This window comes from Mus caroli, unplaced genomic scaffold (genome assembly GCF_978045245.1).
Source record: "Mus caroli unplaced genomic scaffold, Mus_caroli_1 scaffold_11, whole genome shotgun sequence".
Lineage (NCBI taxonomy): Eukaryota > Metazoa > Chordata > Mammalia > Rodentia > Muridae > Mus > Mus caroli.
This window is the reverse complement of record NW_028227266.1, coordinates 94868732-95005526: the sequence shown is the minus strand read 5'-3', so window position 1 is coordinate 95005526 and position 136795 is coordinate 94868732. Positions and strand designations below refer to the sequence as shown.

At 44.6% G+C, this 136795-nt stretch overlaps 3 protein-coding genes across 13 annotated transcripts in view; all 3 read right to left on the bottom strand.

Moving 5' to 3' along the window:
* Positions 1-4339, bottom strand: part of Tfdp2 (transcription factor Dp-2) — a 119597-nt gene extending 115258 nt beyond the window's left edge. For all 8 annotated transcript variants that reach the window (XM_085827915.1, XM_085827919.1, XM_085827914.1 and 5 more), the window contains exon 1: positions 4072-4339. The gene's annotated coding sequence lies outside the window, so the exon portion shown is untranslated. The remainder of the gene's footprint in view (positions 1-4071) is intronic.
* An 11641-nt stretch (positions 4340-15980) lies between these two features.
* On the bottom strand, positions 15981-84713 carry Gk5 (glycerol kinase 5). Its single transcript, XM_085827913.1, has 16 exons — positions 84485-84713; positions 75181-75274; positions 70915-70990; positions 64928-65021; positions 62273-62404; positions 56921-56996; positions 52227-52288; positions 51997-52070; positions 51726-51786; positions 49314-49440; positions 46599-46703; positions 29199-29293; positions 26009-26112; positions 24517-24576; positions 23072-23205; positions 15981-21661 (listed from the first exon to the last, which is right to left on the bottom strand). The coding sequence occupies exons 1-16, from the start codon at positions 84644-84646 to the stop codon at positions 21513-21515; spliced, it is 1605 nt and encodes a 534-aa protein (XP_085684039.1). The 5' UTR covers positions 84647-84713; the 3' UTR covers positions 15981-21512.
* A 48973-nt stretch (positions 84714-133686) lies between these two features.
* Positions 133687-136795, bottom strand: part of Xrn1 (5'-3' exoribonuclease 1) — a 105652-nt gene continuing 102543 nt past the window's right edge. For all 4 annotated transcript variants that reach the window (XM_085827909.1, XM_085827911.1, XM_085827910.1 and 1 more), the window contains exon 42: positions 133687-136795. This exon is cut by the window's right edge and continues 1849 nt beyond it. The gene's annotated coding sequence lies outside the window, so the exon portion shown is untranslated.

Below are 136795 nucleotides of genomic sequence, written 5' to 3'. Positions count from 1 at the left end.
ATAAAGAAACTGAGGTTTGTGGTACAGCCAGGATTTTAAAAAAAAACAAAAAACAAAAAAACAAAACAAACAAACAAAAAAAAAACCATATCCAGGATTTGTCTTCTTAATTAATAAGAAATAAAAATTTTAACTTCTGCCTCAGGCACTTAAGCCTGTAATTTCAGAAGTCATAAGACTAGGGCAAGAGGACTAGCACAAGTTTAGATCAGCCACATAGTAAGTCCTAGGTCAGCCTCTGCTACAGTATGAGGCCCTGTACCAAACGAACAAGAGTTTAATTTTATGATTATGAATTAGCAGGATGTGACTGCCAAAGAAACAATTCTACAATTCTACTATTTTAAATGGAAAGCCGGGACTAGAGGCTCACATCTGTAAGCCTGGAGAAAGAGAACAGGGGAAGAGAAGGAGGTGCATGCCTGGCAAGCCAGCCGCTCCAGCCCACCAGTGAGCTCATGGTTCTGTAAGAGACTACTTCAAGTAGCCAAGGTGGAGAGCCCTGAGGAAAGGGCTGCCCCCTAGGCTCCATATTTGCACACGCTCACAGATGATGGTATCTGCTCATGCACACTCACACTAAACAGAGAGAATAGTATAACCCAAAAAGAAGTCATTGGTCCTGTGAAGAGTTTCAGAAGAAAACAGTGACAGAAAAAAAATCCTTTAGAAAAGTTTAATGATGAAAAATATTTTGTCAGCCATGTATTGTAGTGCATGCCTTAAATTCTAGCACTCGGTAGGCAGAGCAGGCAGAGCTCCGTGAGTTTGAGGCCAGCCTGGTCTACATAGTGAGTTCCAGGACAGCCAGAGCTATATAATGAGACCCTGCTTGGGGGAGCCGGGGTATTATTTTGTCTAAAGAAGAAGAGACCTGCCAGGTGTCGAGTGCACACATTCAATCCAAGCAGGAAGATTTCTGTAAGCTCAAGGGCAGCCTGAGCTACCTAGTGGGTAAAAGGCCAGCCTGAGCTATCCAGCAAAACCCACAGAAGAAAAAGGAAAAGGAAGAGGAGAAACAATGGATTGTAAACATCTTGAAATATCTGAAATGAGCACATACTGTGAGATACAATTTCCAGTAAAAAGAAATAACTTGGGCTGGAGAGACGGCTCAGCGGTTAAGAACACTGATTGCTCTTCCAGAGGTCCTGAGTTTAATTCCCAGCAACCACATGGTGGCTCACAACCATCTGCAATGAGATCTGATGCCCTCTTCTGGTGTGTCTGAAGACAGCTGCAGTATACGCATATACATAAAATAAATATATCTTAAAAAAATAACTTAAAATAAAAATCTTTCATGTGGTGATGTATGCCTGTAACCCTAGCAACTGGTGGGTAGGCATAGGGCTAAAGCATTAGAATTGCTGCAAATTTGAGGATAACCTGGGCTACATAGTAAGTTTAAATGCAATATATGGCAAGAACCTATCTCAAAACAGACACAAAAAGTTAGTTGTTCAAATAGTTTTGTCTTAGAAACTATGATAGTGAACTCTAAAAAAAAATGTAAAAATAGAGGGCTGGAGAGATGGCTCAGCAGGTAAGAGCACTGACTGCTCTTCCGAAGGTCCTGAGTTCAAATCCTAGCAATCACATGGTGGCTCAAAACCACCGTAATGAGATCTGCCACCCTCTTCTAATGCATCTGAAGACAGCTACAGTGTACTTATCTATAATAATAAATAAATCTTTGGGCCGGAGTGAGCAAGGACTGAACAAGTGGGGCCAACCGGAGTGAGCAGGGTTGACCAGAGTGAGCAGAGGTCCAAAAATTCAATTCCCAACAACCACATGAAGGCTCACAACCATCTGTACAGCTATAGTGTTCTAATATACATAAAAATAAATAAATAAATCTTTAAAAAGTATAAAAATAAAAGTTATCTTGCAAACCATTTCTAAGGGTTCACTAGCCTTCAGAAATTCTTTAAAGTCCTGTTATCACAGGTTAAGAAGGAAAGGTATTAAAAAGCAAGTACATTTAGGTTTGGGGGGAGGTGTGGGGGGTTTGTTTGTTTGTTTGTTTGGCGGAGGGCACAGGTGTGGAGCAGTCAGAGAATAACCTTCAGGATGAGTTCTGTCCATCCACACTGTGGGTCCCTGAGACAGACAGAGATAAAGTCAGCAGACTTGGTGACAAGCACCTTTACCCTCCGAACTATCTCACCAGCCCCAATTTATAGTTAATCATCTTTAAAACCCTTACAACCCCCAATCTAGTTTCTTCTGAGGTCCATCATGACACATACCAAAGTAAGTCTAAAAGATGAAGAAAGAAGTGCACAGCCTATTTCAAAGTGAGGTCTTGCTATAGCTGTTTTATATTTCCGGTGCTGGGCAGCAATCTAGGTTTAGGTAATTACCCTGCCACTGCACTATGGATGCCCCAGCCCTCAAACCGTACTGGAGGTCAGTTAAGAATTTTGGCTGCAAGGGTAAAACCTGCACACGCCAAGGACTACACATTTGCAAGGGGCAAGGGAAGGGAATTAACAGCCACAAAATAGTAATATGAATAATTAAAACTACTTTACTATGCCTGGAATTAAGGCAACAGAAGGGTTTAATAAGTCTTGGGACTTTCTTAACAAATGTTAAGTGCTGCATTCCTGACTCTGCAACCACATGCCAGCACTGGGCTACCGACACCATGTCTGCCATAACACTAAGCTAGTTCCAAGGCACAAGATGTTCTAAAACTAACTCTGCCCAGAGCCAGTACACAAGCGTGACAGAACCTGGGGTCTGGCCGGCACCTTTATCTCCTGATGCAATTTGAGAATGGACACTTACATGAATTCCAGCAATGGGATAGTGGTAAAGCGTTAGTAAATCGTAAGATAATCAGGAAAAGGCAAAATGCAAAACAAACATTTTATACTCAACTTTGAATTCTGCCACAATGGAAAAGAGGCAAATGACTTAAACCATACTGCCTAGTTACGATGACTTCAAACCATTAGGAGAACAGAAAACAAATGACCCAGAAAAATTCTAAGTCAAATGAAACACAGCAGCTGGCTCTGTAGAGGGGTGTTTTCTAACCTGTGGGTCATGACCCCTTTCTAAAGGGAGTCGTTCTTGCCTAAGACCATCGGAAAACCTAAATATTTACATTGCAATTCATAACAGTAGCAAAATTACAGTTATGAAGTAGCAACAAAATGCTTTTATGGTTGGGGTCAGGTCACAGCATTAGGAAGGTTGAGAACTGCTGACCTAGAGAAGGCAGGATAAGGGGTTGGAGCCCCTTGAGATGGAAGGAGGAAAAGATAGAAGTATCCAAAGGCTCAAAGGTACTTTCAACGACTGCTACGGAAAAAGAATGCAAAGTAAACATTTTGCTAGGCTAGGCTTACAAGCCTGGTAAAGGTGAAACAACATGGGGTCCAGAGTCTCGCCCAGCATCCAGGGTTAAGTTATGCATTTAGTAGAAGTGAGCTTTGTTTCAAATGCATTCCGGAGATTAGCCCTTTTCTCTCTCCCAACACCCTCCCCCTCCTCGCATAGGCAGATGTGGCTCACAGATGAATAAACTGAGCCCACACAAAGCACCGGAACACGGGCGAGTGAGTGTCCACGCACTTCACTGTGCCACCTCTCGGCGGAGCCCACAGTCACTTTCCCGCTGCTCTGTGCACAGCAACCAGGGCCTTGTGCAGAATTCCTCCCAGAACTTGGGCCGAGAAAGTAACCTCTACTTGAAAGGAAAAGTTCTCTTGGGGGAACCTGGGGGTCTTCCAGGTAGGGAGAGCTTTGGAACTCTGCAAAAGCACCCCGCAGAAACAGACTGGAGGATGGTGGATCACCAAGGGAGGAGGGAAAGTCAGAAGATCTAAGTAAGAAGCCCAAGTCAGCCCTTGCCCTTCCTGATCCCGGGTGATGGCGAGCCCGCGGGCTCCGGAGCCTCATCAGGTACTCCGGGGTTGCTTGGCCCCGCGGCAGAGAAATCCTGAGGACAAGCTGAGACTCCCGGGACAGGGCAGGGGAGAGCCGGCCGGCGGGGGGCCACGCCCGGTCCAAAGGCCCCTGGCGTGCAGGCCCGCGCCCTTTCTCGGACCTTACCGCAGCTTGGTGCAGAGGGGCCGCCGCCGGTCCACACAGCCCTCGGCCCACTCCCGGGGAGACGCTTCTTCGCGAGCCGCCGCTCCTCAGGCAAAATCAGGTCCGCTCAGAGCGAGCTCCCGGCCGCGCAGCCGCGGTCTTCGCGCGCGTCGGAAGCCTGCAGTGCAGGAAGGGTCAAGGCGCGCCCCGCGTGCCAGGCAGCGACGGCCGCACAGCCCAGCGCGCCCGACGCCGTCCGCCCTCAGCGACACGGCCGCGGCGGCGCCGCTTCCCCCGCGCTCGCTTTGGCGGCGGAGCAGCACGGTGAGCGCCGATTGGCCCTCGGCTGGCGTGACGCGCGCCGACGCTCTCCACGGATTGGCCGGGCCGCGGTGCGTGTAGGGAGTAAACAAAACCCGCCCCCAGGCTCGCCCCCAGGGCCAGAGGCGGAGGTGGGCGGCGGACTTGCGGGAGCCTCCCTGGTCTTTTGACCTCCAAAGCCACTCTCCGCTAGGGGCCGCCCTGAGGCTCTGCCTGCCGCTGGACCCCTGCCACCTAGAGGGCAGCCAAGCTCGCCCTTCCCCCTCCACCACTTCAGCCCCTCTCCTCACCTCCACCCACCACCTCGCTTCTCTCAGCTCTAGAGTATGGTTCTCTTTTCCAGCCCATCTCTCGGAAAGAAACCGGAACTAGGTCCTTACAACTGGGCCGTAGACCTCTGATGGGCCACTGCTCCAGGAACACTCGGAAGGCAGAGGGATAACAGTGACCCTGAGGCCACACGTGGACCACTGTGGAGGTTGGTCATGCTTCAATTCCTGGGAAAGTGTAGCTATAAATTAAGGCCAGATGCCCTCAATCACATCGAAGTTGAACCGAAAAAGTTGGAGGCACACACTCTCAAATACCCAGTCATTTATTAAGAAATTCAGGTTGAGCCGGGCGTGGTGGCGCACGCCTTTAATCCCAGCACTCGGGAGGCAGAGGCAGGCGGATTTCTGAGTTCGAGGCCAGCCTGGTCTACAAAGTGAGTTCCAGGACAGCCAGGGCTATACAGAGAAACCCTGTCTCGAAAAACCAAAAAAAAAAAAAAAGAAAGAAAAAGAAATTCAGGTTGGAGCCGTGCATGGTGGCGCAGGCCTTTAATTCCAGCACTTGGGAGGCAGAAGTAGGTGGATTTCTGAGTTCGAGGCCAGCCTGGTCTACAAAGTGAGTTCCAGGACAGCCAGGGCTATACAGAGAAACCCTGTCTTGAAAAACCAAAAAGAAAAAAAAAAAAAGAAGAAGAAATTCAGGTTGGCTTAGTGGCTCATGTCTTTAACCCCAGCACTCCTGAGGCAAACACTAGCATATCTCTATAAGTCTAAGGCCAGCCTAGTCAACACAGTGAGTTCTGAGCCAGCCAGGGCTAGACACTTTGACCCTGCCCCCACCCCTCCAAAAAAGGTGTTTCGCCCTTTCAAGTGCATGGATCCTGTATGAACCGTAGCTACTGTGGACGTTTGGAAGTAAGATAAGAGAATCCGACTTTAAAATGATACTTTGATCTTTTTCATCTTAATTTCTTCATAGCTCTATGAGCCAAATACTATTTATGATGCTAGGGCCATGTGTACAAAAGAGACAAAAGTTCTTGGCATAATTGAGCTTATGATCCAGTGAGGTAGGAAAGATGCTTCTTAAAATTCTTTAAAAAAAAAAAAATTCAGTAGTGTGATAAGGGAAACAACTTTGAGAGGGGGCTATTGATGTAAATACCAGCCCCAGAGTGTCAGCTCATGGTCTGGGTGGCAGAGTTGGGAGTTTAGACCAACTGAGTCTACATGAGATCCTTTTCTCAAAAACATTAATTAGATAGATAGATAGATAGATAGATGACAATGAGATCCTTTCTCAAAAAAATGATGATGTACATAGATAGAAACTAAGACAGGCAGGCCGACAGACCGACAGAATAAATGCATAATGAGGTGAGGAAGCCAAGAGCAAACACCCTTGGCTTTCTCTCTGGAAGATTTGGAGACTCTTTCTGGACAGTTGTTATGGGTAAAGTCCCAAAATTCCAAACATACAGTAATCCAAACATCTCAACTGAATGATTGTCTTTTGCACTGGCAGGTGAATGTGGATTTATTTAATCTCCGCAGGAAACGTTGTGAAGGTATTGTGTTAACGTATTTAATAAATACTTAGCATGCTAGGTAATCGTGGTGAGCACCGTTAGTCCCAGCACTTGGGAAGCAGAGGTAGGTAGATCTCTGAGTTTCAGGCCAACCTAGTCTACAAAGTGGGTTCCAGGACAGCCAAGGCTACACAGAGAAACCCTGTCTCAAAACAAACAAACAAACAAATTAGCAATCCTAGCATTAAGGATAAAAAGTCAGCATGACAGAAATAAGTCTCTACTTCAATCCAGTAGAGAAAAATTATGAAGTCCCTCAACATGTGTAGCTACAAGAGAGGCTGGCACACATTAAATGTTTGGGTTAATGTGAAGAAAGGAATGCCCAGAATCTCATTACCTGTCAACTAAACGCTACATGCCCATGCTAGAATGGGGTAGGGGTGGGGGCGGGGGTGTAAAAGTGTAGAGATCGAAGGACAACTTGCAGGAATTGATGCTTGTCTTCTACTGTGTGGGTCTGGAGGATTAACATAATGTTTTCAGGTTTGGAAACAAACGGCTTTACCCTCTGATTCATCTTGCCATATTCCCTTAATTTCTTTCTAAAATGAAAACTTGAAGACAAAATTTAATTTGAACCAGTCACAGTGGCACATGCCTTTAGTCCCAGCACTTGGGAGGCAGAGGCATGCAGATCTCTGTGAGGTTCAGGCCAGCCTGGTCTACATATTGAATACCAGGCAAGCCAGGGCTACATAAGGAATCTTGTCTCAAAAAGTCAAAAAACAAAACAAAGAAAAAACAACCAAGATAAAACAAAACAAAGAAAAAACAACAACAAAAGAAGAACTAAACCCTAAGGTGAGCAATATGAAGTTCCTATATAGCTTGGTATGCTCTTGTGAGAGTTAGCATGATACATGCAGTGCACACAGTTAGTGTTCAGTAAGTAAGCCAGTTATCACTCTTTAGCGTTGCCTTCGAAAGAGATCACTTAAAAGTCCACATTCCACAATATCTTCCAAGGCCCCAAAGTAAAATACACAGTGGAAGGTTTCAAATTTTCCATACCCTGGTTTGATCTAGCTGTGAATTTCCATGACCTAAGGACGGTGTGCTGCAGAAGGCGAGCAAACACTGGTTTCACAGCAGGCCAAAAACTCAGAACAAGGAAGAACAGCTTGGCTTTGAAGCCAGATACTCAAAGTTCTCTGGTACAGAATAAATTGACTTGCTCCAGGGATGAAAATTCATGTAAATCAATTTTTCATTCCCACTCATAGTTTCAATTTAGCAATGTGCACCAAGAGCGTTCTGTCTCCCTTCTCATTCCCCCATTAAGGGATTCTGTTTCCTTTGAAAAAAGAAATTAAGTCTTTACCATCTCCAATGCCAGAGAATAGAGGTCTGAACGCCGATGCTATATTTATTGACTCAGTACTTATTAGGCACTTACTGTGTGCCAAACACTGTGCACAGATGGGAAAGACGAGCATAAATGACTCAAGAGCTGTTAAATGGTGTTTCATAAGCTTACAACAACCCCTCAGCTCACCCAGTTAATTGTATATCTTATCAGCTAAACTTAACTTACTCCAAAAAGGAATGTCTTGACTGACCACCTCCAGCTCTTTCCCCATAAAATTCTGTCTTCCTTACTAACATTTATGAAAGCTGCAATAATTCACTTGGATCTGTAGCCTGGGTGGCTCTAAGTGCCTTCAGAGTCAGAGCAATTTCTTTTCAGTGCCATTATTGATAAATATACAGCAGCTAGCCAGTAAGTATATTCGGATAGAGAAGCAAAGTATGAACAAGGCCTAGTAGTACGTACCTGTTACCCTAGGTATACAGAAGACTACGACCTGAGAGTTGTGAGTTCAAGGCTAACCTTGAACTAGGGTACAGAGTGAATTTAAAAACAACCCTAGAGGTTTAGAAACTCTGTTTCAAACTGACATTAAAAAAAAAAGAACAAAAGCTGCACGTTCCTCACTGAGAGAGCATTGCCTGTGGCATACAAGACAGATGGGGACATATACAGATAAAGCCACTGTTGGTCAGCATGGTGGCTCCTGCCTGGACTAGTGAAGCAGAGGTGGAAACATCAGGAATTCAAAGCCAGCCTCTAGTACTTAGTGAGTTCAAGGCCAGCTCAGATGAAGAAATCCTACAAGAAAACATTATCTCAAAACTAAACCCAGGGCCAGTGAGATGCTGCATGGGTGTCTCAGGGTTTCTACTGCTGGGATAAAATACCATGACCGGAGAGCAACCTGGGTAGGAAAGAGTTTAGTTGACTTACAGTTCCACATTGTAGTCTATCATTGAAGGAAGTCAGGACAGGAACTCACAGGGCAGGAACCTGAAACCTGAGCAGATGCAGAGGCCATGGAAGAAGTGCTGCTTACTGGCTTGCTCCTCATGGCTTGCTCAGCCTGCTTTCTTAACGGAACCCAGGGCCATCATCCCACAAATGGCCCCACCCAAAATGAGCAGACACTCCCCCATCAAGCAGTAATTAAGAAAATGTCCTAGAGCTGGATCTTATGGAGGTTTTCCCTCCATTGAGACTTCCCCCTCTCAGATGACTCTAGCTTGTGTCAAGTTGACATAAAACTAGCCAGGCCAATGGGTAAGGAGGCTCTTGCCACACACACACATCAGATGGCCTGCTGAAGAGTTAAATCCCCAGTCCTCACGGTGGAAGGAAAGTACCAAGAATTCTTGTCCTCTGACCTCCATGTGTACATCATAGCACATCCAAGGCCACACATATTCACACACGGTAATAATAAATAGGTAAACTTTTACAAGTCAACCTCCCCCCTGGCTCTCCTGAGGCAGAAGCAGGTGGATTTCTGTAAGTTCAAGGCTACCCTTGAACTACTGAGTAAGCTTCAGGACAGCCAGGGATACTCAGAGAAACCCTATCTAGAAAAACCAGAAGAGGAGGAGGAGGAGGAGGAAGAGGAGGAGGAAGAAGAAGAGGAGGAGGAAAGTCAACCTTTTTGGTAAGTGTGTATGTGGGCTTTAGAATCATCAATGGAAAGGGGGCTACGGAAACTGCAGCCTATTAAAGTCAAGGGATTTCATCTGATGTGGGTCTCCTGCTGTGTGTGGCTTCCTGGTCTCCTCGGACTTTAATGTCCTAGGAATCACCTGGGGAATTCTCATTAAACTTTATATTACAAGGTGTGACCTAGATTCCACATTTCCTACAACCTCACAAAGGGATGCCATTGTCACCTCACTCAGCCAAACACACTGTGAGCAGAAACAGACATTTTGACACCTTTTTCATCACGTAGAAAATTTGCTGTCAGATCAGTTCCAAACATGATTTTGTTGTTGTTGTTTAAAGCATCCTCTTCTATGCCCAATCCATTCAATGACTGAAGAAAGAAAAAACACATTAATGGGAATGTCCACCTAAGGGTTGTCCGGCAGCTATAATCCTAGTGTGTACAGATTAATCACTGTTAAGAGCAAGGTAGAATGGAAGCCTCAAATGTGAAATACAGCCTCTCCCCCTACCCCGTCCATTTCTGGAAACTGGAAATTAGGGCAGTAGACCAATTTCAGTTACTTTTTTTTTTTTAAAGATTTATTTATTTATTATATGTAAGTACACTTGTAGCTGTCTTCAGACACTCCAGAAGAGGGCATCAGATTTCATTACAGATGGTTGTGAGGCACCATGTGGTTGCTGGGATTTGAACTCAGGACCTTCGGTAGAGCAGTCGGCGCTTTTAACCACTGAGCCATCTTGCCAGCCCTTCAGTTACTCTTCATGAAAGCAAGTTCTTAATTACACACATAGTCCTTTTATTTATCTGCTTAAAAAGAATCTCACCACAAGAAAATCAAGAAGGAACACCAACTCGTGGATACTTCATTCCTCCTAGAATAGAGGAAATACCCATGGAAGGAATTACAGAGACAAAGTTCAGAGCTAAGACGAAAGGATGGACCATCCAGAGACTGCCCCATCCGGGGATCCATCCCATAAACAACCACCAAACCCAGACACTACCACATATGCCAGCAAGATTTTGCTGAAAGGACCCTGATATAGCTGTCTCTTGTGAGGCTATGCCAGTGCCTGGCAAATACAGAAGTGGATGCTCACAGTCATCTATTGGATGGATCACAGGGCCTCCAATGGAGGAACTAGAGAAAGCACCCAAGGAGCTGAAGGGGTCTGCAACCCTATAGGTGAAACAATAATATGAACTAACCAGTACCCATCAGAGCTCATGTCTCTAGCTGCATATGTAGCAGAAGATGGCCTAGTCAGCCATCATTGGGAAGAGAGGTCCCTTGGTCTTGCAAACTTTATATGCCTCAGTACAGGGGAATGCCAGGTCCAAGAAGTGGGAGTGACTGGGTAGGGGAGCAGGGCGGGGGAGGGTATAGGGGACTTTGGGATAACACTTGAAATGTAAATGAAGAAAATATCTAATAAAAATTAAAAATATCCATTAAAAAAAAAAAAAAGAATCTCACTCTGTAGCCCAGGCTGGCCTGGAACTCTGTATCCCTCCGGCTTTTCTGTCTCAGATACTTGGAGAACTCAAGTCTAGCCTGGGCTAACATGGGTCCCTGTCTCAAAAAGCAAATAAAGAAAACATATGTATAAATACTCTTGCTGATGAACGTTCTGGTGTTTTATCCTTTCCCCTCCTATGTGGATGCTCTGGATCTCTGTGTACTCGTCGCTTGCATCTGTAAAAATGTCTTCAGAGTTTTAGATCATTGGAGAGTGAGAGTCAAAATATTTAACAACTAGCAGTGCAGATCTAAGTTTGTCTGCTGCCAACATTGTGGCAAAAAAAAAGTCTTTTAAAAGAAAATTTTATTTAGTGTGTGTGGTATATGCATGTGTGTGCACCTGTGAGCAGGCATGTTCCTCTACACAGACCCGTGCAGGCCAGAGAGCAACACTGGATGTATTTTTCTATTGTACTTTTTAAGACAACTCTCCTACTGAGCTAGGCTGCCTGGCTGGCAAGCCAGCACAGCGCTGGGAACCACCTGTCTGGGCCCACTTCCTGACACATAGTTGTCAGTAGCCTCACCCAGGGTTTTTCACATGGATTCTAGAGATAGAACTGAAGTAGGTCTCATGCTTACATAGCAAGCACTTTACCATACTGAGTCATCTCCCCAGTCCCCTACAAAAACAACTTTTAGGTTTTTTTGATACAAAGTCTCACAATGTAACCATGGCTGTCCTGGACTCCTTTATGCTAGCAGTCAAAGCTAGGTGGCTTCTGCTCAAAGATCTGCCAGATTCCACATACCAAGTGCTGGGATTACAGGTGTGTGCCACCCAGCCCAGCTTGTCATAAATGGTTACATTCTGGTGGTTTATTTGGGGATATGGCTACAAAGAACAGGAGTGGGAGGATAGCTAGGCAAAGTCAATCCAAGGGTGTTATGAAGACAGTCACTGCTGGAGGCTACTGAACCTTGATCACAGGGGGACTGTTTAAGGAGTGTGAACTCCTTATGGCTCCCAGTTCCATTCTTACAGTTACCCAACATGTCAACCCTCTACTTCATTCATATTTGACCTCGGTGAAAATGCTAGGGTGGGGGTCTGGAGAGATGGCTCAGCGGCTACGAGCACTGACTGCTCTTCCAAAGGTCCTGAGTTCAAATCCCAGCAACCACAAGGTGGCTGGCTCACAACCATCTGTAATGGGATACGATGCCCTCTTCTGGGGTGTCTGAAGACAACTGCAGTATACTTAAATAAATCTTGGGGCTGGAGTGAGCAGGGCCAGAGAGAGAAGAAAAAGTGTCTGAAGACAGCTACCGTGCACTTATATATAATAAATAAAATCTTAAAAAAAATGTTAGGGTGGGTTCAGACATACGTGCCAAGCTCATCTTACAATGCTATAGAAGCTTTTTACTACACAGTAGCACATTGGTAATCCCAGCACGTGGGAGGCAGATCAGGGGGGCCAAAGTCATGAATTGAATATTTAATATAAGGACTCTGTCATAAATAAATAAATAATTTCATTCTTGAGATCTGAGATGCTACTTTAAATTTTCTGTGTGTGTGTGTTGTGATAAACCTAAGAACTCACATATACTAGGTACACACACACACACACACACACACACACACTTTGTATTGTCTTGTTTTTTGAGATACAGCTCTAGCTCTCCTGGAAATTGCCATGTAGACCAGGATGGCTTCAAACTCAGAGAGATCTGTCTGCCTCCGTCTCCTGAATGTTGGGGTTAAAGGTGGATCCCACCATGCCCAGCCTATACATACATATTCAAACAGGAAAGTGCATGATCAATAATGAATATCTTGATGGGAGGTGATTCTATATGGAACATGTTGTAGTTTCAATTCCTATTGTTGACAGAACACTAGACAAAAGTGCTATAGGGAGAAAGGGTTTATTTTGTTCACAATTCCAGGTTACAGAGCATCATTTTGAGGAAATGAAGGCAGCAGGTACACCTAGCAGCTAATGAGATTACATCCATAGTCGACGGTGGAGTAGTAGAGATAGCTCAGGGGTTAGGAGTACTTTCTGTTCTTGAAGATGACCTGAGTTATGTTCCGAACACCTACATAGTGCAGTTCCAGGGGCTCTGGAATGCCCTCTTCTGGCTTCCAAGGACACCTTACTTGAACACATATAGCATACACATACACATAAAAATAAATCTTTAAGGCATGCTCACAAGCCAATCTAATCTATAGAATTCTAGATAAATCGGTCCCAGATAATGTCTTCTTATCTCTATAATGGCTCTGTCCATCCTCTTTGTTGGGAACTAAAAAGGGGTCCTGGGGGAAGAGAGGGAAGGGAAAACCCACACCCTGCCAGAGTTTTACCTATTCTCTGGTCTGTCAGGCATGGGAGGGCTGCTATCTACCTTCCACTCATCCCGGGTGGGCATCTAAGCCTCTGACCCACTTGTGTGTGTGGGGGGGGGGGCGGTGGCAAGAGGCAGCCCTACCTGGGAACCCCGGAACTACTTTACTAAAGCCACCAGGGTTGTAGGAGAGAGGGAAGAGGCTCCCAACACTGACGAGTGAGCGCAGCCTTGGTGAGCAGAGACTGTCTATGGTTTTAGAGCTTTATTATAGAAAGGCAGGGGGAAAGAGAGAAGGAAGAGAGAGAGAGAGAGAGAGAGAGAGAGAGAGAGAGAGAGAGAGAGAGAGAGAGAGGAAAGGCTAGAGAGAAAGAGAGAGTAAGAGGGAGAGAGGAAAGGAGAAGACAGAAAGGGTGAGAGTGAGGGGTAAGAAGTAAGAGAAAAGAAACTGAGGTGGGGCTGAACAGCCCTTTTTAATGTTTGCTGTCTTATCTTATTGTTGCTAGGTAACTGGGAAGGAGTTTAGCCTGAAGGTCAGAAGCTTGGGCCATTGCCTACATGACTTCTAGCCATGCTTCTATTGTGGGGGCTGTGGGGGCCGGTAACTTAGGCAGGAGCCAGAGTTCCAGGAACATGAGAGAACGCCTACCGTGTCATGTAGGTGAGTTCTCACCATTTTCGGGGTTCAGACCTCAGCTCAACTGGAGACCAGTCTGCAATTCCCTACACCTCCTTATTAGACTATCGCTTTGAAAACACAATACAAACTCCCTTCCTTTCCTCAAAGATCTCAGTATTTACCCAAATGTCCCACGGGGCTTCTCAACCTGTGGTCTCAACTGACCATCAGAAAATACAGATGTTTACACTGTGATTCATAACAACCAAAATTACAGTTATGAAGTAGCAATGAAAATAATGTTATGGTTGGGGATCACCACAACATGAGGAACTCTGTTAAAGGGTTGCAGCTTTAGGAAGGTTGATAACCACTACACTATAGAATGATACAATGGGTTCAGAGAAAGTAGAGATGTCACTCTGGTTAGGGAACTTGACTAGATAATCTGGCTGAATCTTCCACCACTCAGTTGTTTCTATGTATGCAAGCTCAATCAACAAATGAGATACACCCAACTAAAGTGGCTTTAATATACCAGCATTGACAGAGCAGTCATTCACTGTTTCATGGTAGTTTCCTAAAACATTTTAAATTATAATTTTCAGAGGGATTGTAAAATCTGTAGGACTAATTATATTATACTAATATATCAAATTACCTTTCTTTCAGCTATTTATATAATCTTTCTAAATATTTTTACAATAGTATAGCTTTACAACAACTGATATCCCCAATCACAAAGAACAGATCATCTTCTCTGGTAATTTCCTTTGTGCAAGAATGTAAACTACAGGGTTGGAAAGATGGCTCAGTGGTTAAGAGAACTAGTTGCTCTTCCAGAGAGCCCTGGTTCAATTCCCAGCACCCACATGGCAGCTCACAACCATCTGCAACCCTTGTTCTAGGGGACCTGACACACTCACAGAGACAAAATGCAGTCAAATCACCAATGTAGATAAAATTGAAATATATATATATATATATATATATATATATATATATATATATATATATATATATATATTTTTTTTTTTTTTTTTACAAAGCCATGCATGGCAGCTCATGCCTGTAATTCTAATGTGAAGAGAATGAAACAGTTCTGCCACAGGATCAGTGCCAGCCTGGGCTTCATACTGAGTTTGAGGTCAGCCTGGGCTAAAGAGACCTAGTCTCAAAAACAAAATGGCAAACAAAACGAACAGAATCCAAATCCATAAACTAAAATAGATCAAAAATATTCTGGAGAGATAGTTCAGTTCATAAAGAGCTTGCCATGCAAGCCTGAGAGCCTGACTTTCACTCTCAGATACTGGATAAATTTAAAAAGCCAGGTGTGATGACACACGCCTGTAATCCTGGCCCCGGGGAGATAAGAGACAGGATGGGGAGTTCAAGGTCATCCTCAGGTACTTAGGGTATCTGAGGTTAATCTAGGCTACTTAGTGTTTTAAACAGGCATGGGTGCTTGTGAGCCTGCTCCAGGGGGATGAGACAGGGAGCAATGACCCTGTGTCCTGCTGATGGCGGTTTTGGGTGGCCTAGCCAGGCAGTGCTGGAGAGCTTGCCCTGGTGGTGCAGATAAGGGAGAGCCTGCACACTGACTAAGCTGGACTGCTACCCAGATCTTGATTCAGGGCTGTGATTTGACCCACCCCCAAATCTATATCATCTGCTAACGGTGGGTACATGAGAAGGGGCACTCCAGCCGATCCAAGGCTACAGGACCTCCATGGTTGAAGGCAGCAACAGGATAACCAGGAGGAGTTTCTGTGAACATACACTATTGATGGTGCCACAGAAGCCAGAGATCTCGGGCCAGACGGATGACTCATTGCAATGACTATTTCCAAGTGAAGACATGTGGACAGAGGGATAGACTGTGGGACACACTGTGACACGCTACGGCTTCCATCCCGAGGAAGTTTTTTTCATGCTTTGATTTATGTTATTTGTATGTGTCTTATGAGGGAGAGGTTGCCAGGGCACAGGGTAGATATGAAGGATGGGGAGATGAGCCAGACTGGGATACACGAGATGAAACTCAAAAGGAGTCAACAAAGTTAAAATAATAATAATAATGATGATGAAATATCTTAAACAGGTCATGGGGTGGTGGTGCATGCCTTTGATTCCAGCACTCAGGAGGCAGAGGCAGGCGGATCTCTGAGCTCAAGGCCAACCCGGTCTACAGAACAAGTTCCAGGACAGCCAGGGCTACACAGAGACATCCTATCTTGAAAGAAAAAACAACAACAACAAAACAAACACACAAAAAAGAATGTTTTTTTAAAAAAATATATGCATATGAAAAGTATTTCTAGTGCTGATTTCATCTTTAATTTTATTAAAGACCTATAAAGTGGTTTATGACAGTTTCAATAACTCTTTAATAAAACCAACATTCACAATAACAGAGAAATAAGATCATAAATTACTGATACATAAGAATTCAAATCTACACTTATCCATCTTTGCTAATTAATTTTCCACAAAATCATTCTGAATCTTTACATACATCATACCATTGCACAGTTAGAAACATGATAATTGCTATATATAAAGTATGTCTCCGGACACACTACAGGAAATCTTAAGTAACGTTGCCTTAGAAACCTTGTTTTTGTTCTTTTCACAGCATGAGCCCCGCACTGTGTAAGGAGCCCAGAAGTAAATGCCCTTCTGCTGGGCACACTGTAAGACAATGTTCAAGATGCTTTAAAATTCTGACTTAAATGATTTGAAAAGTCCTATTTCCTGACTTCTGAAGTCAGATATTATTTTTAAAACTTTACTAAAAGATATGGCTCATTTAGTAAACAATCTAATTGACAAACTGACAAAGACAAAAACAGAGATGTAAAAGATGAAGGCAAGCAGATGGCAGAAAGCACATGAAATAATATTCAACATCACTGAATGCTGGTGAGAGAACATGGAGAGACTGGACCACTCACACAGGAATGGAGGGCAGAAACATAAAATGGAACAGCCACTCTGAGTGTGGCTCTTGATCGTCTCTTTCCGTCTTGTACCTCTGGGGACAAACCTAGGGCACTATGGACACTACACAAGCACTGTGCCACCCCACCCATGAACCGTGTGAGCTCCTACATCAGTTTTTCCTAAGCAATCCCAATAGCTATCTAGACATGGGGGAAAAATGCAAAGGGCAAAGAGGCTGTAAGAATAGAAGAACAGGACTTCAGAATTACCTAATTCTGAAGCCTCTTTCAGGCTTTGGATTCCCAATCAGGAGAATCTTAAAGGTTCAGGGGTATGCCTGAAACTTCTTACCCTTACATAAAAAAGCACAATTGAACCTTCCCAAAGGGATCCAGAATCCTTCAGGCTGATCCGAGCCTTCTTTAGACTAGTTTTGGTGACCGTAGACTCAAAGTTGGAGGACTCTGAGGCATAGCAATTATTTCTCCTCAAAGAACTGAAAAAGTCTTGCCAGCCTCTTGAGCTGTACTAGTTTACATTGATAACCAGTCCCCAAATCCAGGCCCAGTAGCTCCCGGAGGAGACTTTTAATACCAGCACTTGGGAGGCTGAGGCAGGCAGATCTCTAGTTCCAGGATAGTCAGAGCTACATAGTGAGACAGTGTCTCAAAAAAATAAAATAAAACAAACAAATAAAAAACCTTAAAAGACAAAACAAAAGAACACACACACAAAACAAAGAAACTGGTCCCTGGTATAGATAGGTGTTTGCTTAGTTAAGAGGCTACTTCTGAGGTTTCTTCTATAGCACCACAGTGTTGGGCACAACACAAGGCTAGTTAGCTGCAGTCTAACATATAAAACCTGTGGATGAAAGTTTCAAGTATACCTTAAGAAGTTCAAAGTAGCTGGGCGTGCTTAGCATGCACCCGACTCTGGGGTGAATTCCCAGACCAGCTTATACCATGTGTATCTATGGATGTATATCTCTACAAAAATATACACAGACATGTAACTTTTTTTTTTTAAACAATAAACATCACACCCCTAGCTGTAGATATCTTCCTTTTGGACAGGTATAAGATACTACCAATAAATGTAAGATCAAAGATAAATGTGCAGTAAAAAATCCATCCACAGACAGGAAGGCACAGTGTTAAGTTCTGTGGGGAGCAAATGTGGCTTTGGCTTCAGGAAGCATCGAGACTAGTGAAGCTTTGGGACAGTGGTAGTCCTTTCCTTGTTCAGAGATAAAACTGAAGCAAAGCCAGGCATGGTGATCTCAGCACCCAGGAGGCTGAGGCAGGAATACTGCCATGAGTTCCAGACCAACCTGGGCTACAGAGTAAGGCCCTGTCTCAGAAGTGCAGGGATAGGAACAGATGGTCTACAGAATATAACCGTCGTATCATGAGGCCAAAATGTCCACTAATTGTGAATACACAAGAGCAGAGCCGAAGTACATAAGTACTACAAGAGACTTACAGGCTGGGATGTAGCTCAGGCGTGGAACAGTTGACTATCAGGCTCAAGGCTGTAGGTTTGCTTCATCTTCAGAGGTGATGGGTAAGGGACACAAACAACCAACACTTTTCTTCATTACCGAGCAAACCCGAAACCGCACTTGAGGATACTATCTACTTTCTCACTGTTAAGAATTCATTTCCCAGGAGAAAACAATGCATAGAATATCGGAAATGTGACTATATTCACCAAATCCTCATGTTTATTCTAACAGTCTGCATCAGTGGTTCTCAAATGACAATGATTTTTGCCTCCCAGGATGGCCAATGTTGGCAGGCATTTGGGGCCATAAAACCCAGGGGAATGCTGAACAGTGGAGGTCAGGGATACTGCCAAGCATCCCACTGTGTCCAGCATAGCATCCCAAAGCAAAGTCAGATGCAGATCAAAATGTCAATGTTGCAAGGTGTGGTGGCGCACGCCTTTAACCCCAGAACTCAGGAGGCAGAGTGATGTGAGTGAGGAGACAACCTGGTCTACACAGTGAGTTCCAGGACAGCCAGAGCTACACATTGAGACCCTGTCACAAAAACAAAACAAAGATCAATGCTGACACTGAGAAACCATACCACTGGTGAATACAAGAGACTTGAAGATCAGTGAGTCATGGATAATGCAGTTAGTACCTCATTAAGACAGGCTACACAGGAACACTGTTCTTTCTGAGTTTGCTGGAGTCCTCTTAAAATGCCTGGTAGATTTACAAAAGAGAAAATATGCTGAGAAGTATTAGCATATTAAAAATTATTTTCAAGAGGCAGATGAAGGGTCAATATTCTTCAACTGTTTTTGATTAACAACTGTTCCTGCAACCTCAAAAGCAAATGACATAGCATTTCTGATTTCACTTAACGATTACAAGCATCACTAAGCCCTGTCATTAAAATATGGCCAGAAATGAAAAAAGGAAAAGAGTAGCATCCAGAGCCACGGAAGAAGAGAGAAAGTCCATGTTTCAATCCAGATGACACATTAGGGTTTTTTCCACAGTATCTGAAGGGCATTCATCCCTGACTGCACAGCTGTCAGTTAGGAAGAGTGTAGGGAAGGAAGAGACCGTTCATAGTTAACACCACAGTTTAGTCTCTCCTGATACAAAGGGACAGAGTTACTTCCTAGGAAGCCACACCCATCAGCAGAACCCCTAAAAACCTCCACATGAAGCAGCTCTCACAAGATTGATGGGGAAACCTGCATCAATGCTGTAGAAGAGAAAAAGATATTTTCTACCTAAGATCTGATTTGCTACAGTAAACAAATACACCTCTAACAAAGATATTTCCAAACCTTTTAGACTTTCTAGTATTATTATGGAGGAAGCGTGCACAGCACCATGTACATGTGGAAGTCATGAGAAAACTCTGGAGTCAGTTTTCTTCCTCTACCTGGACACACGTTCCTTCTGGGGATTTAACTTAGGCTGGTAAGCCTGTGTGACAAGTGCTTTTACCTGCAGAGACATCTTGTTGGCTTGTCTCCAAAGGTTAATGGAATAAAGGAAGATACATGTTTGCTATAATGTTTCCATTAAGAAACATTTTTAACAATTGAAGACACTGGGAGTCCAAGAAAATAATTTGCAAAAAACACAATGTACCTGTTATTCTAGAATAACTGACTCCCAAATGGACACATGACAGGAATATAACATTCCCTCTTAAGAGTTGCTCCTTTAGTGAGGCAATTATGTAATGTAGTAGATAGTTCTAGAACAGTAGCACTTTTATGGGATATGGACCAAGATGGGAGCAAGTTCATGTACCTCAAGAAAATCCAAGTCTCCATGACGTGAGAGGCAACAGAGTTTAGTAAAAGAGGCTGGAGCATTGCCAACCGCCCCAGGATAATTTTATACCCAGTCTGAGGCCTCTCTCTACTGATTCCTCTACCTGCTTCCAGCCACGAAGTTTCCTAACGGGGGACTGCTGCTTAGTGGCTGACTGGTTTACAGCCATCGTCACCAAGACACATTCCATCACCTGATCTGCCAGCCTCTGCTATCCCTCAGAGGTGAGCAGGACAAATACCAAAAGTCACATCTAGTAACCCAGAAAGGCAATTCTTAAGTTACTGATGAGCTGGGGTGCTTCGACATAAACTGTGATGTCAGAGGAAGCTCCAACAACCCTGGCACCTCAGGAGACTAAGTCAAGAGGTTCGGGAGTTTTAGGCTAGCCTGAGCTACATAATGAGACTCGGTTGCCAAAACAAACAAACAAATAAACAAAACTAACAATAATTAAACTCTGTGAAGTAGGCACTTTTTAAAAAGGGGACATTTATGCAAGCATTTCAACAAGTCAAGAAAGATAAAGAACCAGGAAGGAAGGTTTACATTAACTGCTTGCATTTTATAAAAACAGAATGTGACACAGGACTCTGGAGACTAACGTAGGGGGCTCAAGAGTTAGAAACTGGCATGGGTTAAACAGCAGGATCTTCTCTCAAACAAACGAGATATTTTCAAAGACAAGGCCTCACTGTGTCACCCAGGTTGCCTGGACTTCACTGCATCATCTGGAGAGACTCCAAGCTCAAGCTCCCCTGGCCGCAGCCTTGAAAGTCCCCATATTTGCCACCATGCCTAGCCTCAACATCCCTTTCAGTCCACTAAGATGCGTTCCTCAATGTATGCTGAGTGCCTACCTAGGCACGATGGTGCCCGCCTATAATCCTAGAATCTGAGAGATGAGGAAGGAGAAGGTCATGTTTCAAGCCTGGGCTATGTGGTGACACTGTACCTCAATGAAAACAACGAGACAGCTCAGAGTTCCGTTGTACAGAAGACTTAAGGCAGTGTCTTTATGCATGACAAAGGAATGCGCTGACTAAGGAGGTCACTGAGGAGTGCCATCAGAGCTTATCTGAGGATATGACGCTTAACAATTATGGCTTTATATATAAAACGTCCTCTCAACTACCTCTCCGTTTTAGCTATGTGGATTTCAAAGAGCCCTCTTGATTTCAAATTTAAGAAAACATTTCATCATTTTTAACAAAATGTGACCTGGAACCACTAGGGTAAACAATGACTATGATGTATGTGCCATTCTCCCTGTATAAAAAAAGAGGACTCGCAAGTATCTGAAATGCAGTTGGAAGTGGACAGTGTCCTTTGGAAATTGCCAGAAGAAAGAAGACTCAATTTTGAGGTCTTGTTACCTAAAAATTTCACTATGGTTTGAATTTAAAAAATAAGAAGTATTTTTTTTTTTGTATGTGAGGTTGTTTTGTTTTGTTTTGTTTTTTTTAAAAGAGCCTGGCTTCTTCTCTCAGCCTGCAAGGCTTGTTTCGAATCTTCTCCTCTGGGCCCCAGTCACGCGGTGATCCCTGTGCAGCTCCCACCGGCACATCCTGTCCCCCGGCCTGCAGGTTTTCCTTGGCTCCTCGGGGCTACGTCTTGTTATACCAATTCATGGAGCGCTTCACCGCTTTTACCCAGTTTTCCATATTCACCTCATATTCCTGCCACTTCTTCTGAGGCTTGAAAACCATCTCACTTCGCCTCAGCGTCTGGAGCTCTTCCTTGTCCGCCCAAAATCCTACAGATGAAAAAAAAAAAATAACCCTCAAAATTTAAGGCAAAGAACGGGTTCGTAAAATGTCTCCATCAGTGTGTGACTGTTGTGGCGAGGAGAGCAACTCATATGTTAAAATGCAGTCCAGGACACTTGCTGCTTTGAAAGTATATACATGACCAAATAAATATTCCTCAGGGAATCGATACACTAGGATTTCAAAAAATATCTTGCACTGAGTGGTGGTGGTCAACATCTTGAATCTCAGCACTCAGGAGGCAGAGGCAGGTGGATTTCTGTGAGTTCCAGGTTAGCCTGGTCTACAGATTGAGTTCCAGGACAGCCAGGACTACACAGAGAAACCCTGTCTCAAAAGGTAAATTTTTTTTTTTTTTTTTGCTTTTTAACTCTTAGTTTTATTTTTGAATAGTACTTATAACACTTTTTTGTTTATATTAGGGTTGAACAGAGAGCTTCACATACAACAGGCATGTGTTTGATCACACAGAGACCATGGACTGTGGCTGTCATCTCTTAACTCCCAGCTCTGAGTATCTTGTAGGTGCTTAACGGCTGATGTAAGCAGAAGAATGGCTGATTTTCTCTCTCTCTCTTTTTTCCTTTTGGTTTTTCAAGATAGAGTTTCTCTGTGTAGCCCTGTCCTGGAACTCACTCTGTACATCAGGCTGGCCTTAAACTCAGAGATCCACCTGTCTCTGCCTCTGCCTCTGCCTCCTGAGTGCTAGAACTAAAGGTGTGCAACCATCACTGACCAGCAATTTGCTAAATTGGCTGATTTCTAAAAAAAAAAAAAAAAAAAAAAACACATACAAAAAGACAAAAAACCAGGTCTAGTGGCAAACCCATCAATGCATCTGATCTCTTCTCAACTATGGTTCAACTTCCAAGTCTCCAGGTTCACCCCCAAGGGCTCTCCCATAACCCTGGCCTGTATCCAGTGAGAACCCAGTTGGGCTGTGTTGGCTAGAATTTGTTCTTACCACTAACATTTCTTAGTCACTTTTTACTCTTGGTCCTCAGCCTGCTCTCTGGTTCTACATTCTCACTTTTCCTTGGGGCATCCATTCCAAGGGGTAACAATGCAGGCTTCCATTCCTCAATGGTCTCCCTGAACACCATCTGTCTAACAGTTCTTTTCTGTCATATTGTACACTGAGAAAGTTCATCCCAGACCGACCCATCCCTTGCTAGAGACTTAAGTAGCTGTCACTAAAATGCCCTTACTTCACAGTCTTTCTTGTAAAGTTAGGATGGAAGTTAGGCTTCTAACAGAGGTCAGAGGGTGACTGGTGAGTCAGAAGTCTACATATGAACACCCATGTAGACAAACTTTCCAGAGGCCTTCTGCCATTTTGTGACTGGAGATAAGCTCACAAGGAAGGGCTCCTTTTGATAAAATCCACACATACATACCAACAGCGAGGCCAGCCAGAGAGGCTGCCCCCAAGCAAGACATGTCAAAGTGGGCAGGTCTGTCTATCTTCTCATTTATCAGGTCTGAAGTCATCTGCATGACGAAAGCATTGTTACACACACCTCCATCTGCCCTGTGGGAAGCAGGAGTTGAAGTGAGTTACTCTTAGACAACCATAAACTAGACTTTATGAAGCTAACTTTTGGGGGGAGAGTGCTGGACGTTGAGCCAGAGCTTTGGGGGTGCTAAGCAGGCCACTGAGCTGCCACCTCAACCCGGCTATGCTTTTATTTATTTATTTTTTAAAAGATTTATTTATTTATTATATGTAAGTACACTGTAGCTGTCTTCAGACACTCCAGAAGAGGGCGCCAGATCTCGTTACGGATGGTTGTGAGCCACCATGTGGTTGCTGGGATTAGAACTCTTGACCTTTGGAAGAGCAGTCGGGTGCTCTTACCCACTGAGCCATCTCACCAGCCCCTATGCTTTTATTTTTAGTTTCAAAATGATATCACTTGGCACTGAACATAGGATGAGATCTTTACAACAGAAACAAAACCACAAAGATCTCATGAAGCCCAGGTTGTCCAGGACTCCCTAGTTGAAGAGGTTCCAATTCTCCTGCCCCTGCCTCCCAAGTGCTGTGAGTAAGCACCATGGCTCATTTACAGGATCTTACTGGGTAATCTTGAAATATTTTTCCTTTTATTCTCAATTTAGTTTGTTCTTTGAGAATTTCACACATCGACATAATTCATACTATTTCCACCCCTCATCTCCCACCTCCCCATGATCTCTGCCTATCCATCCCTCCCCTACAAATCTTTTTTTCTCATGTTTGTGTCTATTCGTCCTGTTTTGTGACCCACTGGTGTGGCCCTGGCTCTGCACTCTCTGCTAGAGTCTGGTGGGCTCAGTAGTTGGCATCCAACAGAAGACACTGACTTCCTTCTCCCAGATAAATTCTGCTCTTTATTCAGGTCTCTGTCTTGGCATCTCTCATTTGGTTTGTCACTTAGCGCAAGATTATGACAAGATAAACTAAAGCCACCAGAAGAGCTCATTTGTATATAAAGGAAGGTAAAACAGTCGAATGCCTCTACACATAACGATACAATGTTAATGATTTGTATATATATAGCAAATACACTTGACCAGATCCCCTGAGGTTTCACATTGTGCTATACTCTCATAAATCTAAAACTAGCATTTTCCTCTCCAAATTGCTATGACGAACAATTTTATGGCCGAAGAGCTAGGCATAAGCTTTGGAAGTCATGTTAAAAATGAAAAGAAATAACAGCCTCTTTTAGTTTCTAGTTTGATCTTTTTGTGGCCGTAGGGCTCAAACCCAGGGAAATGTCCAACCACTGAGCTAACCTATCAGGCTGATTGGCCTGCAGCTCCTTAACTGGACCTGTTAGAAACAAAGCTTACCTACCGGATGTTCGTGACGGGAATCTGGATTTCTCTCTGCAGCATGTCGTACAACTGTTTGTTCCTAGTGAAAGACAAAGTAACGACTGAGAGCCCATTCTGGTCACAACTCTGTATTTTAGTCTGATGTTTAAAAAAAATAGAACTATTTGTATTGACTTGACTCAGTAAAAGATGCAAAAGAAACACTGGCCAAGCGGACAGCACCTAATCTATGCTCAGCTACAAAACCCTGGGGCCTTGTGTTTTCCATCTTCCTGCACGATAGTGTAATATCTATTTTACAATTAGGGTTTAACTTATTGTCAGTCTATTTCAAGTGGTTATTATCTATTTAATCAGTACCCTTTACTATGACATACTCAAACAAATATTAAAGTGCCAATACATACTCCTTATACATCGCAATTAAGTTATTTTTAAAGATTTACTTATTCTAAGTGTGTGGGTGTTCTGCCTTTGGTGTGTGTATATGCACAGCATGACTGAAGTCCCGTGAGAGCCAGAAGAGGACACCAGAGCCCCTGGGACTGGAGTTAGAGATGGTTGCCAGCTGCCATGTGGGTGCTGGGAACCAAGCCTGGATCCTCTGCAAAGGAACCCGTGCTCCTAACCACTGAGCCAGCTTTCCAGTCTCCACAGATACAGATCGGAGAGATGGCTCAGTGTTTAAGAGCACTTGCTACTCTTCCAAGAGACCTGGGTTCAATTCTCAACACCCAAACAGACGCTCAGAACAGTCTGTAAGTCTGGTTCCACGGGATCCAACGCCCTCTTCTGTCTCTTGTAGGCACCAGGGATGTATGTCATAGATGTAGGCAAGACATGATGTATATAAAGTAAAATTTAGATTTTTAAATAAAATAAAAATTTAAAACACATACATGCCTATTAAATTGAAGGCATATGTTTAATTAAAATTCAGAGGGTTAGCAAGGTTGATTATGCTCGCCACCAAGCCTGGGGACCTCAGCTGGGTCTCTAGAAGCCTCATAACAGTGGAAGGGAAGAGCTGAGCTCATAGCGTTGCCTTTTGGCCCCACACGTGTACAGTGGTACAGAAACATCCCTACCCAAGCACATATACAAATAATAAGTAATAAAATAAACATCTTAAAATAAAATTAAGAGAAGTGTCTCTTTCATTTTATCAAATTAAGTCGTCACACCTATAATTTCAGTACTAGGAGGCTAAGGAAGAGATTTACCATGATTCTGAAGCCAGCCTGGGCTACAAAGTTGAGTTTCAGGCCAGCCAGAGCACAGTGATACCCTCGTTCAAAACCAAAACCAAACCAAACCAAAGGAATCCTTCAAGAGCTAGAGGGAAGGCTCAGAAGTTAAGAACATATACATATGTTAAATAGAACCCTTCCACTAACATCAGCAGCAGCATCATGATAATCCTGCCCAACAGAAAATGTCAGTTTGGCAGCAAATCTATAAAGGCATTGCCAAAGTCTGAAGGCGACAGAGGGAGTCCTGACGGGCTTTACCTGAAAGCTATTGACTCCAATATTGCTCGGACGAGATGGTATTTATTAGTGGAATGCTTCAAACCCATAAAAGAGGCACAGGCACAGGGGTCATTTAATGGAGCCTAAAGTAAGAGATAAAATAACATCATTTATGTTCTAAATGACATCTACAGGCTTGATAGCAGAATGCTTATTTAAACAATTTAAATCACAGTCCAAAGAGATGTCCTCAAACTTGAGACGACCCTCCTACCTCCCACATGCTGGGATTATAAAAGCATGTGACACTAGGCCTGGCAAAAGATAACTTTTTTTTTTTTTTGAGTCAAGGTCTTATCATGTAGCCTCAACTGGTCTAGAACTCATTATATAGATCAGGCTGCCCTCAAACTTACAGAAATTAACCTGCCTTCTGTCTTCCAAAGCTAGGACTAAAGATGTGTGCCAACATACTCATCCGTTGTCTTTTGATAGGGTTCTCATACCTGGTCTCGAATTCACTATGTACGTAAAGCAAAGCCAGCCTTAAACCCCTGACCCTGTTTCCACCTCAGGCTTCAGCCATCATGTTGACGTTTTTTAAGTGTTGTTTAATTTTTATGTGCAGCCCATGTTTTTGTAGGTGTCGGAGTACCTGTGAAAGTCAAAAGGGAGTGCTAGATCCCCTGAAGCATCCCACAAGGTCACAATACAGACCACTGAGAACTGGGAAGGAAACTTGGGACCTCTGGAAGAGCAGCAAGCTGACTCCTAAATTGTATACTTTGTATTACTTTGTAGGTGTGTGAGGTGATGAGAAGCTAAAGAGAGTTGTCAAAACAGTCACTATAAAATCTCTGAGCACTTTTTTTTTTTTCCTTTTTCAAAAAGCATCAGCAGTGAGCTAACCAAATCCTACTTTTGTAGCTGTTGCTGGACCAAGATTGTACAGCCTTGATATGCTAACTCAGTCTCAGAAGACCCTCAGGAACTCCCGCCCCATATCATACAGCAGACAGGAGAATGGTACATTGTTGCACATCAGTTTCCTTTAAAGTGAAACATTCCTTCTAGGAGGGCTGTGGGCTCAGGAAATGTCACCTGCCTGGAGAGTAGAACTTGGCAAGTCTTTAAGGAGGAAACAGCTCCTAAGGGAGGAGACTCCCGGCAGCTACTGAGATTTCCCAGACCTGCAGGCTGTGCAGAGCTCCAGACTTTCAGGAGTCAACTTTTTGGTGTCAGGGCTGCTCTATAGGGGCACTTTTTCTTTACTCTTATCTTCTCTTTTCCTTCTTTCTTTTTTTGAGTTATCTTTGCCCTTGATAGACACCTGTACTACCATTAGTAACTCCAATAAAACATACTGGTTCACCAAGTTTGTACTGTGTTGTTATGAAACTATCTGCTTTTGGTTGGTTCCCTTTCTGTTGTGAATATGTATGTGTGTGTTGTATCTCCCCTGAAAACTCTGTCATACACCATGTATATTAAAACAATAAGGCTATTTTAAAGCCTTGATGTGAAAATATGATATGCTATTTATCACACACACACACAGACACACACAGACACACACAGACACACACACACACACACACTAGTTTCTATGTTATATTAGCAAACTCTACAATTTCAGATTTTATCTAAATATGGGACAAATGGGGTAGTGGTGGTGGCGAATATTTTCTTTTTTAAAGACAGGGTCCCACATAGCACAAGTTGGCCTCCAATTCTCTATGTAGTCAAGGATGACCTTGAGCGCTCAGCCCTACAATGTGTGATACTGGAGATAAATTCAGATCTTAATGCATCCTAGACAAACACTCAATAGAGCTACATTCTACTTCTTCAGGCTTGGAAAAAAAATATTTACAAGATGAATATTTTTATTTTTAAGAAGTATTCTTTTAAAGATATGACTTTTACTTATATTGAGTGTGTCTGTCTGCCTGTCTGTCTGTCTATCCATAGGTATCCACGGAAGCCTGTAGAGAGAATTTCTTGTGTCTGCATAGATGTGGAGCCTGTCAACAAAAATCTGATGGCTTATAGCTTAGGCAGGAAATAGGAGGTGGAACATCTGGGAGGCAGAAAGGATTCTGGAATAGTGCCAGGGGGGAGATGTACCCAGGAAGACGTGCAGAGACAGATGCATGGTACCTGAGCAGAGGTAACCAGCCATGTGGCAGAATGTAGATTAGAATAGGTGGGTTATTTTAAGTTATGAGCCGGTCAGGGAAGAGCCTAGCTATATGACTAAGGCATTTGTAAATAAATATATTTTGACTCTGAGTCTTATTTCTGGGAGCACGAGACTGGGGTTCTTCCAGACCTAACTTTTTCAGAAGCCAAAAGAGGGCATTCTATCCCTTGGAGCTGAAGTCCTAGGTGATTACGACCTGCCCACCGTGGCTGTTGGAAATCAAACCTGAGTCCTCTGGAAGAGCAGCAAAGGCTCTTAGCCACAGCGCCTTCACTCCACTCTCTATGTGAGGTTAAAGGGATAACAGAAGCTTCTCCCCAAATTAATGTTGTTCTTAATTTTACGCCCGAAAACTTTCCTTAAGTCTTTGTGACAGCATTGTAAGTTAGAGCTGAGGTAAGCACAACTCTATTAATTAAAGATTACTAACTTAAGTATTTCAAGGTCAGGCCGTTTACCGGGCTTACTTCTGATCAGACAAAGTAAGCAGAACTCTATCATAGTCGTTAGAAAGAAGGGTTCATTTTTGGAAAAAGCTAATGACACCTACAGATACACTTCAGAATATATAATTAACTATGTATGTGTGACATTACATCATCTTTTCTTTATTTTTTCTTTTTCTCTCTTTTTTTTTGGGGGGTGTTTGCTTGTTTTGGAGACAGGGTCTCTCCATGTAGTCTTAAAATGCCTTGAATCTACAGGATCTTCCTGCCTCTGCCTCCAAAGTACCGGTGTTAGGATTAAGGGCATGGCCAGCCATGGCCAGTGGCATCCTTTTTTCCAGTTCTTAACAGTATACTTTCCCTAAGCAAAGGATGCCCATTTGCTGGTATACACTGCTCAACAACTTGGAAGAGCCTGTCTTATAACACAAGACTAGGTCATATTAAAAGCTCTATGACAAACCTGATAAATTGTAAGTCCTACTGTGATAGCGCCAAGGTAAGAGTCACAGGCATGTGACTGGGGACACGGCTGGAGGAGAAACTGTTCACTAATGCTATTAACTTTTTAAAAGAATACCTGCAATCCACTAAAAGACGGAACAAAGTAAACCCCTTCAGAATCTTCCAGGCTCAGGGCCATTTTTTCAGTCTCAGCAGCGTCTGTGAAGAGATCTGCAAAAACAAACCCAGGGACAATAATGAAACCCTAAAACAAAAGCAGGGGCTGGGGCTGGGGGAGGGGCAAGCGGAATCACAGCACACAACCAGCACGCGGAGGGTCCCCGCACATTAGGACCAGAAGGTAAGTAAAGGGCTCTTCATTTAAAACAGGCATTCTGTCCTGACTGTGCAAGAGCTTACAGCAAAGGTGTGGACAAGGGAGACCGCCCTGAGGAGCCTCCTAAATAAGCTCTATACGTAGCAGGCCTCATTCCTTAAAGGTACCTGGGTAAGTTGAAGAAGAGTCCATTTGTGCCATTTTGGTTTTTTTGGATTTTTGTTCTTGCTGTTGTTTTTGTTGTAATACATTATTCTCACTATATTACATCATATAGAGTGATACATCCCAGTACCCTCAGCACCTAGAAAGCTGAGGCAGGAGAACCACCACAGACAAGTTCAAGCCTAGCCTGGGCTATGCAGTAAGATTCCCGTCTCAAAAGCAACCAACAGAACTTTACTCTCCTTTGGCTGGCAGTATTATCTATGGTTTTCACTTCAGCTAGTTTGGAGGTTTGTCGTGCTCAGTCCTTCTGTTTTATGTCTAGCTTATTCTCTCTTCAACCTGACTCTGTGACACTCTCCTGGTAAAACTATCTCCTCTTCTCTCTCTGCCCTGCTCCCTTAAGTATCCTCCCTTTCCTATCCTGCCAAATCTTTCTCTGACTCATCACTTTGTCTGCCACTCAATTTGGCATCACTTTCAAACATGGGTGCTTTCTTCTACAAACTAACTTTACCTTCACTGTTTGGGATTAAAGATGTATTCTAAGGGCTGAGTCATATCCCAACTAGAAACAGGTTTTTCCAGTAAATAACAATTTCAGGGTTCACCATGTGATCAAATATCCTGCAAAATAAAGGCACTTGCTACCAAGTCTAATGACTGGAATTTGATCCCCAAATCTACACAGCAGAACTAACTTTCCCTACATATCCTCTAACCTCCACCACAAACTGTGGCATGAGAGGATTCTTGCACACATACAGTAAATAAATAAGTGGAAGAAACACATATCTAGTAGCTGGGCATAGAGATGCATGCCCATAATCCTAGCATTTAGGAGGCAAAGACAAGGGACTCAGGAGTTCAAGGCCAGCTTCAACTATGGAGTAATTTTGAGGATAATCTGGGCTACCAACAACTTGTATCCAAAACAAAAATAAAAATCATGTTTAATTTTTATAATCAAGATAAGACATGCAAGATCAAAGCTAGGCATCTAGCTGAGTACATTAATTCCAGCTTCCAGTTTAGTGCTTTTAATGGGATTCCTGAGTGCCCCCAACAAGTGGGTTTCTGATTCTTATGCCTTCTCTTGGATTATTCCTTCTGTTTGTCTTGTCCAATTTTTTTAAAAGATTTATTTATTGCCGGGCGTGGTGGCGCATGCCTTTAATCCCAGCACTCAGGAGGCAGAGGCAGGTGGATTTCTGAGTTCGAGGCCAGCCTGGTCTACAAAATGAGTTCCAGGACAGCCAGGGCTATACAGAGAAACCCTGTCTCAAAAAACAAAACAAACAAACAAACAAACAAACAAACAAAAGATTTATTTATTATATGTAAGTACACTGTAGCTGTCTTCAGACACACCAGAAGGGGGAGTAAGATCTCCTTACAGATGGTTGTGAGCCACCATGTGGTTGCTGGGATTTGAACTCAGGACCTTCGGAAGAGCAGTCAGGTGCTCTTACCTGCTGAGCCATCTCACCAGCCACGTCTTGTCCAATTTTAATATGGGACTTTTGCTTTTATACTTAATAAAGTATAAAATATCTCTTAGAAAACCATTTTCTTTTTTCTTTCCTTTCCTTTTTTTTTTCCCTTTTTTTAAAAAAAAATATGTTTTTTTTTAAAAGACAAGATTTCTCTGTTGTGGTCCTAGCTGTCCTGGAACTCAATCTGTAGAGGATACTGGCTGGCCTCTGCTTCCCAAAGGCTGGGATTAAAGGCGTGAGCCACCACTTCCCTGCTGAGTGTTTTCAAAGGAGAGAAAGGGGATAGATAGGACAGAAGGAGAGGAGATGGAAAGCAGAAAGGGTGAGGTTTTGGGTCTCATACCCCGACAAATGGCTGAGGACTCTGGCTGCCGGCCTCCCTCAGTCCATCCCTGTGATAGAGGCCTGGCACCTCAGCACTTGCCGCTCCTACCCTCAACTCTCCAGCCCCTGGCATCATTGCCCTTCCTCCAGCCATCTTGGCTGCACAGTCTCTACTCCACCCCCCACCCCACCCCCACACACACACCGCGGTCTGTGACTCATCTTGCTCCGCCCCCTCTTCTCTTCTCTCCTCCTCCCCCTACCTCTCTCCTCTCAAGGCCAGGTTCAATCTGGACCCTTTTAGATGCGTCTGGCTGCACTCTTCCATTTATCTACAATAAACCTTCTTAACCCATACCTAGGAGCGCTCATGTCCTCAATGTTTTCATTCAAGGGGAAACTGTATTCAGGATAGATTACAAGAGAAAAAATATTTTCAATATTTTCAAAATTTCGAAGGGAAAAACAGTAGGGAAAACAATGTCAGGTCAGGGCACATGGAAAAGGCTTCCTTCCTCCCTCCCTCCTCCGCCACGCAGACAGAAGGAACGTGTTCAGCAGAGGAAGACTAATGCACACTGCGTAGCCAGGACACCAGGGCACAGCCCCTGCCAAACTATCAGGGAGACCCCTGAAAAACGGCATAATTACCTTGTAATGATCTTTTTCAAAGGCTGCCCAAGCAAAGAAGATGTGAGCACAGATAAACCAGACACTGAACGACCCTCTAGGCAGAACACTTCCAAGACTGGCCGTCAGGTGGCACTACTGAGCGACAGATTCAAACAGCAGAGCAAAAGCTTGGAAAACAAAGGACAATGGAAACAGTCCAAGGGCAGTGGGGTGTTTGCCTTCTCAGCCCATCCTAATGGACTGCCTACAAGAACAACTTAAGGGGCTGCTGGGATGGCTCAGTGGTTGAAAGCACTTTTTGCTCTTGCAGATGACCTGGGTTCAGTTCCCAGATAACATGGCGCTTCCCACTCATTCCGGTTCTAACACCCTCTTCTGACCTCTGTGGACACTGGCAAAGCATTCGTAAGCAGAAAATAAATAAGACATTAATATAAGAAAGAAAAATTTACAATATCAAAATTCTCCAGAGGATTTAAACAGGAGTCTCATAAATAGCCTAATGTCAGAAACACCTTAAAATTGGTTAATTTTCTTAATCCTCTGCAAGAGAATAGGTATTTATAAAGCCTAAGATACCTCAGACATTAAGATTATCAGAGAAAAACTTGAAAACAACAAAAGGCCACAGTCTGCTTCTCAGACTTAAAACCGAGGGCAGGAAGCCTAGCAAAGGAACAGAGGGAGCTGGAGGGACAGAGCTGCACTAAGAGCACTGGCTGCTGCAGGGGGTGGTGACAAGCGCCTTTAATCCCAGCACAGGGATATGTGCAGATCTTTTTGCATTAGAAGTCAGCCTGACCTACAAAGTGAGTTTCAGGACAGCCACCACTAGACAGAGAAACCCTGTCTTGAAAAATAAAAAACCAAACCAACCAACCAAACAAACAAACACCCCACTGGCTGCTTTTCTGGTGGATGCCGGTTCAATTCCCAGCTCCCACATGACAGCTCACAACTGGCTATAATTCCAGCTCAATGGGATCTAATGTCTTTTTCTGGCTACCGAGGGGCCCAAGTATATGGTGCAAGCATACTCATAAAATAAAAATAAATATTTAACAAAAATCCTTTCGGGCTGCAGAGATTGCTCAGCGGTTAAGAGTACTGACTGAGCCGGGCGTGGTGGCGCACGCCTTTAATCCCAGCACTCGGGAGGCAGAGGCAGGCGGATTTCTGAGTTGGAGGCCAGCCTGGTCTACAAAGTGAGTGCCAGGACAGCCAGGGCTATACAGAGAAACCCTGTCTCGAAAAAAAAAAAAAAAAAAAAAGAGTACTGACTGTTCTTCCAGAGGTCCTGAGTTCAAATCCCAGCAACCACATGGTGGCTCACAACCATCTGTAATGGGCTCTGATGCCCTCTTCTGGTGTGTCTAAAGAGAGCAATGTTTACTCATATACATAAATAAATAAATAAATAAATCTTTTTAAAAAAAAATATAAATCCGTTTGTATTAGTCAGGGTTCTCTAGAGTCACAGAACTTATGGATAGTCTCTATATAGTAAAAGAATTTATTGATGACTTACAGTCGGCAGCCCAATTCCCAACAATGGTTCAGTCGCAGCTGTGAATGGAAGTTCAAGGATCTAGCAGTTACTCAGTCTCACACGGCAAGCAGGCGAAGGAGCAAGAGCTAGACTCCCTTCTTCCAGTGTCCTTATATTGTCTCCAGCAGAAGGTGTAGCCCAGATTAAAGGTGTGTTCCACCACACCTTTAATCCCAGATGAAAGGTGTAGCCCAGATTAAATCTCCTTAAACTCGGAGATTTAATCTTCTGGAATCCATAGCCACTATGTCTCAAGATCTCCATACCAAGATCCAGATAAGGATCTCCAAGCCTTCAGATAAGGGTCACTGGTGAGCCTTCCAATTCTGGATTGTAGTTCATTCCAAATATAGTCAAGTTGACAACCAAGAATAGCCACTACAATCCACCCCTTGTCAACTTGACACAAATAATATCCCATGTTTACATGAAACAATAACAAGGTTGTGAATACGCCTAACATGATATAACTATCCCTCGTACAATCGCAAACGCATTTGTAAATTTACAATGGGGCATTCATATTACTTTATAATCCTCGTTTCTGCAACTGGTTACGTGGCCTTAATTGGTATTTATAACTACCTTCCTCTACTACCCATTCTGTATTTCCTTCACCTTCGGCCAGCACCTCAGCAGGTCTTGGCTCTTTTCCTGGAGGATTGACCCATACCTTCATTCCTGATGGGTCTGCGTCCTTTGTCATCCTGCTTGGATTAGGCTGTTGTAGTTTCCCATTGACTTTAATCACAGGACATGGTAGTACTAGGAGACGCCCTAAGGGATCTCCTACACTCCAGACATAATCTTGCTTACCTCCATTGTGAAGAGGTAATCCAATTTCCCCATGGTAATCTGGATCTATCACTCCTCCTAACACGGTTATTCCTTTTTTAGCCTGTTGGTTTAAGGGCATTAGAAGCCCAAAATGACCAGGGGGAAATCTGAGCTTCCAGTTCAATGGAATGTTTGTTGTAGCTCCTGGTAGGAGCACTCCCCTCTCTGGAGCCAAAACTTCTAGGCCAGCAGAACCTAGAGTTATGGGGACAGGAAGCAAAAATTTTCCTAGAGGGTCACTAGGAGTGATAGTAAGTGGAACTATTCCCTTTTCCACCCCTTGATTCCTGGACCCATGAATCCTGGCTATGGGTGAAACTGTACCATATATCGAGCGCTGATTCAAAGCATATACTGCCTTCTGAAGAACTCTACCCCAGCCTTCCAAGCTGTTACCACCTAATTGGCGCTGTAACTGCGTCTTCAAAAGGCCATTCCATCTTTCTATCAGGCCAGCTGCTTCAGGATGATGGGGAATGTGGTAAGACCAGTGAATTCCATGATCGTGGGCCCACTGTCGTACTTCTCTGGCTGTGAAATGAGTTCCTTGGTCAGAAGCAATACTGTGTGGAATACCATGACGATAGATAAGGCATTCTGTCAGTCCATGAATGGTGGTTTTAGCAGAGGCATTACGTGCAGGAAAGGCAAATCCATAACCAGAATAAGTATCTACTCCAGTAAGAACAAAACGCTGTCCTTTCCATAAAGGAAGTGGTCCAATGTAGTCAACCTGCCACCAGGTTGCTGGCTGGTCACCTCAAGGAATGGTACCATATCTGGGGCTCAGTGTTGGTTTCTGCTGTTGGCAGATCTGGCAATCAGCAGCAGCTGTAGCCAGGTCAGCCTTGGTGAGTGGAAGCCCGTGTTGCTGAGCCCAAGCATAACCTCCATCTCGACCACCATGGCCACTTTGTTCATGTGCCCATTGAGCAATGACAGGGATGGCTGGGGAGAGAGGCTGACTGTCCACAGAACGGGTCATCTTATCCACTTGATTATTGAACTCCTCCTCGGCTGAAGTCACCTTTTGGTGAGCATTTACATGGGACACAAATATCTTCACATCCTTTGCCCATTTGGAGAGATCTATCCACATACTTCTTCCCCAGATGTCTTTTTCACCAATTTTCCAATTGTGATCTTTCCAAGTCCCTGACCAACCAGCCAATCCATTGGCTACAGCCCATGAGTCAGTGAATAATCGTACATCTGGCCATTTCTTCTTGCAAACAAACTGTAATACCATGTGTACTGCCCGAAGTTCTGCCCACTGTGAAGATTTCCCTTCACCTGTGTCTTTCAGAGTTGTCCCAGAAAGGGGTTGTAATGCTGCAGCTGTCCACTTCTGGGTGGTGCCTGCATAACGTGCAGAGCCATCAGTAAACCAGGCCCTAGTCTTTTCCTCTTCGGTCAGTTGATCATAGGGAACACCCCATGAGGCTATAGGCGCATGCTTGGCAGCAGATGGCATTGTAACAGGAGTAGAAACCATAGGCATTTGAGCAACTTCTTCATGTAACTTGCTTGTGCCTTCAGGACCTGCTCTGGCCCGATCACGTATATACCACTTCCATTTGATAATAGACTGCTGCTGTGCGCGTCCCACTTTATGACTTGCAGGGTCTGATAGTACCCAGCTCATAATGGGTAATTCAGGTCGCATAGTAACTTGGTGTCCTATTGTCAAACGTTCAGTTTCCACTAAGGCCCAATAGCAGGCCAAGAGCTGTTTTTCAAAGGGAGAATAGTTGTCTGCAGATGATGGTAGAGCTTTGCTCCAAAATCCCAAAGGTCTTTTCTGTGATTCACCTACAGGGGCCTGCCAGAGGCTCCAAACAGCATCTCTATCAGCCACAGACACCTCAAGTACCATCGGGTCTGCTGGGTCATATGGTCCAAGTGGTAGAGCAGCCTGCACAGCAGCCTGGACCTGTTGAAGGGCCTTCTCCTGTTCCAGGCCCCACACAAAGCTAGCGGCTTTCCGAGTCACTTGATAAATAGGCCTAAGTAACACACCCAAGTGAGGGATGTATTGTCTCCAGAATCCAAATAGCCCCACTAAACGTTGTGCTTCTTTCTTGGTTGTAGGAGGGGCCAGGTGCAATAACTTATCTTTCACCTTAGAAGGAATATCTCTGCATGCCCCACACCACTGGACTCCTAAGAATTTCACTGAGGTAGATGGTCCTTGAATTTTGGTTGGATTTATTTCCCATCCTCTGATACGCATATGTGTTACCAATGAGTTCAAAGTGGTTGCTACTTCCCGCTCACTTGGTCCAATCAGCATAATGTCATCAATATAGTGCACCAATGTGATATTTTGTGGAATATCCAAACGATCAAGATCCCTTCTAACTAAATTATGACACAGGGCAGGAGAGTTAATATATCCTTGAGGCAAAACTGTGAAGGTATACTGTTGGCCTTGCCAACTGAAAGCAAATTGCTTCTGGTGGTCCTTATGGACAGGTACTGAGAAGAAGGCATTTGCCAGATCAATAGCTGCATACCAGGTGCCAGGAGATGTGTTAATTTGCTCAAGTAACGAAACTACATCTGGTACAGCAGCTGCAATTGGAGTTACTACCTGATTTAGTTTTCGATAATCAACTGTCATTCTCCATGATCCATCTGTTTTCTGCACTGGCCAGATAGGAGAGTTAAATGGAGATGTGGTGGGAACCACCACCCCTGCATCTTTCAAGTCCTTGATAGTGGCAGTAATTTCTGCAATGCCTCCAGGAATACGATACTGTTTTTGATTCACTATTTTCTTTGGCAGAGGCAACTCTAAAGGCTTCCATTTTGCCTTTCCAACCATAATAGCCCTCACTCTACAGTTCAGGGAACCAATATGAGAATTCTGCCAGTTTCTGAGTATATCTATCCCAATTATACATTCTGGAACTGGGGAAATCACCACAGGATGTGTCCGGGGACCTACTGGACCTACTGTAAGTCGGACATCAGTCAAAACTCCATTAATCACCTGCCCTCCATAGGCCCCTACTTTAACTGGAGGGCCACAATGTTTCTTGGGATCTCCTGGGATCAGTGTCAACTCAGAACCAGTATCCAGCAGACCCCGAAAAGTCTGATTATTTCCTTTTCCCCAGTGTACAGTTACCCTTGTAAAAGGCCGTAGGTCCCTCTGGGGAAGAACTGGAGAAAGGGTAACAGCAAAACCTTTGGGTGTCTTATCAGGATCCTTCCTCAGGGGAACCTGGCCACCCCTTCATTCAAGGGGTTCCGGATCTGCAAACTGGCTCAAGTCTGGAAATTGATTCACTGGCCGAGATTGCTGTTTACCACGATCTAATGTAGCCTTTCTTTCATTTGTTTGAGAATTTTTTTTGCTTATACAAATCAAACAAATATGCAGTAGGCTTCTTATGTATTTCATTCCTGGAAACACCATGATTGACTAGCCAGTACCAAAGGTCCAAGCGAGTCATGCCATTATAAATTTCACCTTTCCTGTGCTGACCGTTACTGGGTCTGTCATTATAAACATTCTTTTGCCTACGCTGTCCATTATAATAACTAGGATCACCTTGTCTCCGGCGATTCAATGCTGCCACCTGGCCCTTGTTACCTCGGAATCCAACTAAACCCAGTGAATTTAATTCATCTAATTGAGCAGAAGCATCTCCAATGCTAAGATCTGGCACAAGGAAAAGGGAAAGAACAAAACCCTTCAAATGTGCTGGTGCCCCTCTCACCAATTTGCGTCTTATAGAGCTGGTGAAGGGCATATCTTCTGGACCTTCCCATTGTGGACAATTAGGCTTTACACAATATATCCACTCTAGCATTGCAATTCCCCTAAGTCTTAAAATCCCTTCATCAACACTAAGCCATGGAATATCAGGCATCTCCAAGTCATTTCCAGTAGGCCATCTTTTGATAAACACCTCAGCCAACCATTCAAACAAACTTTTGACACCTTTTTTAACCATGCGAGCTTCCGTATTAAACCTAGAATCTCTACTCAGAGGGCCCATGTCAATAAACTCAGCCTGCTCTAGTTTTATGTTCCTTCCACCCTTATCCCACACCCTTAAAATCCATTCCCACACATATTCACCAGGTTGCTGTTTGAATGAATTAGCAAACTCATTAAGCTCCTTAGTAGTGTAGCGAATTTCCTCATGGACTACACTTTCTACCTCCCCTCTAGGAGCCTGTTTTGCTTTGAGTCTGGTTACAGGTCTAGAAGAAACTATTGGTGGGCCTTGAGAAACATCAGTAGTGAAAGTCGTTGCTGGTTTATCAGACTCTGCAAAATTAATTTCCTCATGTGGGGAAGGCATTATTTCAAGGGGTGGGGCTGAGGGTACTACTTCCTCAGGTGGGGCAAACCCTTGAGAATCTGAAGATTCAAAATTCTCAGCTTCAACATGGTCTTCCCACACATCCCCGTCCCAAGTTATAGGATCCCATTCTTTGCCAATTAGTGCCCTTACTTTAACTGTCGACACATTCTGAGGCTGAGACTTAAATTTTCGCTGTAGTTCAGCCAACCTTACAATGAGGGTTTCAGTTTGATTTTCTGCAACTTGAGCTCTATTGCTGCAAGAGAGAAGATTCTCTTCAAGGACACACTTAGCAACTTTTAGATCGTTTACTTGTGTCTGGAGCCTTTCGATTTTATCACACAACTCCTTCCTTTCATTCATCATTTTTTCCCCAGATACTAAGAGCAGCCAGCCAGTAAAATCATTTTCTGATTTTTTCCCCATCTTGTAGAAAGCTTTGTGCACTGAATCACCTAATTCATTAAGAAAATCAAGGGCATTAGCTTCTTTAAGTTTGAAATATAGTTTCAACCATGGGTCTTCAAAATTCTCTGAGCTCCCAGGAGGGAGAGAATCTGGAGAGGTTTCAGTAGTTGAAAGTGCTGGTGGCTCAACAAGCCAATTCCAGTATTTTAAAAGATTCATCCTTGTACTTCTGTTACTCTAGAACCACTCCTGGTACCAAATTCTGTATTAGTCAGGGTTCTCTAGAGTCACAGAACTTATGGATAGTCTCTATATAGTAAAAGAATTTATTGATGACTTACAGTCGGCAGCCCAATTCCCAACAATGGTTCAGTCGCAGCTGTGAATGGAAGTTCAAGGATCTAGCAGTTACTCAGTCTCACACGGCAAGCAGGCGAAGGAGCAAGAGCTAGACTCCCTTCTTCCAATGTCCTTATATTGTCTCCAGCAGAAGGTGTAGCCCAGATTAAAGGTGTGTTCCACCACACCTTTAATCCCAGATGAAAGGTGTAGCCCAGATTAAATCTCCTTAAACTCGGAGATTTAATCTTCTGGAATCCATAGCCACTATGTCTCAAGATCTCCATACCAAGATCCAGATAAGGATCTCCAAGCCTCCAGATAAGGGTCACTGGTGAGCCTTCCAATTCTGGATTGTAGTTCATTCCAAATATAGTCAAGTTGACAACCAAGAATAGCCACTACACCGTTCTCAATTTAAAAAAAGAAAAGAAAATAGAAGATATGAAGACAGCTGAGGACAGTGTGACTGAGACCCAGGCGGACCTGGAACTCACAGCAACCCTTCCTCACCTTCTCATGTGCTGAGATCACAGGCATATACAAAATCAACTCCTCTAATGAGGCACGCTGCATCTCTCCTGGGAAGGAGTCAGAGCCATTTACTTCAAGTAAACAGTCTGGAATGTGTCCTTACAAAGCAGTCTACTGGGGATTGCTTGGGGCAGGCAGACACAACCAGGACAAGCAATTAAAAGTGATCCTACTAAGGAAGATGTCCCCTGACCTTTGTCAGCTGAGGGTGGTGGAGCTGAGAACTGCCACCAGTGTATTTGGGCATGCTTTCCCCTGCTGTCCTTGCACACTGGTCCTCAGTGTGTGGATCACTCCTCAGCCAAAGGCCTCCTCACCTGACGGACCATCATAATCCTTTATTCAGCATCCAGTTCAACCATGTTGTTTCCGAGATAAGAGTTTTTCTGTGTGGCTGTCCTAGAATTCTCTCTGTAGACCAGGCTGGCCTTGAACTCAAGAGATGCACCTGCCTCTGCCTCCTGAGAGCAGGCTAGCCTAACCACTTTTAAAGAAGCCTTCTGACGCTCCTGTAGAAAACCTTCGCTTCTGCTGCTGTGTCTACTTAGGAACTTGTCTGACATGTGTGTATAAAATAAATATTTGTAAAGGAAGGTAAGTATTGCAGAAGGTTAACCTCGGAGCCTTAAACATGCTTGGGACACTCTAACGTGGTACAATAATATCCCCAGCCCATCTGTTTACCTATTGTTGTCATAGACAGGGTCTTCCTGCTGTCAAGTCTGGTGCTCATTATGTAGCCCAGGATAGTGAGTCCTCCAGGAAGCTGATCTGATGGTGGGTACCATCTCACCTGATAGACTTAGACTTTCTTTGGATGAGGTACTGCTATGTTACCTAGGCTGGCCTCGAAGAACCTCTAAGGTAAAGCAAGTCTCCTGTCTCCGGTAGCTATGCCTAAAGACAAACACTACTGCACCCTCGATAGTATTCCCGACGATTAATGCAAGTCTTTTTTGGAGACTGGGACTTCCAAGAAGGCAGGAGTGTCACCTGTGCCAACCAACATGCAGCTCCAGGCACATCCTGACCACTCACTTAGAACTGAAGAATGAAGTTTACAGATGTGAAATGTTCCTAAGACTGAGATAATAAAGACATTGAAGAAGGAGTGGCAGGGGGGCAAAGCAGAAAGTACAGAAAGGCTTGCGGAGAACTGCGAATAGGAAGACAGAAACTTGGAATAAAGATAGATAACAGGGTCTCTGTGTAGCCCTGGCTATTCCAGAACCTGTGGGGATCATCCTGCCAAGGCTGCACAGGTGTGTGCATGACTGAGTGCATGAGTGTGTGTGCACATGTCTGAGTGTGTGCATGTGCATGTGTGTGTGTGTATGTGCGCGCGCTCTTGCAACTTCATCACCTGCTCTGAGTTTTCCCTCCTGTTTTAGAGAAGGTGGGAGGAGGCAGTGAAGATCTATGCCCTGGTTAGAGCCTGGGAGAAGGGTAGGGCTGCTCAGTAGGACAAGTCTGTTTCCAGAATACAGTTTAGGATTTTTTTTTTCAACTTACTCATAAGTTCTCAGAGAGGGATACAAATAAATAAATAAAGTAAACAAATAAATGTTTACTTTATGTAGATTTCAGGCACAGGGGGCAAGCATTAGCCACAGCTGGGCTGAAACTGAAAGGTAAATCTTCAACTGACTCCCTCCTTCTCTAGTTGAAACAATTGTTGCATTTTCTGCGCAGGGGCGGTTCTGGCCTCAGGCAGGGCCTGTCTCCAATCTGAGCTAGGAGTCTTGGGGCCTTTCAAGGTCAGCTCTCTGTGAGAAGCTTTCTCTCTGAACAGGAACAGCCCCAGCCCAGCTGACTAGCAAATATTCTGTAACAGGCAATGTGGTGTCATATGAAACTTGGAATTCAATGAATGTGAAATTCAGGATTCTGGGTTTTTCTTCTTATCTCTATGGGGGTAAAACTGAAAAGCATTAACTTTTAAGAGAAGAAATATGTAAACTATATTATTTTTATTTCTGATAATCTAGAAGGGTTTTGTTGTTGTTGTTGTTGGGTTTTTTGGTTGATTGTTTGTTTTGTTTTGTTTTTATTTTTACACAGAATTTTTCCACATATCCCTGGCTATCCTGGAATTCAGCACTGTAGACCAGACTGGCCTGGAACTGTCAGAGAGATCTGCCTGCCTATGCCTCCCAAGTGCTGGAATTAACAGGGTGCACCACCAAGTTTGCTAAAACTTCAAAAATATTTTTAACCTTGCAGCTAGTGTTCTTAGCCACTGAGCCCTGACTCCAGTTCCCAGACTTTCTTTCTGTATGGCTAAGGGGAAGGTTTTTAATGTAGATGTAGAACAGCCAGAAGCATCGGGAATTGTCCAGAGCAGGGAGATAAAGATGTAGACTGAGCGTGGTCAGCAGTTTGGACCTGTGGTGAGGGAAGCTGGAATGGAGCGACACCAGGGAGAGCAGGGGAAGGGGGGAGAGCGGGGAGGGGGGGAGAGGGGAGAGAAGGGGAGGAGGGAGTGGGGGGGCAGCGGGGGGGGGGAGCAGGGGGAAGACAGAGAGAGCAGAGCTGAAATATCAGGGTTAGGAGAATGAGTCGCTGAGGGGACAGAAGCCCCATAAGCTGGGGTCTTTAACCAAGGGGAGAAGGTGAGAGGGCTAGGATGCTAGCATGGACTTTGAAATGCAAAACACATGAAACTCAAGAAGAAGGAAGACCAAAGTGGTGATACTTCATTCCTTCTTAGAATGGGGAACAAAATACCCATGGAAGGAGTTACAGAGACAAAGTTCGGAGCTGAGACGGAAGGAAAGACCATCAAGAGACTGCCCGGGGATCCATCCCATAATCAGCCACCAAACCCAGACACTATTGCATATGCCAGCAAGATTTTGCTGAGAGGACCCTGACATAGCTCTCTCATGTGAGGCTATGCCAGTGCCTGGCAAATACAGAACTGGGTGCTCACAGTCATCTATTGGATGGAACACAGGGCCCCTAATGGAGGAGCTAGAGAAAGCACCCAAGGAGCTAAAGGGGTCTGCAACCCTATAGGAGGAACAACAATATGAACTAACCAGTACCCCCAGAGCTCATGTCTCTAGCTGCATATGAATCAGAAGATGGCCTAGTCAGCCATCAATGGGAGGAGAGGCCTTTGGTCTTGTGATGCTTATATGCCCCAGTACAGGAAAATGCCAGGGCCAGGAAGCAGGAGTGGGTGGGTTTGGGAGCAGGGTGGGGTTGGGGGGTGGGGAGGGTATAGGGGACTTTCGGGATAGCATTTGAAATGTAAATGAAAATATCTAATAAAAAATTATTTTTGAAAAAAACAAAGAAAAGAAATGGGTACTGGGTACACTGAGGGAGCCTGGAGTCCAGCTGAGCTTTGGGATGCTAACCCGCATCACAGGCAGCCATCTGTCCCTTCTGCCTTTTGGTATTTGAGGAAATGGAGTTTCCTTTGGGTCTGACAACTTTTTAATTGTATTTATTGGGAGTAGGGACATGGTGGCTACAGTGCTCTGTGTGGGGGTCAAAGGACTTCGTGTATGACTCAGCTCTGTCCTTCCATCACACAGGGTCCAGGGTATCAGGATATCATCAGGCTTGGCAATGGGGGCCTTCGGTTTTTTGTTGTTGTTGTTTTTTTGAGACAGGGTTTCTCTGTATTGCCCTGGCTGTCCTGGAACTCACTTAGTAGACCAGGCCGGCAATGAACTCAGAAATCCGCCTGCCTCTGCCTCCCAAGTGCTGGGATTAAAGGCGTGCGACACCACGCCTGGCGCCCTTCTAGGGTTTTAGTGCTACATGATACAAGGCAAGGGTGTTAAAGGACCTGCACTTAAGAAGGGACACTTTAGTGATACAGAGTGCTGAAATAATTTTTTTTCCTTGATAAATAACTGTAAGTAAGGGTTAATGGTCTAAAAACAAAGGGCCTCAGAGGAGATGAGAAACCCTTGCCTGACAAGAAAAAAAAAAAAAGCCAACCAACAGCACAGTGAAAACATCTGCAGGAACTTAGGAGCTGGGAGACTCTGACAAGGACAAAGATAAGAACATCAGAAAAAGAAAAGAAAAAAAAAAGACCACTTCTGCCTTTGCCCTGAGTCTACAAAGAATAGATTTGCTAACGCCGGGCATGGTGGCGCACGCCTTTAATCCCAGCACTTGGGAGGCAGAGGCAGGTGGATTTCTGAGTTCAAGGCCAGCCTGGTCTACAAAGTGAGTTCCAGGACAGCCAGGGCTATACAGAGAAACCCTGTCTCGAAAAACCAAAAAAAAAAAAAAAAAAAAAAAAAAAGAATAGATTTGCTGATGTAATTTTCCACCACAAAAGTCCCCTTTTCTGAGCTATAAAATTCTTAGGGCCCTGCACCCTGTGCCTCTCCTCAAACAGTCTCCCCTCCACTCTAAATGACAATCAGCTGCTTCAGCTGGGGTCACTCTCCCTTTCTTTTCTCTTCCCATAGCCTCAACCAAGCCCCAAACAATATGCTCACCACACACGGTGCAGGCTCACAGAGGTGGGCAGGCAGGAATATGCCTCCAGTAGAGTGACTGCCCAGCCTGTGCAAAGCCCAGAGTTTAGTCCCAGGGAAGAGGAAGAACGGGAAAACAAATCACTCCACATCACCCTCCGGCATTACCCTCTGAGAGATGGTGTTTTCTGCCAACAGAACTTTTTTTTTTCATTAAATAAATCAGCTTAATTCAAATCAGTAAAGTTTAAAGTCACACCCCACACCGTACTTTTACGAATGATAATCACGGTCATCTTAAATAGTCTGGTACTGTCCTGGTTGTTCTTTTGTCAATCTGATACAAGTTAGAGTTATCTGGGAAGAGGAACCTTATTGAGCAAATCTATCATATTGTTTAGAGGCAAGGGTGCAGGGCATTTTCTACATTAATGATGGATGTGGGAAGGCCCAGCTCACACAGTGGTGGTGCCACCCCTAGGCAGAGATTGTCCTGAGTTGTATAAGAACTCAGGCTGAATACATGGTGAGGAGCAAGCTAGAACCCAGCATTCCTCTGTGGTCTCTGCCTCAGTTCCTGCCTTGGGTCCCCTCAATGGACTGTGACCTGGGATGGACAAGCTAACTGATACCTTTCCTTCCCAAAGCGTGTTGTTACAGCGAGAAAAAGCGGACGAAGACAGCTATAGACTTCACATTTTGTGTAAGAAATATGAGTTATAATATTGTTGTTTGTTATTCGTAATGGTCAAAAGGCAAAACCAGAGACTGGCATAATGGCTCACCTGTCACCAAGCTTTTGATGACTTGAGTTCAAGCCTCAGGACCATTATGCTATTAGTGAGATCTGATTCCCCAGGGGTGGGAGAAGCCTCAGTGGGGTTAAAAAAAAAAAAAAATTCAGCTGCTGCTGAGCCTAACAATCTCAGCTTGATTCCCCAGGGTGGTGTTGGGGGTGGGGGGAGAGAGACAGAGAGAGACAGAGAGTGCAATTGAGCCCCAGCTCCCTTGAATTCCTTTAATTGTCCTCTGACCTCCACTTCTTTCCCGCCTACACACACAAAATAGAGAAAATGTGATTTTAAAAACACGCCCAGGAGCCCAGCAGTGGCAGCAAGCGTGCATCTTTAATCTGCCAGCACTTGGGAGGCAGAGGCAGGTGATCAGCTGAGTTCAGGGGCAGCCTGATCTACAAAGTGAGTTCCAGGACAACCAGGGCTACGCAGAGAAACCCTGTCTTAAAAACATATAAATAAAATAAGCAAGCTGGCTTGTTTCTTGTCCATTTACTAATCTTCTTGCTATCTGCTACTAATGGCTCCTTTTGTTTGTTTATTTGTTTGTTTTTCAAGACAGGGGCTCACTATGTGCCCTGGCTGTTCTGGAATTCACTATGTAGATAGACCAGGATGGCCTTGAACTCAGAGAGATCCACCCACCTCTGCCTTCCAAGTGCTGGGATTAAAGGTATGGACCACAATGCCTGGCTGCTACTAACAGTTCTTATCCCTTTGTCTCTGTATTTTGCTTGTAGCCTAGTTATTCCTATACACTCTGGTTTTCTATATATTCAAATTTACCTTTCTACCCTCCTTCCTTTCAAGACTAGATCTTACTATGTAGGTCATGCTGGTTTCGAACCTGTTATGCAACTCAGGAGACTTTAAACTCTACTTCCCAAGTGCTAGGATTAAAAATGTGTATGACGATAGTTTATTCCCTTCCTTCCTTCCTTGCTCTCTCTCACTCTCTTTCTTTCTTTTCTTTCCTTTTTTGTGGATCCCTAGTCCTAATACTTTGTTTTTGTTTTTTCCGAGACAGGGTTTCTCTGTATTGCCCTGGCTGTCCTGGAACTCACTCTGTAGACCAAGTTGGCCTTGAACTCAGAAATCCGCCTGCCTCTGCCTCCCAAGTGCTAGGGATTAAAGGTGTGGGCCACCACTGCCCAGCCCCTAGTCCTAATACTTAATTAACCTTTACCAACCCAATATTTTTTTAAAAAGAATATTCTATATTTCTCCTAGAACATATCAGTTTATCTTAATGTCTCATTCGAATGGTCCGTTCTTTGACTATTGATCTAAAACCATGTAGCAAATGTGAATTCAAGCCCTGCCTGTAGATTTTGTTTAAAGGCGACTTACCTAATTTTTGAGCCCACATTATGGCGGTGCCCGTGTCTCCTGCATTGCCTTCAGCTAAACATACAAGTTCTTGCCCAATCTTCCATCCAATTAGTGGATAAAAGCCTTAGAAAGTAAATATACAAATGAATAATTGAATTCATATAACAAAATACACAACTCAGCGCAGCAACCACCATGCATATAAATAACCACAAAATGCTTAAGCACTAATAAGACGGTGGGAGTTCAAATCCCAGCCTGAGCTAGGGGAGATCTTAAGCACTAATAAGACTGTGGGAGTTCAAATCCCAGCCTGAGCTAGGGGAGATCTTAAGCACTAATAAGACTGTGGGAGTTCAAATCCCAGCCTGAGCTAGGGGAGGATCTTAAGCACTAATAAGACTGTGGGAGTTCAAATCCCAGCCTGAGCTAGGGGAGATCTTAAGCACTAATAAGACTGTGGGAGTTCAAATCCCAGTCTGAACTAGGTGAGATCTTACCGTTTCCGGACCCTCAGCCTGCACTTCTGCAAGTGAAAAGAGGCCCACCCTAGAGAGCAGCTGTGTGTGTAACCGAATTCACTCATAAGGGAAACTCCACAGAGCCCAGCATCCAGTATGTACAAGACGTGTAAAGGGCAGGTCTCTGTTTTTGTTGTTGCTTTTTTTTTTTAATTAGACAACTTGTACTAAATGAGAAAACTACATTTAAAATGTACTTTAAACAAAATGGAATTAAAAAATAAAGACTGAGCCTTTAATCCCAGCACTCAGGAGTCAGAGGCAGGCAGATTTCTGAGTTCGAGGCCAGCCTGGTCTACAAAGTGAGTTCCAGGACAGCCAGGGCTACACAGAGAAACCCTGTCTCGAAAAAACAAACAAAAAAAAAAAAGAAGAAAGAAAGAAAGAAAGGCAGACAGACAGACAGACAGACAGGGAAGAAGGACAACATTTGAAATGTAAATAATTAAAATAATAAAAGAAAAGAAAGATGTATGCATTTTAAAGAACTTTTGTACTGTGTGGAAAACCGAATGTTTCTTGCGGTAATACAATGCGCCAATCCATAAAAGGTTAACAGAGTTCTCAATTTAACTTTTTCAAAGACAATATGAGATTTCACATCTATGGGAACACATAAGAAGGGCATTGCTGTTCTTGTTTGTTTTGCTGTTGGATGGCTGGTCTTGGTTTGGGGAACTAGGAATTGAACTGAAGGCCTGGTGCATGCCAGGGAGATAGCTACCACTGAGCTATTAGGTTTCAGTAGCCACAGGTACATCCATGTCTCTAGACACATGGCAATAAGTATTTTAATTGCAAAGTAAAGGCTACTAGAGATTACATAGCCAGAGCACTAACCACATTGTTGTGTTTGTTTGTGGCCTCTATGCAGAGCCCTAAGTCAGGACAGTGGAATACAGGCATCCCCTTTTCTAGGTCTGACTCTCAAGCCAGGAGAAAGGGATAAGGCTGCAGAGCAAAGGCAGGAAAACAGATTTTAAATGCATCTTTGAAAATGCTGAGGATGCTGGGCAGTGGTGCTGCACGCCTCTGATCCCAGTACTCAGGAGGCAAATGCAGGTGGATCTCTGTGAGTTCAAAGCTAGCCTGGTCTATGGAGCAAGTTCCAGGATAGCCAGGGCTACAGAGACAAAGCTCAGTTGGAAGAGTGCCTGCCCAACTCACATGAATCCCTGGTTGTATTACCAGCACCATATAAGCCAGGCATGGTGGCAAAGCCTATAACCCTAGCCCCAGGGAACCAGCAGCTCCAGGCCATCTTTGTCTATACAGCAAGTTCAAGGCCAGATGGGGCTACATGAGACTCGCTCTCAAAAAACTAAAAAGGTCCTAAATATGTATCAATCATTGGTTGGCAATTACTACTCCCCCAAAGTTTCTAATGCACAGAAAAAATAAATCATGGTTGTACTTCAAGGCGTACAATACTTGCTTGCCTAACATGCTAAGGCCCTGGGTTTGAGTCCCAGCAGTAGCACACGAAAATAAATAAATATATATGAGGGAAAAAGAGAGATTTAGACTCTAATAGTAAATGTTAAACAAATATAATTTGTAATACAAATAAATACATGGAAAGCTGGCCAAAATAGCCAAATCCATCTGTTAATTTGCTGTATTAATATATTTGGGTTTTGTTTTTTGGGGTTGGATTTTTCCAAAGACATATTTCTGTATAGTCCCGGAACTTGCTCTGTAGAACAGGCTGGCCTCCAGCTCAAGGGGATCTGCCTGCCTCTGCCTCCTCCTGAGTACTAGGATTAAAGATGCGTACCACCACCATCTGGCAACATCTTTATTTTTAATGCTGCTAATTTAATTCCTTTAATTAATTAATTAATTAATTAATTAAAGGCAATGGGGATTAATTTTCTCTAATAATAAAATATGAAATAATACCCTCACCATGAAATGGGGGCTTGGTATTGATATGCATCGCAAACAAACATGAATGTAATTTTTTTTTTGGCTTTTTCGAGACAGGGTTTCTCTGTGTAGCCTTGGCTGTCCTGGAACTCACTCTGTAGACCAGGCTGGCCTCGAACTCAGAAATCCACCTGCCTCTGCCTCCCGAGTGCTGGGATTAAAGGTGTGTGCCACCACGCCCGGCCCTCAGATTATTTATTTTTATCACTATGGATTTATGGACATACATAGCCACCACGCCCGGCTATGAATGTAATTTTATCTAACTAACAAGATTATTTACCTCCATTAACATGCTGAAGGTTTTTTCCAGTATTGATATCCAAAAATGTTCCAGTTCCCATGGTTAGCTTCACATCTCCCGTCTCAAAGCAGCACTCTCCAAACATGGCCGACTGCTGGTCACCGACCTGCCGAGGTGTCAGTCAGACTGTCAGAAACACACTGTACCCGCGCTTGCTTCATTATACACAGTCCATCCCCCATTTGCACGATTCTCATGATTACATAGTTCACTTGCTCTTTTGCCATTTCCTTAAGTTAAAAATGAACCCCAAAGACAAGAGTTGCACAGTCCAAGGGTCTCTCTGGGCCAGCACTGCAGGCAAGGGACTTGTCCAAGGGCTTCTGGTACCACTAGAGTGGTCTAGTTCATGGCTTTTATAAATGTGAACAGTTTTAGAAATGTCAGTAAAAGAACGGCACGGAAACAGTGGGCTTTTTCATTTGACCTTAGAGGTCTCATCACCCTTTGTCAGGACCTGAAGTCACAAATTTCTTTTACTAAGAGTGACAGAGGTACAACAAATAAAATTAAAAGTCTTAAACATGTTTATTGCTTTAGAAGATCATAATTTTGTTACCATGGCTACATATAAACTCACATAATGATACTTAATGTTCTACAGTGCTGGAAATCAACCCTAAAGCCTCGCATACGCTAGTGAGCACTCCACACTGAGTTACATACACCCCAACTCCATTTCAATTCTTTTTTAGAGATGGGTTGCCATGTTTCCCAGGGTAGCCTAGACCTCTCTCACCTCAGCCTCCTGAGTGGTGAGGACCATTAAGCACACACACTATAGAGCATTTGCCTTATCTATATGTGGTCATGGTCACCAGCAGTATAGTAAACAAAGAAATAAAATGAAGCTAAGGCTGGCAAGATGTCTCAGCAGATAAACACAGCTGCTGCTGGACATGACACCCTGAGTTTGATCTTTGGACCTCCAGATGGTAGAAAGAGAGAAGCAACTCCCGGAAGTTGTCCTCTGACCTCCACATACATGCCATGGCACACATGGTGCATGCGCGCACGCAAACACAGACACACACTCACAGACACACAGACACACACACACACAGTGATAAATATTTAAAAAGTAAAATAAAAGATAAAACTCATGTTACTACGTAGCTGAACACATAACCTCAGCACCAGAGACTCTGACAGGAGGATCTTAAGTCAGAGGCAAGCCTAGACTAATAACAGGAGCCTGCTTTAAACGATGATGATGAAGATGGTGATGATGGTGATGATGATGATGATACCGCCTGGGCATGCAAGCACTTTGGAGACCAAGGCAGAAGGACTGCTTTGAGGTTGGGGCCAGCCTGGCCTACACAGAGATTCAAGGCCAACTTAAGCTACATAATAAGATGTACCTGTTATTTATAAGTAAATAGAATTTCTCCCCGTCCCATTCTGACTCCCTGGCTAAGTGGAGAGTCCACCTGGGGACAGGTGGTGGGGGTTTCCAGCATGGCTGGCATCCTGAGGGTTTCTAACTCTGTACTCTCTCCTCTGGCCCGAAAGCTAGAGTCCAGCAGTAAGAGAAACCTTAGAAACCAAACCCGGGAGCTGTGGAGTGGCTCAGAGTTAGAAGCATTTGCTGCTCCTGCCAAGGACCCAGGTTCGATTCCCAGCACCCACACAGCAGCTCACAACCATCTGTTACTCTGGTGTCGGGAGATCTAATGTTCTCTTCTGGGTTCTTCAGGCACTGCTCACACGTGGTAACGGACATACATGCAGGCAAAGCATCCAAACACATAAAGTAAACATAAATCTAAAAGGAAGCAGACCCCAGCAATTATTCTATTCACACCAGCAAGCTAAGGATTTTATAACATCCAGCTACAACTTTATCCTCCAATATCAACTGCCCAGTTACTGATTTTCTGGGGAAATATAAACTATTTCTGATGAAATATAAGCAGCAGTGACCCCTTGCTGTTTTTCAAATCAAGCATCTACAGATGTGGTCTATTACTCAGAACACAGCATCTTTAGAAAATGCCAGTTTCCTTATATAGGAACTGCTTTTCATTATATACACAACCCTTTTAACTTAAAAGAAAGTATAAGAGATACCAGGCAGAATGTGTGTTTCTTCTTTAGTGCTGATATTGAGCCCAGGGCCTTGTACCTGGTGGCAAATGCTCTAACACTAACACTAATCACAGTAGGGTAGCTCTGGCAGCCTTGGAACTTGCTGTGTAGACCAGGCTGGCCTCAAACTCACAAAACCTGCCTGCCTATGCCCTTGAGTGACTACTGGGAGTAAAGCTGGGAGCCACCACCCCTGGCTCAGGCATTATTCTACTAAAGACCTTCTGTTTCTCTGAAAGCTCGCCCCAACTATCCAATTATTTAGTTCTTACACCCCCCACCCCAATGCCTTCTACTTACCAAGGCAACAACTGGTATAGGCACGCCAAATATCTCCTCATCCACTGTTCCAAAATTATAGCTTCAAATGAGATTGATGAAGGAGTTAGTTGTAGCTCTGGACACACTCACCCTAAAATCCAGCAAACTGCTTTTCGCATAGCCCATAAAGTTATAGAATAGATGCAGAAGCATGTAAAAAAAAAAAAAAAAGAAAGAAAGAACTCCCTTTCCCAGCAAAGCGAAAGGACTTGGAAGGCAGCCGTGCGGTGTGCTTCCAATGCTCAGTTACCTGGTGTCCTTCACAGGAGGCAGGATGGACAGTGGGATGGAGACCATGGTGGTTATGAGCCTGCTCCAGCGCATCTATGCATGAGAATACGGCATCAGGATATGCAAGCTCACCGGCCTCACACCTCTACCCACATTTCAAGACAAGGGCTGTCAACTACAGTCAGTTAAAGAAGAATCTAGCCCGCAATACAGAAAAGCGGGTGATTCAAAAAAGAGAAAAGTCTTTACCGCATAGGGATCAAAGAATCCAGTGGTGCTGGCATTTGAGTAATCCGTGGCGTAGGAAGAACCTGGATTTCCACGAGAAATTTTAACACATTTATTATCAGGAAATATAAATCGCCCAACCTCGGTTTATAATCTAGACCTGTGTCTATCTTCAAATTCACCCTAAAATGGATGTTTGCAACAGTCAAGTTTCCAGGAAAATACCCATCTAATCTTTATAAACCTTTATAGTGTTTTATTTTGATTGGAATTTTATTTAAAAATTTCAAAACTACAATTATGCATGTGCTTGTGTGCGTGTGTTTCATCATAGCACACACATGCAGATTAGAGGGTCTGTGCTCTCTTTCCACCTTGTGGGTCCCAGGGATCAGATCTGGTGGGCAGACTTGGCAGCAGATGCCTCTACCTGCTGAGCCCTCTGACCCCGCCCCTTACATACCACTGTCTGCATGTGGGGCCAGAGGACAATTTTCAATAGTCAGCTCTCACGACCATGTGGGTTCTCGGGACTAAAGTCGGGCCATCATGCTTGGCAGCAGACACTGTGATCAGCTAAGCTATCTTACAAGTCCTTGAACCTTACAAAAGCAATTTTACAGATAAAACCTTAGATCATGAGTTTTAAAGGAAGAGGTGTGCCCAGATGCTAGGTGATATCCTCACACACACACACACACACCCTGAAGCATATCCAAGCACAGTGTTATCATTATTTTATTCTTTCAAATTTTAAAGTTACATTTATTCACTTCATTTTATGTGTATTAGTGTTTGGTCTGCATGTATGTCTGTGTACCACAAATGTGCCTGGCGCCCTTGGGAGTCAGAAGAGGGCAGTGGATTCCCTGGAACTGGAGTCAGACATGCTTGTGAACTAACATGAGGGTCTTTAGCAATTAACAGCTGATCCACCTCTCCAATCCCCCTCCCCTTTTTAAAGTCAGCACACACAGCAATGCATTTCATTATGGCATTTTCCTATGTTATTACACTTTGTCCTGAGTTGCCTCTCCCCCTATTCCTCATGTCTGGTCTAACTTCTCTCCTTCCCCCAGACATACTTCATGGTACATGTATTCCAGCACCCTGTTCCCATCCCTTAAAACCTCTAAATTCTCTCTCATGATCCTCTGGTTTAATGCCACAGACTCAGCAACACAGACACAGACAGACAGACAGACAGACTCAAACATAGGTTCTGCAAATGAGAGATAATGTGGGATCTTTTCTTCGAAGTCTGGGTTGTCTCACTTCACGTGATTTCCAGTTCCATTCATTCTCCTGCAAATGTCATGGCTCCCTCCATTCATTGCTTTTAGAGCTGAATAGAACTGCGCTTTGTGAATGTGCTACATTTTCTTGTTATTGATGCGTGCATTGGTGAGCTTCTAGGCTGGTTTCTCCTCTCGGCTGCATAAATAATACAGCAGTAAACATGGATGTGTAGGTATCTCTGTGGCATGCTTACAATCCCCTAGTTATACGCTGGAGTGGTAGAGCCAGGTCACATGGGAATTCTCTTTTCACTTCTTGAGAAGCCTCCATACTGATTTCCATCATGACCACACAAGCTTCCGCTCCCGGCGACAGCAGTGAACTGGGCTCTTCTTCCTAGCATCCCTAGCACCGGCTGTCATGTCTTCTCTCTAATGTGCTTTAAGACCAGGTCTCTCTCTGGTGCCCTGATTGTCCCGGAACTTGCTATGTAGATAAAGCTAGCCTGGAACTCACAGAGATTCACCTGCCTCTGCCCCCTAAATGCAGGGATTGAAAGCCTGAGCCACCATACCTGGCTTCCTTAATTTTCTTGATGACAGCCATTCTGATCTGAGTGAGATGGAATTCAAAGTAGTTTCATTTTGTATTTCCCTCAGGATTAACATACTGAAAACTTTTAAAAAGTAATTATTAGCCATTTTTAGGGTGCCGTGGGGGCGGCTCTGTTAGATGATTTTCCCTGCTCTGTAGGTTGTTTCTTCATGCAAGCAACTGCTTCCTTTGCTGTGCAGAAGTTTTTAATTTCAAGCAATCCTGTCTACCGATTGAGATAAGTCCTGTGCTAGTAGACTTTCCAGAAAGTCTCTGCCAATAACATAACCTGATGCATTTTGCCTGTGTCAATTTCTCGAAGTTTTAGTTTCATCTTATGCCAAGATCCATTTTTTCAAAAAAGATTCTTTTTATCTGTATGTGTGTGTGCACGTGCATGCACTGCCCATAAAAGCCAGACGAGGGCGTGGGAGCCCTGGAGCTGCATTTCCAGACCATGAGTCCACCTGATAAACACAGGTGCTCTGGAAAAGCAAGAACGAATATTCTTAGCTACCCAGCCATCTCTCCAGACCCAAACAATCTGTTTTGGTTTTTTGGAGACAGGGTTTCTTTATGTAGTCCTGGCTGTCCTAGAGCTTGCTATGTAAACCCGCCTGTCCCTGCCTTCCAATTAAAGGCATTCTTTTTATTTTTGTTTTGCGACAGCCTCTCACTGTGTAGCTCTAGCTGGGCTAGAACTCGCCCTGTAGACCAGGCTGGTGATGAACTCACAAAGATCCACCTGGCCTCTGCTTCAGAAGTGCAGCACCAAATCCAGCTAGGATTGCTTGTTGTCTTCTAGTCTTATGAAGAATGTCACTTTGGGCTGAGATGGCTCGTAAAGGTGCCCACCACTACTCCTTGCAACCTGTGTCCCAACAACCCCCCACCCCCCAGTCCCACACAGTGGAAGGAGAGGAAACTTCTCCAGCAGTTTGTCCTTTACTGACACGGGCACTGACTACAACATTCCTGGTCATTTTTCTAGTTGGCCACACTCTCGTTCTCTTCTTTCTGCCCTATTAGGATTAAGGCCTTGCTGGTTTACTATTTCATGATAGATCCCCTCCTGCTCTCCTCTGTTGACCAATTCTGCTCACAAAATTTATCCGTTCCTATTTTATTTTTTTAAGATTTATTTATTATATGTAAGTACATTGTAGCTGTCTTCAGACACTCCAGAAGAGGGCATTAGATCTCATTACAGATGGTTGTAAGCCACCATGTGGTTGCTGGGATTTGAACTCAGAACCTTCGGAAGAACAGTCCGGTGCTCTTACCCACTGAGCCATCTCACCATTCCCCCCACCCCCTCCCCCTGTTCCTGTATTCTTATGATTGAGACTTCCTTCCTCTTCTGTGTACAGTATTCCTTGATGTATCTATCCTCTGCATCCCGCTGGCTTGAGAGTCAAGAACTGCCTGCGCCTGGCAACGAACGCCCTTGTTTTTCTCTCAACTGTAAAAGACAGCTTTGCTGGGCGGTTCGCTCTCGATTGGCAGCCATTACTCCCAGGGCTTGGAAGTATGGTTCCGCTCTGGTTGCTGGCAGGGGATTTGATGTCTTTCCGATGTTTCTGCTTCTGTACATGAGTTGGCATGTTCTCCTTACAGCTCTCAGTGTCCTCTGCTTTTTGCCTTGGCATTTTGACTTTCATCAAAGGTTCCTCTGTGGTAATATCTATGTGAGATTCTAAGTGCCCCTTCTATTGGCTATCCATTATTCTTGCCTTGGGAAACTCTTTGCTATAATGTCACTGACCCATCATGCTCTTTGGCGTTTGCTTGTCTCTTGTATCACTTGGATGCTTACATGATGCTAAAACACAGCATTATAATTCAAACACGTGTTAGCGTCTTTTGGACGCTGTGGTCGCATCTGTTCCTTTTCTCTCTTCTTGGTGTCTGGATGCAGCACTTCATGGCTTCAGTACGGTTCTCCTGCCCTTTTATTTCTCCTTTTAGCAGGTCAAGCGTATTGGTGAAATTCTCCACTGTGTTTTTCTTTTCATTCACTGTTTTCCATTTCCAACATTTTTACCTGTTATTCCAAATATCGACCTTCTTGCTGAACTCTCCCGGACGCGGTCATCAGACGGCTGACGTTTTCTTTTACAATGCTGACTTTCCTTCCCCTGAATTTAACTAAACTGCTTGTCTGTATTCCCCTTGTGTCACCCATGATGTTTTACCAATCAGCCTGAAATCTCACTTTACCCTGTGACGATCCTCAAGTGCAGGGTCGGTCATTGATTCTGAAGGAGTCACTCTATCTTAGCATGGTGCTTGTGTTCCTGTGTTAGCTTGCCAAGCTCCTTCAGTTTATCGGGGATTTCTTAAGCAGCCAGCTATCGAAGGCCCAGTCCCCAGTATGACTCAGTGAAGGGGGGTACACAGTGCTGCTCCCCTACCCCACAGGGAGCGGTGGGGCCCAAGCTGTGCTTGGCCTCTGTGCACCCCATGTTTGTCCCCACCCCCTTCTGAGTTTCCTCTCATTTCCTTTGTAGGTTTCTTAAGTTCTTTGGAATGAAGTCTGTGTCTTCTTATTCTGCCTCTTTCACCGTCACACACGGGGGTGCTGTTTCTAGCCCCCCATTTTATCTGGAAGTCTACGTTAGCACTCTTTGAAAAAGACTGTTCCCCAGGTCTTAGACCTGGAAGCTTCATCAGCATTTTTAAACCACCTTCCCCCCTCCCCCCAAATGAAAATACATCTAGCTTTGTTGCGACATGTAGTCACCGGTGTGGCAAACAGCAGAGTGTTTGGAACTTGGAAAGAAAAAAACCGGGGTGGACGTAACTATGACTCTCTCTTAAGCAACTCTGGGCCCTCGGTCTTACTTGGATTCATTGGAACAGGTCTGTGAGGTCGACTTTACCTTTCGTGAGCTTGTATAACAGCCAGGTATCAATCGTCCCAAAGCAACAATTGTCTTCTTCAACTGCCCTTTTCACCTTGAAAACAGAAGAATGTTTTAGTCAACTACAACTGACTTCAATATCAGGCACCAAAAAAAAAAAAATTCAGATACACTGACTGTAATCGCAGTACTGAGAAATATACCTAGAAAGATCATTTGTAGAATACATTCCAAAAGATCTTAATTCTTAGCGAATGGGACTTAGGAAGGAGTTCTTCCTATTCACTCTGTGCTTCACTGAAAACTTTAAAAACTTTACATTTTTAATTTTAAAAAGCAACGAATATATATGTATATACTTTAGTTTAAATATGCAAATACACCATACAAGCTAAAGAAGTAATATCATGCTATGGCTTAAGAGTTAAATCCAAAGACTGCCTATTTTTTATAAGTGTTATGCCCCCTTACCTAGTCAAAATATACAGAGAACAATGGACTGACGGGTGTATAACACCAATTGATACACTTACAACACAACCCTGACACACTTACAACACAACCCTGACTGTGAGTGTGCTACCCCATCTGACACACACAACACAACCCTGACTGTGGGTGTGAAACCCCCTCTGACACACTTACAACACAACCCCTACCTGTGTTGTGGAAGAGGGGATGGGGAGACTTAAGGAGCCAGAGGACTGAGACATCTATTGCACAATAGTATCTTCTATCTATGGCAGGGCAGCTGCACCCATGAAACCACAACATGGTGGCCAAAGGAAGAGCAGCATGATTATATCTGCACCATTATAAGCCAACAGGGATGGGGGAAATCTCACAGTGCCGCATGCCTGAGGAAGCCCTACAGGTGCTGGCTGTTGAGAGAAGAATCTGAATTCTCTGGGCACGAGCTCCTAATAGGTTATCCAATCCCACAGTGTGTGTATATGTGGATTTAGCCTGGTGTATTTATATACACATATATACCTATGTATTTATTAATAATGATTAAAGAACAGGTCCTGAATTTGAAAGGGAGTGAAAAAGACAAGAGAGGAGTCAGAGGGTGGAGAGGGAGGGGTAGAAATAATTTAAATGTAGCTAGTACTCATGTCTGAAATTCTCACAGAAACAGTTTTTAACCTTAAAAACTGAGGAGGGGAGAAGGGGAGAGAGATGATTCCATGGTTAAAAGAACTTCTTGGGGGATGGCTCAGTGGTTAAGAGCACTACCAGATGTCCTGAGTTCAATTTCCAGCAACCACATGGTGGCTTACAACCATCTGTAATGGGGTCCGATGCCCTCTTCTGGTGTGTCTGAAAACAACAATGCACTTACATATATAAAATAAATAAATCTTAAAAAAAATAATAAAGAGCTGGGCGTGGTGGCCCACGCCTTTAATCTCAGCACTCGGGAGGCAGAGACAGGATTTCTAAGTTTGAGGCCAGCCTGGTCTACAAAGTGAGTTCCAGGACAGCCAGGGCTATACAGAGAAACCCTGTCTTGAAAAAACAAAAAAAGAAAGAAAGAAAGAAAGAAAGAAAGAAAGAAAGAAAGAAAGAAAGAAAACGAACGAACTTCCTAAAGCAGCTGTATCAGGCCTTTCTGAGTTACTCTCTCCCTCATAGCCACCTGTAACTCCTATGGGATCCAACTTGCTTTTCTGGCCTCCACAGGTACCCACATGTGGAGACACACACACACATACATAGATACACAGATACACACACAGACATGCATACAGACACAGACAGACACACAGGTACATACATACACAGACACACACACACACTCACACACACAGCTGTTTGGGCAGTGGTAAAGTTCCCAATACAAAAGGTTTCCATGCATCCGTTCAAATGGACTTAGGCTGCGTGGAGCTCGGGCACTAAATAGGTTCTCAGGAGAGCAACAGAAAGAAGACTAATCCTGTTAGCTTGTGTTTGCATCATCATTTTGCTAAGACAGTTTTTTATAGGGCATTCACCTTCTTCCCCTTTCCTGATGATTGCAGCATACAGGGGATGTGTAACTAACTTCCAGGCAATATGGAGAGCGTTACAGATCCTCTCTATATAAACTCTGTATGCTTGCCCGACTCTAGGTAGGTGGAGGGCCCAAACCTGAGTAGTAGTTCTTTGATCAAAATGGTAATGACCATTTGTTTTGTTTTTGTGGTGTTCCACACAAGATGATATCCCTGTTCCCCGACTCTTCCCAACTCCCTTTTGTGTGCAGCTGGTGACTGAACCCAGTGCTTGGTCAAGCTAAGCAAGCATTTAACAATCTGAGTTCCACCTCCAGCTCTACTCTATTTTTATTTTATGTAGACGGATGTTTAGTTGCTTGAATGTGTGTATGTGCACCACTTATGTGCCTGCTATCTATGGATCTGTGGAGGCCAGAAGAGTGTTGGATTACCAGGATGAGAGATTACAGTGGGTTGTGTGGTGCTGTGGAGCTGTGGTGTGTGGTGTGGGCGATGGGAACTGAACCCAGGCCCTGTGCAAGAGCAAGAAGTCCATTTGATCACTGAGCCAGCTCTCCGGTTCCTCCACATTTCTTAATGGCTAAAAATTTAAATGAAGCTTCGAAAAATGGCAGTATCGCAGACAATGAGGCACGTTAATCTAAGGTACAGTTGTTATTATTTGAAAAGTTCACCCAAATATTCTAACAGTTAATAGTTGGTGTGATAGTTTTAATAGTCTAGAATCCAGAATCATCTGTGGGGGAAATGTCTTGCTTATCCTCATTGATGTAGAAAGACTGAACCTTAGATAGGGCTCTGCCATTCCCTGCCTTTGGTTTCATCTACAAACACAAAGTGCCAGGCATGGTGGCGCACACCTTTGATCTCAGCACTTGGGGTGGGGGCAGGTGGATCTCTTGTGATTTCTAGGACATCCTGATCTTTATAAAGAATTCCAAGACAGCCAGGGTTACATAGAGAAACCCTGTCTCATCAATCAATCAATCAAAGCTAGAGAGAAAGCGGGCTAAGTACTGGTGAGCACCATATTCCCCTGTTCTCTGTGCCTGACTAAGGATGCCATGTGGCCAGGTCTGTCAAGCTCCTGCCACTGTGACTTCTCGGCTTCAGTGGACTGGAACCTGGAACCATAGCTGCAATAAACCCTTCACTTGTATTTGTTAGGATGTTTTATCTTAGCAGCTGAACAAAAACTCAGACAGTTGCCCTGGAAATCCTGACAGTCTCTATAACCTCACGATTGTTGGTTTAAAATTAGTGAAGAATTTATATTGTGATATTGGAAAAAAAAACCCTCAGATATTTTTATAACAAAAACTCTCTAAAATTCAAATATTAGAATCTATTATACAGTTTGAGTGGACTCCAGCTAGATTTATTTGCTCCAGCTATAGCAGCTGAGCAGTTGTGGCACAGACCACACAGTCGGAAGACCACGGAGTAGCTACTCAACACAGCACCGACACCAAACCAAAAGCATTGCCCAAGGGGGGAAAAGGCCAAAGCTTCTTTAAATCTGATAATACCAAAGTTGGAATTCTGGATAGACAGAAAATAATAATTTCCTGAGACATGGCTTGCCTCATTTGTCCTTATCTGCTCAGCTTGTCTTTCCACCCCAGCTCCACCTCATGCCACAGGGCACTATGGGTATCTCCCACGTGGCTATTATCTCAGTCACTGCATCTCTCCTGAACCTCCACACACCCATAGGCATTCACACTTATTATTTATATTTACTCCATGTGGTATATACATTGGTACACACCCAGTCAGTCACCCGCACTTTGTACACAGAGGCTAGAAGCTAAATATTTATTTATCCAAGACAGAGTTTCTCTATGTAATAGCCTTGGCTATCTTGGAACTCCCTTTGTAGACCAGACTGGCCTTGAACTCACAGAGATGACTGCCTCTGCCTCCCAAATGTTAGGACTAAAGGTATGCACAATCACACCTGGCTTTCAGTAATATCTTATTTAACATTCTTTTTTTTTTTTTTTTTTTTGGTTTTTCGAGACAGGGTTTCTCTGTGCAGCCCTGGCTGTCCTGGAACTCACTTTGTAGGCCAGGCTGGCCTCGAACTCAGAAATCCGCCTGCCTCTGCCTCCCGAGTGCTGGGATTAAAGGTGTGCACCACCACGCCCGGCTTACTTAGCATTCTTTTTTTTTTTTTTTTTTTTGGTTTTTCGAGACAGGGTTTCTCTGTGTAGCCCTGGCTGTCCTGGAACTCACTTTGTAGACCAGGCTGGCCTCGAACTCAGAAATCCGCCTGCCTCTGCCTCCCGAGTGCTGGGATTAAAGGCGTGCGCCACCACGCCCGGCTTTCTTACTTAGCATTCTTAAGTTAATTTTTTTTAATTCTAAAATTTGTTCAACATACAGTTTGAAAGAAAAACAGGGATGCTTCCTAAATTCGCTGTGGAATTTATGCCGGGGCTCCCTGATCTTCTCAGACTGTCCCAGCGTTAGTAAGCGTGCTGCCAGAGTGAGCACACAGCAACAGCACACAAGGTTTTTCATACGCCAAAGATGATTTAAATCATGGGGCGTTTCTAATGAACGTCAGAAAAAATGGTCAGGGTACAGCGGTGCATACCTATAACCCCAGCAGCTTGGAGGTGGAGGCAGGAGGATCAGGTGTTCAGGTCTTCACTGATCCATCAGGGTTGTTATCACAGGGCAGCTATCTGCCCTGACAACTAGAAGCACAGGTAAGTCCTTTAAGAGAACAGCTTCTCGGGAGCCAGGGAGGATGACAGAGTTAAGCTGCTGGAGCAGGAGCCAGGACTGAGTTAAGAGCACTCAGGCTCCAAATCTTGGAGGCGTGGCTTTTGGCAGGGAACTGAAGTAATCCCCATGAAGCAAGCCAGGGTTGTGCCACACTCCCTAAAACTGGCCTGCAATCAAAAAGAGGCACCGGCTTTGCAGAGCCTGTCACCTTTGCTTTTACCTGAGCCTAACTCAAGTTCAGCACCGCCCCCTCCCCCATGTCCCCACCCCCACCCCCCGCCCCCAGCATGCCTGACTCAACCAAAAAGTTATGTACCTATCTAGCATACACACACACTAAAAGACTGACAGGGAAATGTAGGGCTGTACAATACTTCCCCTGTAAGAATGTCATCTCATCGTCAGACATCGTTAGAGCTCCTGGATGTAGCCCAGGTTAGCTTCAAACTTACTGTCAATCTTTTTTGTGTTATGACGTAATACAAAGACTTTAAACACAGGAACCAATGGAAAACGGTCTTCTACCCCAGGAGTACTGGTCACTTCCCCAAAAGGCTGGATTATCGTTCTTACTCTTTAAATTTTTATTCCCCACAGTCATGATCCCCTCTCCACACACACAACCTTCTCTTACCTCAGACAGGTTTTGTAAAATCCAGGTCAATCTTAAGGTAGCATGCTGGGTGCTGAAATTGAAGCGGCTGACCGTTAACATTACTTTACTTCTACTGAAGAAATGAAGGACTCGGGTGGCCCCATGCAATACCTGTTTTAAAAACAAAAGAGATCTTTAAGAAAATACATTTAAGGGCACTTGGGTTTTCTTTCTTGACCCCCACCCCTTTTTAAGACAGGGTATAACTATGTAGTCCTGGCTGGCCTTGAACTTACAGAAGTCCACCTGTTTCTGCTTCCCCCACACTAGGATTAATGATGTGCGCCACTATGTCCAGCTTAATTTGTTTCTTACAGAATAAAAGCAGAGGTAAGAGAGGCATCTCAGTGACTAAGAGCACTTGCTGCCTTGCAGAGCACGTGGGTTCAGTTCCAGCACCCACGGTGGCTCACAACTCCAGCTCTAGGGGATCCAACACCTTCTTCAGATATCTGTTGTTGTGGATGGGCCTGGTGCTGTTTGTATGCTAATTCCACTCTCTTGGGCGGGGCTTCCGACAAGGGAAGAGTCAAAGGTACTCAGGTGACTTCTTGTGAACCAATCCCCTAATGTACAAAGGAGCCAACCACTGGGAGAGGTCCGAGGGACTTTGGGGTTGGGCGGAGGAAGAGAGGGAGCAGGAGAGAGTTAGGCCTTTTTGGAATGGGGACGGCATACGGGTAAGATGTAGCTGCTAGAGTTTCCTGGTATCATGGCAAATCCGCAAGGACTCACCACTGGAGGAATCAGATTTAATAAGGCTCACAGGATTCAGTTTTAGTTGTTGCACCCAGAGATCGAGTTACCATTGTCTCTGAACTGAGTTTGTGTTGCGTTTTCTTTCACAGGGCTGCTCTTCTGGGTTCCAGAGAGAAAGGTATGGCTGCAAAGTGTGAGTTTGCCTGATGTGCACCACAAAGGCCGTGGAGGATTTGAAGCACAGGGCTGGCATGGTAGAGACTCGCCAGTGGGAACTTAGCGAGCTAGGTGAAGAGATTTTGGAGTTCAGAGTCAGTGTCTCCATGAGATAAAAACAGGTCGGCCATTACCTGCTAGTGTGTAGCCACCCGGCCACTGGGGCAGAGGCACAAGGGCAGGACGGTGCCAGTTCTTTTTTTAAAATATTTCCCCCAACAATCTGTGGGCACATGCAGACAAGATACTCATAGACATCAAATAAAAACACGACATGAGCCGGGCGTGGTGGCGCACGCCTTTAATCCCAGCACTCGGGAGGCAGAGGCAGGCGGATTTCTGAGTTCGAGGCCAGCCTGGTCTACAAAGTGAGTTCCAGGACAGCCAGAGCTATACAGAGAAACCCTGTCTTGAAAAACCAAAAAAAAAAAAAAAAAAAAAAACACGACATGAAGTCAGGTATAGTGGTACACAGGCCAACCTCAGCACTCAGGAGACAGGCAGGACCACAAGTTCAAAGTCAGCCTGGGCTCCATACTGAGCTCTAGGTCAGGCCCTATCGTGGAGACCCTGTGTGAAAGCAAACAAACAGGAAATGGCTCAGAGATGAAGGTGCTTGTACACAAAGGACTGAAGTTCTGATCCCCGGTACCAACATCACGTCACATCACGTGGGCGTGAAGAGCCATCTGTCTGTCATTTCCCAGATGCACCCCTTGCGCCAGTTCAGAGCGCTACAGTAGCCGAGAAGGCATTTAGTCACGAGGCATTAGAAGTCAACATCTGATTAGTTTTTGGCACACACCTTTAACCCCAGCACTCAGGAGGCAGAGGCAGGCAGATCTCAGAGCTTGAGGCCAGCCTAATCTACAGAGCCAACTCCTGGACAGCCAGGGTTACACAGTGTGTAACACTGTCTCAAAAAAAACAAAACAAAAAAGTCACCATCAGCAACACTTAGAACACTGAGTACCAGTGACAGCAAACACCCCAGGCTGCGCCCTATCTGAGGAGCTTCGCCTTTTCCCCAGTAACCGCGTGCGCGCCCTTGGCAGCATGGGCTCACTTACAGCTAAAGTGCTGTCACTGCTGTCCTCACGGTTGGTTCGCATTCTCACTATCCTTTCCGGTAGCCTACAATGCACCAGGTAGTGTGAAGAGCTGCAGAAGTCAGCTAGCTAGCTATGCCAGTAGCCACTCCCTTTCTAAGAAAGGATGACGCAGTTTGGGCACCTCAATCCATGCTGACTACATCCTTTTCCTTTCCCCAGGCAGAAGTAAGAGATCTCTTGAGCCCGTGAAGCACAGGTCCACCCCAAATTCCCTCCAGCCTCGCCGAGGGTCAGGAAGTAGAAAAGCATTTAAATCTACCACCAACGCTTTGGGTAGACTACTCCTACATTTCACTGACTGGCTCTTTGTCTTAATGTCCTAAAACTTAAAAGGTAGGAGACTCTACAATTAAATCTGAAGTTAAGAGACATTTATAGAAAAACAAACAAACATTTGGGATGGAGAGATGGCTCAGCAGGTAAGAGCACTGGCTGCTCTTCCAGGGTTCCTGAGTTCAAATCCCAGCAACCACATGGTGGCTCACAACCACCTGTAATGGGATACAACATCCTCTTCTGGTGTGTCTGAAAATCGCTACAGTGTACTCATAAATAAAATCTTAAAAAAAAAGAAAAAGAAAAAACCCATTTGATTAAAAAAAATTACCTTCATTATGAGAGAATTATTCCAGGACTTTACAAGTTCAGCTGCCCTTAGGTCTTGCCAGCTAATGAAGTTGTGAAAATGATGGCCTGTTTTCCTAAGAAAGATGGAAATAGGAAAGTAAAAATCAAACACTACATCGAAGGCCAGCCACAGAGGGCTAGAGGCATTGATGGGACACTTAGAATGTGTAAGGTCCAGGCTCAATCCTAGCACAGGGGGGAAAAAAAAAGATCTGCCAGAAGAGAAAACAAAAAAAAGAAATTTCAAACTACAATCAATTAAATGGAACTTATTCTTGCATTCTCTTTGGTTCTCATAACACAGCACATAACAATTATGTAACATTAACTGGACCATGGCTTATTCAGCACTTGAGAAGCTGATGCAGGAGGACTGCCATGAGTTTCAGGCCAGCCTGGAACAGAGAGTGACACTCCCCCACCAAAAACAAAACAAAACAAAACAAAACAAAACCCTTAGAAATATTTTGTAGCAAGTAGAATCAGATTTTGAATAGATCCTACCCCAAACCGACTATCCCTTTGAAACAATGTAACATGTACACGTGCAGTAACAAAATTACTGACGAGGCCCTTGAGACTTGCTCTATGTTTTGAAAAGCCAATGGGCCTGACCTGGTAGCACATGCTTTTGTCCCAGCACTGCAGAGGCAGAGGCAGATGAATTTCCCTGAGTTCCAGCCCAGCCTGGTCTACACAGTGAACTCCAGGCCATCTAGGGATCTATAGTAAGATTCTGTCTCAAAAATAAACAAACAAAGCCAATGATTCCCCCTTCTTTATGGTCAGCCTGATCTAATCATAAAACAAACCTCTGACCCCAGCAGCTCTACAGTGTCCTCCACCTCGCCACTTCTGGAAACCTTAGAATTGGCTATCTAATATGATTACCAAGATGTATCCAATAAAGAAAACCCCAGGGCCAGGGAGATGGCGCAGCAGGTGGTACCTGCCTATAATCTCAGCATTTAGAAGCTTAAAGCAGGAAGCTTGCAATGAGTGCAACACGAACCTGGTCTACCTGGGAGAAAGTGAGACCTTATCTCTAATTAACTAATTAATCAATTACTCAATCTCCCAGCCGTGGTGGTGAAATCAAGTAGGAACACTGAGTAGGCAAGAAGATCAGTTCATGGCTCACCTGGGCTACACCTTTTTCATCAAAAGAACAAGACAAAGCAAAGAATAATCTATCAAACTCTGGGTCAATACTACAATAACAGTACAAACATAAGAAATGGAGAGGAAGAGGAGGAGGAAGAGGGGAAGAAGAAGAAGAGGAGGAGGAGAAGGATGAGGAAGAGAGGAGGAGGAAGAAGAGATGACAACCCTTTTCTTTTGAGGCTCCTGCAAGTCATCTCCAGATATATACTAATATTTTTCTCTTCTCTTCTCTTCTCTTCTCTTCTCTTCTCTTCTCTTCTCTTCTCTTCTCCCCCCTCCATCCCCCTCCTCCTTCCTATTTTACAATGCAGAGGATTGAACCTGAACTGTGAATTAATTGCACGTTCCAGAACTTCTTTCTGAGCAGTTCTTTTTCTCTGTCAGTGTAACTATCTTTAATTGCTAATGCTATCACTGTACTAGTCCCCCTGAGTAGCCCGGACCCCTGCTCAGTCCTCCATGGACTCCAGCAAACATTTATGAAGGATTGTTCTAAAAGCCGGAGTTAGAGCAGCGAACAGAATACAGGCATCATTGCTCTGGTGAGTATACTTTTACCACGGCACTCAAAGAAATAATCACTCCGTGGCTTACAGACAACAGGCACAAGGCTCATGAAGGAGAAATACAGGGGTCGATTAGGGACAGCCTGCCTGTGGGGAGGAAAGAAAGGCTGTGGTGAGAAATGACAATAGGATTGGCTCCGAGGAACCACAGGCGCTCTGACAGAATGGCTCTTATGTGTTCAAAGGCTCTAAGGCAGGCACAGCACAGCAGCTGAAGGGTTGCACAGCTAAAGGGGGGGGGGGGGGCAATAAAAACCACAAGATGAAACTGAGGCTAACTCAACAATCAAGAAGTCGATCCTACGTAGAGGCATGTACTCCAAAACTCATCTAGCATTGAAATAGGTCAGTTTGAGCTCTTTAAAAGCAGAGAACAGAGAGGAACATGAATGGCAGTATCATAAACAAACCGCCTTCAATCCTATTGACACTTTATTCTGTGGCTCTTAACATACTTTGTGCCAAAAGCAATTAGTAATAACCATTAACACAAACATATTCCAGCAAAAGGCCTGCTTGGCTAGGAAGAGGGCAGTTTACACATCCTGCAATGGAGAATATAAATCCCCCAGGGCCGGTGTGACATCAGCTTCGCATTCAGTTCCTAAAGCAGCAGAGAGAGCCCAGGGCCTGAGAAGCTCAACGTTACTGAGTGACCCCTCCCTGCTTATGACTCATATCTACACTGCTAATTGGCACACACCCTCATCTGGAGTTGGCTGGCAAAATCTCCCCGAGAGACTCAGCGACTGAAGAAACAAACAAGTGGTGAGTTTTCAAAAGCAGCAAAAATGGAGGAAATACCATGAATAATCACTGCAGAAAGCAAGCTCAGTGCGCCGTGGATGAAACATGAAGAAAGAAAGAGGGTTTAGCTCAAAAGAATAGGTAAAATACATGAAGGACTGAAAACCATCAACACCGAGCTTCCTGGCTTTGAGGGGCCTGCGGGAAGTCAAGGAGAAAGCACGAAGTTCAAACTTGTAAACTTCTTGGTATTAATACCATGAGGAAAATCGGTTTCTATGGCTGTGACGACAGGGCTGCACCATGATCAGAAAAAGCAAAACCCAACACACTGGCTAATACCTACAATCTCAGAGTCCAGGAGGCAAGAGGATTACCTCAAATCTGAGGGCAATCTGAGCTAGTTAGTGAAAGCTTATCTCAAACAAAGCTACCCCACCAGGGAGCTGGCCAGTGGGTACAAAGCCACAAAGATCACTGTCTTCCTGGTCAGACAGTCTAGCCCATTGGTCAGCTCCAGGTTCAGTGAAAAACCCTGACTCAAAACTAAGGTGGAGGCCAACAGAAGATACCTACTCTTGATATTTGGCCTCTATACATGTGTGCTCACATGCATTCTTGCTCATTCACACACACTGAATGTGGGATGCTGACTATACTAGAACAACCATGACTACTGCACAGGCTCTGCTCTGCCTCTCTCTCAGTGGAACCTGCTCACTCTGCGCCATCCATCCGTCCTGGCGCTGTCTTTGGCATTTATGGGGTCTAGGTGGCTGTTGCCACCATGACACAGCATAGTGAGCAGAAGACGACGCCTTCATTTCACCATCAAACAAGGACAGGGCCATACGCATTTCTGCAAAACTTGTCTATATTTTAAATTCTACTGCCAAAAAGGCTTTCCAAAATTCATAAAATATTAATATTTTAAAACAGAAAAAAAAAGAAAGATAAGAAAACAAACTCACAATAAATTGTTTTACTGCTAAACACCAGTACGGTACCTGAACTATCTCAGAACCTGACCTGCTTTTTCTAAAATTTCCACTGTCGAATTAAAAACTATTGTCTAATACTTGTCCTTCCTGCTGTGGATGACACAAAAAGCAAACTAGGGGACCAATGACCTCACCTCCAACTCTGACCAATATGGACATCTCCAGCAAGTTCCTCCCCTGGGAACTCTTTCAGCCTCCACCCACTGAGCACAGATTTCTCACATCTGCCTGGGTACCATTTTGCCAGCCTTCCTCCCACCCTGAATCTCTTTAAATCTGGGAGAGAAGAAAACCTCAGGGTAAAACCGTGGCCTGACTGCTTCTCTTCTTCCACAGTCTCTACCAGAGAACACAACTACTGGAGGCTTCTGCTGGGGATTCTCAAGGGAGAGCCATTCTACAATGTCTGGAGACATCTGGGCTCATCCTGAGAGGTGGGACATCTACAATATACAAAACATCCACCGTTCTGCAAAGGGCAAGGTGCCACTGGCTAGGTGTGCAGCTCACTTGGATTCATTTGGTATTATGGGTATTATTAATTTGTTTCTGAGACAAGGTTTTACTGTACAGCCCAGGCTAGCCATGAACTGAACTGGTAGCAATCTTCCCCACTCAGCCGTCTGAGTGCTGGGGTTACAGGTGTGAGCCACCAAGCTGGCCACATTTCTTCCCCCTGCCTAATACAGAATGGAAGGCCCGATCTTTGGGAATTCACCCTGATTAGATTTGCAGGTTTAAGTCTTCTTGTCACCCTGTCACCCGACTGCCCGAGCTCAAGATGTCCTACAGCGTCCAGAGCTTTGATTGAATACAACTTTGTTTCTGTTTTTATTCTGATTCCTCTCTCTACGAAGCTAGGCTGGTCTTGGACTCAAGCAATCCTCCAGACTCAGTCTGAGGGATGGGACAGTGGGCACATGCTTCCGCAATGTCCAGCTCCTTTTTAATTTTAAAAGTCATGGGGAAAAAAAACCCACATGTTGAAGGCAAGATGGGAGTAATTAAAAATAACAGGCTTCACGGTTAAAAACAAAAACAAGGGCTGGTGAGATGGCTCAGTGGGTAAGAGCACCCGACTGCTCTTCCAAAGGTCCAGAGTTCAAATCCCAGCAACCACATGGTGGCTAACAACCATCCGCAACGAGATCTGGCGCCCTCTCCTGGAGTATCTGAAGACAGCTACAGTGTACTTACATATAATAAATAAATAAATCTTTAAAAAAAAAACAACAACAACAAAAAAAAAACAAAAACAAACAGGAAAGGAAAAAAAACCCAGAAAACAAAATGATTTGGGGCTGAGGTGCTAGCCTACTCCCTTGAGGCCCTGGTCCAATCTTCAGCACTGAAAAAAACGGGGGAGTGGGTTGGGGTACACACAAATAACAAAAAGATAGTTTGGAATCCCGGCTCTAGTCCCTGAGCGACCTTAAACAACCTACTAATTTCTTTTTTTTTTTTTTCCCCAAGAGTTTGATTTATTTCTGTAGCATGTATACAGTATTCTGCCTACATGCCTAGACACCAGAAGAGGGCATCAGATCTCACTGTAGATGGCTGTAAGCCACCACGTGGTTACTAGGAATTGAACTCAGAACTTCAGGACAAACAGCTAGTGCTCTTAACCTCTAAGCCATCTCTCCAGTCCCCCAACCTATTCTCTAAGCTTCGGTTTCCTCCCTGGTCTCTTGTCCAGATAATGAAAGTTGGAAGAGCAAAGGCGATCAGCTCGGCAACTGCGGCGGGCGCTGCTGCGACTGTCTACAGCACACACATACTCAGATGCTGTGAAGATACACACTAAGACGAGCAAGCCTAAGAACATATGTCCTACTCTCATGCTGTGTTCTGACATGGTTAGGACCCCTGACTCTCAGTAGAAGGCAAGTTTCTGAGACCTTTGTGCTACCACAAGACAAGGTAGGGAACTTTGAAGAAAACAGCCATCTCTTACTGTTATTTCAAGTTTTCTTTTGAAATGGGAACTCACAGTGTTGCCCAGGCTGCCCTCAGACTCTGCTCAAACAATCCTCCTGCCTCAGCTTCCCAAGTGCTGAAACTATAGCTGTACACCACTCTGCTGTCTCCATTCCTGTGGTTTTGTTTGGTTGGTTGGTTTTTGGTTTTTTAAGGATAAGTCTCTTGGGCTGGAAAGATAGTTGTGAGCCACCTTGTGGTTACTGGGAATTGAACTCAGGACCTCTGGAAGAGCAGACAGTGCTCTTAAACCTCTGAGCCATCTCTCCAGCCCTACTGCGTGGTTTTCACTGCACTATGCATAGTACTGAAGTAGGAGCTATGCCTGGCTTCTTTCTCATTATTTTAAGCACAAATGATGAACAAAGTGTATCTATGAGCTAAAAGGAGACCCATTTAAATCTCTCTTAGCCAACCCCAACTGTCCTCCTTCACACACTGAAAACTCCCCAGACAGGTTCCCCCAGCAGCCGATCCCTGAGGCAGTGTAGGCCACACAAAACACTTACTTGTTCCATGTAATGAAAGTGGCTCTCTGTGTTGATATGCCAAGACCGACAATTTGATTCATCTGCACTCCTGCAGCTGAAGGTAAAGACAGATAAGACATGTTTAAAACCCAGTGACGTTTAACTGTGTAAACACAGCATAGAACCTCTGACAAGAATGTCTGAGTCCTGTTATCAGAACTAAGATAATTTTGCATTATGTATATTTAAAAGAAAAAAAGATACTCTAGTAATAACAAAAACTGCCCTTTTAAAACTTAAAATGGGGTGGGGCTGGAGAGACGGCTCAGCGGTTAAAAGCACTAGCTGCTCTCCCAGAGGACCTGGCACAAGGCAGCTCACAAGTCTCTGTAACTCCAGTTTGCAGGGCATCCAACAGCCTCCACACATGCAGGCAAACCACCAATGCCAATCAAATAAGATAAAAATGAATAAATATAAAAAACAAAAAATAAAAAAAAACCAAATATCAATCACACTAATTTTTTTTCCTGATAATACTAAAAACCTAGATCTTAATATAGCCAACTATAATAGAAGCTGCCTGGTGATGGTGAATTAAAATCTCCACAGAAATTAGTATAATGACTGAATTTGAGAACATAATTTTCAACACAAACAGATGTTAAGTATAGAAATAAAGACATGAGCTTGTTTTTGTTTGTTTTGCTTTTCTGAGATAAAGCTCACTCTGTAGCCCAGGCTGGCCCCGATCTCATTAGTTAGCCCTGCAGCAATCCTCTTGCTCCACCAGCCTGACTGTTGGAAGGACAGGCATGGGCCCTCCACTAAGCTGACATGAAGGCGTTTGGTTGTTGTTACTTTGTAAAGATTTATTTTTATTCCTCTGTGTGTGTGTGTGTGTGTGTGTGTGTGTGTGTACACACCGCATTTGAGCAGGTGCCTGAGGAGGCCAGAGAGGGAGAGGGATCTGGCACCCACAGGGCTTGAGGTACAGGCAGTCGTAAGCCATCGAACATGGGTGCTGTGAACCGAACTTGGGTCCTGTTGTCGCTGTGTTGGGAGGGGGCGTGTTAAATGACTGGGGGGTGGGGTGGGGACACACATGGTACATATGTGTATTCAGTTCTCTCCTTCAGGCTTCTCAGGGGTTCCAGAGATCAAACTCAGGTCACCAGGCTTCCACGTGACATGTGCTTTTACGCACAGAGCAGTTTTTCAATTTCTGGTTTTCTTTCGTGCTACTGGGAATAGGATAAACAATCAATAAGTATATCCCAAGACCAAAGCATGAGCTTTTTCAACCAAATTTCCTAAAATAAAAAAAATGTGGGTTTTTTGTTTTGTTTTGTTTTTAGACTAGATCTCACTATGTAGCCCTGGCTGACCTGGAATACATGATGTAGACCAGGATGGCCTTGAACTCAGAGATCTATCGGCCTCTGCCTCCTGAGTTAGAAATGTGGTGGGTTTTTTTGTTGTTGTTGTTGTTGTTTTCCTTTTTGGTTTTTCGAGACAGGGTTTCTCTGTATAGCCCTGGCTGTCCTGGAACTCACTCTGTAGACCAGGCTGGCCTTGAACTCAGAAATCCACCTGTCTCTGTCTCCCGAGTGCTGGGATTAAAGGCATGCGCCACCATGCCCGGTGAAATGAGGTGTTTTTATAATGAACATTATAAACCACTTCCATATATATAAACTACTTTCTTTCTTTGCAACTAGGTTTCATTAATGCAGTGCTAGCTGGCCTCAATTCTCTTGTCTTAGCCTCCTACGTGCTGGCATCCCATGGCATGTCACCACACTCAGCCTGTAATATTCTTTTAAAATCAATTCATGTGAGGACAGAGAAAAATCTATCACCTCCTAGATTGATAGAATGTTTAACCTAACTCTAATTAGGAAGAATGAGACAACCCAAAATAAGAAACAGTCTACTGAGCTGGACTGTACTTTTGAAAAGGATCAATAAAAAAAAGAGCTGGAGAGTTGGCTCAGCGGTTAGCAACACAGCTGTTCTTCAGAGGACCAGAGTTCAATTCCCAGCACCCACACAGAGGCTTACAACTGGAATCTCTAACTTCAGTTCCACAGAGAGCGCTGTCCTCTTCTGGCTTCCACAAGCACCAGGCACAGCCAGGGTGGACAGATATACAGGAAGGTATGGGTATGCAAAGAAAAGAAAAATAAATCTTTAAAAAAGGAATCTTAAGGGTACTGGACAGATGGCTCAGTGGTTAAGAGCACTGACTGCTCTTCCAGAGGTCATGAGTTCAATTCCCAGAAACCACATGGTGGCTGACAATTACCTGTAATGGGATCTGACGCCCTCTTCTGGTGTGTCTGAAAACAGTGACAGTATTCTCATATACATAAAATAAATAAATATTTTTAATGTTTTTTTTTAACTTAACTATCAATCTCAAAAAGAGCAAGCTCGGGGGCTGGAGAGATGGCTCAGTGGTTAAGAGCGCTGACTGCGCTTCCAAAGGTCCTGAGTTCAAGTCCCAGCAACCACATGGTAGCTCACAACCATCCGTAACGAAATCTGATGCTCTCTTCTGGAGTGTCTGAAGACAGCTACAGTGTACTTACATATAATAAATAAATATTAAAAAAAAGAGCAAGCTCTAGATGGACAGACAGACTGGCAGCTATATAAATGTTGCATGAGCTCATATTCTAGACTGAAAATAAAGTTCTTTAAACTAAAGGTAAGAGAATCCTGGGAAGTAGAGTTTGGTTTTTTCTCTGTGTAGCCCTGGCTGTCCTGAAACTCCCTCTGTAGACCAGACTGGCCTCACACTCTTAGGTATCTGCCTGCCTCTGCCTCCGGGGTAGCTGGGATTAAAGGCTTGAGCCAACACTGCCTTTCTGGAAGTGGTTTTACTCTATATTTCCTGAGTGGTATAAGGACTCTTAGTCACACAGGAAGTGTCCCTTTCCTGTGAGATCATCTTGTAGTATTTAGGCACAACTGGCCAAAGAACCCAGCCAGGGACGTTTGCTGAGAATCACAAACAAAGCAAACCTATGCTTCTCTAGTGCACTGGTTAGTCTGTTGATTTAACTCAAGTTAGCATCACCTAAGAAGAAAGACTCTCAACTGAGAAAATGCCTCCATCAGATTTGTCGGTAGACAAGCCTGTGGGATATTTCCTTGATTAATGATTCATGTGGAAGGATCCAGTCCTCTGTGGTAGTGCGATGCCTGGGCAGGTGTGCTGGGTGTTTAAGGCAAGATGAACAAGCCAGCAGAAGCAAGGGGGTACTGCTCCACGGCCTCTGCTCCAGTTCCTGCCTGGAGTTCCTGCCCTGGCGTCCGTGAGTGATGACGGATCAACGTCTAAGCTGTAAGATGAATTAACTCTTTCTTCCCAAGTTGCTTTTGTGGTCACAGTGTTCAGTTAAGATTACTAACAACCCTAACTATGAGGAATAGACACATGTGCACGGTACAGTCTTTGGCTTTAAAAAAAAAAACAAAACAAACCAGCGAACAAACAAACAAAACCTGAAGATTACAAGCAGGGCGCTCTGAACTATCCATCAACTCTTTATTCTTACAATTCATAAAAGAAATTCTGAAATGGTAAAACCTCAAAAGACAAAAGGGAAAAGCAACCCAGTCCCCGCCCCTAAATTTGCAATTTTCTTATTACACGAAAACCAGCTTTTTTTTTTTTTTTCTACTTAAAAAATATAACGCTGCCAGTGGTGGCTGACATCTTTAATCTCAGCACTCCTGAGACAGAGGCAGGTCGATCTCTTAGTTCTAAGCTAGTCTGGTCTACAGAGTGAGTTCCATGACAACAGAGTTAACATACTGAGACCCTGTCTCAAAAAACAAAAACAAAACAAAACAAAAAAAAACATGTATATATGTGTCACCTGCAGAGGCTAGAAGAAGGCAATGGATTCCTGAAGCTGGAGGTACAAGCTGTGGTAAACCAGTAGATGTCGGTGCTCAGAAGCCAGACTGGTTCCTCTAAAGTCACAGCAAGTGCTCTTAATAACTTGACCCTCTTATTTTTCTTTTTTTAAGTCAGAGTCTCCTCAGCACCTTAAACTGATCTCAAATACAACTGGTGTGTGACATTTAAAAATGTTTGTATATCTATTATTTATTTATATTTATAAATATATATTTCTATATATCATATATAAGTGATATATATGATATATAAAAGGTCATATATAGTATATACATTTAGTGTATGTATTATAAATTTAGTAATCCTCAAGATCCGTGGAAAATTCACCAGGAAGAAGTCCACTGTGGGCGACAGTCTTTGTAAACCATTACCTTTGACAGCATCTTTTATTACGGCAACAAACTGAGCCCAGAGAGAATCAGGATCGATTTCAACCCAGCCAGGTTGAGGGTAAACATTTTCTACCTATTCATGAAAACAAGATTTAGTGAGAATGGCATTAGACAAAGCTGATAATACCTGCATCTTAAACTACTGGTTAAAATAAGTAACATGATTGCACGTAATTAATCCTTACTGTTTGAAAAGAGAGCCGGGTGTGTACAAAACCGTGGATTCATTCCCCACCCGACCCTGAAATGTTGAAATAATAAAAGTTATCCACCAACACAGCAGCATTCAGGTGTCTATAGAGGGCTTACATTTTATTTTAGCTTTTCATTTATTTCTACAATGGAGATGTTTTGTAATTGGTGGCACCTGCCTTTAATCCCAGCACTTGGGGGCAGAGGTAGGCAGATCTCTGTGAGGCCACCCTGATCTTCAGAGAAAGTTCCAAGACAGCTAGGGGCTACACAGAGAAACCCTGTCTCAAAAAAAAAAAAAAAAAAAAAACCACAAAAACAGAAACATAATTGTGTAAAACAAACAAACAAACAAAATAGCACACAGCTATGCCAGCATCCCAGAAGCCGAAACAGCAGGAGAGCAGCAACAGTCTCAGCTACATTGTGAGTTCCAGGCCAGCCTGGGCTATACAGCAAAACCCTGTCTCAAAATCAACAGCAATTAAAAAAAAAAAAAAAAGATGACTAGGGAGGACTCTCTCCCAGGAGCTTGTGGATTGATCCTGGGTTCACACAGAAGCTGCACTGGTCGGGATGTGTTCCTGAAAAGCAAACTAAAAGCCTGGGAGCATAAAGGGACAGATCACTGCCCAGTTCCCTGCCTGGCCACTTGATGGTACACACACAAGCACAAATGTGAAATTTAGAACTAGAGCCAAGCAGTGCCACACACTTGTGATCCCAGCAGGTGGGAGGCAGAGGCAGAAGGATCAAGAGCTGCAGACCAGCCTGGACTACACAGGGAGATCTTTCCTTAAAAAAACTAAGTAAACAATGATTCCTGAACAAACAAACAGACGAACAAAAGGCAAGGGGGCTCTTAAGAAAATGAGTGTTCCTGGCGTGGGAGGTGCACAGGCCATCATCTTAGTAATCGGAGGCAGAAGCAGGAAGACTCCCAACGGCAAGGATAGTTCAAGACCATCCCGTGTCATAAAATCAGAGGAGGGAAGGGAAAGGAAAAGAGGAGAGAGGAGAAAGAAGGGGGAGGAAAGAAGAGGGAAGGGGAGGGGGAGGGAAGGAGAGGACAGGAAAGGGGAGAGAGGGAAGGGCAGGGAGAGGGAAGAAAGAAAAGAGAATTAAATTATAAAGTGCACATTAGTAGAAAATAGCCGCAGATGAGTACCAGCACAAGACCTAGATTCCGAATATATAAAGAAAGCCCAACAAGCAAATGAATAGCCCAATTTAAAAATGCATAAAACAAGACCAAAAATAAATTAAAAAGATGCACAAAGCAGCAAAACAAGCACTTGCCAAGAAAAGGAGATGGATGGTAAATACGAACACAGAGACGTTAAAACTCGTGGTGGTGCATGTCTTCAATCCCAGCACTGGGGAGACAGAGGCAGGAGGATCTCTGTGAGTTCAAAGCCAACTTGGTCCACATCTGGGAGTTATGGGACAGCCAGGGCTCCCTAAGAAGGCCCTGCCCCAAATTTTTAAATAAATAAATAAATAAATACAAAAGAAACAAACAAAATAAAGAAAAAGAAAGAAACCAGTTGGGACTGGAAGGTGCTCAGCAGTAAAGAGCACTAGCTACACAGTTGACCGGGACTCAATTCCCAGCAGCCACATGGTAGCTCACATCCATCTTCCAGTTCCAGGGGGTCTGACATCCACCCTTCTGGTCCCCATGGGCACTGCACACACATGGCACACAGATATACATGCAGGTAAAAGACCCATACACATGAGTTAAAATTTTTTAAATCTAAAACAATATTTTAAAAAACAAGGCCTCTGTGTTACCACTAATTGTAGATAAGTACAGATATAATAATAATAATAAGCCGGTCACTGGCCAAGTGGCTGAGCAGAAGGTGCCTAAGCCCCATTCCCAGGCCTCATATAAAAGTATAAAGAGAACTACAGTCATGAAGCTGCCCCTCTGGCATCTACATGAGTGCTACGGCACCGAGCCAACACACACACATAAATAATAGTAAATATGAATAAACACATAAGCCAAACAATTACGGATACTGACAGGTAGGCAGAACAACTGGATCTCCATGAACTGCAAGTAAGAACGCAAACTGGTACAGCTGATGAAGAAAAGGCCTGGGTTTGGGGCGTGGGGTGGGTGCTGCTGGTGGTGTGATGTGCTTTGACCTGTTTTGAGACAGGGTCTCACACGTAGTTCAGGCTGGGACCAAACTCTCTGCTTAACCTAACATCACGTTGAACTAGTAATTTTCCTGCCTCAGCTATCCAAGTATAGGATTACAGGTGTGTGTCCACAGCCCTTGCTCAGCAAATTCTTACTAAAATACACATTCCTTTCCAGGCATAATGGCACCTTTTATCCTAGCCCTCAGAAAGCAGTGTTAGGAGGATCTCTGTGAGGGCAGCCTGGTCTACATAGTGAGTTCTAGGCCAGTCAGGGCTACATGATGAGTTTATGTCCTTAAAAAAAAAAAAAAGGATAAACACTCATCTGCCATATGCACCAACACACCCACTCCTGAGTATTTACCCCCGGAGAACAGACAGAAAACAAACCATCAAACCAAGAATGAGCTGTGGATACACACAGCCTGAGCAAATCTCAAAAGGCTATCAGCTGAATAACGCGGCCCTGACAGCTCTTACTGTATAGATAGGACACGTCTTTCTCCGTTGTTCTCTTTCCTTTTAATCCCAATAGAAAGAAATGTTTACCGTGGCACATTGCGAGGGTGGCAGGCTGCAGACTGACACCTCGTGTTGCCCCTCCTGCCTCAGCCCCCATGATTAAAGCATGCACTGTCATGTCCAACTTGTGTGCAGGTGCACATGTAGATCCTTCCTCCTTTGCCTCTCGCTATTGTAAAACGCCCTGATAAAAAAACCAAACAGAAGGGTCACACTTTCTGAGGACCCGTCCCAGCTACATAGGAGCTGCTTCCCTTCTCTAAATTTAAGGCAATTTAAAAGACAAAGGCTTTCTTCTGGCCTCCAGTTAAAGGGCACGGTTCATGATGCTGGACAAGCCAAGGTGGCTGGAGCTTCAAGCAGCTGGTCATACTGCACCCACACTCAGGAACAGAGCCCAATGTTCTGCTTACACTTCCCATTGTGTACAGGCCAGGATCCCCTGACCAGGGAACAGTCCCATCTACAGTTAAGACTGTGCTTCAGCAACCTTTAGCCTAATCAAGATACCTACCCCTCAGGACCAGGGCCAGAGGCACATTCTTGGACAGTCCTAGATCCTGTGAGGTGGGCGGTTAACACTAATTATGCAAGAAGGACATCGAGGGAGAGTCTCCTACTTGGATCTGGGGTTTGTCTACTCCACTAGTCTAGCTAGGCAGTTAGTGGCAGGACCCTCTGTCTCCCCCATCCAAGCACTGGGATCATGGGTGGGCTGTCATGCCCACCTAATATTAACATGGGTGCTGGAGGTCCAAACTCCACTTCTCATGCTTGTATGGCAAGCACAATATCCTCTGAGCTATACCCCCAGTCCCTCACTCAGCTTTTATATGAGGTCTTCAGAAGACAAAACTATATCACGGAGAAGAGGCAGGTGGTTACACTCAGTGAGGTACTGGTGGGAAGCCAATAAGGTCACAGTGTGTGAAGGAGTTTTTGGGTTAATCTCCTATAGATGTTCCCAGAACCCACGTCAGGCAGCTCACAGCCATGTTCAACTCCAACTCCTGAGAATCTGAGGCCCTCTTCTAGACTCTTCGGGCACTGGCATGCATGGGCTGTACATTCTCACACACAAGGATACAGACACATAAATGAAAATCTTAAAATTAACTTTGAAAATATTTTTAAGAGCCTACAGATTAAAATTTAACTGATGGCTTAAACAAATATATTAATCCCGATACTTTTCAAGACTCCGATAAAAGAAAAGCGACAAAAATAAAGATAAGCAGGTATGGGTCACACATCTGTCTGTCATCCCGGCACTCAGGAGGTCTGTTTTGAGTTCCAGGGCAGCTTGGATTACAAACAGACCCTATTTCCAAAAGGCAGCACCAGAATGAGAACAAAGAGAAGGAACAAAGAGGATCAGAGTGGATTTAACAAATGTTGTTAATGTGTACTAAGAATGGGCAGGTGGGAAAGTTTACACAGAAGACAATGCCCCGAGTGGATTAGTTCATCCCCTTCACCCCACTTCACTCCAAGTAAAATCTCTCCCTTAGAATGCTCTATGAGACCTGAGTCACATTACTTCTCCTCAGAAAGGAGTGCTCACTGAAGGTGTCTCCCCGATTTCTTTCCCTCAGCTTCTGTGAGTGCCTCCGACTACAGGCACTGCAGAGATGAAGGGGGTGTGTGCTAGTCACTCAAACTCCGAGAAGAGACCATAGCAGAGAGTGGAGGTTCTAGGCTGGCTGAGCCCTGGAAAGGGGTAAAGTCTATGTAAGGCTCCCCGAAGCCCCTTACCACACTGCTGCTTCTCCTTAACCGGCAGCAGGTGCTAGGTTCACTCTCTGGAGAGGCTGATCTTACAAATAACAGCCAGAGATCAGTGCTTTACATACTGATGAAAGATGAGCAGGAAGTCCACCAGAAGCACCATTTGAAGAAACTGTCCAACATGGAAGAAGTGGTCAAGATGAGACCTGAAAAGCCGGGTGTGTTACAAGGTGATGGGGGATGGCGGTCTGCTAGTCTCCCCTGTGCCCCTAGGAAGCAAGTTTAACAAAATCTACCCCCCTTCCATCAACTTTGCCAGGCTTTTCTAATTATGCTAGAATGTTTCAACTGCAACAAATAATTTCTCTCTCTCAAAACAACTTCATGTAGGTATCCTTGCTTCAAACCTCCAAGCCCTTAGACCTAATGGTGGGACTTCAGATTATGTCACCTACACTGCTGGACAGCGCATGCCATGTCCATTTTCACCAGTTTTGTTTTTTGTTTGTTTTTTAAGATCTTTATTTTTTTATGTATGTGAGTGCTCTATCTGCATGTATACCTGCATACCAGAAGAGGGCATCAGATGCCATTACAAATGGTTGTGAGCCACCATGTGGTTTCTGGGAATTGAACTCAGGACCTTTGGAGAAGCAGCCAGTGCTCTTAACCACTGAGCCATCACTCCAGCCCACAGCAGAGGATTTTATAGTTCAGTTTTGGAGGCTGATAGTTCAGAATCACAGCATGCGCGCGCGCGCGCGCACACACACACACACACACACACACACACCCCGGCCCCTTAGTTCAGCAAGGCCTCCCTTGGCTGCATCATATCATGGTGGAAGGAAACATTATGTGCCCACAACACACACAAGAAGAAATAGCCATGCATGGTGGCACACCTCTATGATTCGAACACTTGGGAGTCTTGGACAAGTATTGCCAAGAGTTTGAAGTCACAAAAATTGGGAGAGTGGGGAGGGGAGAAGGGGAAGAGAGGATGAACAGACAGGGACAGGAGGAGGGAAGAGGAGGAAGAAGGAAGGAGAGAGGAGAGGGAGGAGGAAGGAGGAAGTAGGAAGAAGAGAAAGGAGAAGGGAGGAGGGAAAGGAGGAGGAAGAGACAGGAAGCAGAGAGCAGGAAGGCAGTGTTCCTGCAGTTACCACATCTCTTGGGTGTAAAACAAGGAAGCACCTTAATCCCCTAACGATCTCTCCCCAGGACCCACCTCTTACAGATTCTATAGCTCCAGGAAGCACCACCCTGGCTGTCTAAGATTCTATCAGTTAATCCCTGGGAACAAGCTCAAACCACTGGAAACCCTAACCATGTAACGTGAGAAATGTGCCCCCAACAGAAGAGGACTAAGCCAAAACAGAAGAAAACAGTGAAAAGTCAAGAAGAAAACATCTTCAGTTGGTTAAAAGCCAGAGCCTGTTTTTTCAAGAGTGAACACAGCTTGCCAATGCTGGAGGCCTTGATGCCTCTGTGCTGGGCCTTTCTATCCTGTTCTTCCAACCATCACATTTTATGGTTTTCACAGAAGCACGACGTCCTTCTGGGAAAGAACACGATGAGTTTTCTCCAGTTTCCAAAACAAAATATCAATACCCATTGTGAGGGCTTCAGATTTGGGCCATGCATTCTAACACTTAACAATAACATTTAACTGTCCACTATAAAGACTGTCTTGGCATTTTGTGTGTGCGGATACCTGGCACAGAGCATGTGAGAAGGTCAGAGGCCAACCTGGATAAGTCAGTTCTCTCCTTCAAGCACCTGGGTCCCAGGAATTGATCTCAGGTCATCTGGCTTGGGGTGGAGGGATTAAAGTTACAGAGGTTGAGGATGTAATGCGCAGAATCCTGTGTGTGTGTGTGTTGTGTGAGATAGAACCAGCATCACCATAAGAAATGGGAAAAACAATAACTGGAGTCTTGAGCAGCTTCATACAAACCGAATGCAAAGTTTCACGTTTGGATTTAAATTTTAACTTAAAGGTAATGGAAGCCCGTCCTGCTCACATACCCAAAGGACAGTCTCTTTTTCCCTTTTTATTTCCTTTCCATGTGCCTTGTTTGGCTATATAAATCAAATTCTCCTACACTAAGATTTGAGGTTTTTATGAACAATCTTTCCATCATATAAGAAGGGGTGTAACTTCCACTGAGAAGGCTCCGTCCAGAACCCATGGAGTAAACTGAATTCCTAGCATTTTAATTATTTTGATTCTGAGACAGAGTCTCATTGTGCAGCCCTGGTTTGCCCTGGAATCTGCTATGAAGAACAGGCGAGCATCAAACTCACAGAGATCTGACTGCCTCTGCCCTCCAAGCATGAGGAGTAAAGATGTAAAGCACCACCAGGCCCGGCTCTCCTATCATTTACTCTCTGCCCATGAACTCCTAAAGTGCTAAACGACAGTGTAGACCAGCAAGACCTTATTCTTAAGGAATTCAGCTCTCTGCAGCACAGCCCCACACAGTGCCTCCTTATCTTTTTGTTGGTTGGAAATAACAGCCAGGGCACTGCACATGCCAGGCCAGTGTGCTTGGACTAACAATCTGATGCACGATTAAGTTTCTAGAAAGTTGGCCAAAGAAAGACCCCATGTTTTATCACTAGAGACAACAGACATAAAATTATTTTTTAAAATGGCCATATAAGCAAAGACTAGTGGTGTCTCAGCAGGGATGGGCTGGGGTGGGGAGATACCTATTTCCAACCTAGCCTATGCTACAGAGAGAGTTCCAGACCAGCCTTGGACACAGAGAGAGATCTTCAGACCACAAATACACAAACACAAACAAAAACCACTATAACTTATTTTTGTATGTAGTTATCTGCCCAGAAGCACAGCCTTAAGTTCTGACATCAGCTATCACAATTTAACAAAGACAGTGTTCTTCCCATCAGTTCCCAGGCATCGTCTCCACAGTTCTTTACATAGCCCCAGGCTGTCCCAGAGCTCCATCTGTAGACCAGGCAGGCTGTCCTTGAACTCAGAGACCCATCTGCCTCTATCTCCCAGGCCCTGGAATTAAAGGTGTGTACCACCAAACCCCAATACTTTCTAAAAATCAATTTTCCTTAAATTGTGCAACAACTATGCAGCTGAATTGCCTACCAACTTCTTAAAAATTTATCAGATTTCATATTTACTTGGGGGTAGGGAGCAAACTTGTGCCATAGTTTAAAGTGCCAAGGACAGAGAGAACCTATGCTCTCCTTTCTCCCTGTCCATCTCAGGGATCCAATTCAAGTTGTCAAGCTTAGGAGGGAGGACTGGGAAGTCCTCTTTACCTGCTGAGCCATCTCCTTCCTGAACCAAACACTCATTCCTTAATTTAAAATAAATAAATAAATAAATAAAAATGCACCGGTTCAGCAAAAGTACTTTGTGACTAGAATTGTAAGGAAAACTAAGAAGTATCGTTGTTTGTGATAAAGAGTTGCAATACGACAAGAGCTCAGTATGTATGTGCCTTAGACCTGTCCTTAAAGGTTGGGACAGGGATGGACTGAGTGGGTGGGCAGTGTTCCGACACAGCTGGTGAGAGAGAGAGAGAGAGAGACAGAGAGAGAGAGAGAGAGAGAGAGAGAGAGAGGGAGAGAGAGAGAGAGAGAGAGAGAGAATGAGAGAGAGAGAGAGAGAGAGAGAGAGAGAGCGCAGTGCAGTTGCTGCAACTCACCTCCTAGCTCAGAGCCCTGAAGGAAACGTCTATTTCCTCAAAGTAAATTTTCAAGGCCGTCACTGCTTACCTTCACCCTTGTCGATGAAGGATTAGCACACGGAAAAAAGGGGGGAGCCCAGTGCTGTCACGAAGAAGTTAAATGGCTCTCATATCCCTTCGCTAATATTTTAAACATTCGAAAATGCTAGTACTGAAAGGAGTAAATGAGAACACTACACCAAATCAACTGCATTGACCACTGTATAGAAATTAGCGCTTTATTAAAATATAGGTTGGTGGCTAACTAGTATCATCTGAGGTTTAAGACTTTGCTAACAAAGACCAACCAATGCTTTGGCAGGCTTCTCAAGCCAGAAGATACTTTTTATGAATTCTCAAAGATGGAAAGAAATAAGGATAACAAAGCTTTCAAAATGTGCTCAGTGTCTCCAATATCCATGGAAGTTAGATGCTAATGTGAGGACCTAGCATCTTTACGAACGCAACCAGTAAGGTGGCTTGGCGATAAAAGTACTTCTGCCAAGCCTGAAGACCTGAGTTCAATCCTAGGGACCGGACCAACATGGTGGAAGGAGAAAACCGATGCCCAAGAAAGTTGTCCTCTGACTCCTAAATGTGTGCCATATAGCACGCGAGCACCCACAGATACACAAATAATAAATGCAACGAATTGTTTAAATAACACAACCGAAAAAAAGCCCCAACAGTTTTATATTCCATCAAAATCTGAAGAGCTAAAAGGTCGATGAGGAAGTGCAGAAAAACCACGTAAATCACTAACCACCTTCTGTCCACATACACACAATCTGCCCGCGCTGCCCTGACAGTCACCTCGGTTCCACCCAGGTAAAGCTAGAGCGCAGAGTCCCGCCGGACAGGAAGCGAGAGACGGACACCGGGCCACGCCGGCCCGAGCCCCCCAGAGGTGCAGGAAGGGCGAGGGTGCAGTCAGAGCCCGAGACCCACCCGCCGCGCCTAGTCACCTTCTGCGCGCTGGAGCCTCGCACTCGCGCCGTCTGGTCATAGACGTGGCAGCGGATCACCGTGCTGCCCACGTCCAGCCCCAGCACGAAGCGGGAGGGCGGCGAGGCCGACGCGCTCCATTCCTCTCGCTGCTGCTCTGCACGCTCCTGCTGCCCTGACATCGCGACCCCGAACACTGCAGCCGCCACGGGCCGGCCAGCGCGGAGCTATAAACGCCAGACCCCAGGCGGAGAGCTCGCGGCCCCGCCCCGCCCACACCGCGCCCTGCCCCGCCCCTCGACGAGATTAGGCTCCGCCCCTTCATAAGACCCCGCCCAGCCTCGTTCAGCCCCTTCGGGAGGCCCTGCTACCCCACGCTCCGCCCCTAGCACCGTGACGTCAGGGCAGCGCGCCGAGCAGCTCGAGGGAATTTGGCAAAGATGGCGTTTACCGCATCGCTGTACTGGTTGTCACGGTTCAGCGACCGTTACTTTGAAACTTTTTAGTTCCCTTCTAGCCCAGATTACTTTTTACGAATGTCAAGTGAGATGAAAAATTTTTAAACTTTTTTTCATGTTCACTTAATTTTTTTGCCTGTATTTATGTGTGTGCTCCACATGTGCGTGATGCATGTAGAGGTCAGAAGAGGACCTCCGGCGATTGCGAGCTTCCTTGTAGGCAATGGTAACCAAACCCCGGTCTTCAGCAAGAGCAACTAGTGCTCTTAACCAGTGAGCCATCTTTCCAGTCCCGTGAGAAGACATTCAAAAGTATAGGAGGTTCCTCATGAAGTCTCTTTCCAGAAAAGCTTACATGTATTATACACAACGATGAATAGATGTCCAAGTTTTGTATGGCACTAAAGGGCCTTTGCCGCGACACAAAGTTTAAATTTCGTGAGAATGTTTTGTGGGTAGCTTATTAGCTTAAAGGAATATTTTCTTTTCTTTTTTTTTTTAAACATTGGATCTTTTTTTTTTTCTTTAAAGATTTATTTATTTGTTATATGTAAGTACACTGTAGCTATCTTCAGACACACCAGAGGAGGGCATCAGATCTCATTACGGATGTTTGTGAGCCACCATGTGGTTGCTGGGAATTGAACTCAGGACCTTTGGAAGAGCAGTCAGTGCTCTTAACCGCTGAGCCATCTCTCCAGCCCTATTTTCTTTTTCATATTACTGTTAGCCTACTTGCTTCTCAGAGATTTGCCAAGTTGATTGGGTTGTCACTTAAAGCTTGACTGTGAACACCATGTTTATTTTTGTTTGTGGCTTCTCTTAATAGTCTGTCTCTACACAGCAATGCCTATTTGTACCATCTGGCACAGCTCTGCCCTATATCGTTGGTGACCAATTGGTCATGCATGAATGTGTGTGTGCGAGAGAGAGAGAGAGAGAGAGAGAGAGAGAGAGAGAGAGAGAGAGACTTTCCAGCGTTGTATGCATGACTAATAGTCCTATGCTGTCCGATTCTCTTGAGAAACTAAAACTGTACAAATACCAGAGGGAAGGCAGAGCCAGAACCTGAGAGTCACAACTGAAGTTTGACCTTGTTCCTCAAGGCAATCTCTTACTAGGACCAAAGGCTCCCTAGGATTCTATATGCTCTTGTCGTGAACAGGCACCAAACTCCCGTCCTCATGTTCGACTGGCAAGCACATTACCCAAGGAGCTATCTCTCCCAGTTCCTGAGGGAAAGAAACTTTAAAGAATTGGTTGTAGGTCCAGGCAAGCTTAGAAACTTGTAGGGCAGGCTGGCAGGCTGGAAAAGAAGGCACATTTTCATGCTTACAGTTTAGAGAATTCCTCCTTCCCGAAGCTTGCCCTTGCCCTTTTCCAAAGCTTGCCTGGTATTCAACTAATCGGGGGAAGCTCAGTCGTTTGTGCATGCGTGTGTGTGTGTGTGTGTGAAAACTTTACTGGGGATACAGATTTAAATGTCAATCACATCTAAACTACACCTCCCACAGCAACGTACAAGTAGCCTAGTCAATCTTATACAGTTAGCCATTAGTTTCCCTGCTTACAACTAAGAAAAGTTCAGCGTAGGCAGTGTTAACAGTTGATGTACTTCTCACAGAGGTATTTCTTGGGGGTTTTATACTCTGCGACTTTGTGATTATTTTCATAAGGTCAGGCATCAGCAGTTTCTAAAGTGTGAAAGAGCAGATCTTAAAAAATACTTAGTCTAGGGCTGGTGAGATGGTTCAGTGGGTAAGAGCACCGACTGCTCTTCCAAAGGTACTGAGTTCAAATCCTAGCAACCACATGGTGGCTCACAACCACCCATAATGAGATCTGATACCCTCTTCTGGTGCGTTTGAAGACAGCTACAGTGAACTTATACTAATAAATCTTTGGCTGGAGCAAGTGGGGTTGGCTAGAGCAAGCAGAGGTCCTAAGTCCAATTCCCAACAATCACATGAAGGCTCACAACCATCTGTACAACTAAAGTGTGTACTCATATACATAAAATAAATAAATCTTTAAAAAATACTTAGAGTTTTAAAAAACAGTTTCTCACTTTTGTTTTATTTCTCTTGAGACAGAGTCTGAGTGTACCAGAGGCTGGCCTAGAACTCAAGCCATTCCTCCTGACTTTGCCTCACATTGGAATTATAGCAATGCGCCAACAGGTCAAGCACAGTTTTCTGATTTCAAACAAATTTGAAACCTTGACAAATGCTGTCACCTGAAGAAAACTTTTTTTTTAGAATATCATTTATTCTTTGTTAATTTCATAAATACATACAATGTATCTTTTAAAACATTCTTATGTGTATGAATGTTTTGCCTGCATGTATATATGTACATCACATGTGTGCCTGGTGCTCTTGGAGGTCAGACGTGGGCATCAAAGCCTCTGGGACTGGAGTTATGGATGGTTGTCAACTGCCATGGGAGTGCTGGGAATGGAACCCAGGACCTCTGCCCAGGCAATCAGGACTCTTAGCCTCTGAGCCAACTCTCCACCTCCAACAATTTATCTTGATCGTATTCAGCCTGAATCTCCCCTTCCTACTTCCCCTGGACACCTTGAAACATGTCCCCACGACCCTCCCCAGTCCAGTGGGGCCAATCCAATTAGTGCTGCCGCTGGACTATTAACTTGATGTTGTGCAAGTCAGTCGCCAGCCACAGTGAGGTCATAGGGGCAAAAGCCATGCCAGGTCCAAGAGGCAGCATTTCACAGCACGCCTCCCTGTTCTCCCCATCCTCACACTCCTGCATTGTTTCTGCCGCTCTCTTTCATGGAGTACCCGAGCCTGGGGAGAAAGGGCTGAGCACAACAGTCACTTTTCAGTTTAAAAAAAAAAAAACAGCCGGGTGTGGTGGCGCACGCCTTTAATCCCAGCACTCGGGAAGCAGAGGCAGGCAGATTTCTGAATTCGAGGCCAGCTTGGTCTACAGAGTGAGTTCCAGGACAGCCAGAGCTATACAGAGAAACCCTGTCTCAAAAAACAAAAACAAAACAAAACAAAAACAACACAGAAAAACCAAAAAACTAGTTAATGATCCTGCTTTGACTGCTGCCCACAACATAAAGAAGCTTGCCTGGCCAAGACTGACAGCAACACTAGTCTCTGTGTATAAATATAAACACTTGGAAGGCAGTTTGACAACATGAGCATTTAGCAAAACAACAGTCATAGGTTCCCCTCCAGGCCACATGATTTCCACAGCCATGAGCTTTTTGGCCCAGATTTATAATGTCGCACATGAATGCCTTCCTGTGAAGCAGGCCACAAATCCAATCAGCAGGTGGTTACCTCCATAACCTTCACGCCACACTTTTACCATTTGGTCTTGCCAAGCATCTTGGTGCTGTAGCATTCAGAGTTCACTGTGAGGTTATACAATTGATGATTTTTTTCTCCTCCAGCAGTCTGAAAAGCTCCTTTCTTCCATCACTATGAGAGCTAACTGGCAGGGAGGAAGTTCTCAGATCAGTCTAGCTTGAAACCTATGTCCTACACCACAGTGTACATTTTTTTTCATCAAGAGTCTTTCCATCTAGTTATAGTGGGTAACCAAGAGCAACAGAAAGAGCCTGTGGATTCTTATAGGAGTACAGTTTGTTTTGGTTGGTTTGGTTTGGTTTGGTTTTCTGAGTCAGGGTGTCGTGGTTTGAATAAGTATGGCCCTCATCGCTGAGCATTATTAATTAATCCCAGCACTGTACAGACAGAGGCAGTCTAATCTCTTGACTTTGAGGCAAGCCTGGTCTAAAAAGCAAGTCCAGGTCAGCCAGGGATCTGTCACCCTGCCTAAAAAATATAAAAAACAAACAAACAAACAAACAAAACCCCATAGGCTCAGAAGGCTTAGTGATTGGGGTGGCATTGCTTGAGAGGGATTAGGGGGCATGGCCTTGTTGGAGGAAGTGTGTCACTGGCTGTGGAGTTTCAAAGGCTCATGCCAGACCAAGCGTTTCTTCCTTTTCCCTATGGATCCTGATATAGAACTCTCAGCTACTTCTCTGGCACCATGTCTGCCTGCATGCCAACCATACTGACAATGGACTAAACCTCTGAAACTGTAAGCCAGCTCCCATTAAATGCGTCATTTTATGAATTTATCCTTGGTCGTGGTGTCTCTTCATAGCAATAGACACTGACTAAGACACAGGGTTATAGGGTCTCATGTAACTCAGGCTAGCCTTGAAGTGACCACCTTGCCAGGGATCACTTTGCACTCTTGTTTTTGTTTTGTTTTGTTGTTTTTTCAAGACAGGGTTTCTCTGTATAGCCCTGGCTGTCCTGGAACTCACTTTGTAGACCAGGCTAGCCTCAAACTCAGAAATCCGCCTGCCTCTGCCTCCCAAGTGCTGGGATTAAAGGCGTGCACCACCACACCTGGCCACTTTGCACTCTTAATCCTCCTACTTGTACCTCCCAAGTTCTGGTGTTATTGGTAGGCACCTCTGTGCACAGCTACAATTAACATTTTGCCCCCCAAGTTCAGATATTGATTGTCAGGGAACTTAAACATAGAGGACTCATTTTAAAAGCAACCACTACCTTCAGAGGGTAGACTGCTGCCTGAAGAGGCATGGAGACATGAAAGATCCTGTGTGTCTCCCAGGTGCATCATTCTCAGCCAGCACTTCTCACCCTGCTATGCCCATAGTGGAAAATCCCTGCAACACATGGGGCTCAGAGACATCCAAATAACCTCTGCTAGTGGAACAGGTCAGTCCATTGTTAACTCTGCAGAGGTCACCATTTGCCGTGACCTTGCATCTGGCCCAGCTGTCCCTTCTCAGATCCCAGGCTTGGCTGTTCTCCCAGGCTCTTTCCCCACCAGTATCACTCCTTACACTTTATCCTCTTACCACAGGCCCAGAGTTAGAACTCATGTACCTGCTTCCCACACACCAAAGGAACTTGGGACACACATCCCAGAGCTAAGTCAGAAGGTCACCATTCCTTCATATTCCACAGAGAAGTGGGCGATGCTTCAGATCTGAGCCAAGAGGTCTTGATGGTCTTCTTCCTTCAAGGGATCTGTCATTGTCTCTTCTTTATTGACCCCTGCTTTCCCAGGACAGAGGGATTTCTTGGAACATGGTCCAAAACAAGCTGGGCCACTTGATGCCCTACTTCTCCCAGAGTTCTAAGGCTCTCATGCATTCCCGTCTTCCAAGTCTGCTCCTGCACATGTGCTGGGGTTTAGCTTTCTCGGTACACTTGTCTAAAGAAGATGCATGTCCTTCTAGTGATCTCTGTTGAGTGTTTTAGCTACACATTGTTTAGTTTACTAAGATACTGGATAGTTACTGCTTCTAAGCAATGACCTCCTTGAGGGAAGGACCTGGGTCTCAGTCTATTTGTTTGTTTCTTTGTGTATTGGCCTCTGAGGCACAGAAAATACTCAGTGATGAAATGAAACATCAAATTAGTGTGTTCATGTCCATCTCATACCGCACCTTCTGCTTGGCTTGGCCACAAGACACACAGGATGCTGAGCCTTCCTTGTCTTCATCTTAATGGGGTTATACAACCACAGGCACATTCTTAGCCAACTTGCAGGAGAAGCCTGATGCAGGTGCAGACTAAGTGCATGAGTGTCAAACTACTGGCTTGAAGCTCAGTAAATAGGTCCCCAGTCTTCTACTGAGGCCTAGTTAAGAGCCCTGAAAGTTCTTCAGAACTTGTTTTATAGCATTTAAAAATTGAAGTCCTTGGGTGAGCTGTTTTCTAGAAAGTAGATTTTTTAAAATTGTACAAGCTTAGGGTTCCACAAAATCTTCAATCTTTTTCCTTATTTAGCGCTTTGAAATCCCTTCTCTGAAGCCTGAACTCCCTCTCTGCATGCCCAAGTGGTAGTCAACAGTCCTCCCGGAGTTGCAGAACCCATCGGAAGCTCCTCTGACGCCCACTGAGGCTGAGGCTGTTCTCTCAAAGAGCTGAGTCCTGCTGCCTTCTGGGTAGGGTGACTCTGTAGACCCCTTCCCAGACCTCACACCTGTTCACTGAAGTCCAGCCCATTCTTTCCTGAGAGCAGTGGAGCCAGAAGAAATTAGAACAAAGAACTTCAAACCTGCAGCCTGGGGTCCTTCACCCTGTCTGGAAACAAAAGGATCAAAATTCAAAGGGGAATTGGAAATTTTAAGATGAAGTAACAAGCTGGGACCCCCCTCCCCACCCTGTCCTTAGGAAAGAGAGCATATAGGCCAGGGCCTTGGAGACCTTAGGATGCCCTTGGCTAGCGGGATAGCAGGTCAGCTTGCTTGCTTTCCTCCTCTTCCTCCTACTCTATTTTCTGTTGTTGATTTTCCCTTTCCTCTCAGTTCTGTGACAGTGACTTACTGTGTATCCCAGCCTAGGCTCAGACTCATGATCCACTTGCCTCAGCCCTTTCAGTAGGGATTACAGGTGTTCACCTTGAGCTAGAGACAACTGCTTCATTGATTTGTCACCACCTGATGGCTTTAACCTTCATCCAGCCTGGCTGCTCCTTCTCCGCTTCCGGGCTTGGCTGCTCTCCTGGCTCTTGCTTCACCATGGTCACCTTTTATACTCTATCCTCTTTCGGAATACCCACAGTTACAACTCAGTGTACCAAACACCCACAATGCTCCAGGAATTTGGACCGAGTCCCTGACACTGGGTCAGACAGAAGCCATCCCAATCACTGCAGTGGGGCCTGTGTTTAAGACTCTCGGAACCTAACAGTGGGTCACTGCCTTGCTGCAACAGGGAATGCTCAGGCCATGAGTGATGGAAACAGGATTTCTCTCTCCTCAGTAATTCTCTGGGAACCCTAAAACCTCCTCTATTTCCAGAGGTAAGAATTCCAGCTTGACCTGTCACCCAGATAAGAGTAAGTGGGAGCCAACATCGGGACTGGTTGGCTTGACAGGAACTTGAATAGCTACAAGTTTTCAGTCTATCCAGAACCTCCACAACCCTGGAGACATTGCCGTCTTTCCTGTAGTTGATCTTTGGGGAGACTGCCACAGGGCACCCTCTAATCTAAGGGAGACTAAAGTCACAGCAGCACACCTGCCCATCTCTAGGCTCCTGAGACGCATCCAGTGTCAGAAACAGGAGCAGCTCGGCTCTTAAACCCTTCCCTCCTGAAGTGTATTAAATGACAGGAAAGCTCTTCATCCGCTGACTTACCTGTATCAAGTCGTGGGAGAGAAGCCACATAATACACAGCTCTATGAACCAGCTTCTTAAGCTTACGAACACTCGGGGGCCTTCGCTTGAGAGAAGCCCTTTCCTCTTCTCTGCTCAGCCACAAAGTTGAGAGCCCTTCCTTGGACTGAAAAGCTTGGAACCCCTGGGGAAAATCACATGAAAAGAGAGAGAAATGAAGCGAATGATGTAAAGTAGTGAGGGTGCTGCAGAGAGGGTCAGCAGAGAAGGGCGCTGGCTGCTCTGGCAGTTCCTGGCCTGGGTTCCCAGCAGCCACGTGATGGCTCACAACTGTCCATATCTTCAGTTTTTAGGGGTCCAGTGCCCTCACCAGACCTCTGCTGGGACTGAGCATCAGGCACACACATGGTACACAGACAAGACACTTATACACACAAAAGTAAATGAAATATTTTAAAATAATTTAAAAAAAAACCCTAACAATAAAAATAGTGGTATTTGATGTCTAGACCACTAGGCCAGATAAGACGCTTATGCTGGTGTTGAAGCAGAAGTCAGTTGAGCGGAGCCCTTGGGTCTGAGATGGAGCTTTAGTGACACTGGTGACCACCGTGGTGGAATGTGATCTCTGTGAGGCCTGGCTCTGAGTACCTTTCCTTGTCCTTTCAGCAGGCACACTTGTGTTTTCTTTCCCTCTCATTGGGCCTCCCCTGCACAGTGCTTTACAGTGAGCACAAAAGATGATTCCTTCCTCTTACGTAACTTAGCCCGGGTCTCAATCGTTGTGGATCAAGCCCGTCTGGAAATGCTGCAGTTTCCAGCTGACTTTTAAGCTATTGTAAACATGATGTTGATGATGATGATGACAATGACAATTTATTATGGTTTTTCAAGACAGGGTTTCTCTGCGTAGCCCTGGCTATCTTTGAGCTTACTCTGGAGACTAGGCTGGCCTCTGGGTAACTCACAGAGATAGATCCACCTGACTCTGACTCCTGAGTGCTGAGATTTAATGTGTATGTTGCCAACTGCCAGGCAAGATGATTGTTATTTTGACTGTTCATCTTTGGTTGATTGTTCTTGTTTTTGAGACAACCCAGCAATCCTCTGCCTCCCACGTTCTGGGCTGGTAGGTGTGGACCACCACACCTGGCCGGCTACATATTTGTGAGATGCAGCAGGTATGTTAATAACATTTCTCACTGCTTTGATAGGATACCTGGGAGAAAAAGGAAATACTAATTTTGCCTCATAGGTTCAGAAGTAGGAGCTAATCACGAGTGTGTTAGCTAGTCCTGATTGTCAGCTTGGCAGGACTCAGAACCAACCAAGAGGCGTGCCTGTGGGCAGGTCTGTGAGGGCATTCTCAGAAGCTTATATGAAGGGTGAAGAAAGACCCTCCCACAGAGTTGGCAGCACCTTCTGATGGACATAAAAAGAAGTCCCAAGAAAAAGCCTGTTGCTCATCCTGCCTTTGCTGGTGGCTGGTGAGTTCGTGAATTCTTCCTTGACAGCAGAGTGCAATTTCTTCAGCTTTCCACCAGGAATTGAGAGAGGACTCATTATTCTCCAAGACCCCTCCTGGCCTCCACAGCCAGGCTGAGACTGTGGAGGCCCCAAGCTTTGCGGACTGAACAGCTACTGGCTTCCCAGCCTCTACAGAGTGTGCATGGATGATGGTGGACTACACAGCCCTGTGGGTTGTAATCCATTCTAACTAAATCCCTTTATAGTTTACATACAATCTATCTGTTCTGGTTTTCTAGAGAACCCTGCCTAATATAGACAGCCTGGTGAAGGAGAGAAGGTCACATCTGGGTAACAGGAAACAGAGAAAAGGCAAAAAGAAGGTGCCCAGGACCTGCTTCCTTCCAGTGAGTCTTTCCTCTAATGAGGCTTCACCTCCCAAAATTTCCAGAACCCACATGGTCCTTGCTGAGGATAAAGTGTTCAAAGCATGGATCTTGGAGAAACATTTCATATAAAAATTGTAACAGTGCATTAATTCAATGTAAGGAAATGTACGTCAAAGGACAGTGAGACTCTGTCTGATGTGGTGTTAACCTGCTGATGGGAACGTGCAGGAAAAGCAACTCACTGCCCAAGTGCACACTTGTGAGCCCAGCCCTTGGGAGGCAGAGGCAGGGAAGCATACGTTACAAGAGACTACGTTTCAAAACAAACACAGGAGGATAGACTTTAACTGAAAGGAAATGCTAGTCGTGGTGGTGTATGCCTGTAATCGTAGTAGTCGAGAGGCAGAGGTGGAAAGAGGGCAGCAAATTTGAAGCTAGCCTTATGTACATAATAAGTACAGGTCGGCCAGGGTCTTTAAAACAAATGGAGGTGGGGCTGGAGAGATGGCTCTGAGGCTAAGCACACTGGCTGCTCTTCCAGAGGACCCGGGTTCAATTCCCAGCACCCACATGGCAGCTCACAACTGTCTGTAACTCCAGTTCCAGGGGTTTTTGACACTCTCATACAGACCCATGCAGGCAGAATACCAATGCACATAAAACAAACAAAAACAAAACAAAAAACAAGTGGAGGGACCGGGCGGGTAGCTCAGTGGGTAAAGTGCTTGCCTTACAACCACAAGAGCCTGTGTTTCATTCCTAGAACTACTGTTTAAAAGGAGCTGTAATGTGTAATACCGGTGCTCGAGGGGCAGGTAAATCCATGGGCTTGCTGGCTAGCTAGCTTCAGGCCAGTCAAAGACACCATCTCAGTAAAGAAAATACATCTGAAGAATGATGCTGAGGTTGAGCTCTGGTCTCCACACACAAGGGCAAACACACGTGAAACACACACACACACACACACACACACACGCACACGCACACGTACACGCACATGCACGCATGCACCACACACCCACTCACTAATGCATGCACATGCAGATAGGGTCCAGAACAAAAGAAACTACTGCAAATCGTTACTTGTAAAGTCTGTTAAACCAGGTGTGGCTGTTGGTGATCCAGCAGGTGGGAAGCCAAGCAAAACAATTGCCACAATCACTGTGTTGCCAACCTGGGGAAGAGTGAGACTTTGTCTCACTGAACAAAACCAAGGGCCTGGGAAAGGGCCGGCAGAGCATTTTTCATATGCCTGAAGCCCTGGGCTGTGGCCCCTGAAAGACCCCTGTTTCGGGGAGACCCTCACTCAAGTCCCAGGATGAGCCGACGCCCCAATAACTCTAGAGAAACCATTCTTGATGCAATATCGCATGAGGTTTAATCAGGAATCAGCATGCTGAGGCTGAGCTCGTAATCCCCACAGGGGCAGAGGAGATCGACCCCCAGCAGTTGCAGTGAGTGTTTTTAAAGAATGAGCCATAAAAAGAGGGAAGGATAAGATCACAAAGACTGGGGACTGGGAAAGTTGAGTAAACATCGTAAAAATGGGGATGGTGAATTATAGCTCATCTCTCATGGAAAGTGAGGAGAGGATTATATCACAAAGACTGGGGAAGTTTATAAACTTTCTTGGTCCCTTACACAATGGGTCAGGCGCCTGGGTGGGTCAGAAAGAACAAAGAACTCCATGCTGGGCTTCCTTTCTAGGGGTCTAAGATACACATTGAGTTGGGGTCTGACAACCATAAAGCTACATGTGGTAGCAAAGCTCCATAAAATAAATACGACAGTTGCTGCTAAGACTGTGTTAGCAAATACTGGATCGTTTCTCTGAGAGGAAATGAGATGAGGTTCCTGCAAGCCTTTGGTCACATTTTTATCTCGAAATCAATTTCTCACCTTATTTGTGTGTGCTTCTGTTTAAAGGCAAATCATATAGATGGCCTATAGCACCGTCATTGCGGCCTGGGCGAGCCTGTTTAGTGAACACATTCCCTTTCTCACACATTCCCTTTCTCATTCCCTCCCTTTGATTTTGTTTGTTTTGGTTTTGTTTTTATTTTTGTTTTCCAGACAGGGTTTCTCTGTGTAGTCCTGGTTGTCCTGGAACTCACTCTGTAGACCAGGCTGGCCTCGAACTCAGAAATCCACCTGCATCTGCCTCCCAAGTGCTGGGATTAAAGGCGTGAGCCACCACTGCCCTGCTTTTTGGTTGTTTTAAGACAGGATATTACACAGCCCCTGTTGGCTTGGACTTGCTATGTATTCAAGAGTGACTCCTGGCCTTCCTAATCCACTCAAGTATCAGGATTATAGGCAAGGACTGCCTTAGAAGCAGCAACCTTTGCTTCACATTATTTATTTATTTATTTATTTATTTACTGGGGGAGAGGCATGCACCTGTCACTTCATGTGTGGAGGACAAAGAGTGTCTTGTGGGAATTGGTTCTTTCCATTACATGGGTCTCAGGGATTAAACCCTAGTTATCAGTCTTGGCAGCAAACCTTTCCCTGGTAGGCCATCTCTCCTGCCCAGTACAGTCTTAAGCCAAGAATAATAGTGAGTTCAGGATTATGTTTAGGAAACATCAAAACCACCAACACAAATCATGAAAACCATAACTAATATCAGAAGGGTGCTGCAGATAGCCCTGGGGCTAATTATGTTTAATGTTAATTCCGTTTTCCTGTGAGTGGCTTCAAACAAGGAATGAGTCAGCACTCAGGCGATTTCCTGTAAACCTGCTTCCCACTTTAATGTATAAAATAAAGGTTAGAGCCAGTGATTGGGTGGAGATAGAGGGGAAGATGGAGCTGAAAGTTTGGGAAGAGAAAGAGAGAGAGGGAGAGAAAGAGGACAACGGAGGAGAAGGAAGGAAGAGGAGGAGGAGGAAGAGGAGGAAGAGGAAGAGGAGGAGGAGGGAAAACAGAGCAGAAGCACCTGGCCTGGAGAAACCACAAGTTCTAAGGGGCCTCTTATATGGGTAAGATGATGGTGTAGCGGTAGATCTGCCCAATCGAGGCACACAACATATATTCATATTAATTGAGTTGTGTTTTCATTGCCTGGGCTTATTTGGGTTGGAGATTTACTGCAACAGAAGGGGAAACATGTTTATAGGATAAGAACTAAAGTCAGATGAACGTTGACTGTTTGGGTGGCCCAAGGCTTCACCGTTCTGCACAGAGCCACAGAGGCGCAAGAAATCACCAAGTAGCTTAAGACCAAAATGTGCTCTGCAAATGTTGTTTAGGGTTATCAACATATCTAAGCTGGTGGACTAGTTCATAAACCTGGACTCCAAGAATAACAAGGCTCAGTTATGTCTGGTGTTTCTCTTTTGATTTATCTGAGACAGATCTCACTATGTAGCCCTGGCTAGCCTCGCCCATCACTATGTAGATCAGGCTGGCGTTGAACTCACAGAGATCTGCCTGTCTGCCTACCCCCTGTGAACTGTGGTTATGGGTGTGTAAGCTATCATACCTACCAAATGATGTTTTCTTTAATTTTTGTAAAGTCTGTGATCCTCACTTAAAAATAACCCTTCTTGTTGTGTCCGGCCAACAGATCATAGCCTGGGTTCTAGCCTGGAAAGGCATTTTGGAAACCTGGAAGAGAAGAGGGGCTAGGCGACGAGAGAAAGAAATGCAGCTAAGACAGGCATTCTGATCAAAGCTCAATTTTACTGTTCCGCACACAGTTATGAAGCAAAGGAAGGGGGCCCGATTCCCGCCAAATAATCTCGGGGTCCAGTAGCAGGGTGACCACGTGTATGGCTCCAAACAGCAAAGCAGCAGGTTCCAGCAGTGGGCGTGGCAGAACGATTGAGCGGGAAGCTCCACCCCTGAGCAAGCAGGTTTCAGGCTGGGGGAGGGGAGACTACACCTTTTGTAAAAAAAATCCCTTCTTTAGATACATTATTTCTTTTTTTCATCAAGTTTTGCTCCTCGTGAATCACCTGCTGTTGTGGTGGTTTGAATGAGAATCCTTCTTATAGGCTTATATAGTTGAATACTTGGTTTCAGTTAGTGGAACTGTTTGGGAAGGAGTGGCCTTGTTGGAGAAGGTGTGTGTCTCCGAGGGTTTTAGGCACAGGGCTTTGAGGCTTCAAAAGCCCACATCATGCTCTCTGTAGCTAGTGTCTGTGGAGCAGATGTAAGTTCTCAGCCACTGCACTAGCTCCACGCCTGCCTGCTTCCTGCCACGGTCACTGCCATGACAGTTATGGACTCACCCTCTGAAACTGTAAGCCCCAATAAATTCTTCTAGAAGTTGTGGCAAGGAATCTCTTCATAGCAATTGAAAAGTAACTAAAGCAACTATTCTTTTGAGACAAGGTTTTTTTGCTAACCTGTGTAGCATGAAATATTAAAAAGCAGTCCACAGTATGTCAGCAAGGCACTCACTGGCGGGCAGGCCGGTCAGTTCTCATCTCATGGAGACTCTCTGATCCGGAACTCCGAAATCTCTCCACCCAACTCTTTAAGTTCCCACTGGCAGGTTGCTACTACGCCAGCCCCATGCTTCCAAATTCTCACAGCCTTTTGGGGTGCACTTCTTGCAAACCCATGCTTTGCCGCTGTACCTTTCTCTTTTTTATTTTCTTTTGTTCTTGTTTTTGTTTTGTTTTTCGAGACAGGGTTTCTCTTGGCTGTCCTGGAGCTCACTTTGTAGACCAGGCTGGCCTCGAACTCAGAAATCTGCCTGCCTCTGCCTCCCGAGTGCTAGGATTAAAGGCGTGTGCCACCACGCCCGCTGTACCTTTCTCTTTGAAACTCAGTTGAGTCACCCAGTGAAGGAAAACACCACACAAACTTAGTTGGGCCCAGCAACTAGCATCCTAATTTGTAAGCCATTCTAAGTTAAATCCTCAGGTGGCAGATGCCAATGGATCTGCCACCTGAACCAGGAGCCTACATTTTGGCCTCATCATCTCCCGTCTACCAGCCAACTCTCCTCCTCCACTGTCCCTTTTTCTGACCCAGAAGTCCTGCCTTCTTGCCCAGTTCCTTGAAATCTTTATTCATTAGGAAAAGGTTCACAAGAAGTCACCTGAGTATGGGATCCACTCCTTGTCCCAGGCAGCCCCTCCTGGGGAAGCAGAATTAGCATCAAAATACAAACAGCGCCAGGGCCGTCCACACAAACCTGGAGCAGGACAAGTGAGCTGCAGGCACCTGACTGTGAAGTGTGTACCACCATGCTTGACTTTTTGAAGGAAGGATGTTCTTGGTTCAAACTTCAGACTTGACTGAGCTATCTCCTTCACCTTTTCATTGCTTTTGGGAGGGGAGATGTTGAGGTACATTGTGTCTCTGTGTATTCTTTTTTTTCCCCCCCTTTGGTTTTTCGAGAAAGGGTTTCTCTGTATAGCCCTGGCTGTCCTGGAACTCACTCTGTAGACCTGGCTGGCCTCGAACTCAGAAATCCGCCTGCCTCTGCCTCTGCCTCCCAAGTGCTGGGATTAAAGGCGTGCGCCACCACCTCCCATCTGTGTCCCTGTATATTCTATTGTTAATTCTATACCAACAGAGAGCTGAGTACTATCAGAAATTTGGTATTGTTATTGTTATGGTTCATCATTGGTATCATATTTTGTGAACACTCTTCCTCCAGAAAAGGTGGAAGGTTAGAACAGAAGGCCAAGTTAGTATGAGGCCAACCAGAGCAATTCAGGCAGAAGCCGAGAGAAGGCAGATTGAATCAGTCAGTATAGAAGACTGGATTATGGGAGGCTAGAAGCTTCCAGGCCTAGTTCTAGGGATAGTTAGAACAGAGATGTATTCACACAGCTTGGGTATGGCTCTCATCTCATCCCTTCATCAGAGGAAATAAAAGAGACATTTATAGGATGGATACTGTTAATCCCCCAGATATGAGGAGAAATACCACTGATCCAAATTATGGCCAAATTAAAGCAAGCTTTATTTGTGTACACATCAGACCCAAACTGTCTTCCCCTATAGTGTGGTTTATAAGACCAACCCTGAGCCAGTTCCTCAGGCTCCTTTGACAGTACAAAACATGGGATGGAAGGTTTTGCCAGCAAGCATAGTTAAAGAAGAACAAACAGACAGGATTTTACAAAGCAGTTAAGGAAATCTTCCTGGAGCATTTGTTACAGAACATTTCATGGTTATGGGATGGGGTGCAGCTCAACTCTGAGAAACAGAAATTCAAATTTTATAGTAAACAGAAACTTAACAAAGCTACAGACCCAAAATGGCTCCCAGGAACAAAATGGAACCAGACTGGTTCTTGAGACACAAGATCTGGCTGAGCTAGGATTTATCATTCCTCTTCCCACTCTCTCCAAGTGCTGAGATTAAAGAGACTTCTGATTAAATACAAAGAGGTCTTATTCCATTTATATGCAAGTGTTTATTGTGATTTCCATAGTTATTCATGGTAAATAGGGGCATGCCTGAAAGCATCTGTAGTACCAGCATTTGGGAGGCAGAAAGAAGCAAGAAGATCAGAGATTCAGGTGCTCTGCAGCTGTATGATGATGAGTTGGAGGCCAGCCTGGTGATGTCTCAACCACAATAGCAACAAGGTGCAAGTTAAACTATTGGCCACTTGTTTCCAGGAGATAAGAGAAGGAAGATCCTTTGACAAGTGGGGTGTGTTGGCACCAGGCCAGAAACAGATAACCATGTGTCAGAATGTACTGAATAGTAAGAAATCTACAAGGTTTGGCAGTTTCAATAACAGTGTGTACCATTGGGTTTGTCTACCTTGGAGGCTTGGCTGAGGTGAATGCAGATAACTCTAGCACTTGGTAGGAGGGAGCAGGAGGATCAGGAGTTCAAGGTTAGCCTGGGTTACCAGAGATCTCAAAACAAAACAAAAGGCTTTAGGGGCCATAATTTCAACCAAGCTCATGCCCCCTTTGAAGAAGTCATTTTTTTTCTTGAGGTAGGGGGATTGCAGGCATGTGCCACTTCCCACTTAAGGAATAGTCCTTCAGACTTCTGCCACCCGGGTACTTTGTGTGGAGATCAAGCTACATCCTACTCTAATGTTTCTCATGTCTTTTCTGATTGTGTGCTGCCCAAGGAGACTCTATTCTGAGCAGAATAACCTGCAGCCCCCTGGGTGGATCATAAACTTCACTGGATGACAGGCAGCACCCTTCACAAACTGACCAATGACTTATCCCTTGGCATAGGAAGGGAGCCACCATATACATTGGGTGAATTGAGACTGTAGGAGCACATGGCATGTTAAAATCACATCAGGCTCCCAAAACACCAGTACAGGGAAAGGCAATAACTCTCTCATTTGGACCCCTAACTGTGATGGACACCTAACACAAGTGTTGGCATGGCTGGACACCAACTCGCCATCTCACACCTGCTGTGTGCACCAGGGACCAAGGACTCCCCGACTCAGCTTGGTCCTCATTATTGAGACAGTGCACGTTAGTGCTTTCCAGTCCACCTTCTTGCCCATCCTGACCTGACCCATTTGCTGAACCTCTGAGGACAAGGTTCAGTCTTTTACCTAGAAGCTGGACTCTGGAACTTGACTCCCACAGCTCCACCAGGGGTTTGCAGCAGTTGCTGCCCCCTGGCACTGGTCTGGTTTGTCATCTTCAAGGCATGAAGAGACTGTGATTTATCTAGTGTGAGGAATCAGGTGACAGAAACAGTTGTCAGAGGTTGTACTGAGAAGAAAAAGACTTTAAAGCAGCCCTCATAAATATGAGTGAAATGTCCCACCAAGTAAAGAAGTTCAGTAAAATAGAAAATATAGAAAAGAACCATACAAAGGGGCTGGAGTTGAAACTTTGAAATGAAAAATTCACTGACATGAGTAAAACCAGTAGTTTAAATCAATGTAGTTCAAAAAGTGGATCAAGCCAGGTGTGGTGGTGTATGCCTTTAATCTCAGTGCTTGGGAGGTGGAGGCAGGAATATCTCTTGAGGTCTTGAGACTGTCAGCCTGACCTATATACTTAATTCCAGGCCATTCGGGGCTACAAATTTTAAGTTCTTGGTTTCTTGTTTGGTTTTTGTTTTTGTTTTAATATTTATTTATTCATTGTATTTTTTGTTTGTTTCCTTTTTAAGTATTTCAGAGATTTTGAACTCGAAAATGAAAACAATTAGTGAATGTAAAGAGAAATCAATGACAATCATGTAACCCAAAGGCCAGGGAGGAAAAGAAATGAAAACTAACGAAGAGCTCCAAATACCCACAGGATGACACCGAGCACAGCACAAAAGCGTATGATGTTGCAGGCACCAGGTTGTTAAAATGACCCATTATACCTGTAGGTAGTACCACACCTGTATTCCCAGCACTAGAGGCAGAGGCAGGTGGATCTCTGTGAGTTTGAGGCCAGCCTGGTCTAAAAAGTGAGTTCCAGGCCAGCCAGGGCTACATGGGGAAGCCCTGTCTTAAAACTCCCTGTCGCAAAGATAGATAGATAGATAGATAGATAGATAGATAGATAGATAGATAGATAGATAGATAGGCAGACAGATAATTTTGCAGGTTACTCTGCTTTAGAGCAAGTGGAGTCATGCTTGACAAGTCTGCAGTACAAAGAGTGCTGTATGTAAAACAGTAAACCACTATCTGATAGCTGGTCCTTCCACCCAGCTCTGCTTCAGTGGAGGCAGAGAGGAGCAGAGAGGTAAGAGAGGAGGCTGGGGACACAGCTTAATGGTAGATCACTTGTCTAGCATCTTAAAACCCAGCTGAGGACCTCTGTTCAAACCCAATAACAATGTTAGAAAACAGAGCAGAGAAGTGAAGAGACCAGATACTCAAAGGAACAGTGGCTGCTTACTTCTCATGGTTGCTGAAAAATATGAACCTGTATATACCAGCAACTCAATGGACTCTCGACAGTAAACGGCAAAGAAATCCAACCCCTCACAGTTAAAAAAAAAGACACAAGACTTCCATGCAGTTTGAAGCTGTTGGCCTTATGTTGGGGCAGTCTCTCAGCTGGCTTATATAAACTTATTCTAACTTTTCCAGCATCCTGTCTGTCACCTCATGTGGTTTTCACTACCTGCTTACAGCTCTGTTCTACTCCTTTTGTCCCCACCCCCACTCCTTTCTCCTTTAATTCTCCGGCCTTGGCATGAGTCTCTCCTCGCCTTTCCTGCCCAGAAGTTCTACCCACCCCCATACTTCCTGCACCCAGATATTGGCTGTCAGATCTTTATTATAACCAATCTCTTAGGGTTGCCTTTAGGCAATGAGGGCTGCCTGACCTTCATCTTTTGGACAGGTGTGGAAGGACAAGCATTTACAAACAGAAAACCCGGGCCAGAGAAATGAGAATACCAAAACTGTGCAAGCACTTAGTTCTCTGCCCGCACAGAATGAACAATTGAAAATACAGAGACATGCCGTAATACATTGTGAGTAAAGGTCACCCCAACGATCCATGAACAGGTGCATCAGAATAAACATGGTCAACTCCAAAGACAAGAAATCCTTGGAAGCACAAAACAACCCGAGATAAGGATGCTATGTGCAGTGGCACAAACCGTTTCCTATCTTCCATTTATTTAAAAAAAAAAAAATCCTTGGTGGGGCTGGGAGGCTGAGGCAGGATAATGAGCTCAGTCGGGGTTTAAAAACATCTAAGGCTACTAACAAGTTTGAGGCTGGCCTGGGCTATATTCCTGTGCCAAAAAACTGATAGCAGCCGGGAGTGGTGGCGCATACCTTTAGTCCAGTAACAGCAAGCAGAAGCAGGTGGATCTGTTTTTTTTTTTTTTTTTTTTTTTGGTTTTTCGAGACAGGGTTTCTCTGTATAGTCCTGGCTGTCCTGGAACTCACTTTGTAGACCAGGCTGGCCTCGAACTCAGAAATCCGCCTGCCTCTGCCTCCCAAGTGCTGGGATTAAAGGCGTGCGCCACCACGCCCGGCTGGTGGATCTGTTAAGGTCAGTTTTGTCTACACAATGAGTGTCAGGCCAGCCAGGGCTCTGTAGGGACACCCTGTCTCAAACAAACAAACAATAACAAAGGGAGGGAAAGAGAAAGGATTGTGAGTTTGAAGACAGCCTAAGCTAGATAAAAAATCCCAAAAGGGGGAAAATCATTGAAGAACTCCTTTTTTTTTTTTTCCCAGTTTTTTTATTTTTAATGAGACGGGTTCTTACACTAGCTCAGACTAGTTTGGAACTCACTGTGTAGCCCCAGGATAGCCTTGGACTTACAGTGATCTTGCTGCATCAGCAGTGTTTAGTGTCAGGATTGTAATTTGTGAGCCATCAGAGTGGCTCAAAGATGCAATTTAGATTTAAGTACACTGACTGACTGAAAGTAAAAGGCTGGAAAAAGATACAGTATGCCAACGATCACCACAAATGGCTGCCCCATTATCCTAGAAATAAAATTTTTGAAATGAAAATTTTGTTAGAGACAAAGAGGGACATGTAAGGCAAAAGGATCAATTCATTAAGAAGATATAAACCCGAGAGTAAACACCTTTAACAATCTAATTATAAGCACTAGGTAGAGGCAGGGAGATCTCCCTGTTTGCAGCTAGCCTGGTCTACGTATCAAGCTCCAGGCCAGCCAGGGCTACATAGTGAGTATCAGGAAAAAGAAGAATGAGGAAGAAGAGAAGGAGGAAGAGGAGGGGGAGAGGAGGAGGAAGAGAAGGAGGAAGAGGAGAGGAGGGGAAGGGGGATCAAAAGTAGATAAGAAAGGAGGGGTTAAGCACACGAATCTTCCTCCCTAAGTGTCTGCTGCTGCCAATAGCAGCCATCTTGCTTCTTCCACTTTCCAAAGTAGACTCATAGCCATGAGTCTCCAGAGACTCTCTGGGCCCTCAGCTTTGGACCAGGGCTACCTCCCGGGGATGTGAGGCCTCTGGCTTTCTGGATTGAGCAGTTCCTGGACTATCTCTCCAGTGTTCATGTGACTCCTGTGGGCTCTCCAGTCCCTGACCATGAAGTGAACCCAATTAAAGTCCTTTATAATTCTGATGTTTTGGGATGTCTCATGAAGCCCAGGCTAGCTTCCGGGTCAAACTTACTCTCCAGCTAAAGATGTCCTTGAACTTCTGGTCCTCTTGCTTCTCCCTCCCAAGTGCTACGATTACAGGCATGTGTCATGGTACTTGACTCCCCTCTTCAATGGTCTATTATATATTTCACTGGTCCTGTTCTTCTAGAGAACCCTAGGTATTACAGCCAACTATATTTTTAATTGACTAATTAACTAATTGATTAATATGTGTGCACGCATGTGCAGGTGAGCACCATTGCACGCATGTGGAGGTCAGAGAACAACTTTGAGGAGTCGATTTTCTCCTGGCATGGTCCCTGGATGGAGTTCTGGTTCTCAGGTATCTTAGGGTTTCTATTGCTGCTATGAAAACACCAGGACCAAAAAGTAAGTTGGGGAGAAAAGGGTTTATTTGGCTTACCCTATCAGATCAAGGCTTATCATTGGAAACCGTCAGGACAGTAACTAACTCAAGTGGGGCTGGATTCTAGAGCCAGCATAGTACCTGATGCTGAGACCATGGAGGAGGATGTTTGTTGGTTTGTTTTGCATAGCTTGCTTAATCTGTGCTCGCTTGCTCTCTCTCTCTCTCTCTCTCTCTCTCTCTCTCTCTCTCTCTCTCTCTCTCTCTCTCTCTCTCTCTCTCTCTCATATATTAAAGGCAGGTTTAGTGAGAAGCTGCTCTTGGGTGAGTTCATTGGCCCCAAGGATTGAGGATAGAGTAGTCACCATGGGGGGAGGGGGGAGGTCATGTGTACTGGCTAGTTTTGTGTCAACTTGACACAGCTGGAGTTATCACAGAGAAAGGAGCTTCAGTTGAGGAAAAGCCTCCATGAGATCCAGCTGTAAGGCATTTTCTCAATTAGTGATCAAGGGTGAAAGGCCCCTTGTGGGTGTGACCATCTCTGGGCTGCTAATCTTGGGTTCTATAAGAGAGCAGGCTGAGCAAGCCAGGGGAAGCAAGCCAGTAAGGAACATCCCTCCATGACCTCTGCATCAGCTCCTGCTTCCTGCCCTGCTTGAGTTCCAGTCCTGACTTCCTTGGTGATGAGCAGCAATGTGGAAGTATAAGCCGAATAAACCCTTTCCTCCCCAACTTGCTTCTTGGTCATGATATTTGTGCAGGAATAGAAACCCTGACTAAGACAGCATGCAAGCAAAAATAAAAGAGAAGAGGAAGAGGAGGAGGGAGTGTGGAGAGGAGGAGAGGAGGAGGGAGAGAGGAGGAAAGAGGGAGAGAGTGGAAGGGGCAAGAGAGGGGGAGAGAGCCTCAACCTGCTTTCTTATAGAACCCAGGACGGACCACCAGCGCAGAGATAGCACCACCACAATGGACTGTGCCCTCCCCCACTAATCACTAATTGAGAAAATGCCTTTAGCTGGAGCTCATGGAGGCATTTCCTCAACAGAGGCTCCTTCCTCTCTGATGACTCTGGCTTGTATCAGGTTGTCACAGAACCAGCCAGGATATTAAGGTAGGCAGTAAATGAGCCATCTCAGCAGCTCTAGCTATTTTAATTTTTAATTTTTTTGGCATAATCTCAAGGTTACAGAAAAGTTACAGGATAACAGGAAAACCTTCCATGTGACCTCTCCCTACCCCTTAGACCTTAATGCCGTAGACTGGCCTCAGGTGGACCCCCTCAATCCGAGGGAGAAATCAGGATTCCGGTTACAGGCGAGCAAGGAGTTGGAGTGGATGCCAAACAGACATGAACACAGAGAGAGTGTGCATCTGAATGTAATTTCTCAAAAGCAATCACTGGTCTTATCATACAGAAGAAAAACAAGAAAGCTAGGGGAATACATCTGCCAAGGTACATCCATAATGGTTCTTTACACAAAACAAAGAAAATACATACATAAAAAGATAGTGGGAGCCAGGCCGTGTTTACAACTGAGAATAAGAACAACCCTTAATTAAGATCAGCTAAACCCAGGAGCCAAGTGAGTGGTCTGAAGCAATGCTAGTCTATTGTTAAACCCATCACCAGGGGTCCTTTAGTTAATACTGGATAATGTTATTCCTCTGTGACTAGTGAAAAACCTGCACCAGGGGAGTTCCAGTCTACTAACCCTTTCCTAAATAATACTACCACAACCCACCTTCTTCCTAGGCCATTGTGTATTCATGTGTATGGGTGTGACTCAGCTATTGTTCTAAGTAATTACTTTGTAGACTAGCCCTGAGCTTTCTAGCTCCATTCAAGTAAATTGTAATGCCTGATTAGTTTCATTGTCTCTATTAGAGGTAAATTTGAATGTTACTGAATAGGTAACATTCTTACTGAATTCCAAGCTGAGGGTCGGCTTCAAGGACTTCCTAGGACCTTAGAACACTGGTGGAGGCTAATCTAACTTATCTATATGTCAAAATCAATCCTTAAAGGCACTTATAATAAAACAATATTGAGGGAGAGCACACGGATCCATACACCAGACTAACTCGGGGACAGGTTTGGAGCATGCGTGCTATGGGAATGCCAAGGTCCCAGGAGGCTAAGTTTCCACGAAACTCTTTGCCTTGGGACTGCTTCCAGGCTGCTAGGCCTGTCACGCGAGTCACTACTAGCACCTTAACATTGCCACATACACTTGATCTTTTCATTTTATTTGTGCATACTTTTTCTTTTTGAGACAGGGTCTCATGTAGCCTGATGTAGGGCTCACTATGTAGCCAGGGATGATCTTGAACTTCTGATCCTCTCCCTGCACCTGCCAAATTTCAAGCAGGTGCTAACCAGTCCACTAATGAGTGCTGGGGCTGGAAGCCAGAGAGTCCCATGTGATGTGCAAATTCTCCTCCTACCAAAGTTGTGTTCCCAGCACTACCTGCCCGGACTTTACTCTGAGCCATTGAAAATTAGTTACTACTTGACTTGGATTTTCCTAAAAACAAACTTATTCTCTTACGTAATTGTTGTGCACCATGCTGTGAGCTGATCTAGAGAATGCACTCATATTTAACCAGCTGTAGAGTTTCCTTTACAGGAAAAGAAAATCCCAGATCACAGTCCACATGCCCTGCATCCATTTACTAATCTTTGTCTTTGGCTACATTGACTTTATTTATTTATACATGGTATCAATAGTTAAAGTTGGCCAGGAACTGTTTTACACAGCCCAGGTTGGCCCAAAAGCCATGATAATTCTGCCTCAGTAGCTGGAGTGCAGGTATTAGGTGTGTGTTGCCCTGCTGAGAAGACGTTCCCTCCCCTCCCCGCTTCATCTATTTCTTGTTTTTCTTTTCAGTGTTGGGGACTAAAGCTTCCATGTTAGGAACATCCTACCATCCCACCACTGAGTGTTATTCTCAGCCTGCTTGCCTCCTTCTCCCCCCATTTCTTTCTTTCTTTCTTTCTTTCTTTCTTTCTTTCTTTCTTTCTTTCTTTCTTGATAATGACATTCAAGGATAGGAGACAGGTACCTTGTAAACTGTCCTTCTTTTAGGGGCTTGTCTGGTGTTACGTATATCCCAGTCACACACTTTGGGCTGGGATAATGCCCCGGGTAACACTGTGTTTTGTTTTGTTTTTTTAAGATTTATTCATTTATTTAATGTATGTGAATACACTGTAGCTGTCTTCAGACACACCAGAATAGGGCATCAGATTTCGTTACCAATGGTTGTGAGCCACCATGTGGTTTCTGGGATTTGAACTCAGGACCTCTGGAAGAGCAGTCAGCACTCTTAACTGCTGAGCCATCTCTCCAGCTTCCAACACTGTGTTCTTTTCAGCAGTCTTAGTGTCCCATTACTTTCCATCACTGTGATAAAGACACCTGACCAAAGCAGCCTGTGTCGGAAAAGGAGCTGCATTTATTCAGCTTTCAGCTCACACATCTATATCACAGTCCATCATGGAGGGAAACCAGAGCAGAAGCCTATAAGCAGGAACTGAAGGCCATGGAGGGATGCTGCTTGCTGGCTCCCTCCCATGGCTTGGCCTACCTGACCAGAGCTGCCCAGGAGTACTAATCCACAGCCAGCTGGCCTCTCTCACATCAATCCTTAATCCAGAAAATGTCCCACAGACTTGCCTGCTGACTAATCTGTAGTCCCCCAATTTTCATCTGTCTCTTAGATTATGATAGTCCAAGGACCACAGCTGCCAGCTGCCTGTGTCCTGATGCTAATGCAAGAGCCTCTTCCACCCTTTTGTTTTTTCTATGACACTCTGATTCTATGTGCATTTCTTAATCTGGAAGCATCTTCATCCCCTACCCACGTTCTGGAAGCAGCCACTTACTCAGGAAACCTTTGAGAAGAAAGGAAGGAACCAGATAAGGAAGGAAGGAATCAGAGAAGAAGGGAGGAATCAGAGAAGGAAGGAAGGTAAGAAGTATGAGAAAGAAGGAGGAAGGAAGGAAAAAGGAAGGAAGCTGAGGCCTTTAAGTGTGGCTGGGTGTTGAAAGCCGTCTACGCTCTAGCTATGCTATGGCCTCCTGAGCAGAGCTTCTTCTGGGTCCTGTCACTCACATATATGGATATTTCCAGACCTGTTTGCATTTTTATCTATCTAGTCATCTATTTTTAAAAGGATTCGCTTTTATTATTTTTTCAAACTACGTGCACATGAAAGACCGACAACGTGAGGACTCCCCCACGTTCTGACTCAGGAGAGGCGACACCCCAAAATCACCCACAAGAAACGGTCTTGCTGCAACTTGCAAGAGGATTTTTATTCAAGAGCGCTCTCGGGCCCACGGTCATACACCACGCAGGGGTAGAGGACCGTGGCGCCCCGAGTAGCTGAGTAAGGGGGTATTTAAAGGAAGAAACCACAACTCAAGGAGGTGGGGAGGGCGTTGTTGGAAAATACCAAAAATACCAGTTAAGAGTCACAAGGAAGTGTAAAGTCACAAATGTCACAAGGAATACCTGGTAATTGTGAGGGTTATTTCTCAAGACAGTTTCTAAGAGCCCCTAACGATAGCACATTTGCATTGCAGGTTCCAGCAATGGTCAGGGTGGGTCAGGGTGACTTTCTTTGAATGAATACTCTTTGAACCCAGGAAGCGGGTGGGTGGAGGAAGGAATGTCGCTATCGGTTTTATGACCAGCACCTGGAGCACTAAGCCACAAAGACCACACTCCCAAGCCTGGGCCTAAAAGCCTCGAATTTTGTTTTTACTTTGCTATACTTCTTCACACACAAGTGTGCTGCCCACAGGGGACAGGTGTGTCAGATCTGGAGCTGGAGTGACAGGCGGCTGTGAGCTACCTGATATGGATCCTTGGAACTGAATCAAGGTCCTCTTCAAGAAATGAGCTCTCTCTTCAGCTCTCTAACCATATTTGTATTAAAACTCTTTCCCTGCCTCTCATGTGTAATGCGTATGATGTGTATGGACAAACTAGGCCTTGGTACAAGTGGTCCAAGGGCAACTGAGATTGGTTGTCCCCTGTTGGTCGTGTGGGTTCAAGGGATCAACTCAAGTCAGCAGGCATCAGAGTCTTACTGAGCAATCCCTCTGGGCCCACCTGTCTTTCCTGGCTTTTAAAGATTTTCTTTTTATTAGTGTGTTTGTGTGAGTGTTCTCAGTATTCGGATGCCACGGCGCTCCTGTTGAGTCAGTTTGTCAGGCAGGGATGCCTAAAAGCTGCTCATGAGGCAAAAAGAGTTTCAAGGAAGCTCTCCTCCTGGAGTCTGGCGTTCTCTTAATTCTCCATTCCCGCGTTAGTCTAGTGTATGGATCCACGTGCTCTCTTTCAGTATTTTCCTATTATAAGTGCTTTTTAAAATTGAATTCTGATATGACTAAAGCCTTCCGCCAGTGTTCCAACAGTCCTTGAGCAAGATCATGGGCTTGGAATTCAGTAAGATTGTAAAAGCTAAGTCACTTCCTTACACAGGAATTTACCATCACTAAGGAAGAAGGAAGTTTCAGACCAAAGGAGAAACCAGAATAGAACTATAGAAGAGTTACACCCATACACACATATTTACAATAGCCTAAGGGAAGGTGGACTATACAAGAGACTAAAATAGGAACTATGGCAAGGGCCCGAAGCCCTTGACCCTGGCTTCTAAGATTAGTGAATCTTAGGTGGAGCCCTTGTTGATCCCAGCTGTTATCAATGAATTCTATCCCAGGTGGTTCCTGTTAGACCTTTTGTGTTTGCATTCCTCTGTTTTATGTAAGATTCCGGTTACCTCAATTGTACCTTTCGAATATGTCACCCAACTTCCTTATTGTCCTCTGCATAAAAAGTCTGATGCTCGATTCGAAAATTACACTCAGATTCCACACAATCTCTCCTGTGTGTGTCTGTTTGTCATTCATCCACGCTTTGCCCACCCGCATCGAGAGAGACCCGTTTCACGCAGACACAGAGACCCAGAGGGTTTGCAGCATTCGGATATGTGCAAAGGTCACAAAAGGGTGTTAGGCCCCTCCGCCCCCCACAAAGATGGCAAAGATGGCTCACAGGCAGTAGTCAGCCACCTGACATGGAGTGTGGAACCAGCCTTGGATCTTCAAGAAGAATAGCAAGAACTTAGAACACTAAGCCATCTCTCCAGCCTGGCCTACTTTCAAGGTTCGGTTTATACTGAGATTTCCAGTTTTGATTCCTTGAATGAGAGTCTCTCTCACCTTTTCTTTTCCCATATCTGTAACTCCCTTCTTTGCCAGCGAGAAGTCTCGCTGCTGAGAATCATGTATTTACTCATTCAATTGATCTCAGAATGCAAATAAATTAGTTCCAAAACTTCTACTCTGTGTTTGTGTGAAATCAAAGTCTACTAGCTGAAGGCCAATATTGGTCTGACCCGATGGCGGAGGGTCAAATGTTCTTTGCTGTAACTCTTTGTCTCCAGAGATTTGCTTGCCGTACTCATTTGAATTATGATCCATTGCCAAGTGTCTTACTCAGTTGGTTAGAGCATGGGGCTGAAATATGACTTGGGGAATTATGTACTTAGCAATCATGCTAGCGCTTGAGAGGCAGAGGCAGGAGGCCCAGTGCAGCTATGAGACCAGCTGGTCTGCATAGCAAGGTCCAGGTCAGCCACAGCTTCATAAGAGATCCTATCAAGGGACAAACAACAAAAATAAATAAAATAATAAAGTAAAAACAAAAATACATAAAGAAATTTTTTTCTGTTTTAATTTCATTTTATGCTTATCCTTAGGCTTGTCAGTTTTATTCATTTGCATATTTTGGAATATGTAAACATCATATCTTTTAGATAAGCATAATTATAAACAAAGGTGTGCTCGGGATGCACAATTTATCTTGTTTTCATTTGTTCTTTCCTCTTCATCCTACCCTGACCCTCCACTCCTACCCACTTCCCCTCTTTCCCTCCCTTCCTCCCTCTCTCCCTTCCTCCTTCCCTCTCTCCCTCCCTCCTTCCCTCTGTGCCTCCCTCCCTCTCTCCCACCCTCCCTTCCTCCCCCCTTGCTAGTTTATCTTATTTTTAAAAGCTGCTTCTGCCCACCACAAGTTTTACCCACTAGGTAGCTCAGACTTCCCTTGAGCTTACAACAATCTTCTTGCCTCCCTCAGCCTGCTTGAGTGCTTGGATTGCATGTGTGCACTCAAAACCTGGCAGGTCTCTTCTTCTTTAGACAAAGTATACCCAGGCTCCCCCAAGCAGGGTCTCATTATATAGCTCTGTTGTCCTGGAACTCACTATGTAGACCAGGCTGGCCTCAAACCCACAGAGCTCTGCCTGCTCTGCCTCCTGATTGCTATCTTCTCTGTGTGTCTCTAATATCTATCTTATCTATCTATCTATCTATCTATCTATCTATCTATCTATCTATCTATCTATCTATCTACCTACCTACCTATTCTCTCTGTGTGCACGCATGTGTGCCCGTTCTATAATGTGATTGTAAAAGGTTGAACATGGGTCATCGGGCTTGGCAGCAGATCCCTTTACCTGTTGAGCTTTCTCATTGGCCATTTTATTTTAATGAACCCTGGACCCTCCTTTTCCCAAATGCTTGGACTAACAAGTGAGAGCTATCACAGCTGATTCATCAAATCAATTTTTGGTTTGTCTTTCATTTGCATAAGTGAGTAAATGTACTTTCCCTCTCCTCTCTTCCTCTGCCCTCCCCTCTCCTTCCTTCCTTCCTTCCTTCCTTCCTTCCTTCCTTCCTTCCTCCCTCCCTCCCTCCCTCCCTCCCTCCCTCCCTCCCTCCCTCCCTCCCTTCCTTCCTTCCTTCCTTCCTTCCTTCCTTCCTTCCTGTATATGGGATTTGACTCAGGGTCAGGACCACACCTCTTCTGTCCTCTAAATATTCCCCATAGATCCCCTATGTTTATTGTATTTACTGTTTTGTGGTGCATTGTGGGTAACCTCTTCGACTCATTTTCAATCTATTCTCTTTGAAGCTGTGTTTCTGACCTAAGTCTTACAATTTCTATACTTTAGACATTTTGATGCAGTACTGTGCATTGAACCCTGGGCTACCATCACCTGTATCTCTGTATCTGTTTTCTCTTCTAATTCCTCCTCCTCCTCCTTCCTCTTCTTTCCTTTAAGAGGTTCTGGTGTAGCTCAGGCTGGCCTTGATTCACTTTGCCGACGAGAATGACTAAACTTCTGGCCTTCCTGCCTCCATCTCTAACTTCTGGAGTTGCTGCTGTCTCTGATCATGCTCAGTGCCCGGTTCTACCCCAGGCTAGGATTCAACCCAACCTAGGCTTTGAGCAGACTAGACACACACTCTACCAACAGAAACACGTCCTCAGCTCAGATTCAGCCCGTTCTTGATTCTGATGACTCCGCATTAGTCTTCTGTTGAGTGGTTTTTTGCTTTTCCTTTGCTTCTTGTGTTTGGTTATTTTGAGCATAATAATGGCATAATTTCTCATGTTCTATGTGTGCCTCTGGCTCTTAAGGTGTAAATGCTTTCAGTGAGGGTTTTTACCCTCTTCAGTATGTTTTCTTCTGTTTTGCTATTTTTATTTGTGTGTGTGTGTGTATGTGTGTGTGTGTGCATGCACAACAGAACTTGTGTGAGTATGTGGAGAATACTTGGAAAAGAGCCTGTGGGAATTGGGTTCTCTCCTTCCACTTTGTGGTTTCCAGAGAAGAAACTCCGGCCACTTCATTCCATCGCAAGTGCTTGGTAGCTCACCCAGTCCTCTCACTGGCCCAGGCTTTATCTTTTTTCCACACTGTGAAATGAACTTTCATGGGGTTCTCCCTAGAAATTGCTCATGCTGTGGATTGTGTCAACATCCCTGTACAAGTTCATGTTTGTTCCTCAAAGGTCTCCCCTGCCTCAGGGGAGTTTCTATATTGACTTCTCAGCTCAAGGGCCTCACCACAGAGAGGAGTCAAGTTGGCGGGTGACCCAGTGCCCATCAGTCCCTGAGTGTCAGTGACAGCTGTGGCTACTGGATCCGCTTGCTGCACTTTCGTCTAACTAGCCACCAAGGAGACAAGGTCAAGTGCACTTGGGCCCGGCAGGACAGGCAAGCTTCAGCGCAGTTGCTCCTGAGGACCAGGCCAGGGGTTGGTGTCACAGCGGACACACACACACACACAAGCCTGGGAAACCCCTAATCCTCCCATTCATTTTATTTATGTCTTCCAAGACAGGATCTCCTTATGTTGCTCAGTCTGGGCCTCATCTTCTTCATTGAGATGATCCCCCTCGCCTCAGCCTTTTTTTTTTTTTAAAGATTTATTTATTTACTACATACAAGTATACTGTAGCTGTCTTCAGACACACCAAAAGTGGGTATCAGATCTCATTACAGATGGTTGTGAGCCACCATGTGGTTGCTGGGATTTGAACTCAGGACCTCCAGAAGAGCAGTCAATGCTCTTAACCTCTGAGCCATCTCGCCAGCCCCTTGCCTCAGCCTTTTAAGAACTAGAGCTACAAACACGTGTCTGGCAGAGCCCAAATCTAGCATTTTTTGAGTGTGATCCTAGCCATTGAGCCATCTCTCCAGCTCCAAGCCCAAGTATTTTTGGGGAGGCTGGGGAGGTATATTATTAAAAAAATATATTGTCAGGTATGTATTGTTGGGATTGACGCCAGGCCAAGTTATAGAGCAGTTCTTTGAAAACTATGCACCTAACACCACAGATGGCCATGCAATGGAACTTGTGGATAGACAGATAAACCTCTCCACAGAAAGGGACAGAAGGAGTCCTTGAGTTAATTTTTAGGAGCAAAAAATCTCTTTTTTCTCAGGATAAGTGGTACATTCGAACCGAACATATAGAATAGAGATGTTGGCAGCTCTTCTTCTTCTTCTTCTTCTTCTTCTTCTTCTTCTTCTTCTTCTTCTTCTTCTTCTCCTTCTCCTTCTCCTTCTCCTTCTCCTTCTCCTCCTCCTCCTCCTCCTTCTTCTTCTTCTCCTCCTCCTCTTCCTCCTCCTTCTTCTGTTCTTCTTCTTTTCTTCTTCTTCTTCTTCTTCTTCTTCTTCTTCTTCTTCTTCTTCTTCTTCTTCTTCTTCTTCTTCTTCTTCTTCATTTAATATATATGAGATGAGTATACTGTAGCACACACCAGAAGAGGGCATCAGATCCCATTACAGATGATTGTGAGCCACCATGTGCTTGCTGGGAATTGAACTCAGGAGCTCTGGAAGAGAAACTGGTATTTTCAATCGCTGAGCCATCTCTCCAGCCCAGCCCTCATGATTCTTCTAAAGGGGAACATACCTTGACAATGGAACCCACTCTAGAAAAGCAAAGGTGTGATATAGAGAAAAGCATCCATGTCTCTTGACAATGGGCAATCCCTCCCAAGAAAGTAGAGTTGAGAGACTGGGAAAAGAATTTATGTCTTGACCACATTATCTGAGCTCTGGATAAAGTCGAGACTTGACTGCTTCATCCCTGTATCGGCTGGGCCAGAGACAGAGGTCCCATTGATTGATCAAGTCAGTTTGGACTAACTCCTAAGTTCTCTGATAATTTTTTGTCCTTTTTATTATTCTTCTCTCATATATTATATCCCAACTGTAGTTTCCCCTTCCCCAGTCTTTCCCCACTTCTTTCCCCTCCCACCCTGAGAGTTATGCCCTCCTGCTCTTCCCTTGGAAAAGAGCAGGCCCCTCAGGGACATCAGCCAAATACAACATAACAAGCTACAGTAAGACCAGGCACATAGCATTCAATCAAGGTTGGATGATGCAACCCAGTAGGATGAGAAGGGTCCCAAGGCAGTCAAAAGAGCCAGAGACAGTCCCTGCTCCCACTGTTAGGAATCCCACAAGAACACCAAGCTACACAACCAGGACCTAGCTCAGACCCATCCAGGCTCCTTGATCTCTGTTGGGCCCACTTGAGTGCTAGGCTGTTGATTCTGTGGGCTGTGCTTGTGTGCCCTGGATCCCTGTGTCTCCTCCTAACCTTCCTCCCCCTCCTCCACAGGACTCTCCAAGCTCTACCTAACATTTGGCTGTGGGACTCTGCATCTCCTCCCGTCAGTTGCTGAATGAAGTCTCTCGGATGACAATTTCGCTAGGCTCCAGTCCTAGCACACCCTTCGGGAAGGACAAACTGTACATGGGAAGTATTGTGGTTGGGTTGGTGTCCCAATCCCTCCAGTTGAGGCTTTGCCTGGTTACAGAGATTGGCCATCCAATCCCAAATCTTAAAAAGAGGCTAAGGGCAAAAGTGTCTTATCTTTGCCCTGAGGAGGACTTTATCTTTCTTCTAATTATTGAGAAACTCACCTTCTCTCACCCAAATGGCAATGCTATGTCTAGCTTCCAAGGCCACCTCCTGTACAAATGCATAGACTTAAAAGGAGAGTCTGAGAATGATCTGTTGGGGCTCTTGCTCTTGGCTTCTTGCTCCCACTCTGCCCTCTCCCAACTTCCTCCCCTCCCCACCTCCTCCCCCTCTCTCTCCAGGTACTCATGGCCAGCCTCTATTCCACTACTCCTCTACTTTCTCTCTCTCTCTCTCTCTCTCTCTCTCTCTCTCTGCCTTTCTCTGTCTCTACTACCCTCTCAACTCCCTTCCCCATGCCCTGAATAAACTCTATTCTATACTAAAAAAAAAAAGAAAGAAAGAAAGGGAGGGAGGCCGGGCGTGGTGGCGCACGCCTTTAATCCCAGCACTCGGGAGGCAGAGGCAGGCGGATTTCTGAGTTCGAGGCCAGCCTGGTCTACAAAGTGAGTTCCAGGACAGCCAGGGCTATACAGAGAAACCCTGTCTCGAAAAACCAAAAAAAAAAAAAAAAAAAGAAAGGGAGGGAGAGAGAGAGAGAGAGGGGAAGAAAGAAAGAAAAGAGAAAAGAAAAGAATAGAAAAGAAAAGAAACCTGTTGGAAGGCCTAAGGGAGCTCTGCAGGTAACTGTCCACAGTGAGGAGTTGATTTTCTCCACTCACACCTTCTGCTGGATGCTCAGGGCTCAGAATGTGTCTTTTTTGATATTATGCACTAGTCTTCTAGGCGCCTGTGTGTGTGTGTAATTTTTCTTCATCTCTTAAATGTTTTTATTACACTTATATTTATTTTATCTGTCTCTATGTATACTTGTCTGGACAGCGCAAAGATCACTGGGGGTACACTTGCGAAGGCCAGTGCATGGCTTCCAGAAGTCAGCTCTCTCCTTCCACCTTGTGAATCCCAGGGATCAAACTCAAGTTATCAAATTTGGTGGCAAGAGCCTTTACCCGAACCATCCTACTGTGCCCTTCTCTTTCCTTCCTTCCTTCTCCCCTCCTTCCTTTTCTCTTTCTTCTGAGACATGATTTCTCTTTGTAGGCTAGGTTGGCCTAGGACTCACTATATAGCCCAGGCTGGTCTCAAACTCATAGCACTCCTGCCAAATTTCTTGAGTGTTGAGATGGTGGGTGAGATCTACCTAGCTCCATATCTATTTATTTCATCTAGAGTGCAGCACTCATGGGTAGAACTTGGGATTCAGCTCAGCCCCCTCCTTTGTCAAATGTTAAAGGTTGTTGGTGTTTCCTCCTTAAACTGCCATAAGAATGTATCTCCACCATATCTTACCTGCCACTGCTTGTGGTACCTGCTTATTCCCAAGCTCAGACTCTAAGTATCTAACCCAACTGCAATCCCAAGAAAGTGATTGGCTAAATTCAGAGTGATGGTCCGTGTGACTGACCTGAACACTAATCCATTAAGGAGGAGGGGCTGAGGAAATGGCTAAGACTTCCTTCACAAGTATGAGAACTGGAGTTCATGTCTTCGGCATGCATGGGAAAAGCTGGGCTTAGCCAAGTGTGCCTATAACCCAGCACTAAGCTCCAGGTTCAGTGAGAGACTCTGTCTGCAGGAATAAGGCAGAAGAATGGCAGGCAGTTCAGAACACATCCTCCTCTGGTCTCCATGTGTGTTTCCCAGACACTTTTGTGTATATCAAAACACACATACACACACACACACACACACACACAGACACACACACAAATCGGTGAAATGTTATATGCCTAATTTGGAATCAAGGAGAACAAAGAGATGGTAATTAGCATCATTTGACATTTGACCTTATTCTAATTCCTCATTGGATTTGGGGGTGTAGTTAAAGAACTGATAAAGTTTAAGGATGCAGCGTACATCAGTCACAGCATGATCCAGGTTCAAGTCTTACTTCGATCCATGCTTTCCCAGTAGTCCTCATGCCCAGGGTACTGATGTCTACCCCAAAACCTTTCCTGCTTGGGATTAGACGTTGATAATGAACACGGGGGTGAAATTCATTTTGCTATTTCCTCCCTTCCTTCCATCTTTTTTTTTTTTTTTTTTTTGGTTTTTTCGAGACAGGGTTTCTCTGTGTAGCCCTGGCTGTCCTGGAACTCACTCTGTAGACCAGGCTGGCCTCGAACTCAGAAATCCGCCTGCCTCTGCCTCCCGAGTGCTGGGATTAAAGGCGTGCGCCACCAACGCCCGGCCCTTCCTTCCATCTTTATTTTGATGACTTTCCTGACAGATTTGATTCATCTTGCTATGCCCCCCCCATGCCCTTTCAAATGCATCTGTAGCTATGTCAGCTTGAGCCCTATTACTCTTTTTTTTTTTTTTTTTTTGGTTTTTCGAGACAGGGTTTCTCTGTATAGCCCTGGCTGTCCTGGAACTCACTTTGTAGACCAGGCTGGCCTCGAACTCAGAAATCCGCCTGCCTCTGCCTCCTGAGTGCTGGGATTAAAGGCGTGCGCCACCACACCAGGCTGAGCCCTATTACTCTTATGCTGCCAACACTTTCCTCAGAGAGCTGTCCTGAAGCTGGGGACTCAGACCAACCATCATTGTGTCACCACCATCAGACACACAGCTGTGGTGAAAGAAATGTTTGTAGACTAGACCAGAAAGGATGTAATAATCTGAGTTTAAACCATTTTACAACCATCCCCATCTCTCAAACCTACACAGCAAGCTATTAATTGGCCTGGAGTTTGGGGGCCTTGCTCAGTGGTACCACACTTGCCCAGCACGGGGAAAACCCTGCGTTCAATCCTCAGCACCAAAAAATAAACAACAAAGAAAAACATGGAGCTGACATCCCCCAGAAGCCGATGCCCAGGTTGACGTCTTTATAATCTAAGTTTGGCGTCATCAGGTAACCTAAGTAGGTCACCATAAACTTCTCCCAGGCCAATTATCAAGTGTTAAATGAAGCCAATGTATCCTGATTGCCAAAGGTGCATGCTGCAATAAGACAGAAGTCCCCTTCTGCTCCTCTAGTTTCTTATCCCGGAGACTGGTCACTGTGTGCATTTATTTTCCTTAAGCTGGGCGTTGTGCTCATTCCTGCAATCCCAGTACTGAGCCAGGATGGTTGCTAGGATGTCGACACCAGCTTGGCCTCAAAAGGAGACACTGGGTTGGTTTGCTTGTTTAAAAGATCTTTCCATCTATTTATTTGTTTGTTTATTCACTTTACATGCCGATTGCTGTATCCCTTCCCAGTCTTCCTCTCACATGGTGCCTCCCCAATCTTCCCTCCCTTCTCCTCTGAGTGGGTGAAGAGCCCTCCCCCTAGTCTACTCCCACCCGGCACATCAAGTCAATGCAAGAGTAGATACAGCCTCTCCCACTGAGGCCAGACAAGGCAGCCCAGCCAGGAGAACTGATACCACAGACAGGCAACAGCTTTAGGGACAGCTCCCACTCCAGTTGTTGGGGGACCCACATGAAGAAGGAGCTGTACATCTGATATATATATATGCTGGGGACTTAGGTCCAGTCTGCCACGTGTACTCTTTTGTTGGTGGTTCAGTCTCTAAGAGCCCTCATGAGTCTGAGCACCTTACTTGACTCTGGTGGTCTTCCTATCCCCCTTGAGGCCCTCAATCCTTGCCCCAACTTTCCCATAAGACTCCCCAAGTCCATCCAGTGTTTGACTGTGAGTCTCTGCATCTGTTTTAGTCAGATGCTGGGTGAAGCCTTTCACAGGACAGCCAGAATAGACTTCTGTCTTCGAGCATAACTGAGTATCATTAACACTGTCAGGGATTGGTGCTTGCCCATGGGATGTGTCTCAAGTTGGGCTGCTTATTGGTTGGCCATCCCCTCAGTCTCTCCTCCATCTTTGTCCCTGCATTTCTTGTAGACAGGACAATTTTGGGTGAAAGTTTTGTGGGTAGGTTGGTGTTTGTATCTCTCCACGGTTGGTTCTGCCTGGCTACAGGAGTTGGCTTTTTCAGGTTCCACTGCTATGAGTCTCAGCTAAAGTCACCCCCAAAGGCTCCTGGAAGCCCCCTCCACCCCAGGTCTCTGGCACATCCTTGAGATGCCTCCCCACTCCTTGCCCCTACCTGCCTCAGATCTCTAGCCACTCTCCTAGCACTTTAGCCCTCTCTTCTGTCTCTCCCCACACCTAATCCCAAAACCCCATTCCCCTCCCCATCCCCTATCTCATCCAGTTCCCTCCCCACATCTGCCTCCTATGATTATTTTATTCCTCCTAAGTGAGATTTGAGCATCCTTGCTTGGGTCTTCCTTCTTGTTTAGCTTCTTTGGGTCTGTGGAGTGTAGTGTGGGTATCCTGTACTTTATGATTAATGTAAGTGAGTACATACCAAGCATGTCCTTTTGGGTCTGGGTTACTCAGAATGATATTTTCTAGTTCCATCCATTTGCCTGCAAAATTCATGATATCCTTGTTTTAAATACCTGAATAGTATTCCATTGTGTAAATGAACCACATTTTCTATATCCATTCTTTGGTTGAGAAGCATCTGTGGGTTGTTTCCAGTTTCTGGCTATTATGAATAAAGCTACTATGAACATAGTTGAGCAAGTGTCCTTGTAGGATGGTGGAGAATCCTTAGGGTATAGCTGGGTCTTCAGGAAGAACTATTTCTAATTAACTGAGAAACAGCCAGATTGACTTCTAGAGTGGTTGTACAAGTTTGCATCTCCAAAAAGATCTCTTAACAACAACAACAACAACAACGACAACAACACCTCACCAACAAACCTATGCACCAGTGAGATAGCTCAGAGGGTAAAGGCATTTGTTCCCAAGGCTGATAACCCAAGTTCAATTGCTGGTCTCTATATGGTGGAAGGAAAGAGGGGACTCCAGAATGTTATTCTCTGACCTCCACATGTACCTTGGTGTGTGCACACACATGAGATAAATCAATGAGGTTAACAAGTCTATAGGTCACTGTGAATGTTGTAAGTAGGCTGTGAATGCAGAGTTGCCTAGTGTGCGTAAGGCCCTGGATGTGACCACAAGCCCAGAAAGATGGCACATGCCTGTAATCACAGAATTGAGGAGATGGAGGGAAGACAATCAGAAGCTCAGGGTCATTCTTAGCCATATAGCAAGCTTGGGGCCAGACCCCTGGGGATATATAGGGCTCTGTCTAAAAAAGAAAAACTGCCAAGGAAACTCTTACTATTCGACTACAAACTCAATTAATTTTAGCCTAGTCATATTTTGTACCTTCTAAAGATAAATTTTCAGTTGGGTGTACCTTTAAACTCAGCATTCAGGAACTCTGTGAGTTTGAAGCCAGTCCAGAGCCATGTAGTATGGGACCCTGTCTCATAACAAATGTTTTTATAGTTCTGCTTATTGGGAAATTTCCACTTAAACTAAGTCCTGGCTGGGCTAAATGCATTAGTGTTCACTAACTCAAGTCTCCATAATCTCCTGCTCGTTGGGCCTTTCCAAGAGTGGAATACCCTTGAAACATTAACCCCCATTCTCGGTTCACTGCGATATCCAACAGGCGTTGATATAGTTGCTGATGAAGCTAGAAAACTGTTGAGGTAGGAGTTGTGGTGGCCTCACCCATTAATTTAAAAGAGATACTACAATTAGGTCCTTTGTAGTTTAACTGACTTTTAACAAGTTATTTTGAAAGATGAATGGGTTTAATTGAGGAGGCTCACCACTTCTTCACTGTATTTAACATCTCTCATTACAAAGAGCTAAGCTCTTATGATCGGATTTTAAGATTTAAATTTCAGTTGAACCTAATGGCTTGTATTCAGGATGCCTTGTAATCAGGACATCCAGGACTCCCCCCCCCCCCCCGCCCTCTGAAAATAGATTCTTTTCCCATACAATACATCCTAATTGTTTCCCTCCCTCTACCCTCTACTCCCCTCAGTCCCTCTCTACCCCCTCCCCACCCAGGAGTCTACTGTGTTTCTGTCTCTCATCAGAAAAGAAAAGGCTTTTAGGGGATAACAGCCAAACACAACAAGATAAAATAGTAAGATAAAGCAAAAACTTTTCTGTTAAAGTTGGACACTGCAACCCAACAGAAGAGAGTCCCGGGCTGGTGAGATGGCTCAGTGGCTAAGAGCACCCGACTGCTCTTCCGAAGGTCCAGAGTTCAAATCCCAGCAACCACATGGTGGCTCACAACCATCTGTAATGAGATCTGACGCCCTCTTCTGGAGTGTCTGAAGACAGCTACAGTGTACTTACATATAATAAATAAATAAATCTTTAAAAAAAAAAAAGAAGAGAGTCACAAGAGCCGGAGACTCACTCGTTCTCACAGTTAGGAGTCCCATAAGCATCCTAAGCTACTGCTATGACATACATGCAGAGGGCCTGGTGCACACCCATGGCAGCCTTGTACTTGGTGCTTTGGTCTCTGTGCACTCATGTGTGTCTCCCTTAGTTCATTCAGAGGACTTGTTCTTCTGATTCCTCCATCCTCTCTGTCTTGTACCATCTTTCTGCCTCCCCTTTCTTGGGATTCTCTGAGCTCTGAGGGGAGGGGATCAATTTAGACTTTCTCCCTGAATAGTGTCTGGCTGTGGGTCTCTGCACCTGTTCCCATTGGCTGCTGGAGGAAGCCTCTCTGATGGTGACTGGATAAGGCACTGATCTACAGGTAGAGCAGGAGATCATTAGGAATCGTTGTACTGACTTTTTTTTAGACCAATTGTGTTTAGGTTTACCCTAGGTTTCTGGATTATCTAGTCCCTGGTTCTTGGTTACCCAAGCAATGTTGGGCAAGGGTTCCCTCTCAAGAAGTGGGCCTTAAGTCAAATCAGACATTGGTTGGCTACTCCCACAAGTTCTATGACATTACTGCCCAGCATGCCCCGCAGGCAGGACAGTTGTAGTCAAAGGTTCTGTGGCTGGGTTGGTGTCTGTATTCCTCTTTCAGTAGCCTGCAGGGTACCTTCCTACACCAAAGAACATAGGGGTGAAGGCTCCATGTAGGCCACAGCTCCACTGCTCCATGCTCAATGAGTGCGCACGTGGGTGTTGTCTCAGCAAGGGAGACAGATCAATATGGATAGGTGTGAATTCTTCTACATCCAGTTAGATCAACACCCTTTAAAATGCTGTCTTTTTTTACAGTGTGTATTTCTGGCTCCTTTATCAAAAATCAGGTGTCTAAAGGTGTGTGGATTTATGTCTGTGTCTTCTATTTGATTCCATTGATTATCGTGTCCGTTTTTATGCCAATACCATTCGGCACTATAGGAAAAGTAAATTCAGCTTAAAGCTATCAGTAAGGAAATAAAAACAAAAGAAGTAGGTTGTTGAAGACAGAAAAAGCAGTGAAAGCAAAAATTCTTTTATTAAAAAAAAATATCTTCCATAGGGCATAAACATGGAATCTCCCTGTCCATCAAAGAAAGACACATGGAAAGCTATGTCTGAAAGGGGTGGAGGTCCTGATCAGAGAATCCCAACCTCAGTAGGGATTGGAAAACAGCAAACTGCAGTGAGTATGGAGAGCTGCAACCCAGTATGTAGTGTAGGGGTGTCTAGGCTGGAAGACAGAAATAAAATATTTAACAAACATTTTGTACGACACAGAAAGAACATCCATGTTTACATAACAATGGGGAGAGAGCTATGGCTATGAAAACTGTATGGAGTCTATTCCCCAAGGTTCTATCAGTGCAAGCCAGTATGAGAGCTGGGTCGATGCTCTGCCTCCAAGTCAGCTAAGTTTCAATTTACTTCATCTAATAGAGTGACTCCTTCAGTCATACTTTAAAAATATTTTATCACCTAAAAAATTTGAAAGACACTATGATTGGCAACGAAGTCTTCCTGATGAACTCTGAGCCAGGAATCAGCAGCAGGGCCAGGTCTGGGATTTAGAGGACTCCTCTGGTAGCCACACTAGGGCGCAGACAGTTTATACGGTGATAGGGCAGTTGGCTTTGGAATTGTGGAGAATTGGATTTTGCCTTTCTTGCTTAACATCTGTGTATCCTTAGGCAACATCTGTGTATCCTTAGGCTAAATCACTTCCCCTTCCTGAGTATTATCAATAAAACATGGTAAGAGAGCCGGGCGTGGTGGCGCACGCCTTTAATCCCAGCACTCGGGAGGCAGAGGCAGGCGGATTTCTGAGTTCGAGGCCAGCCTGGTCTACAAAGTGAGTTCCAGGACAGCCAGGGCTATACAGAGAAACCCTGTCTCAAAAAAAACAAAAACAAAAACAAAAAAACATGGTAAGAAAAGCACCTTTCCTGAGTGGTGTTAGCTGACAACTCATAAAAACCACTTGGTTAGAAGGTGGTGGTGGTACACACCCACCTTTAACCTCAGCACTTGGGAGGCAGAGGCAGGAAGATATCCATGAGTTTGAGGCCAGCTTGGTTTACAAAGAGTTCCAGGACATCCAGGGCAACATAGAGAGATTCTGTCTCAAAAGATTCAATCAAACAACCAAACACACATACTTGTCTTGTAGTCAGGATTTCTAACTGCTATTTTTATTTCCATAATTTTTAAAATTATATTGTTTGTTGTGGTAGTGTTGTGGTAGTTTAGTCAGGTAGTTCACTACCCTGACTAAACTCCAGGATCGGGGCACCCTACCAGCCCCTACCCAGCTTCCCTTGAATCCATGGATAAAAGATACAAATACACAGTTGTTCAATTTCAACTTGCCTTCTTGGCACAATTGCTTGGTAATACTATCTCCTGCCTGGAAAATCATGCCTTTATCAATACTCTTAGCTCTGCACCTCCCTCCTGCCTAAACTTTAGTTGCTAAACTCCCCTGACCACTGCCTGTAGGTTCGGCCTGTGTGGCCACTCCAATTTTAGATTTCTCATTGCTGGTCAACTTTTCTCCATCAGAAGCCTGGAGAACTCTGTCCCATCCTTATGTTTGTCTCTTTTCCTCCAGGGACACAGAAGTCCCACCTATTCCTTCGACCCAGCAATTGTCCCATGGCTTCTTTACTGATAGATCAAGAACCAATTGAGGAACAGGACCTTATTGCATCAGAACCATCCCTTGATGGTAGTGCATGCCAGTAGAAAATGCTTAAGAGGCAGGAGGCCAGCATGGGCTACATGTTTTAGCTGGTCATAGCAGTACACACCTTTAATCTCAGCACTTGGGACACAAACACAGGTGCATGTCTATGAGTTGACAGCCACCTTGATCTACATAGTAAGTTCTAGGCCACCTAGGACTATATAGTGAGACTGTCTAAATTTTCAAAATTGTGTGTGTATGTGTGTGTGTGTGTGTGTGTGTGTAGGCCAGAAGACACATTTTGGTAGTCAGTTCTCTCCTCCTGAACTCCTTGGAGTTGCTCAAGATAGGAGGGAGGGAAAATCATGGACTACTCCAATGGTTCAAAAATAAGAGTAAGCCTTCATTAAGACACAACTTCTGGGGGCTGGTGAGATGGCTCAGTGAGTAAGAGCACCCGACTGCTCTTCCGAAGGTCCGGAGTTCAAATCCCAGCAACCACATGGTGGCTCACAACCACCCATAATGAGATCTGACTCCCTCTTCTGGAGTGTCTGAAGTCAAATACAGTGTACTTACATATAATCAATAAATAAATCTTTAAAAAAAAAAAAAAAGAACACATTTAAAAAAAAAGACACAACTTCTGGTCCAATGAATAGAATAAGGCAGAATCAAAGATGACTTATGGACCTGTAAGTGTATTATTTGCTACAGATAAGTGTAGAAATACACAATGACATTTCGGGTCAGGAAGGAGGGAGAAAGGGAGGGATGGAGGGAGGGAGAGAGAGAGAGAAAAAAAACTTGCTTTACTTTAATGGCCTTAAGGAAGTTGTGATTGTTTGAATATGCTTGGCCTATGGAGTGGCACTGATAGGAGGTATGGCCTTGTTGGAATGTCAGGGGTCCAGCCTGACACACACACAGGACACACAGGGTCTGGGTTCTCAACTGGAAGCTGGGATATCTGGAAGGTGAGTAAGAAAACACAGGACAACTTTCCAGTACAAGCAGACAGGCGTATTTCTAGACTTGGGGTGTCTCTGTCTCTGTCTCTTGCTTGAAGCTTGAGAGTATGTGACCCGTCCAGCAGGTCCAGTTATTCGAGGGTCTCCAGGAGACCTTCTCCTAAGAACCAAATGGGGGTGGGGGGAGAGACGGAAACCAAGTGCAAGAACGACAAGGAAGCAGTCTGAGTAGCATCAAGGTCTCTCTGTATTCAGCAAGGCTCAAGGCTTAGATGCACAAGCAAAAGAGGAAGTACTTCTCAGCAGGACGGATGGGGCAGCGGAAAATTTTCTTTTGGCAATTACACGGGGAAGCAGAAACTTGGTGGTATCAGGGTACATCTTGTGGTCAGGACATCTGGTGCTGACTTAGGGCTGGAACATTCTGTGGTTGTTCTCCGAACAGTGCGTCGGTGGCCCGCTTTTGACCCCCTTTTCGGAAATCAAGACAATAGAGTTGTCTTAATAGCTCCCAACAAGTATGTACTCTTGAGGCTGGGGTTTGTGCTCGCTCATTCACCCCTTTCTCACACTCACAGACTCCTCTGTGTGTTCTTTCTCCACTTTTTTCTTGTCCCAGTCTTTTATTGCTGCTACTCAAAAAGTAGGTACAAAAAGAGACATTGTCTAATCATTACCAGATCAAAAAAAAAAAAAAAAAAAAAAGACCACAACTTGGCCGGGCAGTGGTGGTGCACGCCTTTAATCCCAGCACTTGGGAGGCAGAGGCAGGTGGATTTCTAAATTCGAGGACAGCCTGGTCTACAGAGTGAGTTCCAGGGCAGCCAGGGCTACACAGAGAAACCCTGTCTCGAATCCCCCTCCCCCCAAAACAGAACAACCACATCTCACAGAGAATTAAGAATTATGATTGTTCCCCAAAGGTTCAAGATTTTCCTATTTCCAGGCTCGTGGCCAAATTAATAATTGCAAACTTACCATTACTTAAACTTTAACTTTTGACTTACTATACTTCAGAGCTCAGGGCTCTAAGGTCAGCGACATGCAGTTTCCTGTGAAGCTCTAATGATAAATGACATGGGCAAAGGTGCCAGAAGAGTCAGCTTAACCCTTAACTCAGCTTCCTGCGTCTGCATGGTGCACACAGTGACTCTCCTAAGAGGTCCAGTGTTTTTTTTTTTTTTTTTTACTTAGTTTTACTAGTATAAGGTTTTATGTATTCTATACTTGCTTAGTCATACATTTCCAAAGGAGACCAGGAACCACTCTCAAATGCTGCACAAAACTCATTTCATAACTTCAATAGCTTTTTCCTTTCTCAGGGTCCCAATGTTGGCTCTGCTTCATTTTCTTAATTTATTTCTAAACATAATTTATTCAAACTTTCTTTGCAAGTCAAACATTAATCTGAAACTAAGGCTGTGCAGGTATTACATTGTTTCCAAGAAGAGAGTGCACAAGCACGCACCTGGGCCACTAGGGCTGTGCTGTGCTGAGCCCCTATGCTTCAAGTTTTGATTGTTTAAGAATCATTACATTGGGCTGGTGAGATGGCTCAGTGGGTAAGAGCACCCGACTGCTCTTCCAAAGGTCCAGAGTTCAAATCCCAGCAACCACATGGTGGCTAACAACCATCCGTAACGAGATCTGGTGCCCTCTTCTGGAGTGTCTGAAGACAGCTACAGTGTACTTATATATAATAAATAAATAAATCTTTAAAAAAAAAAGAATCATTACATTAAGGAACATCAAGTTTCACAGAATTCACCAGAGCACAAGGAGAAAGAAATAGGAAAGTCAGATATTAGAATAATTATGCACACCATGGTCAACTGAAAAGCAGTCATGCACAAACAAAGTCTATATAGCCATTGTCCAGGGCTAAGGTTAGGAGAAAAAGAAACTTTTTTTTTTTTTTTAATAAAGAGCTGCCCTCAAGCTTCTGAGCTGTCTCCATCTAGGCCTGCTGTAGGTAGTTCCTTATTTCTGATGGTGGGTCCCCTGAAGGGATATATCTCCTGCTTCTCTGGGTCCCAGGTGCCATTTATGTCACGGTATGCTGTCCCCAGCATTGGAGGAAGTGTGTCACTGTGGGGATGTGCTCTGAGACCCTCCTCCTAGATGCCTGTGAACTGGTCCTCTCCTGTTTGCCTTCAGAACAGGATGTAGAAGTCTCAGCCCCTCCAGCTCCATGCCTGCCTAGATGTTGCTATGCTTTCTGCCTTGATAATGGAATGAACCTCTTGTCCTTTATAAGAGTTGTCTTGGTCATGGTTTTGTAAAAGGTCACAGAAGCCCTGAAATTGGCAAAATAGATTTCATTGTTAGCAGAACTAGCTTCACTGATAGAAAAATAGAGGTTCACAATGCTCTGGTCACTCCTTGACCCCGTGTGTCGGCCAATGTTTTGACCGTTCCTTGAACCCATTTGTGTGCCCACTGATGAAGCCCACTACCAGGTGTTTGTGATATTGGTTGCTGGGGAAGAGTCCGAAAATCTCCCTAGCAACCACAGCCAGGGCCAATCCGGAGTTGCTGCACCTGCACCAGACTCTTTCCTTGTACCCCTCCCATACCCATTTCTTGAGAATAGACATTGTTTAGATAGTGAAATCCCCTACTTTCTCCTTCTCCTTTCCCCCCGAGGGTCTATAAAAACTGGGACCTCTTTCCCTCGGGGTCGACTTCTCTATCCCTGCGTGGGATATGAGTCGTCCCCAGAGCTCTGGCTTTCCCCGAATAAAGCCTCGTGTGGTTTGCATCAAGTTTGGTCTCTCGTGAGTTCTTGGGGGTCCGCTATTATCCCGAGACTTGAGTGAGGGTCTCCCTTTGGAGGTCTTTCAGTTTCTGTTCACAGCAATAGACAGTCTAAGACAGAAGTTGGTACCAGGGACTGGGGTATTGCTGTGTTAATGCCTGACCATGTTTTGTTTGGAGGAATGTGGATTTTGGGATGTTGGAAAGCAGTGGAATGTTGGGGGCTTAATGGGCCATCCTAGTAGGAATATGGAAGACATTGGTGCTAAGGGTGATTTGAACTGTACATGCCTGGACTGAGGGGTTTCAAAAGAGAAGAATTATGGTATGTGGCCTAGAGACTGGTTTTGTGGTATTTTAGTGAAAAATGTGGCTGTTTTTTGCCCTTGTCTGAAAAGTCTATTTGAGGCTAAGGTAAAGAGACTTATATTAATTGCATTGACAAATGAAATCTCAAAAAAGCCTAGCAGAGACTTTGTTCTCTGGTTTAATTGCAAGAAGAACATTTTGGTCAAGTGTAATAAGCTTCAAAAGGAAAAGCACAACATGTATGGATCAAAGAATAAAGGGGCACCAGGAAGTGGAACAGAGATGAACAGATTAAGGGAGTGGTGAGCTCAGGGCAAGTTCTCACCCCCTAAGCTTATTGTTTATGTGTTTGCAGTTGAACAAGGAATAGTTATATCATATTAGGCATTACTACCTGGTTGTTTTCATTTGGACTTTTAATCTGGAATGAACTACAATTCAGAAATTATAATCTAGATCATAAGGCTGGATGGAAGACACAGGCTTTTGATCCGGATATTGAGGCATAGTGGCCATGAAAAGCTTTGGCCCAGGCATGGTGATCCACACCTTTAATCCCAGGAGACAAAGTCAAGCAGACCTCTGAATTCAAGGCCAGACTGGGACAGAACAAGTTCTAAGTGATGAAAGGCTTAAGTCCAGGCGTGGTGGTACACAACTTTGATCCCAGCATTCAGGAGACTGAGCCATGTAGATCACTGAGTTCAAGATCAATCTACAGAGCAAGTTCCAGGACAGCCAAGCTTAGGCAGGGAGTAGTTGGAAAACAGAAAACTGGTAATGATGAAATAGAACAGGGGGGCCATGCTCCAGCTCCAGCTCCAGCAAGCAGCAGAACATGGCAGCTTCAGCCATGTGGCTCTGACTTTATAGTCAAGAAGAGACTACTGGGACAATTGATGCTAGTTAGCCGGAGCTAAGAAATCAGTGGTAATTAGAAAAAACCGGCGGTGGTGGTGGCTGCAGCGCACGCCTTTAATCCCAGCACTTGGGAGGCAGAGGCAGGTGGATTTCTGAGTTCGAGGCCAGCCTGGTCTACAAAGTGAGTTCCAGGACACCCAGAGCTATACAGAGAAACCCTGTCTCGAAAAAGAAAGAAAGAAAAGAAAGAAGGAAAGAAAGAAAGAAAGAAAGGAGGAAAGAAAAAAAGAAAGGAAGGAAGGAAGGAAGGAAGAAAGGAAGAAAGAAAGAAAGAAAGAAAGAAAGAAAGAAAGAAAGAAAGAAAGAAAGAAAGAAAGAAAGAAAGAAAGAAAGAAAGAAAGAAAGAGAGAAAACCCAGTATGTACAGAGGTGAGATCTTGGAAGTGTTTTCTTGGAGCATAAAGAAGATGTTTTCCAGAGATAGCCCAAGATTGTACCTCATGCTGCAGCTGGACTTGCTCATGTTTAAGAATCACCCATGAGGTACTAGTTTTGAAGGCATGAAGGGGTCATGGAGCACAGATGAAGCTTGGCATTGTGAGAAGCCAGGGAAGGTCATTGATGAAAGTAAAGCTTCAGTTGATGGCCTAGGGCTGAAGGGGTCATGCAAAGAAGATGAGGCTTGGCACTATGAATAGAGCCTATGAGAGGCTTTTGGTGAAGCCTACAGTGGATGACCCCAGTGTATTGGAGATGCCAGTACCATGAGATGACCACCAAGATCAGCAGAACAGTGGAGTTAACCAGAGTGCTATAGAGGACAGAGCTGGAGAAGTCACCCAAGCCCTTTGGAGGAGCCCAGAAGTTCATGTGTGGAACCCAGATATTAGAACAAGAAGCTGGAGTTGCCTTGGAGACCCCAAGATGTTAGGGATGTCAGAGCCGTGGAATACTGGAAGTTTGTTGCTGCTGAATCTGCTAACAGCAATCAACAAGGATAAAAGGAGTTGGAGATCTGAAGAGCACGTTGACATCAGACAAGGAGACACAGAGGCTGGAGTTTGCCCAGGTGGTTTTATGTCTTGCATTGGTCCAGTAGTTCCTCAATATAACATTTTGGATATCCTGCATGGTGTGGGAGGTATGTGATCTGCTTCTTGACTTTTATTTCTCAAGGGATTACAGTTAAGAGATTTCATGAATCTCAGAAGAGATGTTGAACCTTAGAATTTTAACAGTGTTGAGACTATGGGACTTTTGAAGTTGGACTCAATTTATTTTGCATTATGGTATAGTTAAGCATGGTCCCCTTAGACTCACAGACTATGGGTTTCAGGGAGTGAAATGTGGTGGTTTGAATATGCTTGGCACGATTAGGAGCTGTGGCCTTGTTGGAGTAGGTCAGATAGATGGATAGAAACCTGGTGTACAGGGAGTAACAGACCTGAGTCCCATAGTATAGAGGATCTTGGGTGTGCCTGGAACCCAGTTACCAGACCTGAGCTCTCGAATGGTCAAGCTGTATTATTACTAACACTTGGGGAACATCTCTTGGGTATCAGCACTTTGTATACATTAACAGACCAAGAGACATTGCCTCCTTAAAAAGAATCAAGAGAATTTTCCCCTTCCCCTTTCTTCCCTCCAAAGTTCTCATATATGCCTCCTTTTGCTTTCAAATTCATGGCCTCTTTTAAAAAAAATTGTTATAATTGGGCAGTGTTGGTGTATGCCTTTAGTCCCAGTACTCAGGAAGCAGAGGCAAGTGGATCTTTGAGTTCAAGGCCAGCTTGGTCTACAAAAGGAGTTCCATGATAGCCAGGGCCACACAGATAAAGGCTGTCTTCACCCCGCCCCCCCACAAAAGTTGTTACATACATATATAAGTGTATCTAAATATGTAAATACAACCTACATAGTCTGTATATGTACATGACTGTATGTGTACACAGTACTGGTAGGTACACGTGTTCACTGCTGACCATTTGGTATTGGATAACCAGTTGGAACTTGTGTTGGTGTACGCTTCATTGGGAGACTTCGTGCTCCGAATTGTCAGCAGTTCTTTGCTCTAAGCTTAAGACCTCGTGAGTTTTCCTCTCTCCATGTTATCATGTTTATTGCATCATTCTATTCATTATGATCAGACAGCCATGTTGGTGAGACTTCATGGGTGTACCTTCTGACATTTCTAGGAGACAGAATCTCAACAGCAAACTTCCTGTTACGCTGGCTCTTACAATCTTTCCACAATGATCAGTCCTTAGGTGCAGTTGTGCTGTGTATAAATTGGGATTGGGCCCAAAACTATGCATTTTCATTGGTTGTAATGGTCTCCATCTGCTGCAAAGTGAAATTTCCTTAATGAGGGGTGAAGATTATATTTATATGTATAAATATAGATAGATGTTTAGGATGTAGCTAAAGATTACACTGGCTTAGTCAAGTGGCAGTTGTTGGTTCTCCTCTGGTCCTGGATTGTTGTCTAGGTTCCCACTACCAGGAATGATTTTCCTTTTGTTGAGTGGGTTTGACGTTCACTTAGAGATCTGTTGGTTACTAACAAGACATTCGTGCCACTATTGCACCCTCAGGGTTGTTGTGTTGTGTGTTGTTGTGGTTAACACGTTTAGTAGGATTGCTGGTTGCTTCCCTTTTGTGGAAGCTTGCATGGAATCGTCTGGTATTATGAAAGCTAGTCTTCAAAGAGATTTTCAGAGCAGATCCAGTTCAGGGCCTCTGGACTGTCTGTGTCTAGTGATCCTGTCCTCCATGCAACACTCCCTTTTCTCTCCCCTGGTCTCTGAAGTTACTCCAGGTTATGAACTCACATCTGAAGATTTAGTGATAGGAGCCTCAGACGAGAGAGAATGTGAGACGTTAGTCTTTCTGGGTCTTTTCTCCATTCATCATTTACCCAGATAGTCCCCCGGGAAAGGTGTCTTTCTTCTTTCTTTAGGGGGACTTGCCAATGACAACACTGTGATGTATTTACAAATACTAAGATGTGGAGCCAAGGTGTGACTCATAGCATCTGATTCTATAATTCAGATTTTCAACAACCACAATGACTTAACACAATAATGGAGCAGCAGACTGAAAAATATAAGGACATCCAGGTGGGGCATGGTGGCACAGCCTGTGACACTAGCATACAGGAGTCTGAGACATGGGATATGAGGCTCTGACTCAAACAAGAACAACTCCAACGAAGCCATAAGCAGAGTGAGGCTGAGAGACAAGCAAAACAGCAGTGTCGTGCCATCGACATCATTCCATCTTTAATCAAAATCACAGCGCATTTGACACATACAAGTGTCCAGACCTTCAGTGACTTTTGCATGTCAAGATCCCTTTGCATAACATTTTGAGGCTAATTTCGTGCTATGAATTTACAAATGTACAACATAAAAATACATTTGGAGTCCATTCCATGTAAGTTTAAAAGCTTTAAATGCAATAGACATACAATGTAAAGATATTTAAAATAAAAATTACAAAATGAGCACAAAGAAGTCTTCCCTTTGGAATTTTTAATAAAATACTGCTCTGTCTAAGATCTAATGAGAAATTCCAGTTAGTTACAAAATAGTTACATGACAGAAGAAATCCAGGAAGATAGATATGTATGAAATCACACTGTTTAAATGAAGCAAATGTTAAAACACTTAGATACACAGCATCCCACCCGTTACTCAGTGTCAAGTGAAAACACTCAAAGTAATTTGTGCAGCAAAAGAAAATGTAAGATTCTTGAGGCCAAGAAAAAAAAAAAAAAAGCTAAAATATAAAATCCAGCTGGGCAGTGGTGCCGCACATCTTTAATTCTAACACTTGGGAGGCAGAAGCAGGAGGATCTCTGTGAGTTTGAGGTCAGCCTGGTCTACAGAGTGAGTTCCAAGACAGCCAGGGCTATACAGAGAAACCCTGCTTTGAAAGACAAAGCAAAAGTCCAATACACACCACACACACACAGAGACACATAGATACACACACCAATAACTGTAAAGGAAAGGCAGGATTGATGAGCTTAAAGGACATTGGGCCTGGGGCCAAACTCTGTAACCTCAAAACTCAGGAGGTGGAGGCAGGACTGAAGGGCTAGATAGCAATAGGGAGTGGAGAAGGGGGAAGAAAGCGAAAGCCCGAGTGAACCAGAGTTATAAGGACTTAAAACAGGCTTCAGAGAAAATTTTCACCCCCATGATTTTGAGAGAAACAGAGCAAGCCCTTGGCTTCTCATGCAGTCACACAGACCATTACCTTTTGCAATACTGGCAGTAATGGGCCAACTGGGGGCGAGGTGGGGTGGAGGTGGTGGGAATTCACACCTACAGGTTTCACTGTGCCAAAATGAAATCTGGAAAGCAGTCTCCTTCAGCAACTGTACTTGAGATCAGTCTCTGCAGAGCAGGGAGTTTCTACCCGAAGGCACACAGATTCTCAACATTCTTGAACTATTTTCTTCTCTCCTCTCTCAGAAGGAAGGACATGTGCTGTATGAACTAACACACATGATGTGTGATGGTAAACAAGGTCTGCCTGCCTGCTTTTCCCCATCGCTGGAGGGCTGCTGTCCCTCTCCAGCTGTCTCTTACTATGTCCGGGCACAAAGCGAGGATGTCTAACAGGAATATAAATTAAGTCAGTCTGAAAAACACTAAAAACATAAGCTTTGTTTTCTTCAAGCAAAGGGGGGTGTCTGCACTTTGTTGAAAACAACAACACTGCCACAACATAAAATGCACACAAACAGCTGTACTTTGAGACCTGTCACTATTTCTAAAAAATAATGATTCTTTTCTTTATTTTTTTTAGTTACCGATTTAAAAAAAAAAAAAGATACAGGATGCCTTTCATAGTATTTTTTTTTTTTTTTTTTGGTTTTTCGAGACAGGGTTTCTCTGTATAGCTCTGGCTGTCCTGGAACTCACTTTGTAGACCAGGCTGACCTTGAACTCAGAAATCCACCTGCCTCTGCCTCCCGAGTGCTGGGATTAAAGGCGTGTGACACCACGCCCGGCTATTAGTAATTTCTAACAGATTCTCCTCTATAATAAAAGAAAAATCTGGAAGCAAGATAGCACGAAGAACATTTATCCGAGAAGATCTGTGTAAGTGCTACCTTCTGTGGAGTTCTGCTATATAAGGTGGAAACTAGATAACCACTATGAAAAGTATTTGTTGATTCAAAAAGAATAGCTACGTAAAAAGAGAGCAAATAAGATGACTCTCTAGTCCTTTCCCTAAGCTAAGTCAGTGCATTACAGTCTGCAAACAGCACTGCATCTCACCTGTCTCCTCGCCTCCTCCCCTAGAGCCAAGACTCCAGAACTCTCTAGTCATAAAGTGAGCACGTGACTCTCGGTGTGGGAATGGAGTACACGTTAAGAGGCAGCAACACCTTCCTTCTGCTCATCACCGAAGGCGGGAAATACCTCCAGACTTCATTACTGCCTGCCTGCCTTGAATTCCAGGTCAGAAACAGACAATCTGGGGGAAAGTTCCTTCTGGGACCACAGTCCACCATTTCCAAAGGGTCTTAGATTCAGTAGCCAAGTGAACATATTTCAAAAGCTCGAGGGTGGTTTCAGACTGACTCATCCCAACCAGCTATACAGTCGCCACAGCCCATGTATGTTTCAGAGATGTGCTCCACCCCCTCAGACACGTGTCAGGAGATCCAGTGTCCTCAGAGCTCTGCTGCTGCTCCCTATCTGCCAGGACGGAATCCTCTCCTTTTCTTTGCAAGCTTGACTCTTAGAATTTGCTTTCTATTTTTAAAAAGAAGGTCAAATACTCTTACTGGCTTTCCGTACAGAATTACTAGCTTGTTGTGCTCAGTTTTTAGAGAAAAAATCCTCACAGGTTCAATGGCATTGTGTTTACTCAAATTTCTCAGGAAATTTTCAGAACAACTCCTTCGTCTGTTTCTACAGGGGACATGGTTGTGCAGCATGGTGAGTTTATTCCACAGGAGTGAGCAAGTGTGCAGCAAACGTAAGGGAGGTAACAAATACTACACATTTCAACGCTCTTGGGAGGAGTTACTATAGCATCGACACAGCCTAACTTCCCTCATGTCTGCAATGGATGCTTCCCTTGAAACCAGAGTTTGCGAGCAACAAAGGCAAACACCGAGAATGGCCTGAACCTTCCCACAGTGCCCCAGCAAGAAGTTTCTAGTAACAGAAGACACAGTTACAGAAATTCACATGACCATAGAAAATAAAGATAGCAATCATTTCCCTCTTACACTAAAGGCACTACTAGTATCCATACATCCTGCCATCGCTTAGAGAAACACTGAAACTAGCACAGAAAGGAATTCAACAGCAGCATTTGTAAGACTATTTGTAAGACTA

Bases quoted from the DNA above. Each gene is read 5' to 3' on its own strand.
- Gk5 (XM_085827913.1), bottom strand. From the start codon at position 84,646: ATGTCAGGGCAGCAGGAGCGTGCAGAGCAGCAGCGAGAGGAATGGAGC. The intron at 75,275-84,484 runs GTGACTAGGCGC...TTTCATGAATAG, and splicing joins GAGGCTCCAGCGCGCAGAAG to GTAGAAAATGTTTACCCTCA. The intron at 21,662-23,071 runs GTATGTATGTGT...TTTCATCTGTAG, and splicing joins TCTGGCTGGCCTCGCTGTTG to GATTTTGGGCGGACAAGGAA.